The following is a 144179-nucleotide window of genomic DNA, read 5'->3' as shown; positions in this document are numbered from 1 at the left end:
ATTTGTTAAACAGGCACCACGTCTTGCGCAAGTCCTCTGAAATAAATGTGACAACTCATCTGTTTGCTTGACTTTGTTGAATTTAACAGCAAGAGAAGACCAGGGAAGCTTTAAAACAGTTCTATTATGCATAATAGGAAGAAAACATTGTGAATGGAGAACCCAATTTTGTAAGGTACTTAACTTATTTTATAATTGTATAGTGTATTAAAGGTGAAGTGTCATTTTTTTTACATATATAAAAAAATGCACTTTATATGCAGAGGCAACTAAAAGTAATCCATTTGTATTTCTCAGAAAATTTTAAACTGTGGCACTAGCAAAGCATTGCTCTGTTTTGTTTAAGCATCCAGTCCCGACCAGCCCAAGTTAGCAACAATGACTGCACAAAATGGTGTTGAGTTTGGGGCAGGACTATCTGTTTGCCTGACCAATAGAAGATATGGGGAGTGTTTGGGAAATTTATTTGAAAACAGTAATTATTTTCTCAGTGTCCTTTAGGGACAATAGATGCACATAAATTATACACTTCACAAAAATATATAGTACTCATATGCATTGTGAAAAGACAAATGACATTCTGAGATGTTATGTGACAAGTTTTACTCTTGGTCTTGACTCGTTGCATTATATGTATTCATTAATTTCCATTGGTGAGCTGAAGTGTGCAGTTTCTGCGCCGCTAGCATTAGCAAACTGCAACTAGTGTCAAAGTGGTTACACATTTATTGGGAATCAACTTGCTTATGGTTGTCTCTGCATATTAAACTGGGATAGGAAAAGGAATTTTAACATTAAAAAATACAAATCACCTTTAACTATTGCTGATGAACTGAAATCATAGCTTTGTACTTGCTGGCTTGTGTTTGTGTGTACAAAGGTATGTGCCTGATGCTGTTTGGAGGTACACAGGCAAATGTGCAATAGCTAATGTTGCCTGAATCCAGCTGGGTTGGGCAGATCTAATAGACAGACCATAACACTATGACATCATCAAGAGAGGGGGGAGCAGGGCTGAGATAGAAAGAGAGAGAGAATGAAGAAGCGAGGGAGGGATTAAACAAGCCACACTAAGGGACAGAGCAAGCTGTCAGATAACAGAAAGAGAGCGAGGGAGAGAGAGGACGAGTGTATGTGTGCAAGAGGACGCAGGGCAAGACTCACTCCACAGACAGTAGATTCACCTCCCAGTGGATTCTTGTGGATTTCTCCATTGTTTCCACTGCATCTTTCCTTTTCCCCTTTCCCCTTTCCCTAGACATTCCCCCTTCCCCTTCCTCACCCCCACTACTCTCTACTCTGGATTGCTCCTCAGGGCATGCTACTTAAGCCAAAGTATGGCCGCTTCCGGAACGACTCTGTGACCTCCTCTGACGACCTGATGCAGAGCCTAGCCATGAGCGAGAAGGTGGTGGCCACGCCAGTGGCCTCCTCATCCACACCTGGCTTATCGCTGCCGCCCCTGGAGACCGCTTCCCTTCCTCAGCCCTCAGACCAGGTGCTGGCTGACTCGCCCGGGCTGGATGGCGAGCAGGACAACACCACCACCTTCTGCATGCTAATCCCCAAGATGCCCCACTGGAAGTTCTCCAACTCACTGCTAAGCCGAAGCCCCTCCAATAGTAGCTCCAGCTCTGGTTCCAGCAAGGACTCTGGCAGGGTGACTGCATCCGAGAGTACTGTACCCGCTTCTGGGGGTGCAATTGCTGCCAGCGGTCCTGTGGCTAGTCTTGCAGCTGTGTTCAACTCCTGTGACCATGTTTGTGTGGGCCCTTGTTCCCTACAGGCTGTCAGGCGGCAGAGGGCCACCGGGCGATCACCCAGTCCCAGAGAGTCCAGTGCAGGGGCCATCGAGAGGAGTCCAGGGGGCTCTGGGAGCTTCAGGACAGGGATGAACCGGAGGACCAGGGTGGAGGGTATATGGCTGGGAGAAAACTTCACCCAGAAAGGCAGCTTCATCAATAAGCCATCCCAGGGGTGGTTGCACCCAGACAAGAAGATCAGCAGCATGGGTGCTTCCTATATCGTCAGGGTGAGTCCCCCGTTTATCAGCTTGAGATCTAACCATGATTTCCGCTTACATTTGCATCGCAGGTCTCAATACAGCTTCACTGCAGTCTCATTTATAGATAATCTGACAATTTCTAACCTATTTACATTCATTGTATACAGTTCTAAAGAAGCATAGAGGGATTTGATTGTCATGGCATGAATTCTATTGCAAGCTTGTAAACAACAGGAACATGTTGAAACTGGGTTATGCAAAACTGCATATGATACGAGAACAATGAGGCTCTCTTTGCAGCAGCATACTGGTTATGAGTGCTATTGCTCGAGGAGGAAGGAGGAATATATAATTTAATCCAGATATATTGCTTTGTGTGGTACAGTGACTGCTGCGTCAGAGCAAGGGGAGTTATGAGTAAACCAATAGCAGACATAAACAACTAAGCTACAGTATAACTGAAGGAAGGTAGGATGGTAGTTATTGCTTATGATAGGAAATGGAGTGATTGTTTTCCCCCAAATTTTTTATTTGATCTCCAGATGGAAATGGCAAAATTCCAGAAACACCCCCTATGGATCAATACAGCCTTATTCCATTACAAAAACTGAGCGTTTGTAGCAAATTTGCTGCAAATTCACCACTGATAATTGTGGCAAATTGTTGCCAAAGTTTGCCGGAGATTCACCACTAGCGGTAAAGAGCTGCACACTTCTGGCAAACATTTGCAGCAAATCACAAACTCATTTGCATGTGAAAATAATGAGGTACAAACTTGTGGCAAGTTTAGGTTTTTTACAAGGGTTTGCGCGTGTGTGTGTGTGTGTGTGTGTGTGGTTTTCTTTTTTTTCAGGAATAATAATTCAATTTGTTTTTTAGGGCCCTAACCACCATAGACATTGATAGGTATGTTCTAAAGGCAGATTCATATGTACCAAGAGACAACACATTTGAAGTTTTGTTGAGTCCACAATGAATATTTGAACACTTATTCCTAATAAAGGAATTGTTTACAATTGTTTACTTAAGTTATAATTGGTTAAAGTAGACAAATCCTGTTAAATTATCTCATCAAAACAACACATTGACTAACCAAATACATGCTGTTTTCCAAGACCCTATAGCTACTCTTGCAGTTTGTGAAATGCGGTGGACATAAGCCAATTTCTTTGCCCTCTGGGCTGCATCTTGGTTAGTCAAGTGTTACGAACATTGGCAGACTATTTGACATCAATGACAGCGACTCTCTCTCAACCCAGTTTCTCACCCCTCAGCCCATGCACTCTCCTAACTCTACCATCTATTGTGACCACAGCTTTCTCTCTCCATTAGCCTAGACTGGGCCTGTGCACGCTCCTAAATTGCATTACGTAGGGCACCATTCATTCGTTTATTCAATTACGTTTAATCACAGTTATTTGCATCACATGTGTAGCAGAGGAAGTAGACCTGGAAAGGGGGGCCTCTTAGTCAAATAACACCATGGCATGTTGGTATACCACAAATAAAGGGATTTTTAGATTGGGCTTAAAATTTGTTGCATCCTTTGACTACGGTGTTGACGAAAGCTAGCAGCTAGCTACACAAAAGCAAACGTGTTAAAAACTGGTTGCTTCAGAACACAGATTTTATATCGGACATCAAGCGGCCCCCTACACCGTATTCAAATTGATTTTCAAACAAAACATGTACATTTATTTGGTTTATTATTGGTTTCTAAATGTCTGTTTCAGTCATTAATGCTCTTAGCAGCCAATAAAAAAAATTTACTGCACAAAACCACACTAACCCTCATTGCTAGCAAACCTTTATTTAATATGTATATTATATCTTTTACTTATTTGACTTTTTCAGGATGAGGGCATCACATAGCCTGTCCATGTTAGCATCTAGCATCTAACGATCTAATTTGACTAGCTTCTCCCAGATTTTGACTGAGCTTAAAAAGAGTTAAATTGGAGCAGCCTTTGACATCAACAACAAGTGAAATAGTATGACACACTTTTTCTTTTAAAAGTTGATAAGATTTAGTTTTCCATCAAAATGGTTAGTTGCATTTTCTTAAATGATTATGGCATTGTTTTTCCCCTGCTGTCACCATTGCAATCTTTTCAGAACAGAACATTTTTGCTTTTAAATACCGCTTTTCTGTGAGTGAATAGGACTTTTGTGCAAACTGTTACATAAACCCAACACTTATAGCCTAATTTGTTCGAATCCTAGATGACAAGCTCTCTAAGAACAGAAGTCTATTTAAAAGCAGCCCACAAATTACACAGGCTATATCTCCTACTGTTTATAGGAAGGAACATTTTCACTACTCATTTCTTCAAATGCAAACATTTTCTTTCTGAGAAAAAGATGTAGGTGTGATCTTAAAGGGACAGTGTATAATTTCTGCCCCACCAGCATAAATAAATGGAACTGCAAAAATATTGACTTTTCAAACAGGTTTCTTGAACACTGTCCGTCTGCCATTGGTTGGCCAAACAGATAGTCCCGTTCCGAACTCTCGCCATTGGTTTAGCCAAAGTCATGGCAGTTGGTATTCTCAAACAAACGTTTTGATGTTTATATAGCGCTACAGAGGCGAAGTGTTCGGGGAATCAGCCTACAAATAGCTTACTTATAGTTCTCTCCACATATTAAGGTGGGTTAAGAAAGTATTTTAACATTGAATACAATTACACACTTCACCTTTAAGTCTGTTACCCACATATATTGTCAGGAGGATATTCCTCATGGGTTTTAACACAACAGGACAAGCGTTTAAGTTGTACAAACATCATCCATATAATAATATCCATTAGAGGTAGATTGATATATCAGTTTAGCTTATTAATCTGTGCCAATAGTTTAAAAAGAAACCATTGGCATAGATTTTTGCTGATAACAGATTTTTTTCTATTCCTTAGAGCGTCATTATGAAGAATGCAAATTCATCACACTGCATATTGTGTGACAATGAGTTCTTTGAGAAAAAGAGGAAGAGAGAGAGAAATAGAGTAAAATAGAAGGAAGATGTCTCATCACACTAATTGAACACTTTCCACTGTCAATTAATCTTGTTAAGAAGCACGCATGGCCTACTTGGAAAGAAGGCCCTTAGAGTCCTGTGATCTTTGCATATTTAAAGGGAAATTTCACCCAAAATGAAACTTTAAAAGTCATAATTTAGTCACCCTCATGCAATTCCAAACTCATATGGCTAAATATGAGAATTTACTGGCCGCTCTTTTCCAAAAAATGAAAGTGAAAGGTGTTGAGCAAAAAAAAGCACCATAAAAGTTTCACAAAAGTAGTACAGACTTGTGCACTATATTTTTCTGAAGCCGTAAGATAGCTTTGTGTGACGAATAGACTAAAATGTAAGTAATTATTTTATTATTAAATGTGTCCATTACATAAAGCTATCGTATGGCTCCATATTAACTTCTTTTAATGTGATTCTTCGTCATTTTGGAACTTGACAGGCTGAGATTCCATTCAAATTCCTCAGAAACCACTTTATTATGTTTTATTATTTTAGTCCATGTGAAGCCATGGCACAACGTATGGCTTCATATGGACTGCTTTTTTTCAATCTCTTTATTTTGAGTAGGACATAGTATAGTGACATAGTACAATAGATTATATGGACTCCTTTTACCATACTTCCCCATTGTTATTTATTTTATTTATTTGTATTATTTCCACAAAGATATTGTATGGATTCATGGACTACTTTTAAAGGCTTTTTTGTGTGTGTAATATTTGGTGCTAGACAGCCTGAGTTGCCATTTACTTTCATTGTATGGAAAAGTGCAGCCTGTACATTCTATAACATTGCTCCTTTAGTGTTCCACGGAACAATGTATGTCATACAGGTTTGAAACTAAATGTTTTGGGTGAACTATCCCTTTAAGACACTTTGGTTGTTCATTGCACTCATTCCTTGCTGAAAACGTGACAATGCAACACAAGGGACTGATTTGTATTCATACAGAACGTTTTCAAGGTCAGACACAGTGGTTAGGGACGTCCCCAAAAACACTCTTGCATGTTTGTAAAAGAAAAAACACAGAATAATTCAATTACCGGAAAAAGAAAGCCAAGAACTAGTTTTTGATGTGGCCTAAATGCCTAAATGAACAAAAATTACACTTAATTTATTTTATTTTACCTTTACTCAACCAGGCAAATCACCAGCAAAAACTCTGTACACACCCTCACGTCATTCCAAACCTGTTTGACTTTCTTTTTCCCGTGGAACACAAAAAGTAGATGTTGGGCAGAGGTAAGCAGTTTTTTTTTCGCATACAATGAAAGTGAATGGTGACAGGCTGTCCATCCCTTACATTCTGCCTAACATCTCCTTTTGTGTTCCAGCTAACAGCTGTTTTACATATCCTCCATGAGCAGGGCATGAGCAGCACGTTTTCATTTCGACACCCATATTAACAGATTACACTCTTCACATTGCAGGCGTAGCCTGGTTTATAGTCGCCACATCCGCGAAGTTCGTTAGGTTGCGCGCGACAAATATGACTTCATCATGGAGTTGGCAGAAGTGCGCTTTGACTTCGCTAGACTCCAATTCGTGCGGCGGTGTGCATACCGTTTGTTGTAACTGAGGAACACTGCACATGGCGCCACATTAAAAAAATTAACGATGTGTGTGAGGCAATATTGGCTATATTGTTAAACATGTTCAGAGACAATGCAAAGAAGTTGTGTCTGACTGGCAAACAACTACTTCTCACTACTACTTTCTGCCAATTCAGATTATATTTTCGATGGGCTGCCCCCTGTCGTTTCACAGAAAAGCACAATGCGGTGCCAGGCGAAAGTATAAACAAGGCTCGAGTCACAAGGTGAAGCATCCCAGACCTGGGGGCCTGGGTAGCTCAGCGAGTATTGACACTGACTGCCACCCCTGGAGTCGCGAGTTCGAATCCAGGGTGTACTGAGTGTCTCCAGCCAGGTTTCCTAAGCAACCAAATTGGCCCGGTTGCTAGGTAGGAAAGAGTCATATGGGGTAACCTCCTCGTGGTTGCGATTATTGGTTCTCGTTTTCAAATGGGGTGCATGGTAAGTTGTGCATGGATCACAGAGAGTAGCACGAGCCTCCACATGTTGTGAGTCTCCGCGGTGTCACACACCCACAGCACCTTTATTCAGACATATGTCACACTGTGAAACTGAGGGAAGGTGCGGAAGATGCATTACCATCTTGCTATATGTTCCTGTGACACATTAGTGGACACATTAGTGACTAAATACCGAATGGATATTCCCCAGCACCTTCAGCAGAGCACTTTCAGCATGTCCCAGATGGGGCAAATTGCCGTTATACCTCTTACTTAGTCCACCCCCTCCAGCCATGATGCGGTTATTGCCGTCAGTCTCCTCACACTTTGCGGTAATTACCCTCCCCAATACAGCTATTAGTCTGTCCTGTTCATAACCGGCGAGAACAAGAGGTCTCGCTGAGATTATACGTTTCGTGTTTATCTGTAATAACATGCTGTTAGTCTACAAGCACACATATGCAACACTACATGAGCCCTGCTGCCATTATTATGTAGTTGTGCTGTTAAACCACCTTTGTTTGTGTGTGTGTGTGAATGTGAGACAGACAATTGATACTGTTGTCTTGCCTCAAAACATCTGAATTGTGGACTCATTGTTGTGGGTCTTGCCAACAGGAATTAGATACATATGAAGCAATTATGACCTCTGGAAAATTAAAACTAATAAAGCATCACAAAAGTAATTTTCTCTCATTTTATTTATTCTTTTTTTCTTCTTCTTCTTTTTGTTTGTTTTTGCAGTATATGGGTTGCATTGAGGTTCTGAAATCCATGCGATCTTTGGACTTCAGCACTAGAACACAGGTCACAAGGTAAATTTAGCTTTTTGTTTGGATTGCACTGAACTTGTATCAGTTTTAAGACCAATATATATATATATATATATATATATATATATATATATATATATATATATATATATATATATTATTATTATTATTATTATTATTATTATTATTTTTTAAAGTTTTCCTAAGTACATCTACATCAAAGTTTAAACCACAAAAATCTCAACCCTCACCCCCATTTTGTTTTGTATTTTTTGTTTTGTTTCTGTTTTATCTGTTTTGTTTTTGTTCGATTTTATCTGTTTTTGTTTTGTTTTGTTCCATTTTGTTCAGTTTTTGTTTGGCTCTGTTTTGTTTTGCTCTGTTTTTGTTTTGTTTTGTTCCGTTTTTATCTGTTTTTGCTCTGATTTGTTTTGTTTTGCTCTGTATTGATCTGTTTTTGTTTTGTTTTGCTCTGTTTTTATAAGTTTTTGTTATGTTCTGCTTTGTTTTGTATTTGTTTTGCTCTGTTTTTATCAGTTTTTTTGTGTTTTGCTGTTTTTGTTTTGTTTTGCTCTGTTTTTACTTTGTTTTGCACTGTTTTTATCTGTTTTTGTTATGTTCTGCTTTGTTTTGTATTTGTTTTGCTCTGTTTTTATCAGTTTTTTTATGTTTTGCGGTTTTTGTTTTGTTTTGCTCTGTTTTTACTTTGTTTTGCTCTGTTTTTGTTATGTTTTGCTGTTTTTTATTGTTTTGTTTTATTGATTTTGTTTCTGTTTTGAAGTGTTTTGGTTTGTTTTATTTTTGCTCTGGTTTTAATTTATTAATTTTGTGTTTTTCTTTTCTTTGTTTTATTAGTTTTTTATTCTTAATTGATCTGTTAAGTTTTTGTTTGTTTGTTTGTTTATTTTTAGATGAGCTGAAACTTTACATCTTTTAGATTGTGCAATGATCTTTCTGTGTCTTCTCTTTATACATTTTTTGTGTACAGAATTGACAGATGATGAAATCAAAGTTAATTGAGACACTAAGCTAGTGAATTAGTTTATCATTTTTGTGGTTTACTGTAAGTGTGGTTTATTTACTCTGTCTGTACTTATGTATGTATGCATTCATACAATTAGTTTGCATGCAGTACGTCATATGTGTTTATGTATTTCTGTGCAAGCATGTGCATTCTTCCAGGGGAGCAGAAGGGCAGAGCTCCAAAGTCCAGAGAGCAACAAGGGGACTCCCCCTCCCTCCCTTGCTCATCGATCGGAAGTAACCCGAACCACATGGCCCACGATGGCCTAAAGTGCAGATAGAACAATCGAGATGGAGACGGAGTGATATAGCCATGTATTATTAACGACTCCCACTAATGACTCTGGAGGTCTGCTGGGACATAAAGATGATGCAGATTGCATGGGTGGAGTTTGAGTTGTTAATAAGAGAGGCATGGAGAAGAGTGGTTTGTTTTGAGTCGAGATCTGCAGTCTGTTATGACATTACTGAAGAAGTGCAGGCTGGTTATAATGGGAATGCTTGAAACGACTACCCTAGAATCTATTTTTGCAGGAGAAACTGCTTGTAAATCAGCTGATGTGCAGTGCTCCGGGGAAAGAGAGCGTGTGGGTGTGCTTTCTCATCTGTCATTGTCATGTAGTGCGGCCAACAGGCAATTTCTGTAAAGTATGAAGTAAAAGAAATAACAGGCACATTGGTATCTGGCAACAATGTATACTTTCCCAAAACACACTTACACAATCGCAATCATCAAAATCACATTTTGCCCTTTTGTATCATTTATTGGAAAGATTCCCTATAAAGTCCTCTATGGGACAGTTGGCACATTTAAAATATTAATGGGATATTTGATAGCAGACAAGCATTTCGAAGTCAGTCAGTCCTCTGTTGTCCTCATAACTCGTGATGCTCCTCAGCAGAGTTTGCCAAACACTCTACTGTCATTAAAACCATTACTATTGCTCACACTTAAGGCCATACTTTTTCCATTTTCCTTGCTGTTTCCGTGCTGTTCCGTCTTGTGCACATTGAGCACTCAACATTTAAAGTACACTTTTTTGGGCCGCAACTTTTTCATTTATGTTCTAAACCACAAATACACCCCTACACACACCTACATTATTTTATTTTATATTTGTATCTGTTTTTTGTTTTGTTTTTGTTCTGTTTCATCTGTTTTTGTTTGTTTTGTTTTATTAGTTTAGACTTTTTGTTCTGTTTTGATATTTTTAGATCTGTTTTTGTTCTGTTTGATATGTTTTTTTTTCTATAGCCTTTGTTTTGTTTATGTTTTATGTTTTTGTTTTGTTTTTGGTAGTTGACTTTGTTTTGTTTTAGGAGTTGAGTTTTTTTTTTAATGTTCTGTTTTAAATGTATTTCTGTTATTTTATGAGCCCATACAGATGTGTTTGATGCATGCAAACTATACGACTGCTTTGTGAATATCTTTTAGCACAGTCAGTGTATGCACGGCACACAAAGAAGCTAACTGTCTGCGTGTTTAGATAACTAGGCAGCACATTGACAGTCCATACATACTGTGTTGATGACTAAACGTGCACACTGTCCGCGAGACGTAATGGCACATGAAACATTTTTTTTTACTTTGGCTTTTAGGGTTAAGGATGAACAAAACCCTATGTATTAAAATTTTGTACTATGAACATAACTGATAACTTAAATCATGGACCATGTTGAGATGATGCACTATTACTTAAAAGTAATCAGACCTAATAGTTTCACCTGGAGAAATCCCATAGACTAACAATGAAGGAGGGAACACAGCCATATTCTGGAACCAGAATATCATTGAGACTCGGTAGGTGGTCTCTTTTGACTTGATCCATAAACCAAACCCCTAACAACGCACTAGCAACACCTTAGCAACTGCATAGCAATGCCCTGGCAACCATTCAGAACATCTTACACTCATGGTGGATCATTTTACACGGAAAGCACCACTCACATTAATCTAGTTTTTGTTCTCTGAAAGTAGGTCTGACCTGATAATGCAGATATGGGGCATTGATGGTAAATTTAGCTCTGTTCTCATTAGTTGACCTCTAAGCACAGAGCACGGCGTTGGACTTTGTGGTGACATTAAACTGAGATGATGGCTTTGTTGACCTGAATCATTTGATTAAGCACTATTCTAGCATTCAAACGGTTTAGATGAGATGTTTGTCCTGTTTGTGTGAATGTTCAGGCTTAGTCCTGACATATTTTTACACTGTGATCTTGCTTAAACTCATGAAAATATGGTTCATAATGGGTTTTATTGGGTGACTGAAGAGATTTGGTAAAACTATTTTCTCTCTCTCTCTGTGTGTGTGTGTGTGTGTGTGTGTGTGTGTGTGTGTGTGTGTGTGTGTGGCACAGGGAGGCCATCAACAGGCTGTGTGAAGCCGTACCAGGAGGAAAAGTTGCCTGGAAGAGGAAAGTAAGAAAGAAAATCTCCCTGATCATTTTGTGCACAAAATCATTTTCTGGAACTGAAGTGTGTTTTTGAGCATCCCAACCAGCCCAACAACATAAACAGATTATCTGTTTGCTGACCACTGGAAAATGGGAGGAATGTTCACAAAACTTGCTTAAAAACAAATTATTACTTGTTAATTATTACATTATTTTTGACATTAGCGACACAAAAATGCAATTAGCCAATTCAAGATTTATTCTTGCAACACGTTATGCAATTTTCTGTCTCAAGTAAATAAGAATATTTGTATATTTTACTGGAAAACAACAATTTTGTTAGATTTATGCTAAAGCAAGAAAAACAATTTGCCAATTTGCCATTTCTAGGCTGCCAACAAAACCCTCCAGTCCATCATGGGGAAGAGTAACCTGCAATTTGCTGGAATGAGCATCGGCGTCAACATCTCCATTGATGGCTTGAGTTTGCTTGTCCCGACCACACGACAGGTCAGCCCTTCCCGCTACCTCTCTCAGAACGTTGATATCGGCAGCTATATTAAACAAAGCTGACCCTCACCGGAATAATTTACGAATCATCACAACACTACTATTTCGATTTCTTTAGTGTATTGTTTTGTATTTTGTGTATGCAGAACACACAATGCACTTGTCAGTCTGTAGATGATTATATCTCAGTTGTTTTGCCTCCTCCATATTAACTTTTTTGATTTGGAGTGATTCAGACATCACAGCCTCTTTCAATATATCTTTTTCTCTCAGGTGATTGCTCACCACCCCATGCAGTCCATCTCTTTCGCGTCTGGTGGAGATTCGGTAAGGCCTCTAAAATACTTCAGCTTGTTTATTGCCTTTTCTTGCAGCTCTGAAAGCTGCTCTCCATTCTGTTTACAACATGCCAGCCAATCAGCTCTGATGCGTACTCTTAAGTTTCACCCTATGTTTCAGGATACGCCTGATTACGTTGCTTATGTAGCCAAAGACCCTGTCAATCAAAGAGGTACCTTTTTCTATTGCTCACAAAAATTACACAAGAGCCAGATTTCTCACATGTTAATCACTTTGCCCTGGCTCTCATCCTTCTAGCATGCCATATCCTGGAGTGCTCTGATGGTCTTGCCCAAAATGTGATCAGTACCATCGGCCAGGCCTTTGAACTGCAGTTTAAACAGTTCCTACACAGCCCACCCAAAGCCATTCCTACTATGGACAGGTGAGATTGCACTTCGACACAATGATTGGTTATAAAACATTGGAGAAAACAGCAGCAGATAGACATGCAATATCAGCGCATATTTTGTGCATGTTTGCATTTTGGGCCTATGCATCCATCACAACATGGTGGTCGTTTCACCTGCAGTCAATGTAGGGCTTCAGATCTGAGAGAATCATTTTTTTGTTGTTGCTGTTTTTATGGTTGAAACAGGATACACACAGGTTTTATTTCAGATCACATCCTGTTTTGATTCCATCCTGAGACCGTTATTTAAAGCTAAATGTTATTTAAAGCTAATTTATGGAGCTCTCAGTGTCACATGCACAACAGATAATTTATTTTTCATTGTCGCTATACAGTATTCACTACCTATTCACTACTTACCTTTAAAAACCCTTAAAACAAGATACATTTACTTAAGGAGAAAATTTGCATTAGATATTGAGACTTGTTCTCAGAGAAAAAAATTTGATCTTGCAACATTGGAAAATTGTTTCTTCTTATTTTAAGCATAAACCTAAATATAATTTGTTAGATTATATGCCAATAGGGAATAAAGTTACACTTAATTGAAAATATACAGTATTCTCCTAATTTCGTGTGCAATTTTGCATCTAGTTGATTGATAATGTTTTAAAGGGATAATTCACCCAAAAATGAAATTGTCTCATTATTTAATCACCCTCATGCCATCCCAGATGTGTATGACTTTCTTTCTTCTACTGAACACGAATGAAGATTTTTAGTGGAATATTTCAGCTATGTAGGTCCTCACAATGCAAATAAATGGTGACCAGACCATTGAAGGTCCGAAAAGCAGGTAAAGGCAGCATAAAAGTATAAATATAAGGCTCTAGTGGTTTAAGCGATATGTTATGTGTGGGTGAGAAACAGATCTCACCCAAAACAAGTCCTTTATTACTATAAATCTTCGATTTCACTTTCACATTCTTTTTTGTTTTTAGCGATTCACATTCTTTGTGCATATTGCTGCCTACTGGGTAGAGAGGAGAATTTATAGTAAAAAAGGATTTAAATAGGAATTTGTTTCTTACACACACCTATCATATCACTTCTGATGTCATGGATATAACCACTGGAGTCATATGGATTACTTTTATGTTGCTTTTTTATTCTTTTTGGAGCTTTAAAGATTTGATACCCCTTCACTTGCATTGTATGGACCTACAGAGCTGAGATACTTCTCTTAAAAACAGAAGGAAAAAAGTCATACATATCTGGGATGGCATGAGGGTTAGTAAATTATGTGAGAAATTTCATTTTTGGGTGAACTATCCCTTTAAGGATGTTTAGATATTTTAACCAGAAAAGAAGACAAAAAATACAGAATAAGAACATGTTTTGTGTTTATTTAGAGTGCTAAACTCAGTTGTTGTTTATGTCTTGCAAAAATAGCACCAGTAATATCTTTATCTTAAAGTATTGTTTATTTATAATGGTTATGCTAGGAATATACGAACAGAGGAATCAGCGTGGGGTGATGACGAGGAATCGTCAGAGCACAATTACTACAATAGCATCCCAGGCAAGGAGCCGCCAGTGGGGGGAGTGGTGGACTCCAGGCTCAGGCCTCCTGCGGGCCTACTGGGCCACGTCCATACACAACCACAGAACAAATCCGCACAGGTCAATACAACTTATTTTAGATACAGAAATGCTCATATTAGACTTAGATGTTAATGATTCTGGCACATTCTATAATGAGCTTCAATGAGGTATTGTATTCGCAAAGGCCATATACTGTACTATTTGCTAGAAATTGGGAATTCTTCAATAATCAATGCATATTTAACCTTTTAACCTGGCCTGTCAAACCATTTATCATCATGTAATTTTTCTAAGTACCTTTTGTGAGTTTCATATTGAGATTGCCAAATATAAACCCAGTGGCACTTACTGATCAGCCTGCCTGAAGCGAGTAACTCCAGCTCATGGTTTGGACTTGAAAAAACATTCCTAATGTTGCTTTACTAGCCTGATTGATTCAATAAAAACCTTCATTATGTCTATATGCCAGAGTTCATTTAAAGGGATCATGACATGCCTTGTTTTATTATTTAAATACTGTATGTTCCTTAAGGTTCACTTATAATATTAGAAAAGGTTTTTTTTTTTTTTTTTTACAGAAAACAGTCCTATATTTGTAAAACATGATCATTTTCGACCTTCATTCTGACCCTCTGTCTGAAACAATCGATTTTGGTGCTGCTTCTCCTTTAAGACTTTACAGTACGCCCACTGTTATGATTGGCTCTCTGTTCTTGACTGAACGGCTCTCTCACTTACCACTTCACTGCTCACTGCTACTAGGCAGGCTACGGAAGTGATAAGGTAAATTAGGCTCTGATGTGTTGTTGTGGAGGTGGTCAGATGCAAATTTGACATCACAATGTGAAGGAAGTAGAAGAGTGAGTCATTTCAACAAAAAAGTCATTGCTCTTTTTGCAGTGAGGAGGAAGTCTTGATTTTTTTAACTTACAGTATGTTTTTATAGTACAATGACCTCTTATATGCAAAGATTAAAGGAAAATTTGATTCCTCGTGTCCTGACCCCTTTAAACTAATGTGGATAGGAAGTATTATACCATACAGAGAGGCTAGATTTGTTATTTTAAAGTCCAAATGAGCTCTGTTTCACTAACATAACCCCAGGTTGTTACTTATACTCTGTTTTCACACCTACAAACTGATCTCAGATCTGTGCTTATTCTTTTAGATGGGGTCACCGGGCAAAAGAGATACAAGCAGCCTTCCTGCCACCCACTTGTGTTATGAAGTTCACTGGAATACAGAGAACAACAGTAGCTCAAGTGAGACGCCTGCTTACTGTCTAGATGTCCTTTTACTGTAAAGTTTATAAAGGAATGACCAGTGTTGGGGAGTAACATGTAACAGGATTACGTATTTAAAATACAAAATATAAGTAACTGTATTCCACTACAGTTACAATTTAAATATGTTAATTAGAATACAGTTACATTCAAAAAGTATTTTGATTACTGAAGAGATTACTTTGCATTTTATTGTCATTTGTTTCATTTAATATTTAGTCCTTTCAGATGGAAAACATTTATACATATAAATGATGCGATCCAAAGTGCATTTGAACAGTGGTGAAACACTTTCTTATGATGTGTTACATTCATACGAGCAGACAGAGAAGTACATTTGAAGTCAGTTTGGAGCAGAAGAAATAGAAATAAAGCTTGTGTAAATTGTCAGCTATATGCTAAGATAAAATGCTATTTCTAGCCATTTTACATGCACGTTACCAGACACGATCATATTTATCAAGAAAGTTCACATTGGATCATAATTTCTTTTTTTCTAGTAAGACCTTTGATATTAGGGCAAAAATCGCATTCTTGATAATAATTTGTGTATTGCTTTCCTGTAAAAATATCAAAAAATCCTTAAAACAAGATCAATTTGATTGATCTTCTTTTCAAAGCAACACTATATAAGATATTTAGGTTTTTCAGAGAATGTATTTTTAACATGTGTATTTTGTCTTACTGTACTGGCAGAGTATTTATAGTCAAAACAAGTGAAAAAATCTACCAGTGCTGAAGAAGTAATCCAAAGTATTTAGATTACATTACTGACCTTGAGTAATCTAACTGAATAAGTTACAATTTACATTTTACAGCATGTATTCTGTAATATGTAGTGGAATACATTTCAAAAGTAACCCTCCCAACCCTGGGAATGACAACAATGTATTAACTCTGTATGTTACAGTGTAGTCAAATGGTAACATATTTATAAAAATACGTTAATGATTCACTCATTTTATTTAATTAGTCAAAAAATGTATGTTTTGTGCACCATTTTCTGTTGAGGTACTGAGTTGCTATTTGGTAATGTTTCCAAAATAAAATTAAAAAAAATCAAGTGGATAGTAGTTTGGTAGCACTGTTACAAAGTCAATTCACCATACATTTTGCTAATCCTTTTTGATAAAAAGCTATGTCATTTATATTTAATGTGGTCTAATCATTACTGACACTGATTTACAGGACCTGGTAAATTATTGTTTATCATGAACTAAATGTTTGTTTGTTTGTATTGTGTGTGCGTGCCTGGTGCGTGCCTGGTGCGTGCCTGCGTGCGTGTGTTTGTGTGCAAATTGATAGAGGACATTCCTGGTCATCCACCCTGTTGACAGCTATGACTTTAATTATTGTATTATGTAAAGATATTTTCTCCTATATTTGCTCTGATACCTACTTAATATTCAGAGACGTTTTTATTAGTTCTTGCAATTATGTTTGGTGATGCTAGTGCCACAGAAATTACACACTTCACCTTTAAGGAACTTTTATGTGCATTTTCTCCTGACCACTTATCTATAGGTTTGACGTCAGAAGATGGTTACTTGCGAGCAGATGGTCATCCTCCTGGCTGCCGAGATTATGAAGAACACCTGTACGTAAACACTCAGAATCTGGACATGTTAGAGGCCTCTGCATTTGCCCGAGGAGGAAGAAGATCCGAGAGCCCCAAGAAAGATATCTTTGATATGAGTTAGTTTCGCTACATAATCCTGCTATTATTTTATAATTATGAGTGATAATAAATAATGAAAATGCCTTACGCTCTAATGGGTTTTATCCCTGTTGAAAAAAACTTCTTATACCAGCCATTAGATGGTTTGCAGCTATTGGTTGTCTCCTAACATGATCTGACTAGTCTGTTTGCTGGTTTTAAAGGTGTTGTGGGCACTTTTCAGACTAGCTAAATCAAATCTAGACCAACTGAATAACAGCTTGGCCAGGCTAGGAGACCAGCTTAGACCAGTAAACCAGCTTAGGCTAGTCATTATAGAAAATTATTTTTGCATTTCATCTTCTAATCTGACCAATTACAACCACATAGGGCCGTTTGAGGATGCCTTGCGTCTACACGAGGCAAGTGGAGTTTGTGTATTGGAGGACAAGTGGCCGAGCCCCCCAAGGAGGCAAGCCCCTGTGGCTCCCACAGAGGACCAGCTCCGATGCGAGATGTGGTACCACGGCCGCATGAGCCGCAGGGATGCTGAGAATCTACTGGGCCGAGATGGAGATTTCCTGGTGCGGGACAGTGCTACTAACCTGGGTCAGTATGTGCTGACAGGGATGCAGTGTGGACTTCCCAAACATCTGCTGCTGGTGGATCCAGAGGGAGTGGTGAGTGGATCTTTATACTCAAAAAAACACTGTAATCTTTTGGTCCATTTTGATCCGAGTTTGGTTCATTGGTTGTACGAAGGCAGTTTTGAACTCAAAGAAACCACACTTAAGTCCACTTAAAAAAGAGGGAGCAGGACTATGGATTATGTAGACTCATGTATGGTTCACAATTGGTACCCTTGCACAAAATGGCAAATGTGGAAAATTTGCATTAAACAAAACATGTTTTCCACAAATGATTGCCAGAAGTTTTTAGCCCTTCACTGATAGTTGTGAAGAACTTTTTTTATTTTCATGAACTTTGTTTTAAAATTCAATTTCTACTAGGTTCGGACTAAAGACATGCTTTTTGAGAGCATCAGTCACCTGATCAACTACCACCTGACCAACAAGCTGCCAATTGTTGCGGAAGAGAGTGAGTTACACCTCCAACAAGTGGTATGCAGAAAGCATTGACCCCCACTTAAAGCCCATACACACGGTAAGAGTTCTAAAGTGTTCAACCCTTCTAACACAGAACCAGGAAAACCTGCTTTAAAGACCAGCATATGTTTTATTTTGGTTACTGGTCTACTCTCCAGCATTGTATGTTGTTATGCTGGTGTCCCCACTAGGGTTCTGGACTAGCTTAGACTTCCATGGTCAACCAGCTTCATGACAAAGGCCATGTTTGTCTACCAGCCTCGCTAGGTAATACTGGTCCTCCAGCTAGACCAGGGCATCTCAGCCCTGCTCTAGGAGAGCCACTGTCCTGCAGAGTGTACCCTGAAATGCTGGTTCAGGTGTGTTTGATAAGTGTTGGAGCTAATGCTGTGTTCCAGACAACCCGAAACTGGGAAGTCTCCCATCTCCTACTTGAAAATAACCTCTGGACATCTGACTTGTAAAATTGAGGGAGATTTTTTTATTTTTGCTTTTTGTCAAATGTTTTAAAGGCAAGCGCAAGAATTTGTATACCATAACTTTTATGTTTTTCCCATAATTGCCGTAAGAACACAGAATTTTCTAAATTAGTCATGGCAGCATCTTGTGGTGTATTCTTTTGACTGTGCCGTATAATTAACTGGAACACTTTGAGGTCGGAAGTGGGGAACTTCAACTCGGGTATTCCCACCTCCGATTTTGTCTGGAACATGGCATATCAGGAACGTTTCAGTTTTGTTTCCTTATACACCATCTTCTGAGCATCAGGTAATGGAAGGACTTTATGGTTGGAGATCGGCTTGAATATCCTACATCTGACTTTGTATGGAGTGCATCATAAACTTTGAAGGATACTTGCATACCAAGAGCAGAGTTTAGATCCCATGAGCTAGACCAGAACTAACCAGCATTAACCAGCCTAGATCAGCATGATTTAAGGCAGTCTTAACAGCAGGATACAAAAAACAAACAAATAAAAAAATATATATTTGGTGCACACTTTGTAATGTTTAGGGCTTTTGGGTTGGTTAATCAATACAAATATTTTGAAGACCTCATGATCTTGTGTTTTGTTATTTCAGAAAGCAAGGCCGTCCCCTGTGCCACCAATCTAGAAGCTCACACTATTGCCTTAAACACAGATTTGAGCTTCCTCTGGAACTAGAATATTGCTGCTCCTTAGGCACTGACCACAAACTACAGCTTTCAGCATGCCTTGCTCAATTGACATCTTCTTCAAACAACTGAGAAGACTCCCACACCCCAACTGAGAGCTGCACGTTGGGATAAAAAGTACTTCTAAACCTTTCCCTTGTGCAAACCGGACCCTGCTATTCTCAGCAGACTGCTCTTGGATCAAAAATATGAACTTTCGAGACACACATAAACAAATCACCATGTTCCCTTCCGCTCCTCTACATCCGTGTGAACGTTCGTCTTGACTGGGCTGTCGTTTCTAAATGCGATGTATTCAGCAACTGTGGCTGTGATCTTCTTTGATTATGCCTCTTTGGAAATCTGGACATCAGTATTTGTTGTGCTTACAAATGTGGTCATCTGTTTGTTCTCAGGATGCAGTATTTGAAAAGGACATTATAAACTCATGGGCTCCCTTGCTTAAACTCAGTCTAATGCAGTTGTATCGAATTCACATTTCAGAATTTAATTTATAAACTCTCAGGACCAAATGTTGGGTCATGCTCATGTGATGTTACCCCTTTTTTGTAAATATAGTGATTATTGTGATCCAGATATGCATTATGCTTCATAATATAGGAGACATCCAAATATCTGGACATATTCAATATCTCAGTTGTGGTTAATCACATAAACAAATGCCCACAGTATAATTTAAGGTGTAATAAAGCATCAAAGTGAAGTCAGGGAAGATCGATACCTTATTTTTTTATGCTTTTTTTTGCGCAAAGCATTTTGTGTACATGACATATGTTTTTACCATAATTGCCATAAGAACACTCAATTTCTTTAATGAGTCATGGCGCCATCATGTGGTGTGTACTTTTGACCATGCCGTATAAATTGATTGGAACACTACGAATTCATCTGTAACCAGGCACATCAGGAATGTTCAGTTTTGTTTCCTTATATTGTTTCCTTATTCCTTATCAGGTGTAATTACCTGATCTTCCAAGTATCAGGTAATGGAATGTCTTCGTGTTTGGAGATCGGCAATATCAACCTGGAATATCCTACATCCGACTTTGAATGGAACGCAGCATAAACTCTGAAGGATACTTGCCTTCCAAGAGCAGGGTTGAGAACCCATAAGGAACAAATACCCACAGTTTAATTTAAGGTGTACCAGTAATATAGCATCAAAGCTACTAAAAACGAATAGTTCACCCAACAATGGCAAGTTTGACGCATGACTTTCTTCCATAAAACACGGAAAGGTAGCTCTTTTCCATATAAAGAAAGTATACAATGATAATTCTCCTATGGTGGATTGTGCAAGGTTTGATGTCAATTTCCACTTTTCTACTATCAACCAGTGCAAGACAGGGCTATCAACTGGTCAGCCGGGGCCAATAGCCTCAGATCTAATAGCATTCCCACCATTGGGCCAATAGCCCAGCAGCATTTCCCTAAAACCCAATTAGGTATAGCTGCAGGCCGGAGACCTCTAAATGGGGGATCTCCTAAAGAGTGCAGGGTTACTCCAGAAGGGGATTGCGCCAACTCTAAAAGGAGTTAGGGTTAGGGAAAGGGTTAGATTAGGGGCTTTTGCTGGCAGATTGGAGCTCAATCAGAAGTTTACATACACCATAGCCAAAAACATTCAAACTCAGTTTTTCACCATTCCTGACATTTAATCGTAGAAAACATTCCCTGTCTGTTTAGTTAGGTCAGTTAGGATCACTACTTTTTTTTTTAAGAATGTGAAATGTCAGAATAATAGTAGAGAGAATTATTTATTTCAGCTTTTATTACTTTTATCACATTCCCAGTAGGTAAGAAGTTTACATACAGTTTTAGTGTTTATATTTGGTATTTTTACTGTTAGTATTTGGTAGCATTAACTTTAAATTGTTTAACTTAGGTCAAACGTTTTAGGTAGCCATCCACAAGCTTCTCACAATAAGACAGAACTGGTGTAACTGAGTCAGGTTTATAGGCCTCCTTGCTCACACACGTTTTGCCCACAAATTTTCTATTGGATAACAATACCTTGACTTTGTTGTCCTAAAGCCATTTTGCCACAACTTTGGAGGTATGCTTGGGGTCATTGTCCAATTGGAAGACCCATTTGCGACCAAGCTTTAACTTCCTGGCTGATGTCTCGAGATGTTGCTTCAATATATCCACATAATTTTCCTTCCTCATGATGCCATCTATTTTGTGTAGTGCACCAGTCCTTCATGCAGCAACGCACCCCCACTACATGATCCTGCCACCCCCATGCTTCACGGTTGGGATGGTGATCTTCGGCTTGCAAGCCTCTCCCTTTTTCCTGCAAATATAGCAATGGTTATTATGGCAAAACAGTAAAAAAAACAAATCATCAGACCAGAGGAAATTTCTCCAAAAAGTAAGATCTTTGTACCCATGTACACTTGCAAACTGTAGTCTGGCTTTTTATGGTGGTTTTGGAGCAGTGGCTTCTTCCTTGCTGAGCAGCCTTTCAGGTTATGCTGATACAGGACTCGTTTAACTGTGGATATGGATACTTGTCTACCTGTTACCTCCAGCATCTTCGCAAGGTCATTTGCTGTAGTTCTGGGATTAAGTTGCACTTTTTGCACCAAACTATGTTAATCTCTAGGAGACAGAATGCATCTCTTTCCTAAGCGGTATGATTGCTGTGTGGTCCCATGGTGTTTATACTTGCGTACTATTGTTTGTACAGATGAATGTGGTACCTTCAGGCATTTGGAACTTGCTCCCAAGGATGAACCAGACTTGTGGAGGTCCAAAATGTATTTATTTTTTTAAGGTCTTGACTGATTTCTTTTGATTATCCCATGTCAAGCAAAGAGTTTGGAGGTAGGCTTTAAAATACATTCACAGGTACACCTTCAGTTCATTACACCTCCTATCAGAAGCTAATTGTCAAAAGGATTAACATAATTTTCTGACTTCAATACACAGCCTTGGTGCCAATGTTACACACCCTGCCACTTTCACAAGCAAGAGAGAAGCTCAAGTTGAGGTATCAGACTCTGGAGACTAGCTAGCCCTCAAAATTATACCGATTTGTACTGTGCCTGCAATTGTTTTAATTTTTCCCGAACCTGTATCATTGGTGCTGGATAAACAACTTTAGTGACAATACACTTCAATGATCTGACGTTGGACATTTTCATCAGCCGAAATATTAAAAAGTAATGACGATTCTCGATTTGATCTGTTGAGGTAAGCTGGTAGCTAGATTTAAAAAATTGGGAAATGAGTATCTAGATGCTGAAATCTCTGACCTGACTCAATGAAACTCTGCCTTTGACACTGACCGCGCCTCAATACACAGTTACCCTTCTTTGGCTAAAAGTAAATCAGTATGCCGAAGGCCATTGCCCCAAAGGAAGCCCCGGGGAGACACGATTAAGCCCCTGAAGTGCTCAACACATTCTCTAATATATACACATTTTTGGTAACCATGGAATTGGTTCATAGGTGTCACTAATAATTACGTAAATTTCAGTCTATCACAAAAAGCTGTTGAGTGGCTTCAGAAGAATATAGTGCACGAGTTGTATGAAGAGTCGTATGAAGGGAGACAGTCATACTTGTTTGGAATGAGAGTGAGTAAATGACAATTTTTTGATTTTTGATGTATTTCCATTCTTTTACTGTAACAAAAACTAGACGTTAATTGAGTGTGTATAATTGTGCAAGTTGTTTTTTTGTATACCTGTAATTATTTTCTAATGTTCAATGTTCATCTGAATGAAAGCTGCTTCCTGGTCAAATGTATTCATCATACAAGACTAAAACTGCCTCTGTAGATGTCCAAATATTCTGGTTGCCTAAAATGAAGACTTTGGCTCAATACAGTGTTTAAAGAACAAACAAGTTTAAAATCTTTCACACATCTTCCCTATTATCCAGAAGAAGATTCCAGTGCCTTAAAAGTATTTATTTTTTTTTTTTCATTTATTTTTTTAAAAGTGCCTGCAAGGCAGTGCTGTATTCTTAAATCATTAAATTTTTCTTCACCACAATTTTCAGCAATTCATTCGACTTTAATATCTTATACAGACTCCATTCATACTTATTTTTTTTTAATAATTTCAGCATTACCAGTCAATTTCTCCAATGAGTTTTTGCATTATTTTTCAATTCTTGTTCTATGTAAACATAATATGTGACTGTTTTTTAGCATCTCGCACTAGAGTGCCACATTTTTTTTAGACTTTGCAGCCTATTTTTTAAATGCATGCAGTATTGGCATACCGAATTCTTAAGAATTGCATTTTTAAGTATACTAAATTGTGATTGGTCTTCTCTTTCTTGCGTTTATTTAACAATCTTTGCTCTGCAAAACTAGTGTGGTATTTCATGGAGCCTTTATTTCGCAATGGAATATAAAATAATAAAGTATTTTATGACAGTACATCCCACAATTCTAATGTTATTTCTCGCAACTGTGAGATACAATGTCGCAATTGCACAATATAATTTCACAATCGGAAGTAATAAAGTTGCAATTGCCAGTTTATATCATGCAATTGCGATTTTATATCACATAGTTGTGACTTTACAATACGTCTTTCAGTTGAAAGTTAGAAAGTTGCAATTGCGAGAAATAAATAAATAAATAAATATATATATATATATATATATATATATATATATATATATATATATATATATATATATATATATATATATATATATATTCTGATGATGACAATATGCTTTAGGTTTGTTTCTTCGTTGTTTCAGTTGGAACGTTTTTAAATTATTTATAATTGAACCTTATTCAAAGTAGCGCCATCTTTGATTTTTCACCGGAATGACAACAAGGCTGTAAGGGATAGACTTTTCTCCATTTAATGGTTTGTGTTTTTGGATCGTTCCGTTGATTAAACATTGAAAAATATCTATCCAAGAAAATTCAGTGGACCAAAAAACTCCAGACAACATAATTTTGAAACATAGATGTGATCTTGGAGCTTTTTGATAGCTTTATACAGTGCATGTCGTTGAAAAGATGGTAAGTATATCCCTCACAGCCTCTTAATCAAAACCTCTTATGCGCTTCTGTGAATAAGAACTTAGTCATGGATATATTTTAGCATCATTGTATCATGAATGCTGTAGTGTCGATGTCGGAAGAGGATTAGGGCCAAGCAATAATAAAAGTCTTTTTTTTATTATTAAATATCGAGAATAAAGTCGTTGTGTTTCGAGAAAAAAAACTCGTTAAGTTTAATCTCGCATTATAATGACTTTATTCTCGATATTTAATGAGTTTATTCTCAAGATTGTATTTCGACTTTTTTCTCGAAATTTAACGAGTTTAATCTCGCATTATAATGACTTTATTCTCGATATTTAATGAGTTTATTCTCAAGATTGTATTTCGACTTTTTCTCGAAATGTAACGAGTTTAATCTCGCATTATAATGACTTTATTCTCGATATTTAATGAGTTTATTCTCAAGATTGTATTTCGACTTTTTTCTCGAAATTTAACGACTTTAATCTCGCATTATAATGACTTTATTCTCGATATTTAATGAGTTTATTCTCAAGATTGTATTTCGACTTTTTCTCGAAATTTAACGAGTTTAATCTCGCATTATAATGACTTTATTCTCGATATTTAATGAGTTTATTCTCAAGATTGTATTTCGACTTTTTTCTCGAAATTTAACGACTTTAATCTCGCATTATAATGACTTTATTCTCGAGATGGTTTTATTTTTTTATTATTGCTTGGCCCTAATCCTCTTCCGTAGATGTCAACCAGATGTACACTGACAAACTATTTTTTTCTCACTTGCTTGTTGTTATTGATCCAAGCTTTACATCATCATCATCGTTTTAAATCAAAAGTCAAACGACTGTTGATCAGTTCATACCATACCTGTGTTCCTTTTCCATCTGATATCACATCATTCTCAATAAAACTGAACAGAAAGGGAAAAAATAATTAACCCTTGTGCGACCTTCGGGACATTTTTGTGTTTTTCATGTTTGTTTGTTTTTTTAATCATTTTTGCTGTGTTAATGCCAACGGCATACATTTTGCCAAAGGTGTGTATATTTGGGGGAATTTTGTTATATAAGTTCCTATAATACATCTATAACACACTGTCTACACAAAATAGTTACACTCAGGACCTCAGGACAAATCTATATGCCCCCATTGACAATTAAAACTGCAATATTTGACCAGTGTCATTAAAGCATAAAATCATGAATTCTATGATATTATGCTTTCATTCCCATGCCCTGGCTTGAAAATAAAAATATATATATATATATATATATATATATATATATATATATATATATATATATATATATATATATATATATATATATATATATTCCCTTAGCATTTAGTATATGGAAAATAACTAATTTGTTGTGTTTTTTTTTTTCATATAAAAAAACAGTGGCATTATGTAAACAAACTGGCATTTAAAGAGTTAAAATCCTGAAAATGAATTATTTCATTTATTATATATATTATATATTTGGTAGTTATGATCAGGACTGATATTGGTTAAAAAATGAACTCATTGAAACTGGAAAATAATATTAATATATAATATTATGATGGTAGTTTTTTATGCATACATTTTTGTCCTCTAAGAACCTCTGAGTAACTTGTTTCTCATTCATATATAATCATTATTTATAGCCAGAGTGGTGGTTGAAAAGGAAAGTGAAGCATTGAAAGTTTGAGGGTGAGGGTAAAAGACAAAATCTAAAAATTGTAATGAACCATACCTTTAGGAGACATGCTCAGCTGTTTGTGGTGAGAACACATGGTGGAGGAACAGATTGCCAGTGGCACGCTTTTTATAATTTTAACTCCATGGAAATTTTTCATAACGTTCTTTTAACCACAAAGTAACATTTGACATACTGTGAGATGTTAAAGTATCATAACCACAGCGCGTGATGACATTTGATTACAAAAGAAAAGGTTACTCTTCACAGAATGATTGGTGTTCACCATCTAGATCAAACATAAATAATTGCGGATACAGGAAATATATTAATCTCTGTCATTTTCCAAAACTATATCTGCCAGAATGGCAGTTCTCATTCACAGTTTTGTCATTTGATGATAAGATGACATTTCGTCTTCTACGCCCCATCGTGGCTGTGCACAGTGCTGATACTTTTTTAGCTCAGGAGTTCCATTAGTGTGTCACATACTGTATGAAGCAGCTTGAACTCTGTGTATTGCTATTTCACTTAAAGAGGTTTTAAATTCTTGTATTTTATATTTTTATGGATTTTTATCTTTCTGTGTCATACGTAGAATTTGGAGCAGCAGAGCCTGCACTTCTTCATCCATTCGACCCTATTGAGACAAAAATAGTCACACAAACACACATATATAAGCAAATTATATATATAATTTGACTATAATACTTGATAGATGTTTCTGTAGATGTGTAAAATTGTCATGTGAGAGGATTATGAGTCTCACCTGTACAGCAGCTAATAAATGAGAACGATATATAGACACAACAGCTTTATGTTTTCGCTCGCTGTCCTGAGAGATAGAGGAGTAAACTATTTTAGAATGAATGTGTGTTATTCATTTACAGTATATATGTATTTTGTATCAAAAGTGACATTTGTGTGTTTTTTTATCTGTAAATTGTGAGTTTGTAAGCTTGCAATACAAGTTAAGCTCTATCAACAGCACCTGTGGCCTTTGGTGCATTTACATAGACTTTTGGACATTTTTAGGAGACAAATTAAACTAGTGAGTGGGAAAAAAGTTGTACTTCCTAGAAATTCACAGGGCTGAAAGTGTCAGAAATTGAAGAAAACTCCACCCACAGGATTTACGACAGTAAAGCAAAATCCTAAATTCATCCGCCTTGAAAAGTAGTCCCACCGCTTAAGAGGACGATTTAGAGAACCTTACTGCTCAAATGGCATTTTTGTACAAAATAATAATATAAGTGCTTTAACAAAAATAATAGCCTGTATTGAAACTGGAACATTCCTTTAAAAATAATCCAGCAAATGCATTTTTGCAAGAAGATTGAATTATTTCTTCCAACACGTTGTGTTTTAAAGGAAAGTTCACCCAAAAATGAAAATTCTCTCATTTACTCACCCTCATGCCATCCCAAATGTGTATGACTTTATTTCTTCTGCTGAACACAAATTAATATTTTTAGAAGAATATCTCTGCTCTGTAGGTCCATACAATGCAAGTGAATGGTGACCAGAATTTTGAAGACCCAAAAATCACATAAAGGCAGCAGGAAAGTAATCCACATGACTCCAGTGGTTTAATCCATGTCTTCAGAAGCAATATGATAGGTGTGGGTGAGAAACAGATCAATATTTAAGTCCTTTTGTACTATAAATCTCCACTTTCACATTTTTCTTCTTTTGTTTTTACAAGTCAAGGAGGAAAATCGATAGTACAAACGGACTTAAATATTGATCTGTTTCTCAACCACACCTATCATATTGCTTCTGAAGACAGATTTTACCACTGGAGCCATATGGATTATTTATGTTGCCTTTATATAAATAAAATAAATAACCCTGTTGATTTGCATTGTATGGACCTACAGAGCTGAGAAATTCTTGTAAAAAATTTTTTTGGGTGAACTATCCCTTTACTAACAATTACATTAACTGATAAGTGTCAGTTTGTGTCAACATTTGGTCTAATTTTGCAATGGTTGTAGGTTCAAGGATTATGCTCACCTGGAGTTGCTGTGTTAGTGCAGTCACATGGTTCTGCAGTGCCAGCTGTTGTCCAGGTATTCCTGAGGACGGTGTGGATGCGGAACTACTTAGTGAGGGTTTCAAAGCCCCCAGAGCCTCCTTCAGATGAAACACCTCCTTAGACAACTCTGTGATCTGACAGAAAGAAAAAAAGTAGCTCTCTATTACACACGTTAATGACCAAAAATACAAATAATTAAAAATACGCTTGGCTTAAATATCTGAGGCGTCAGTTTCAGTGGTCATCCAGCAAGTTTTCCAATTCAAGTAGAGGTTAGACCCCTCTGAAGTACTGGCCCAGACCTTCTTTCCTCCTCACCTTGTGGTCTTTCTCCTTGACGAGCCCCTGCGAGTGCTGGATGTCCTGGTGCAGCTGTAGGATGTGGGTGGATTCGGCCTGCAGTTCAGCTAGCTGCTTTTTAACTGTCTCCAGCTGAGCTTCAGCCACGTGACGCTCGCTCTTATTAAATAGAGCGTCGCGCTGCACCTGAAATACCTGCGTAAAGAGACACAAAATTATTGTAAGAAATCTAAAGTCTGTTTTTGATTAAGATATATGCAAAGGGCGAAGTGGACACAGTTGTCGTAACATTAACGGAATAGTTTCCACAAAAAAACAAATTTACATCATTTTTTACCCTCATGTTGATGTAAAATCCAGCATGATTTGGAAGACTTGGAATATAGCTCACAAGATATAGCTTGGCTATATTTTTAGTACTTTTTGTTATTTTTGGTGCTTGACAATCTCTAAAATATTATTTATATTTTATATATCAATTGTTTTTCCAAATGGGAAATCCCCAAAGGACATCCCCAAAAACAATTTATGTCAAATTAAGCATATTTCTGGGGACAAATCTGTCCCAACATACACCTAAGTATATACACAGAGATTTTCGGACCTCTGTACAGGTCTTTTCATGCTTGCGTGCTAGATCAGCTAGCTGGGTCATCAGCGTGTTGATCTCAGCTTGTAGAGAGAGTCTCTGGGCCTCGTGGTCTTCTTTGGACACCAGTCCTTGTTCTAAAGCCTTCTGAGATTGCAGCTCTTTCAGCTCTGTCTCTTTCTCGCTCAGAGACTCCTGCGCTGCTGTTGCATTCTGCTGACTTTCCTCTAGCGAACGCTCCAGTTCTGCCTGAAAGGGGGAAGAATGGTGTTCAGAGACATTGGTGTGTTCACTGTTCAGAATAGCATAATAGCATAATATTGTTTGCTGATTTCAGAAAGGCATACTACCCATGCTACTCTTACTACTTCTGCCATGTCTATCTATGGCAGAAATTGTAAGAGTAGTATGGAAGTATCTTTCCGAACTCTGCCATTATCTCAGTATTATATGTTATGAACAATTGATTTCCCCTCAGAAAATCCTGTTCTCTTGGGTAGTTGTTTGTAATGTCTGAACAGAAGTACAAATTTCTGTGGTAGCTAATCACTTAATATATATATTAGCTTTGTAGGATAGTTAAACTTTAGGAAGTGCATGATAGAATGTTAGCAGGCTAATCAGTTAGCATGCTAACTGGAAACATAAAGAGAAACTTACAATTTGACCATTTGTTACCTTAGTTATATCATGTGATATGTACATGAAATATATTACATTTTCACAAGCACATGAAGTATTTGCTGAATATGTTACTTTACAAAAATCGAGAGCTCATGGCAAACTTGCCGCAAATTCACCACAGATAATTTTTACATGCAAATGATCTTTTGAGGCAAACTTGCGGCAAATTGTCCAGTGCTGCCAAAGGTTTGCCGGAGGTTCACCATTACCGGCGAAGGGCAACAAACTTCTGGCAAACATTTGCAGCAATTTAAAAGCTCATTTGCATTTGAAAATAACGAGAGTCAAATTTGCAGCTAGTTTCGTTTTTGTTTTGTAAGGGTTAGCTTTGTAGAATAGTTAAACTGTAGAGAATGCATGATGAAATGTTTTTTTTAACAGCCTATTCGATTAGCATGCTAACTGGAAAAACAAAAAGAAACATTTAATTTTACCATTTGTTACCTTGGTAACATAATGTGATATGTACATGAAATATGTGAAGTATGCACAAACACACAAAGTACTTGTTAGCTCAGTAAAATTATTTCATGAGATATTTCATGAAGTATGTGAAGTACTTTCCTTCCAAAATCATAGTGGGGTGATTCCATGATGCTATTTTAATCCAAAATCAAAAGAAAAAATTAAGAAATTATACTGAATGAAGATGAATGAAGCCTTGTTTTAAGGCAGAGACTATTTACCGTATCATGAGACGGAGCACTTTTTAAAAATGTATTCAACATAATAAAATTAATGGGAGCAATTGGAACGCCCAATATGACGGAAAATCACAGTCAGTTAACTCAAAATCGCACATTAGCAGTCTTAAAAATAGCTTTTTTTCTTCCTTCATCTGAGCTAAAGAAACACAATTTACAGTACTGTTGCTTTCAGATTTTACTGCTGATATGAAAAATGTTATTTGATCATAATCATGACCAATTGTTTTGGAGATTTTAGTCTTTCCCAATTCTAGTAGACAAGAGCTGTACATAGAAAATAGCTGTCCGGGAGCGTTCCAAAGAAGGCCACTGAGTGAACAGACTTGCCTTGAATGGCACTTTGTTTTAGGGCCATTAAGATTTTTTGAATTGTGACATTACTTTCATGAAAGTCACGCACATTTAACTACACAATTCTCATTACCGCAATACGAAAAAAGATAGTCGTAGTAAGAGTTTCATTACAACATAGTAAAAAAAGGATATATTATTTGAATTGTAAAGTATTTATTCATCAGAGTAGTACTCCTGCCTTTTTTTTTATTTTCATTGATTTTCAATTTTACAAATGAATGTACAGTTATGGTAATGAGAATCATCGATAAAAACAAAAGAAACAGTAAACATTCAGACTCATTACACTCCTGAGAACTGGGTGTCCTTATGTGTCCTGAAAATGTCCACATTCAAATAATCTTAATGGTCTTAAATGTAGGCTTCATTTTCTTTATGCAAAACATAATTTCGTATCTTTTTCTGTATTGATTTGGTATTAAACATGACCAGGACATTTTCTTGACAGGTTTCAGGAGAATCACCCAGTGGGATTGCTCTGGATTCGTTCACGAATTGTAACATTTTATTATCTTTCCATTCTTTTACTGGAAAATGATTACTGATATAATGAGATCCATACAAGTTAAACATTTTATATGGGAATGAATCAAGCCTTTTCCAACTTTCCAATGTGTATTCTCACTTTCATTTGTCTCACCTTGACTCTTTCATGCTCATCTTTCCTTATCGAGTCCTTTTGCACCACCTTCAGTTCAGACTCTAGTCTGGCCTGCTCAGTTTGTGCATGTTCTCGCAGGGCCCTCTCATCTTGCAGCTCTTTCTCTGTTTGAGCTAGCTGTTGGGCTACAGCAGAGAGTGCCTCCTGGTGTTTTGACAGTGGTATTGCATCTTTCAACTGTAGTACATCCTGAGCCCGGCTCTCTCGCTCTGTGCACAGGCTGTCAAGAGCTTGTGCTGCCTCTTGCCTCGCCACCTCTAACTCCTCCTTTATTGCAGCCAAAGACCGTCCAACCGGTGACAGGTGGCGAGAGTGATCTGATTAAACAAAAATGTGATGAGTAATTTTGAAAAGCTGGAATAAAGCTGTCAATACATGTGTGTAAATATAGTATACCATTTTGAAGAGACACCAGTACACTCACCGGATGCAGTGGAAACCTCAGAGCTCTCGGACGGATCCTCGTCATCCTCATTATCTTCATCTCCTTCGATGTGGTAGGGGGAGCGTCTCTCTAGCTCCAGCAAGGCCTGGTTGAGTCTCGTGGCCACTTCGGCCCGTTCGCGAGCGAGCTGGTTCAGCTGAAGACCAAGGGTGACCTGGACCTCCTCGAACTGACCTCGAGGGACGCTATCCTTCAACTTCTGCTCAAGTTCCTCCATCCGTGCCCTCAACTCTGTTACAGGCACTCCCTTGCTATCCCCATGCCCGTCACTTTGCTTTGTTCCAGGGCTTCTTCCAACATTTTAACCTGCTTATTAAGGCTCAAAACTGTCTCATTTTTGTCTCCCTTTTGCCCTTTCTCCTTGTCCTGCAGAGTTGCCTCAAGTTCTTCCACCCTCTGCTTCAGCTGTTGGATTGTGTCGTTGTCGCCTACATTAAGCCCCTCCCCTTTTGTCTGTTTGCTGGCTAACTCTGCCTCCAACTCCTGCACCCTCACTCTCAGCTGTTGGGTCTCTGAGTTTGCCCCTTCCTCTGGGACCTCAGAGTCCACGTCAGGCTTTGCTCCTGCGTCCTCCACTGAGAAGACACCAAGTCTCATCTGTTCTCTGAGTTCCTCTAGCTCAGCCTGGGCTTGTAGCAGCTGTTCCTCTAATTCCTTCTGTGTTCGATGGTCCTCAACTGACACCTCATCTGGCTTCTCCTCAGATCTGAGAAGGAAAAACTTGTTTTAATGACACTAAAGGACTCATATGTGCATGAGCGATGGATATTTGTTTATGTTATACAACACCAGGCATCGTGGTGGGGGAAAATAGATAAAAAAAAAAACTAGATTTAAGTTGGGTGGTTGGTGCCGGCTGACCTTTTTAGATGGTCCCTTACATACCCTCACCAGGTGCGGCTGGTCTATATGGGCAGGTGGGGTAGAGCCCTGCCTAAATATTTATCCACTTGAAAACATAGATCCATATTATAAACTATCAATAATGTAATTTGTTTGCCCGTTCAAAATGCTGATATATGTATTTAAAAGCAGGACTAGTATACGTTTTTAAAGTAGCTGAAAGCTACTGCCCAATGTGTGGACTTTTCAGACAGTCCCTTACCCACCAAAGGTAAAATTCATAACAAATATAATTGTTTAATTAGCGATCTTGAACGATTTTCTGTACGTCTTAAGTAGGGGACACATCATTTCATCTTTAAATATGGGACGATCCCACATATTACAGGATGGTGGCAACCCTAATTATGCATCAAAAATATCTGATAAATGTCCAAACATAGTCAACACAAAAACATCTGCTGTGTGTTGTTCTAAAATCCAAATGGGAACATATTGCATCTTCCAAATGGAAATTTGAATGTTGAATCAATAAGCCCATTTACATGCACACCAATACGCGGATAACTCTGATAAATCTGACAAGGCAAGAAATCTGTGTTTACATGACATTTGAATCAATCGCGTTATTCTCTACTTTTGACGTCAAACCACGAATAGGCATGTGCTCAACTCGTGCACATTGGATGAGCCGGTAAGAACACCTGGTAAGGTGTTTACACGGCACGTGAAATTGGCATTATGGGCAAAAATCTACCCCTGTCAACCAGGTTTTTCATAAGCCATTTATGGCCTTTACGCCAATAAAGGAACGCAGTTTATTGCTTTTACATGTCAACAATCTGAATCATATAAAGAAGAAAAACATTTGACAATATACGTATTAGCCTGAACTCTTAAAAGGAAAGTTTAACTACATTACCCATGAAACTCTGCAGTGATTGAGGCCTCAGTAGCAGCATGCGATCTAGAGTATTTCTCTTGCAGTTCTTCTAACTCTCTTCTCAAAGACTCGTATTGAGCTGTTTGTACAAATTCTGGACCCGAACTCTGCATGTCTGTATCGTCCTTCTCGAACATCTCCAGCAACTGTAGACCAAAATACAAGGGGGATTTTTAAATGTAAATTGTTGTAGATTAGTACAGTAAGTCAGCTATTTGCTGTATTACTTCTTTTAAAAAACACTGCATTACCATTCGTTACCTCAGTCATTGTCCTCAATTCTCTCTAGAGTTCTTTGACCTGTTTGTTGAGCTGTGGACTTCAGCAAAATATGACCCAGTTCAACAAACTTGCAGTTAATATGTGGCAAATTTGGCCTGTAAGTGCATTTGCATTAAGGAGAATGCTTTTGCCATTTTAGTGCTCAGCATAGATGCCATTCTATTTTTACAAGGATACAGTATCACACCAATCTGAATAGTGTTATTATAATCTCAGCTGTGTTCTAGCACCATACATAAGGGCTCTGTATCATTAGAAGATGAAATCTCCATTTATAAATAGGAATTGTATGTTATCACAGCTAAATGCAACCGTTCAAAGTGTTACAAATAGTGTGTTGTATTAATGACACCTAAAATGTATTGGCTTAAAGTGAATATGCATGATTTTTTACTTAAGAATATCAGGTTGAACCAGCAACCTGTGAGTGTTTTCACTCATTCAAAATCCTAAAGCAGCTGTGCCTCATTAAGTGGCTCTTCTGTGTGCCCATGTATGTGTGTGTTTGAAGTAAAGAGGCTACACCTGCACTTTAAGAACCAGCTCGGCATTCTGTGCAGTCAGTTCCTCCACTTTCCTGCAGAGTTGTTCCACTGAGGCAGGAATACCCTGAAAGACCGCCCCTTCCCCGTCACCAGACGAATCAACGTTCAGGCCTCGTGACTGCCTAGACAGCAACTTTTCTGCCCCTGATTTTGCATACAAGAAAAAAATCCATCCTTATTTACATTGAAGACCCCATGAGCTCAAAATAACAGTTCTATGGCTTTTAGTCAATGTAAGTTTGCTTTGAAGGCAACTATATGCTAGAGTACTCCTAAACATTAACAAAATTAACTTTCAGAAGATATGTACGCATTTAAAATGTACAGTCTTTCGCTTCCAACAAAACATCCCAAAAATACTGATGACTCATCTTGCACTACACAGAATTTAGATTTCTGTCCAATCAAATGCACTCTCAAATGAGAATGTCCCTCCCCCTAATACAAACTGCAACTGAATAGACCTTATTCACAGCAGCGGCAACTTAGATTTGGGGAATGACAACGAGGCTTTGAGGGATAGATGTACAGTCTCATCAATGGGTTGTACTGAAGTTTGAAGTGTTTTGGGATTGTTCTGCAGACAAAACACTGAAAAAACTTATTTTCAAGAACTTACAGTAGACGAAAAACTCCATACAACATGAGTTGTGGGAAATCAGATGTGATCTAGGAGCTTTTTACAGCTTTATACCATGCGTGCCATTGAACAGATGATGTCTAACTCTCACAGACTCATTGCCATTCCCATTAAAAATCAAAGATGGCACTACCATAAATAAGGTCTATAGCAAGTAGCAAATCATAGTTCATGGCTGTGTAACTACTGTTACCTATTAGCTTATTATCTATTTAAAATAAAAAGGGGACGAGCCATTTGATATGTCTTGGTTTTTTACTCACAGAGTGGTGTAGTTACAGCATCTACCAGCAGGAGCACATTTTTAAAGCTAACAAGGAAAATCCTGATGCCTTTAGCAAAACATGAACAACAAAACTACCAGAGAGTATTTAGAAGAGATGGGCCACTTCTATTCAAATTAATAGTAGAAATTGGAAATCCCAATGGTCAACGGATGTATAAAAGAAGTCCTGCCTTACAGGTAAAAGACCAATCACATTTTAGGCACAGACGTCACCTGTCAACTCAATAACACAAATGTGCATTAGCTATACAAGCTGGGACTGCTGATTTGAAATATGTTCTTTGATCAGAATCTTGATCAACCATTTTGGAGATTTTGGTTTTTCCACATTCAAGTAGACAGAAGCTGCTCTTGTAGCTGCTTGTGTACATAGAAAAATAGATGCCCAGCCTTCCTGAGAGCATTTCAAAGAAGGACGCCTTGTGGACTGACTTTCTAGAAAGACTTTGAAACTGCTTAGTGCACCTTTAAAAGTCTTTTTTGAACACATGTTTTTCACTTATCTCACTGTGGCAGGAAGTGTGCTCAGCTCACCTGGGTAGTCCATTGTGTCATCAGAGTCCTCCAAGTCGTCCGAGTCACAGGTCACACCGCTCACCCGTGCTGCTTTCAGATCCTCCAGCTTAGCCAGGAGTCGGTCACGCTCTGCCTCGGCTTCACTCAATCGCTCTCTCAGAGAGTCCAGCTTGCAAACGAGTTCAAAAAGCCAAAACTAAAAATCACATTTGGCTGAATGCTACAAAATAAATAATCCTAGTAGAATAAACTGTAGTTAGCTAAGTTTATTATTTACAATTTAACTTAAAGGACTGCAGTACCTCCTCCAGGGCAGTGGTGGCACGGTTTTGCTGCTGCTCCAGAATCTTGATTTTCTGCACCAGGTGACCTCTCTCCAACCTGAGCTTATGTACCTCTTCAAACACCTCCTCATCCTCTATCTAACAAACACACATTCATAATACTCAATGTAACTTACTACAAAAAAAATTACAGGGAAAAAAGGTTACGAATGTTAAAAAGGTAAAATTAGCATTTATGTTGCACTGGCACCTAGCGGCGTAGATGCAGCATTGCGCAAAAAAACAAACAAGTTCTCAGTTACTGATGTTAATGTAAAAATGCACTTTTCACAGTCAGCCAAGATTTATTTATTCTGCAAATGTAAAGCACCCTGTTACAAGGTATTATCGAGATAAATGCAAGTAATATTCAGCTGGTCATGGGATCTCAACATGGTGGTGCTCATATGTAGAATTAAGCAGCTTTTTCTTTAAGACTGACATGATGTGGGTGTATATAATTTTAAGCATATTTTTTTCAGTTTAAAAGTTAAGCAGTTAGTAAAATCACTAAGTGGCCCTCCAAATATTGTAATATGAAAGACTCCCATTGGCCTTTCAGGTTCTGTCACTCACATGGTTCTCAGATGGGGCAATCTGGGTCCTGGGGGCAGGAGAGGGTGGGGCTGGGCTATGCGGCTCAGGTAATTGGGTAGGGGTAGGAGGGGGTGGTGTGCTTAATGTGTCTACAGAAGCGGGCATTCCCTACAGAATTCATAAGCATAAGGCAATTACTCTTCTGAAAGCCATGCTTAAACACAGACAATTCAATATGCAATTACCGTATAACAGACAATTCCTGTTACAAAAGCTTTCATTTTAGCAGTGCTTCATGAGATCCATGAATCCCATGTTGTACCTGAGCAGGAGATTTAGGAGGCGGTGGTGCTCTTCTCTTGCGGGGTGTGGTTCCGCTAGCTGAGGCAAGGGGAGGAGTCTGCTGTTGAGGGAGTTTCGGCAGGTTAGTGTTGTGGTTAGAGAGATAAGCAAGCAGCAGTTTTTAGTCAGGATATCTTTGATGCTACTGTCTTTAAAACTACAGATATGGGGGCCTGGGCAGCTCAGCAACTACCACCCCTGGAATAACAAGTTTGAATCCAGGATGAGCTGAGTGACTCCAGCCAGGTCTCCTAAACAACCAAATTGGCATGGTTGCTAGGGAGGGTAGAGTCGCATGGGGTAACCTCCTCGTGGTCAAGATTAAGTGGTTCTCGCTATCAATGGGGTGTGTGGTAAGTTGTGCGTGGATCGTTGAGAGTAGCATGAGCCTCCACATGCTGTAAGTCTCTGCGATGTCATGCACAACGAGCCATGTGATAAGATTTGCGGATTGACTGTCTCAGAAGCTTAGGCACCTGTCCTCCGCCACCTGAATTGAGGTGAGTAACTGTGCCACCACAAGGTTTCATTCACTCAACCAATGGTTTCATTCACAGTACATTTACGCAGTTATAATCGAGCTCCAGCGCTTTTTTGCAAGGTCAAGCTATAGTCTTCATCTCTTTGTCCACATATACATAATACAATGTGTAACTGAATATTTGAAGGAAGGACCTTAGCTTAGAAAGTGTCAAATACACTACGCGTGTCACCTGTGTCTTTCAGAGCATGCATGTAACGCCGAGGCCAGCTGTGGTCTGATTCACATATACATGCTGGACGAAGCTGAGCTACAATCGCATTATCCAGATCTGTAAATCCAACTTCCCAAAAATTGGACTGGTAGAATTTCAGTCGGACTAAAGCGTTTATGACATTTTAAAAAGACAAATTATTGTTTTAATCTGGCTGAAATCAAACTTTTAAAGTGCATTTAAACGTACTGAGTGACACATGAGTGGATGTCAAGATCTTCACGGAAAATTGCATACATTTTGAGTTGTTTCTCACCAAAACATTACGTATACCTATGCAAGACTTGGAATATGAGGTGTGAGCCGCATGGACTACATTTGTGCTACTTTTTTACGATTCGAAGTGAGTCATTATCAACTGCCATTGGGTTGAATAGACAGATCAGGATAGAAATTTAATTAAATGTGTTCCGCATTAGAAAGAAAGTCACATGGTTTGGAACGAGTAAATTATGACAGAATTTTCATTTTTTTCAACTATCTCTTTAAGGATTTTCTGGGGTTTGGTTACTTGTATCTACTGTATATGATAAAGTGTTGATAGAGGTTGTTTTTTTTGTGTTTTTTTTAATGCCATTACTAACAATTACCTCTTCAATCGAACCCTCAGCAGCTGGGAATCCACGGGACAGAAACAAGAAACAGACAGTAATACAGTGACTCAACACACACAAATGAACACACTACAGTTCGAAAGCACTCCACAAGCCAAGTTGAAATACATTACTATATATAAACTTCCCATTCTGACACATGAACACTATTGCAGTAAATAAGGCAACATGAAAGCGGACAGCCAACAGATTTATCACTCTGTTGTGGGCCCGACCACAGGGGTCCTTTATTAACACTGGGACCAGTTTCTAGCACAGTTCAACATATGTTTCCAATCAGTCTGAAGCAGCTTTGTAACTCGAGTTGGCAAACTTTTCTTTGTTTTCATCTGTCAACCCAAAGTAACATCTTTTTAGTCCCACTTCTAAGATTACGAGTGAACCCGAATGGATGTGGGGGCCAAACCTCAGAAGACACCAGATGGTCTCTCTCTCAATGAAATTAAAGGTAAGGGCTGGATGAGGGTGTGTTTGTATGGTTACCTGTGGCCCCGTTTTGCAGAAGCTGGGTTATATTGTGGTTGCCGGCAGCAATGCTGTAGTGGGTGGAGTTGTGTCCCAGGGCGTCGGTTAGATGTGGGTTGGCTCCGCCCTTCAGTAACACTTCTACAGTCTCCATGCTGTCACTTTCACAGGCCAGCATCAGAGCTGATCTACCTCACAACACATAAAAGTACCAGAAAGGACAAATATAGGAAAAAGGCATCTTAAAAATGCACTGATACATATACAAACATTTAGAACCCCATCAATTAAAGGGATAGTCCTCTCAAAAATGACAATTCTGTCATAATTTACTGGTCTTTTCCATGCAATGAAAGTGAACTGTCACGAACCCCGCTCCTCTGCTTCTCCCCGCATCGTCTAGCACACACACGCACACTCCCTCACTCCGCCCCCTCGAGCTTTTCACGCTTTTTGCTCGCTCGAGCCCTCACGCCCACTTTGCTCCTACTCGCTCACATGCTCGTAGGCAATCTCCCTTCCTCGAGTTTCTCACGCGCTTCCAATCCCCAGAACATTATGACCACCTGCACTCGCGTCATCTGCACTCCTGCACATTAGTTTCACCTGCACTCGTCTCATCACCTGTCATGGTTTACACCTGCACTCGCCCCTATATATATCACCACCCTTTCGCTGCAGGGGTGTTGGTTATTGTGTTTAGTTTCCCGTATCTTTGCCCCCCGCTATTCTCGTCTAGTTCTGACCTCCTCTTGTTTACCCCTTAGCTTGCCAGCTCCCCTTGTTCCCCTGTCTTTGATCCCGCTAGTCCCGTCTAGTTCTTCGCCCTAATTGTTAACTGTTTTCCTCGACCTCTCTCTTTGGATTTGCCCCTTGTTTATACTTTGATTCCCCGGCTTTTGACCCTACGCTTCCCTCGACAACTCTTCACTGGATTGGCCCTTTTTGTACTGTTGCACGCTTTGTAATTAATAAAGCTGTTTGTATTCGACATTGTGACTGTCTCTTCTTGTGCGGGTTACATGAATGTGGATGGAAACTGTTAAGCTCCAAAAATAAAAAAATCCCCCATAAAAGTATTATAAAACGATTGTGCATATGACCTGTGTCATTATTCCCTCAAATCTCATTCGCCAATATCCATTCGGGATTAATTCGGGAATCAGACTACACTGTATGTTTCACGATGTAGATTTAAAAGGACCAACTCAAAAGAGTAATTCATTCTGAAATTGGACTACACTAGTCATGCTGTATGTTTCATGCCCTAGATTCAAAAGAACCGCCTCATAAGAGTAATTCGTTCCGGAATCGGACTACACTGGTTGCGCTATATGTATTGCACTGCTGATTTAGTTGCAGTTTTGCAGTGCTGTTAAATCATATCACAGGAAACACTATCAGAGTATTTTATGTTTAAGAACCGTTAACTGAAACAACAGTCATGAACATCGATTAGTTCCAGTATTTTTTTAAAACATGGAAGCGGCTCTCTGTTCCCAACCCCACCAAAACTGTTTGTCAAACAGTTTTGTAACTAAATGAGGGTGAATAAATAAATACAAAAGTTTTGTTTTTGTGTGAACTATCCCTTTAAGAGCATATCTAACCTGCCCTGGTTGTCCTGTATATTAGGATTTGCCCCTCGTTCTAAAAGGAAAGCGCAAAACTCTACTCTGCTCATCTGGGCTCCCAAGATCAATGGAGTTGATCCATCCTAAGAGAAAGCAGGAAGTTAGAACCTTTAGTACTAAACTTGCAACATTGTCTACTCAATATCTGACAAAAGCTTCTTAATACTGCAATGTAAAGCAGATATATAATTTTCAAATGCTAAATCATTAATTAACATTATTAACAAAAATATATTTTTACCACGATAACATGCACTTACTCCATCTTGAGCATCACGGTTGGCCTGAAAGTCCAACAGAGTTTCAGTGCAAGACAAGCAGCCACTTACAGCTGCTCAAAGACAAAGAGAAATACAAATTAATAGTCTATAAAAAAAGAGTCTCCTTTTACTGTATATATACACATATACAGTTCCATATAATATTCATTAGTTAGAATCTGTTGCTAATGGCTTGTGGTACATGTTACCAGCATGGTGCAGAGAAGTCCTTCCTAAGCTGTCTGTGGAATCGATGGGCATCCTCTCCTAAAGAGTGAAGAGTAAAAATGTACTTCAAATAATTAGTCAATTTAATTTATAAAAAAAATAAAATAAAAAAAAAATAAGAGTAACGATAAAATTTGCAGAATAACTGCAAATATTAAAGGAGGAATATAGAGGTATATAGAGAATGACTGCATATATACTGTAAACATGGCACACATACTGTATTAAACACTCTTAAATAGTCTTCTGTTATAAACCACTAACTTTATGCCTTTAAATATGTCCTAAACACTTGGAAGTACTTGGAGACTTTATGATTGAGATAAATGAATGTTACCTGAAGAAGTCTCTTTAGGCATTCTGAGTGTCCATTCTTGGCAGCCAGATGGAGAGCATTAAACCCTAAAGAGAGTTATGAATGGGCCATCAATCATTTCGCATGTGAGAAAAATTGTAGATTATAACCTTCGGCATAGGTTTATAGGATTTCTGTGTAGTTTAGAAACTGCAGTAAGTAAACTATTGATTGACATTTACCTGTGCCATCTGTTACATTGATGTCCACCCCATGGGAGAGAATGACCTCGAGACAGTCCAACCGACCTCGAGATGCACAAAGATGAAACCTGTACATGTAATGGTACATGATAAATATTTTACTTTACGGAAAATGTTTTGATAAGAAAAAAGTTGTTTGGAACAACAAGAGGGTGAATAAATTATGACAGAATTGTCATTTTTTGGGGGTGAACTTTCCCTTTAACAAAATGTACAGTAACTCACGCTGATTTTCCCTCTGCATCCAGTTTGGATGGACAAAGACCTTTCTTCAGCAGCAGTGTTGATACTTTTTCCAGATCATTCTGTTCCACCGCCTGCAGCAGTCTGTCATCTGTCTTACTCCAGTCATGACTCTGAAAATACACAGAAACACACAAATCAGCTTATAGCGTCTCCCCACATTATAAAAGTTGATTCTATCCACAATTTGCTTAAGAAATCAGGTCAAGAGAACTACACGATGAACAATGAAATTCAAACCAAATTTTTTTGGTTAAAACTGCAAAAAATAAAAATAAATACAAAATCTGGTTTTACGATAAAAATATCTAAACATCTAAAAAAGCATGGAAGCCAGATTCCGCCTTCCGAAATAAAAAGGTAATTCAGACTTTTTATTTCACAATTGTGACTTTATTTGTCGTAACAGCAACTTTAATTCGCGCAATTACAACTTTAATTCTCGCATTTACGACTTTATCACTCGCATTTACAACTTGGTTTCTCCTAATTACCAATTTATTACTTAAAATTACAACTTTATTTCTCGCAACTACAACTTTATTTTTCACAATTACCAATTGTCAGGTTCTCTCTCTCGAGGGGATGCTATTTATGCCGCTCTCCTCATGCTACTGCAATTAGACACAGGTGTTAGACATAATTTAGCTCAGGTGTAAGCGCCCTTACCGCTTTTCTCTCCCGGACGGGTGCTTGACCACGCCCCCGCTGCCACACCAATTTATTACTTAAAATTACAAATTTATCACTCACAATTGCAACTTTATTTCTTGCAATTACAACTTTATCTCTCGCAATTGCAACTTTATCACTCGCAATTGCAACTTTATCACTCGCAACTGCAACTTTATTTCTTGCAATTATAACTTTATCACTCGCAATTGCAACTTTATCACTCGCAATTGCAACTTTATTTCTTGCAATTACAACTTTATCACTCGCAATTGCAACTTTATCACTCGCAATTGCAACTATATTTCTCGCAATTGCAACTTTATCACTCGCAATTGCAACTTTATTTCTTGCAATTACAACTTTATCACTCGCAATTACAACTTTATCACTCGCAATTGCAACTATATTTCTCGCAATTGCAACTTTATCACTCGCAATTGCAACTTTATCACTCGCAATTGCAACTATATTTCTCGCAATTGCAACTTTATCACTCGCAATTGCAACTTTATGTCTTGCAATTACAACTTTATCACTCGCAATTGCAACTATATTTCTCGCAATTGCAACTTTATCACTTGCAATTGCAACTATATTTCTCGCAATTGCAACTTTATCACTCGCAATTACAACTTTATCACTCGCAATTGCAACTATATTTCTCGCAATTGCAACTTTATCACTCGCAAATGCAACTTTATTTCTTGCAATTACAACTTTATCACTCGCAATTACAACTTTATCACTAATAATTGCAACTATATTTCTCACAATTGCAACTTTATCACTCACAATTGCAACTTTATCACTCGCAATTGCAACTTTATCACTCGCAATTGCAACTTTATCACTCACAATTGCAACTTTATCACTCGCAATTGCAACTATATTTCTCGCAATTGCAACTATATTTCTTGCAATTGCAACTTTACCACTCGCAATTGCAACTTTATTTCTTGCAAATTCAACTTTATCACTCGCAATTGCAACTTTATTTCTTGCAATTACAACTTTATCACTCGCAATTGCAACTATATTAATTGCAACTTTATCTCTCACAATTACAACTTTATCTCTCGCAATTACAACTTTATTACTCACAATTGCAACTTTATCTCTCGCAATTACAACTTTATTAGTCACAATTGCAACTTTATCTCTCGCAATTACAACTTTATTACTCACAATTGCAACTTTATCTCTCGCAATTACAACTTTATTACTCACAATTGCAACTTTATCTCTCGCAATTACAACTTTATTACTCACAATTGCAACTTTATCTCTCGCAATTACAACTTTATTACTCACAATTACAACTTTATCTCTCACAATTACAACTTTATTACTCACAATTGCAACTTTATCACTCGCAATTACAACTTTATCACTCACAATTACAACTTTATCACTCGCAATTCCGACTTTATCTCTCGCAATTACAGCTTTATCACTCGCAATTGCAACTTTATCACATGCAATTGCAACTTTATCTCTCGCAATTACAACTTTATCACTCGCAATTGCAACTTTATCACACGCAATTCCGACTTTATCTCTCGCAATTACAAATTTATGTCTCGCAATTGCAACTTTATCTCTCGCAATTGCAACTTTATCACATGCAATTGCAACTTTATCACATGCAATTACAACTTTATCACTCGCAATTGCAACTTTATCACTCACAATTACAACTTTATCTCTCGCAATTACAACTTTATTACTCACAACTGCAACTTTATCACTCGCAATTACAACTGTATCACTCACAATTACGACTTTATCACTCGCAATTGCAACTTTATCACTCGCAATTCCGACTTTATCTCTCGCAATTACAGCTTTATCACTCGCAATTGCAACTTTATCACATGCAATTGCAACTTTATCTCTCACAATTACAACTTTATCTCTCGCAATTACAACTTTATTACTCACAATTGCAACTTTATCTCTCGCAATTACAACTTTATTAGTCTCAATTGCAACTTTATCTATCGCAATTACAACTTTATTACTCACAATTGCAACTTTATCTCTCGCAATTACAACTTTATTACTCACAATTGCAACTTTATCTCTCGCAATTACAACTTTATTACTCACAATTGCAACTTTATCTCTCGCAATTACAACTTTATTACTCACAATTGCAACTTTATCTCTCGCAATTACAACTTTATTACTCACAATTACAACTTTATCTCTCGCAATTACAACTTTATTACTCACAATTGCAACTTTATCACTCGAAATTACAACTTTATCACTCACAATTACAACTTTATCACTCGCAATTCTGACTTTATCTCTCGCAATTACAGCTTTATCACTCGCAATTGCAACTTTATCACATGCAATTGCAACTTTATCTCTCGCAATTACAACTTTATCACTCGCAATTGCAACTTTATCACACGCAATTCCGACTTTATCTCTCGCAATTACAAATTTATGTCTCGCAATTGCAACTTTATCTCTCGCAATTGCAACTTTATCACATGCAATTGCAACTTTATCACATGCAATTACAACTTTATCACTCGCAATTGCAACTTTATCACTCACAATTACAACTTTATCTCTCGCAATTACAACTTTATTACTCACAATTGCAACTTTATCACTCGCAATTACAACTATATCACTCACAATTACAACTTTATCACTCGCAATTGCAACTTTATCACTCGCAATTCCGACTTTATCTCTCGCAATTACAGCTTTATCACTCACAATTGCAACTTTATCACATGCAATTGCAACTTCATCTCTCACAATTACAACTTTATCTCTCGCAATTACAACTTTATTACTCACAATTGCAACTTTATCTCTCGCAATTACAACTTTATTAGTCACAATTGCAACTTTATCTCTCGCAATTACAACTTTATTACTCACAATTGCAACTTTATCTCTCGCAATTACAACTTTATTACTCACAATTGCAACTTTATCTCTCGCAATTACAACTTTATTACTCACAATTGCAACTTTATCTCTCGCAATTACAACTTTATTACTCACAATTGCAACTTTATCTCTCGCAATTACAACTTTATTACTCACAATTACAACTTTATCTCTCGCAATTACAACTTTATCACTCACAATTACAACCTTATCTCTCACAATTACAACTTTATCACTCACAATTGCAACTTTATCACTCGCAATTACAACTTTATCACTCTCAATTACAACTTTATCACTCGCAATTGCAACTTTATCACTCGCAATTCCGACTTTATCTCTCGCAATTACAGCTTTATCACTCGCAATTGCAACTTTATCACTCGCAATTCCGACTTTATCTCTCGCAATTACAACTTTATCACTCGCAATTGCAACTTTATCTCTCGCAATTACAACTTTATCACTCGCAATTGCAACTTTATCACACGCAATTCCGACTTTATCTCTCACAATTACAACTTTATCACTCGCAATTGCAACTTTATCACATGCAATTGCAACTTTATCTCTCGCAATTACAACTTTATCACTCGCAATTACAAATTTATGTCTCGCAATTACAACGTTATCTCTCGCAATTGCAACTTTATCACATGCAATTGCAACTTTATCACATGCAATTACAACTTTATCACTCGCAATTGCAACTTTATCACTCGCAATTGCAACTTTATCACATGCAATTGCAACTTTATCACTCGCAATTACAAATTTATCACTCGCAATTACAACTTTATCACTCGCAATTACAACTTTATCACATGCAATTCCGACTTTTTCTCTCGCAATTACAAATTTATCTCTCGCAATTACAACTTTATCACATGCAATTACAACTTTATCACTCGCAATTACAACTTTATCTCTCGCAATTACAACTTTATCACTCGCAATTACAGCTTTATCACTCGCAATTACAACTTTATCACTCGCAATTGCAACTTTATCACACGCAATTCCGACTTTATCTCTTGCAATTACAACTTTATCACTCGCAATTACAACTTAATCACTCGCAATTGCAACTTTATCACTCACAATTACAACTTTATCACTCGCAATTACAACTTTATCACCGGCAATTACAACTTTATCACTCGCAATTACAACTTTATCACTCGCAATTGCAACTTTATCACACGCAATTCCGACTTTATCTCTTGCAATTACAACTTTATCACTCGCAATTACAACTTAATCACTCGCAATTGCAACTTTATCACTCACAATTACAACTTTATCACTCGCAATTACAACTTTATCACTCGCAATTACAACTTTATCACTCGCAATTACAACTTTATCACCGGCAATTACAACTTTATCACCGGCAATTTTTAATTTATTGCTCGGAATTACAAATTTTACTTTGTCATAATTACAACTTAATCACTCGCAATTACAACTTTATCACTCGTAATAAAGTGGTGGCGGTGGCGTAGTGGGCTTAAGCGCATAACAATTAATCAGAAGGTCGCTGGTTCGATCCCCACGGCCACCACCATTGTGTCCTTGAGCAAGTCACTTAACACCAGGTTGCTCTGGGGGGATTGTCCCTGTAATAAGTGCACTGTGAGTCGCTTTGTATAAAAGCGTCTGCCAAATGCATAAATGTAAATGTAATTACAACTTTATCACTCGCAATTACAACTTCATCACTCGCAATTGCAACTTTATTTCTCGCAATTACAACTTTATTTCTCGTAGTTGCGACTTTAATTTTTGCAGTTGCAGCTATATCTCAGAACTGCAAATTTATAGCTCACAATTGCAACTTTATATCTTGCAATTTGCAACTTTATTGCTCGGAATTACAACATTATGTCTCTCGATTGCAACTTTATTTCACGTAATTACAACTTTATTTCTCAAAATTACGTCTTTATACCTCGTAATTGCACATTTAAATGTTGCAACTTTGTTTCTCACAATTGCAACTTTATAACTCACAATTGCAAATATTATTTTTCAAAATGATGACTTCAAAACTTGCAATTGCAACTTTATACCTCAGAATTGCACATTTAATTGTTACAGTTGCAACTTTATTTCTCACAATTGCGACTTTATATCTTAGAACTGCAAATTTATATCTCCCAATTGCAACTTTATTTCACACATTTACAACTTTATAACTTGCTTTAAAACTTTATATCTCTCGATTGCATCTTCATTTTTGCAATTGCATCTTTTATCTAGGAATTGCGGAATTAAATCTTACAATTGCAACCTTACATTTCACAATTCTGACTGTATATCTCAGAATTTCTTTCTCACAATTGCAACTTTATATATTGCATTTGCAACTTTATTTCTTGCAATTTTGCACTATATATCTCGGAATTGGGAGTTTTATATTTGATAACTGTGACTATTTCTCTTGAGATATAAACTTGCAATTACAAGAAATAAAGACACAATTTTGAGATATGAAGTCAGAATTACCTTTTTTATTTTTATCCTCTGGCGGGATCAAGGCAACATATACTGGAATACAATACAAAATACTGATTAAATAATGATTTTTTTGCTGTTTGTATCCCACCTAAGGTGGGGCTGTACGTACCGTAATAGTGCCGTAACAAATGCAGAAGTGTTTCATTGGACTCAAAATTGCATAAGGATCCATAGAGATCAGATAAATACTAAACCTCTGCTACCTTCCGCCACCCATCCACATAACCAAGTCAAAAATGACATTAAACTGTCAAAATAGACAAACAAATAATATACTGTACTTCCACTAAATATTTTTACACAGAAGTTCTACTCCTCTACCAAAGCTACAGTATCACACAAGAGCTATCGTAAATCAAGGTTATGACTTAACACTCTGCCTGTAACATTAAGACTGGACACTGTTCATTTTCTGAAAGCCAAAATGGCAATAAATTCAGATAAGACATATGTACATCACTGTGATTATAAATCCGAATGCCGAAATCCTGTAAAAGCAGCTTTTTCTTGCAACTCTTGCTATTCGGTCCTGCTTTGCTGTCTGCAGAGATATACAACACTGCAGTCACTGCCTAGCACACACACACACACACACACACACACAATCCTCCCTATACCGGCGTCCTGCTTTTTTACACTCCATTCCAGTTATGTCTTACTTATCCCAGATTTAATTCAATTTATTTTACTGTTCTCTCTGTTTCCTGTATCATGACTCGGCAAGTCAGTCTCTGGACCCAAAGCTACTGAATTAGCATCAAAGGGGGTGAATGCACAGTCATCATTCAGACTAAATGGAAGTATCACAATAACACAGCTTGCAATCTAGTTGTCTAATACACACTAGTGTATCACTTTCATGCTAACTCAATATATTTGAAAGACTTTAATAATCTTGGAAAACTTGCCACATTTCTATGTATTCAGGCTTTGGACTCTTTGTGTAATCCCAGACTGACTCAATGGTGTTGAGATTCGGGATGTGTTGGGGCCATACCATATGTTACAAGACTACTTTTTCTACTTCTGTTATTTTGTATTTGCAAAAGGAATATTTGGAAATCTAGAATTGATGTTTCCAATAAACACACTAAAGCAGAAGATGTAAAATAACCATCGTAAGACAAATGTTTTTGTGAAACATCTAGACTTTTGCACATTAATGCAGCTAAAGATTGATCTAACATAATCTCATAGATCCATTATTGATTGTATGACCCCCACCAGTAACAGACACAGTATCATTGTGGACATTTGACCCAGACATAAGGCTTGAATGAAAGATGGTATGAAAACAGAGAAAAAATCAGCTAACATTCTCTCCCCTACAGTGGGTCATTTATCTCATCCTCCCAACATAACCTTAAATCTGATACACAACTAGAGGTCGAACAATAGAGGATTATGCTGATAACCAGTGTTGGGTGTAATCCAATTACAAAGTAATTAGTTACTGTAATCTCAATTTCAATTTCATTTAAATTAGTCATCAGATTACAGTTACTGACTTTCAATTAATTCAATTACTCTTAAGTACATTACACCATTATGCTTATTTATAATATGTTATTTATGTAGAATACATTCATTATGGCCCCGTAACAAATCATTCTGAAGGAGAAATTGGAGGTACTGAGTGTATAACTTGTGTGTAACAATGAAAGACTAAGAAATATAGACATTATTTTGAATTTGTTGCACGGAAAAGTGTTTAAGAAAGTAACTTAAAAGTAAAGTAATTAGTAATGTGATTACTTTTTCAATTAAGCAATTAGGGAAGTAATTTGATAAAAATTTTAGATAAATAATTAGTCATTTGTAGTGGATTGCTATTTTAAGTAACTTACTCAAACTGCCAATAACTTAAGGTGCGTACACACTGCCAGCGACTTTATCGCTGCAGGTCGCCAGTGGCTGGCGGTGAAGTCGCTAGTGGGTGTTCCCACTACTGGTTGCCTAGTAACGTTTATAAATGACATTCACGGATGCCATTCCATTGCTGTTGACAGCGAATCTCTTTTCTTGCCACTTAAAACAAACATTTTGGAGGGAAAAGACTAAATATAAATGGAATCAGTGCATAAAATGCTTTATATCAAAGATGAATGAGAAACAAGGCGTGCTGTTTGCCATAGCGGCTGTTTATCTGCGGCGAAAATGCAAATGCCGGTCTGTCTGGGTCCATAAAATCCCAGCGATCTCAGATACACCTTTCCATGCAGAATTTTTCTTAAAAATGTCCTTGTACGTGGGAAGAGACATATCATAGAGCACTGGAAAATTGCTAACAGCAAGAATTAGCCTTTCATCCATCTTTCCGTTACTGCAGGAGCTGAGAGAGAGAGAAGGATCACGTGAGCTCTAGCGTCGTCTCTCCTATTGGCTGTCGCTTCCGTTAGTCGCTCCAAAGTTGAACTTTTCTCAACTTTGTCGCGTCGCTGGACACGCCCACATCTAGCGCCAACGGTCGCGACAGCTCGTGTAGCCGGAAGTCGCTGTGCTCGCATTGAAAATGAATGGTATTGAGTCGCTGTCGCGCGCGATGTCGCTGGCAGTGTGTACGCACCTTTAGGTGGTGGAAAAGACAGATATCCGATTAATTGGCTGATAGTTTTTTTAAATGTATTTACAGAATGAAGAAAAAATGTCTTAGTATTTCCTTATTATGAAGGGCACAGACATTGAGGCTACAAGAGTCCAAAATGAGTAAAGTCCCAAAAGCAGTTTACCGTGCAAACAAAATCTAAAAAATAACCGGAAAAAGAGTTTGTGCATAATGTTACACTAAAGGAAAAGTCAGAATGTGACAATAAGATGTATATTTAAATTTAACTACATTTGTTCAAGCACCATGTATATCATATTTCTAATTAAAAGTTATTAAATTTACTAAAAGGTTTCAATTAAATTTACCTACCCACTTTAATTAATGTCATAAAGTTACGTAGATTTTACTTAGTTTTATTAAGATTAAATTAGAAAACTGTGTGCAAATTTTTTTTACAAATTAAGTAAATCTTACTAGTAATTTTTTTTACATAAACAAGTCTATATACAAGACATAATTACACTGTGAAAAACACTGAGAGAACATAATGGTTCTGATTCATCAAACATACTGAAGTTAGAAGACATTTAACACTCAGTGAGTGATTTATTTTTTACCTGTCTTCTTAAACTTTGCCTTTAATGCTTTCATCTTCTCCTAAAGCATGTGCATTAACTGAAATTAATGAAAACAAAAATATGCCAATGTGCCTGTAAGAGAAATCCCATTTTAAAATTGAAACTGATGACATTTAATCAATGACCATTTTCTTTGCTCGCCGTTTTGCGGTCCATTCTGCATAACGCGGCGGATTATTTTTGCTTATCTCGGCCCATTCGGCACGTTTCGCGTCCGACCCACCGGTTATGCCGCTGGCAAGTCCGCCCCCGATCGGCCTCAAAGTGAGTCGGCCCACCGGGAAAATGCCCGGTATGCCAGATTGCCAGTCCAGCCCTGGCCTGTCCGAAAATGACGTAATTTGCGGAATACACATGCCAGTTGGCCTTCCACTGGATTTGGCTGACTAGGAACAAAATCTGACCAATCAGATGCGAGGAGCGGGCAACAGTGTGTTTGATTGGCAGGTCCGAGCACCGACCGTATGTTTCCCACACTTCACTGAGACGCTCTTATTTCTATGTATTATATTTTAAAATATATTATTATTAAAGCACACATTTTGACACAAGTCATAAGTTTTAAAAACCCACTGACCAATGTTGGAAGGCGGGATATCATTTTCCTTTCCCTGCATTGCGTTACATCCACTGGACATTCTGACATATGAGATAGTTTTGAATGGTTTAACTGACCGTTTTGTATGTTTTATTTCACAGTTTACTCTTACATTGTCGATTCTAACATTTTAGTTTTTTTAATTACGCATATTTGATTGTGCGTTTTGTGGTAATACATCTGGCTCACCGCATGGTGGCGACAGACACCGAGCACATGTTCAAAGTGACTTCATATCTGGTTTTACAGCTCGAAAACAATGTCAGTACTAAGCACATATTGAATATTTACGAGCAATCGTTAGACCAGTATCATGCTTACATTTCTTAAGAACTATAAGACATTATTTTAAGTTCCTGTGATTTACAGTCATGAGCAACCTCTCACAGAATCATACAAATGTGACTAGGCTTCATCAGAAGCACAAACAAAAAGAAAAAAAGAAGCTTCATTAGCATGTCAGTAAAGTGTTTACATTGTAAAAGCATTTCTAAACATTTTAAAAGCATTTTCTGATTTCAAGTATTCCTGTACAAGTATATGCAAACATATCAATACAGTTTGGGAGCATGAACTGGCATACCTGAGGACAACATTTTTTCACATCTAACACAATTTCAACAAAGCACATATGATATTTAAACCACAAATTAACCATTTTCCTTCTTTCACCTTTTAGCAAAGACCAATTTCCATCACTGTTCTTGCTTCTCCTGGTCTTTTCTTTGTCCCAGGAGGCCCTTCCTCTCTCTAACATGTCCCTGTTTGATAGGGGCAATTTAGAAAAGTGAGGGGAAATGTGTGTTGAAGCTGGCTGGCTGACTAGGGGTGGTGAATGGCTGCTATGACCTCATCCCTCCATCCCCGTGGAGAGAAAAGTGTTAGACCATGGCGTAAAAACAGTGTCTGTCTGTTTATCTCTCTATCTATCTATCTATCTATCTATCTATCTATCTATCTATCTATCTATCTATCTATCTATCTATCTATCTATCTATCTATCTATCTATCTATCCATCCATCCATCCATCCATCCATCCATCCATCCATCCATCCATCCATTATCCTTCAATTTACACATTGTTGTAAGATAATATGGAAATATGGAAATATGACTTCTTTATGTGATTATTCCATTAATGCAAACAAATGATTGACCAGTTTGCTCCGATCCTTAAATCTGATTGGACGAGCTACACTATTTGTATAACTCCGCCTCTCCATGTTCATTGCTTTCCAAACAGTGCAGGGGATTTTGATTCATTGTATATTTTAATTTCATTTATTAATTTTGATTAATTTGTGGAGATTGCATTTTTCCTCCAGTAGGTGGCGACAAATTAGAATCTTTTATGTTCTGACTGAGGCTACATCCACATTAATGCGGATGCATTTGAAAATGGAGTTTTCATTTAAAAAAGCTTTCCATCAACACTGCCATTTTCAAGCATTTTTCAAAAGTTCCTGTCCCACACTGAAACGTATAAAAACTCTTAAATCCCCTTAATGCACAAGTGAAAAATCCGTTCCAAGTACGGTCTGAAATGCAATTGTCCTCGTGTTCCATAGCTGGACAGCAATTCTTCCCTTAAACATCCTGTCGCCTTTGAAGAAATGCAATGTGAAGGCTTTACAAATTAACATTTATCTTTAATAACACTATCAGAGTGAATAGCAGGCACAACAATGCAACTACTCATGGGCTGCCATCTTTTTTTCTCCCCAATTTGGAATGCCCAATTCCCAATGCACTCTAAGTCCTCTTGGTGGTGTAGTGATTCACCTCAATCTGGGTGGTGTAGGATGAATCTCAGTTGCCTCCCTGTTGGAGATCATCAATCCATGCATCTTATCACAGCGCTTGTTGAGCGCGTTACCGCAGAGACGTATCGCATGTGAAGGCTTCAAGCTATTCTCCGAGGCATCCATGCACAACTCACCAAGCACCCCACCAAGAGCGAGAACCACATTATAGAGTCCATGAGGAGGTTACCCCAATGTGACTAAACCCACCCTAGCAACCGGCCTATTGGTTGCTTAGGAAGCCTGACTGGAGTCACTCAGCATGCTCTGGATTTGAACTTGCGACTCACATGGTCCGCCATCTTAATTGTTTTGGGTTGAATGGATCACATGACTGCGTCAAATGACAAAAAATACTAATCGTTTTCAGATATCGCTGCCTCCACTGTCCACACTACAACACGAGGAAGACATTTTCAAATGTATTCACTTGAGAGATTGTTTTCGAAAAGGTCAGTTTTCACGTTCAAAAAATCGATCTCAGTGTGGAGGCCAAAACTGGGAGAAAAATATGCATTTTCAAACGAAAACGAATTAGTGTGGACAAGTCATTCGATTATTGACAACTGATTAGTTAAAAACAGTAGTTTAGCACTGAAACAACGGAAGTGAATGAGAATGATTGCTAAAAAACACCAAACGAAATGGCAAAAGTTCAAAAACAGAGAGTAGTGCAGAGAGCGACGTGTGCTTCTTTTGAGACTTTTTTTCGCTGGAGGAGAATAAATGCACGAACTAACTGGACAATTTTTTTGTTTTTGTCTGAACTTAGGTTATTTTATATTGTTTACTTGTTTGTTAAACTGTTGTACAAAAGTAATACCACACTGGTAATCACGCTAATGTTCACAGGCTAATATACGAGCTTGCTTGTGGTCCTGTGATTGTTGCTAAATTGACTTCTTATCAAAATATTTGTTTGTTGAAGCACTAGCCTGCTATACATAGTTGATGCTAATATGTATTTAATTATTTTATATATGCTGGTCAATCTTAAAATACACCAGCAAAACGATTAATCTACAAGACACCTATGCGCTATGAAGATTTTCGTAGTTTTATGCCATAGCTTCGAACTAATAACCGTCGGCTAAAAGGAAAATACAACACCTCTGTGAGGACCTCCCCTTTAAACGCTCCAGCTCTCTTTTGCCTGTCGACACTCTCACTTACAATCGGATGCGTTCAGACGATCTTTACTGTTCTTCTCATATTGTCATATATTCTCCAGGATATCGGACATTCTTTGTCAGTTTATTTGGCGCGTCTTTTTATTTTCTTGACACATTGTAACATTCGCACCGCGGGACACGCGACTGGAGTTCCATTAGAATTTCATCTGAAATCACAAATGTGAGTAACATCAACTTGATCTTCTCAAAGCTATTTCATTTTCAGATAGCAACTCATTATGACCTGAAACGAAAGTGTCAGATGTTTATAGAAGAAGCACGTCTATTCTCGTTTAGAAGTTCTCGACTGGGATCTCACAGAGTCGTTTAATTAAAAATGTAATTATTCGAATTTTACTGGCAATGTTGATTTGAAGGAGTTTATGTGAAATAATTTCATCTGATGGTAGAACTGAAACGGTCTAATAATAATGTGTCCCGCTGGTGCAGCTGCGCATCTGAAGCACGTGTGAACCACTAGTTTGTTTGCTTTTGTTCTTAAGCAGCTTGTTGCAGGCATCAGTTCAGCAGCTTTATTTTCCATCTGCAAGAGTAGAAAGCCAATTAACCTCATACGGTATGTGGTTAATCTTTAAAACACCTCATACTGATCATAGGACTAAATATGTACATTGAAAAACCAGTACTTTTTAGACTTAAGAATGTGGATGTAAGCAGTTGCATTTGTTTTCTTTTTCTATTTGCATGTGGATCAGTGACGTTATGCTCACCTTTTTGTCTGGATGTATTTGAAATGCAATTTAAAGTAAAAAAAAAAAAAGACTCAAGTGGCCCTCTTATATGATATATATAAAGAGGACCCCTTTAGACTCTCATGACTGCCTATATAGTTTTAAAAGTATCAAACATTTTGGATTTTTTTTTTTATGTAAAACACTTTTTCTTCCCTGTTTTTACATTAAAGGATAGTTCATCCAAAAATTTAAATTCTTTCATCATGTACTCCCCTTCAGGCCATCCCAGATGTGTATGACTTTCTTTCTTCTGCTGAACACCAATGAAGATTTTTAGAAGAATATTTCAGCTCTTTAGGTCCATACAATTCAAGTGAATGGTGGGCAGAACTTTGAAGGTTAAAAAAAAAGCATATAAAGGCAGCTTAAAATTAATACATTAGACTTGTTTTTGGCAATTTGCATTCTTCATGCATATAGCCACAAACAGCGCAGGGAGAATTTATAGTAAAAAAGGATGTACACATTGATCTGTTTGAATGTATATGAATGTGGTCCTGTACTCAATGTGCAAGGAAAGTATTTTAATACCATTTACTTGATGTTTAGACCATTTGACCATTTTTAAGTCATTAAATCCATTTGTATTATTTTTTGTTGTTGTAGAAAATGCTATAAAAATGTATGAAACTAATATGGACACAAATAAATATTGGTAAATAATTTATTTACTATTTTACTATATATATATATATATATATATATATATACACACACACACACACAACATATGTTTTAAACTAAATTTTTAAAAGATTTCTCGTTTGTCTCACCTCAGAAAACCTAATTTGTCTATCACCCAAATCCTTACTTAAGTACAAAAATTTTATTTCAGATTGCCAACTGTTGGAGAGGGTGTTGGAAATGAAAAAAGTCTCCTGGTCAGTTACAGCCATGAACCACCTGTAATTCCAGGTCACTATTCCCAGGGATCGACCTTGGGTGAGCAATTGAGACATGAATTCAACAAATCCTCAGACTGGCAAAAGGCTCGTCTGTTCATTTTAAATTAATATATTCATTATCTGGTCTCATCCGTAATCTAGTTTCTTGACTGTAGGTTGATATTGGACATAAGGAGGGCCGAGTACTTGTCCTTGATACAAGAACTGGTGGACATTCACGAACAGATTAAAATGGCAAAGTGGTTAAAAGACTATTTAAGTTTCGGGAGCAAACGGGTGCCCCCACAACCGCCGAAACCAGATTACACTGAGAGTGAGATACTAAAGGCATATCGAGCACAGAAAAATCTGGATTTTGAAGATCCTTATGAAGATTTTGGCAACAGGATTAAAAATGACATTGGCTTGACTGAAGCACATCATATGGGCTTTGGCTCTCCTTTGAAATCCTCCAGTCTGGATATCAAGGTGGTTTCACCAAAGCATCGCCTCATTAAGGTGGACTCGCAAGACCTGGGACGGAGTAAGATTCTCTTGAGCTCTGTGTCGTTAGAGGAACCAACGGATCCGGTGAGTTTGTAAATCTAAGACCTTAAGAGTGTTATAGAACTGCAGTTATAGAGATAGACTATTATAGAAGATAAAGTTTGTAATTTTTTCAGTGTTAAAATACTTTCATTGATAACTATAAGTAAGCTGTTTTAGGTTGATTTCCCTGATAAGTGTAAACAGTGGTGCTATCAGGTTCCCCCCCCCCAACCAATAGTAGTGTTCGTGAAAACAGTTTAAAAACAATAGTTATTTTTGCAATTCTGTTTGGTGATGCTATTGGTGCAAAAATTGTAAATAGTATTAAATAACTTGTGTTTCAGAAAAAATTGGCTAGTTAGTTTGCAAATTTCTTCTCCACCCAGCAAAAATAATTCCATTTGTTTTTAAATCTGTTCCTGCACTGCTGAACGAATCTTTCTTGTTCGCTTCCATTGCTTTGGTGGTAATCACCAGTGGAGTCAATGATTGAATAATTTACTCAGAACTTAAATGTTAATTTGTCTCCACCTATTGGAGTAAATATGCAATGCCAGAAATGGTCACTGAATGATAAACAATGAATTAAACGACCACTATTTGGAAAGTCACGAGCATGGAGAAGTCATAGTGCTGTTGGAACACCACTTGTCCAATCAGATTCAAGGACCAGAACTAACCATTGTATAATAAATGGCTAAATATTGACATTATATCGACTATAGCCCACGCAGCTCTAGATATACTACGAGATATCTGCATTGGCTAGATTTCTGCATCAGCTATTGAAAACCCCATTGGTCAACCTCAAATATATGCCAAATATACACCATTTACTGCGTTTAAAAGTGTTTGGTAGTAAAAAAACGGTAATACCCCAAACCATCAAGTCATGCAATATATTAAACTAACTGTCAAAAAGTGACATTAACCCAGCGTTATATTTCGACTCCCAGAGCTCCAAAGGTGTCAAACCCCCTTGATCCAGCACAAATAAAGCTCCTGAATAATACATAGCATTTAGTTAGGCTTGTGGGAAGGGGGTGGCCCCATGGAGAATACTCACAAGAGCCTGAAAGGTTCTTTCCTGTGATCAGACACCAAGTACAGACCCTATACTGGCAGCCAGTGGAGGTATCCAAACACACACATGGGCACAGACAGACAACAGCCTGTGGATGCTTCAGTGGAGACTTACTGCTTGTAATCAGTGCCAGTGATGGGTGTGCTGATTGGTTTGGCTTGCAGGAAGAGCCACTGCTGTCGCCCTATGCAGTGCCATGTATTTAAATCACAATTTAAGTGCAAGACTCTAAGTGCTTTGTCTTAAATGCAGCTTGTGAGCACTGGTACGCATCATTCCCTGTTAACCTTCATTAATTTCCACTGTAATCCTAATTAAGTTTTTATTGTGTTCCTAATGAACATTTAAAATGTACTGTCATCCTATTCCTGTTAAAGATCATCCAGACAATGGCCGATTTGCACAGTGTCTTGTAGGAAATTGGGAGATTATTGCATGGTGTACTCTACTGGCCTCGCCACAAACAAATATTTATTTTATGTTTAGTAACATATTTAAAATTCATCAGAAATATTAATATGTTTTTCTTGACAAACAATAACTTAATGACTTAATTTGTTAGGTTTTTATTTGCAAAAAGAACTGCAAAAATTATTTTTACTCAATATATGTGTTCAATTAATATTTATGCTCATTAGACTATCATCTTATAACTATAATGCAACACCATGAAATCTATTATTCATTTACACTTTTGTTGGAAATCAATGACATACTGCGCAAAACATTGCTTTGTTTGATTCCATTTATTTGACACTTCCAAGTGTTACACTATTACAAGTCATTCTCAGAATTTATGTTAGCCAGCTAGATAAGTTTACCTTTGTTACAAATTTACATCAGCAGATTTAAAAGCAAAATGTTTATGTTTTCCAGGCATTAAAACATATCTAAATGATCTACGAATGTAGATGTAGTGAGACAACTTTTTTCCAATAGAGCAGGTAACGGTTCCATCAACTGGCCCGAAACTCTCATCTTTGTTGATGAGCCCTTTGTGTTTTTATGGAGAGCTGGATGAAGGTTGCTGTCCAGAGCCTTTGGCTAAAGCCCTTATTTGAGAAACCATATGGCTGCCTTTGTAGTTGTGCCATTTGACTGTGGGGTTCCTCCTGTGCCTGGATTGAGAGACAAACGCACCACCTAACATACTCATCAACACCTCCCTACAGCCGCCTCCTGCTTCACAGTAGAAGACAGGCTTTTTTTATGCCTGTCTCATGCTGTATGGCGTAGTTGCTGAATGTACCCATTTTTAAAGGATGTTATGTTTGAGGTGATGCTCTTAAATGGGACTTTTTCTTGCTCTTTTGAAAATACAGTATTATCACATGGCTTGTTGAGTGCATTACCACGGAGACATAGCGTATGTGGAGGCTTCACGCATCCACGCACAACTCGCCACATGCCCCACTGAGAGCGAACCACATTATAGCGACCACAAAGAGGTTACACCAATGTGACTACCCACCCTAGCAACCGGGCCAATTTGGTTGCTTAGGAGACCTGGCTAGAGTCACTCAGCAAGCCAGGTCTCCTAAGTAACCAAATTGGCCCGGTTGCGAGGGAGGGTAGAGTCACATTGGGTAACCACCTCGTGGTCACTATTATGTGGTTCGTTGTCAGTGGGGTACGTGGTAAGTTGAATGTGGATGCCATGGTGGATGGCGTGAAGCCTCCACACGCGCTATGTCTCTGTGGCAATGCACTCCACAAGTCACGTGATAAGATGGTCTAAGACGCAGAGGCAGCTGGTATTTATCTTCCACCACCCGGATTGAGGCGAGTCACTATGCGACCATGAGGACGTAAAAAGTGCATTTGGAATTGGGCATTCCAAATTGGGTGAAAAAGGGGAAAAAAAAATCAAATAAAATAACCCACCACCACACATACATATCCTCTGGTAATGACTGTATTATAATTCAGGAACCAAATGATTTTCATGACATTTGGAATTTTTTTTTTTCCGGTGATACAGAGAGAAAACAGGAATAAAATACTTGTCTCTTGTACTTTCATTAAGCGCCGCAGCAACCCTTCAGTGTGAGACAAGAAGAGTAGACCGATTTCCAACCAAATGACTCTTTTTGAGCTGGTTCGTTCGAATATACAGTGCAAGACATAACACACGATTCCCAAAGAAAGTATTCTTTTGAGCCAATTCTTTTTAGTGAATTGACAACTACAGCACTACCAGTGTTGTCCAGTTCCTAAATGAATGACTCCATATCAAAGAATCAGTTGGAGCTGACTGAATTAACTCACTCCAAATAAACCCTGAGTTACTAACTGATTGTTCAACAACATGTATTTTAAAATACAAATGTAGTTTTTTTGTAATAAGGAAATAATCTGAAAAATAATTCAATATGGACTATCTGGCAATTAAGTATTTCATAAATAATAAAACAATACAGTTCTTTAAAAAATAAGTTTCATTTGAAACATTCTTACAGTATTGTGTATTTGTCCCTCATACCTGTAAAATCCACTTGTGAAATGCAATAAAAAAAAAAAAGAATAAAATACATTTGTCTGGCAAGAAATCTGAATGGATAGTAATTGTTTCATCTACCTTGTCTGGTGGGCTAAAAGGTTAATTTTGGACCCTGTTCTGGCGTGAAACCGCCCAAGTTGTCACGTGAAACAAGGCGTAAACGGCGCAGGTTGTGGTGCGAAACGGCGCAGGTTTTTGTGTTGGGTCAGCCAATCATGACGTGTAATTTACACGTCTAAAAATATTTTAGATTAACATGGAAGACATTGGTTAGGAAACTCTTTAGGCTACAAAATGGACATGAAAAACAAATCCATCTATTTCTGTGCAAGAAACCTTCACTATCACAACAAGAAATAACGTGATCCCTTTAAAATGGCAATCGTGTGACAGAAGATGTAATTATTTCCCTTCATAAATCTGATCCTTCAGCAAACTGAGATAATCTCCAATTGAATTATTTTTTTATTTCTTCTCCTGGATGAGGAGCAGTGTCACATGACTTTGCTGTTGGTTTCAGGTGATCCCCTCAGCTCCTGTCATGGGCGATGCAGACTACTCTGACCCCTTTGATGCTCGTTCTGAAACTGTCCAGGGGGCGATTACTCCTGAGTACAATGGATACATGGAGCCCTATGAGGCCCAAAAAGTGATCACAGGTCAGTTGAATATTCTCTCTCTCTCTCTCTCTCTCTCTCTCTCTCTCTCTTTCTTTCTTTCTTTCTTTCTTTCTTATATATATATATATTAATTAGTGAGGGGAAAAAAGTATTTGATCCCCTGCTGATTTTGTTTATTTGAACAGTGAGAGACAGAATAACAACAAAAAAATCCAGAAAAACACATGTTATAAATTGAATTGCATTTTAATGAGGGAAATATGTATTCGACCCCCTGTCAATCAGAGATTTCTGGCTCCCAGGTGTCTTTTATACAGGTAACGAGCTGAGATTAGGAGCACACTCTTAAAGGGAGTGCTTCTAATCTCAGTTTGTTACCTGTATAACAGACACCTGTTCACAGAAGCAATCAATCAATCAGATTCCAAACTCTCCACCATGGCCAAGACCAAAGAGCTGTCCAAGGATGTCAGGGACAAGATTGTAGATCTACACAAGGCTGGAATGGGCTACAAGACCATCACCAAGCAGCTTGGTGAGAAGGTGACAACAGTTGGTGCGATTATTCGCAAATGGAAGAAACACAAAAGAACTGTCAATCTCCCTCAGTCCATGCTCCATGCAAGATCTCACCACATGGAGTTGCAATGTTCATGAGAACGGTGAGGAATCAGCTCAGAACTACATGGGAGGATCTTGTCAATGATCTCAAGGCAGCTGGGACCATAGTCACCAAGCAAACAATTGGTAACAAACTATGCCGTGAAGGACTGAAATCCTGCAGCGCCTGCAAAGTCTCCCTGCTCAAGAAAGCACATGTCCAGGCCCGTCTGAAGTTTGCCAATGAACATCTGAATGATTCAGAGAACTGGGTGAAAGTGTTGTGGTCAGATTAGACCAAAATTGAGCTCTCTGGCATCAACTCAACTCGCCGTGTTTGGAAGAGGAGGAATGCTGCCTATGACCCCAAGAACACCATCCCCACCGTCAGGGGACAGGACAACTTCACCGCATCAAAGGGACGATGAACAGGGCCTTGTACCGTCATATCTTGGGTGAGAAACTTCTTCCCTCAGCCAGGGCATTGAAAGTGGGTCGTGGATGTGTATTCCAGCATGACACTGACCCAAAACACATGGCCAAGGCAACAAAGGAGTGGCTCAAGAAGAAGCACATTAAGGTCCTGGAGTGGCCTAGCCAGTCTCCAGACCTTAATCCCATAGAAAATATGTGGAGGGAGCTGAAGGTTCGAGTTGCCAAACGTCAGCCTCGAAACCTTAATGACTTGGAGAAGATCTGCAAAGAGGTGTGGGACAAAATCCCTCCTGAGATGTGTACAAACCTAGTGGCCAACTACAAGAAACATCTGACCTCTGTGATTTGCCAACAAGGATTTTGCCACCAAGTACTAAGTCATGTTTTGCAGAGGGGTCAAATACTTATTTCCCTCATTAAAATGAAATTCAATTTATAAAATTTTTGACATGTTTTTCTGGATTTTTTTTTGTTGTTATTCTGTCTCTCACTGTTCAAATGAACCTACCATTAAAATGATATACTGATCATTTGTTTGACAGTGGGCAAACGTACAATATCAGCAGAGGATTGAATACTTTTTTCCCTCACTTTATATGTGTTTCTGTGTATGTGTATATATATTAGTGATGTCAGTCAATGACATTTTCTTTTATAGATATTAATCGCATAATTATTTTTTGTTAATTGCATATGATCGCAGATTTTGAAAGTGCTGAAATGTAAAAAAATTAAGTCTGAAATTGACATACACTTAGGTTGAAGTAATTAAAACAAATGTAACCACTCCACAGATTTAATATTAGCAAACAATTGTTTACAGACCAATTGTTTAACATTTAATTGACTATAACACAATTCCAGTGGGTCAGAAGTTTACATACACTAAGTTAACTGTGCCCTTAAGCAGCTTGGAAAATTCCAGAAAACGATGTCAAGCCTTTAGGCAATTCGCTTCTGATAGTATGTGTACTGAATTGGAGGTGTACTTGTGGATGTATTTTAAGGCCTACCTTCAAACTCAATGCCTCTTTACTTGACATCATGGGAAAATCAAAAATAATCAGCCAAGACCTCAGAAAAAAAACTGTGGACCTCCACAAGTCTGTTTCATCCTTAGGAGCAATTATCAAATGCCTGAAGGTACCACGTTCATCTGTACAAACAATAGTACGCAAGTATAAACAACATGGGACCACACAGCCATCATACCGCTAAGGAAGGAGATCCTTTCTGTGTCTTCGAGATGAATGTAGTTTGGTGTGAAAACTGCAAGTCAATCCCAGAATAACAGCAAAGGACCTTGTGAAGATGTAGGAAAAAGGTAAAGTATCTATATCCACAGTAAAACGAGTCCTTTATCAACATAACCTGACAGGCTGTTCAGCAAGGAAGAAGCCAATGCTGTAAAACCACCATAAAAAGCCAGACTACAGTTTGCAAGTGCACATGGGGACAGAGATCTTACTTTTTGGAAGAATGTCCTCTGGTCTGATGAAACAAAAATTTAACTTATGTGGATATATTGAAGCAACATCTCAAGAAATCAGCCGGGAAGTTAAAGCTTGGTCGCAAATTGGTCTTCCAAATGGACAATGACCCCAAACATACCTCCAAAGTTGTGGCCAAATGGCTTAACCCTCTGGGGTCGACGGACGCGCCGGCGCATCCTGCTGGATATTTTCGTCATTACAGCAGAAACAACTTAAAATACTCCATCATTTTTGGGTATACAGATAAGTGTAAGACATCATTAGAGACTTTAAAGGGTCTACTTTTATTTTAAAAGTGTACTTTGTACTTTGTACATTCACAATAACGACAAAATCTTGTGCTTTTGTAAAATAAAGAAAATAAAAAGGGTGAGGTTTCAGCAGTCTCACGAGCATATTTCAGAAACATGTCACAAAAATGAACTGAAACTCCGCAAATACTTATCACACAAACATGAAACGTATAGTAAGGAAGAGATAACATTTTCCTCAGAAGAAGAGCGGGACTCCGATGAACATTTGTATTTTGAAGAGAGACTTGGTCCAGCCGAGGATACAATTTCAGACGAGTAAGTCATTGAGTTTTCATTAGTTGACATGCTATTTTATATAAACATGTACATATTTTACTAGTGGGACTGTTTCCAGAATTGCCAGCCAGGATTCAGAGTATTGACATTTGAAATATGACTCCTAAGCAAGTTTAGTTACATTTAAATGCTGTTTCTGCTAAATTGTATTTAAATTGTATACTGTATGATATAAATATGATATGTAATATGATATTAAATTATATGAATGTTTAGATTATATTTTAAATTGCATTTATGCTGCCTCATTATCATCAACAAAGCTTGTGCATGCAAATATGTGTTCAGGCTAAATTAGTAAAATGTACTTTAAATATGCCCATATTAGAAAATCAGCATATTATAATGATTTCTGAAGGATCATGTGACACTGAAGACTGCAGTAATGATGCTGAAAAATCAGCTTTGATCACAAATTGCTTTTTACAATATATTTAAATAGAAAACTGTTCTCTTAAATTGTAAAAGGAGTTCAGAATATCAATGTTGTTCTCTTACGAGAGGTTCTCTGGTATTGCATAAGCTAGCTTACGCTACGGAAAGATTCATCTTCTGCGATATTGAAGCCAAAAAAATTATCCTTAATTTTGTATCATTGTCAACGCAGTGCAGCAACTGCAGACCTTGAGCGGGCTAGCTAGCGAGCTCATTGGTTGCTCTGCGGCAACTGCTGCAGCCTATAGACAAACTTGGGCGAACTCGCGTCCAATGAGAGACGTCCGCGCGCTTACTGCATCAAAGCCTGCCAAAATGGGCGTGGCTAGAGTGCATATAAGCGTAGTTCGTAGGCTGGAACCCTGATTTTCATCTCTTCAGCGAAGCTCTTCGCATCTCTCGAGACCCGCACCACCGTCCCCACCTCCATCAGCGGACACTGATCCCGGAAGTGGCCCGGGTCTCCGCACCTCCAACAGGCCGGCCCAGGCGTTGCGGCCGCACTTGTGCTGGCGGGCGCCCCCACCTGAGGAGGAGAGCGGCTGAAAGACGGGGAATGGGAGGGCGCATTCTCCCACGGCCGGGGAGCAGGTCTCTGGAACCCTCCACGCCTGCGCGGGGCAGTAACGGGCCCTGGGGAGAGAACAGAAGGAAAAAACACAGGGGAGGGGGCGAGGGCCTGGGCAGATACAAGGGAAGGGGAGAGAGAGAGAGACGAAGAAGAGGGCTCGTCCGCCCTCGGGATCGCCGCCAAGTGGTCCTCCGCCAACCGAACAGCTTCCTCCAGCGACGCCGGGCGATGGCACTGGACCCACCCCGCCGTCTTCCGAGGCAGCCGTTGAATGAACTGTTCCAGTACCACCTGGTCGATTACTCCCTCGACGTCGCGGTCCCCCGCGAGCAGCCACCTCCGACAGGCGTCTCGGAGCCGTTGAGCGAACGCGAAGGGGCGATCGGACGTTCCTAGCTTCATGCCCCGGAAGAGCTGCTGTACGGGCGACGCCCCCGCGGGGTCCTTGACGTCATCCGCGAAGCGTTGGAGGAGGGACCTTCTAATAGTAAAAATGAAATTCAGTTCGTTCTCGATCTTAGAGCAAAACTCCACACACTGGGGCGATTAACACAGGAGAATTTGCTCCAAGCTCAAGAACGCCAACGCCGGCTGTATGACAGGGGTGCTCGGCTACGGGAATTTGCACCGGGAGATAAGGTACTCGTATTACTCCCAACATCGAGCTCTAAATTACTCGCCAAGTGGCAAGGACCCTTTGAGGTCACACGACGAAGTTGGGGATCTCGATTATGAAGTTAAGCGTACCGATAGAGGGGCGACATCAAATTTATCACCTCAACCTCCTGAAATTATGGAGGGAGGAGGCAGCCTCTGTGACGTTGGCCACTGTAGTTCCGGAGAGAGCGGAGCTCGGGCCGGAGGTAAACAAAAACTACAATCTTAACACTCCGGTTACTTGTGGAGACCAACTCTCACCGCGGCAACTCACAGAGGTTTCTGAATTACAAAAGGAATTTGCGGATGTGTTTTCCCCTCTACCGGGCCGTACAAACATCATACAGCACCACATCGAGACCGAGCCGGGCGCTGTGGTGCGTTGCCGCCCCTATCGCTTACCCGAACATAAAAAGAAAATAGTACGGGAAGAATTAGATGCGATGCTCGATATGGGCGTAATAGAGGAATCCCACAGTGATTGGTCCAGCCCGGTTGTTCTTGTTCCCAAGAGTGATGGGTCTGTTCGATTCTGTGTGGATTACAGGAAAGTCAACGCGGTGTCTAAATTTGACGCATACCCAATGCCCCGTGTTGATGAACTGCTCGATCGGTTAGGTACTGCTCGATTTTATTCGACCTTGGATTTAACAAAGGGTTATTGGCAGATCCCCTTGACACCAATGTCCCGTGAGAAAACAGCCTTCACTACGCCGTTTGGGTTACACCAATTTGTGACGCTTCCTTTCGGTTTGTTTGGGGCACCAGCCACGTTTCAGCGACTCCTGGATCGGATCCTCAGACCGCACACCGCGTACGCCGCTGCCTATTTAGATGATATTATCATTTATAGCAATGATTGGCAGCGGCACATGCAACATCTGAGGGCCGTCCTGAGATCGCTGCGGCGGGCGGGCTCACGGCAAACCCTAAGAAGTCGCTGATTGGCGTGTGGAGGTACGGTATCTGGGGTTCCACTTGGGTCATGGCCAGGTGCGCCCCCAAATTGATAAGACCGCAGCGATTGCGACTTGCCCTAGACCTAAGACCAAAAAGGGGGTGAGGCAGTTTCTGGGGCTGGCTGGCTATTATAGAAGGTTTGTGCCTAATTATTCGGACGTCACCAGCCCGCTGACTGACCTCACTAAAAAAGGGGGCTCCAGATCCGGTCCAGTGGTCGGAGCAGTGCCAACAGGTGTTTATGCAGGTTAAAGCCGCACTTTGTGGGGGGCCGCTTCCTCATGCGCCTGACTTCTCTCTCCCCTTTTATTACAGACGGACGCTTCAGACAGAGGGCTGGGGGCCGTACTCTCGCAGGTGGTGGAGGGAGAGGAGCGCCCGGTGCTGTACATTAGCCGTAAGCTCTCCTTAAGGGAGACTAAGTACAGCACCATGGAGAAGGAGTGTTTGGCCATCAAGTGGGCGGTCCTCACCCTCCGTTACTACCTGCTGGGGCGGGCCTTCACCCTCTGTTCGGATCACGCCCCACTGCAGTGGCTCCATCGCATGAAGGATACTAACGCCCGGATCACCCGTTGGTATCTAGCTCTCCAGCCCTTTAAATTCAAGGTGGTCCACAGACCGGGGGTGCAGATGGCTGTCGCCGACTTCCTCTCCAGAAATGGGGGGGGGGGGTGGTAGGCAGGCCGGATGACGCCCCGGCCTGAGTCGGGCGGTGGGGGTATGTGGCAGCGGGGGCGTGGTCAAGCGCCCGTCCGGGAGAGAAAAGCGGTAAGGGCGCTTACACCTGAGCTAAATTATGTCTAAACACCTGTCTCTAATTTCAGTGAGTACGAGGAGAGCGGCATAAAAAGGCAGCGAGAGGGCCCCAGAGGAGAGAGATGACATGCGAACCCAGTGTTTGGCATTGTGTTGTATTGTGTTTGTAAAATAAGATTGTACGGAACAAAAAGGGAATTAAAACCTTACCTTGTGGTGAAGACCTGTTTCCTGTCCTCCTTCCTTGGGAAGTGTTACACAAACCTTCTGTGCAAAAGGGCCATAGAGAAAGTGCCGCCTTCGCTGAGCGAGTCGGGGTTTTACAGCCATTATTTTCTTGTTCCCAAGAAAGACGGCGGCCTCAGACCAATATTAGATCTCAGGGGTTTGAACAAGGTGCTTGCAAAAAGACCGTTCAAAATGCTTACAATCAGGAAACTCCTCGCGCATACGCGCCAGGGGGACTGGTTTATCTCTCTCGATCTGAAAGATGCCTACTTTCAGATTCAGATAAATCCCCGTCACAGGCCATTCTTGAGATTCGCCTCGACGGCCAGGTTTATCAATACACCGTCCTTCCGTTCGGCCTGTCTTTAGCACCCGTACTTTCATGAAGTGCATGGATGCGGCGCTCGCACCCCTGCAGAGTCAGGGCTTGCGAATTCTGAACTATTTGGACGACTGGCTGATTATGGCACAGTCACATACGGAGCTTCTGTCTCACAGAACAGTTCTCCTCAGCCATCTGAACAGTTTGGGTCTTGCAGTCAATTGGACCAAGAGCTCACTACAGCCCAGTCAGGCAATTTCCTTCCTTGGAATAGAACTAGACTCCATGGCAATGACGGCTCGCTTATCTACACAGCGCGCGCGCGGTGTTCAGCGACTAGCCGCGTGCTTTCAGATGAACAGCCTCACGCCTCTGAAGAAATTTCAGAGAGTGCTAGGTTACATGGCCTCAGCCACAGCAGTACTTCAGCTGGGTTTACTGCGCCCGCTTCAGCATTGGCTAAACACCTGCGCGTCTCGCCGGGCTTGGGCCACAGGCCGCCAGCCGATCAAGGTGACTCAGACCTGTATTTCAGCTCTGCAGCCCTGGACAGTGGCCGAATGGTATCAGCGGGGAGTGACGATGGGAGCTGTATCTCGCCGAAAAGTCATCTCGACAGACGCGTCCAACACGGGTTGGGGCGCGGTCTGCGAGGGCTCTCCGGTTTTTGGCCTATGGTAAATTCAGGAAAAGCTTCTTTCACATAAATTGTCTGGAAATGATAGCGGTCGAGTACGCGCTTGTGCGCTTTCTCACGGTCATTCAGGGTCACCACGTCCTGGTCCGTTCGGACAACAGATCTGTGGTATCCTACCTAAACCGTCAGGGCGGTGTCAGATCCAGGAACCTCTTCCATCTGACGAAACGCATACTGAGTTGGTCCCAGTGCCACCTGCGCTCGCTGAGGGCGACGCACGTGCCAGGCCACCTGAACGACGGCCCAGACAGACTGTCCAGAGACAATATTCCTCCAGGGGAATGGTCCCTGCACGCTCAAACAGTCCAGAAGTTATGGCACATATTCGGCAGAGCAGAGATAGACCTCTTGCGTCAGAAGAGAACTCTCACTGCCCAATATTTTTCTCAAAAAGCGAGGACGCGCTGGCCCAGGACTGGCCCAACCGCCCGCTTTACGCCTTCCCTCCCGTCTCGCTATTGCCACAGGTAATGCAGAGGATCAGGAAGCAGCGTCACTCGGTGCTCCTCATAGCCCGCGTTGGGAGAATCAGACATGGTTCCCGGAGCTTACGCAGCTGTCACTGACAGCGCCGTGGCCCATCCCAGTGAGAGCAGATCTCCTCTCTCAAGCTCGCGGCACGATCTGGCATCCCCACCCAGAGCGCTGGGCGCTGCACGCGTGGGTGATCAACGACTACCCGTCGCTCTGCCAGAAGGGGTAATAAACACCATCATACACGCTAGAGCCCCTTCCACGAGAAGACTCTATGCGTCAAAATGGTCTGTGTTTTCAAAATAGTGCACCGACAGAGACCTGGACCCACGGACATATGGGGTGTAGTCGCTGCTTGTGTTTTTACAAAAGCTGCTGGATAAGGGCAGATCCCCATCCACGCTCAAAGTGTATGTGGCGGCCATCGCGGCGTTCGCCGAACCCCTGCACGGCCAGTCACTGGGAAAAAACGAGCTGGTCATCCGCTTCCTCAAGGGAGCTAGAAGGATGAACCCCCCGCGTCCCCCATCGGTTCCTATCTGGGATCTTTCTATAGTTCTCAAAACTATGAAAGCCCTTCCATTCGAACCGCTTCAATCCGTGGATTTGAAATACCTTTCACTCAAAACCGTTTTTCTGACTGCCCTGTCATCAGTCAAACGTGTGGGAGACCTTCACGCGCTGTCTGTCAGCGCTGCGTGTCTTGAGTTTGGACCAAGTGATTCCAAGTTCATTTTAAAGCCTAGACACGGCTATGTTCCCAAGGTGATCGGTACTCCTTTCAGAGCACAGTTCATTTCCCTATCGGCGCTGCCAGCATCCGATAGCGAACGCGACGCCAATCTCCTTTGCCCAGTCAGAGCACTGAGATTGTATACTGCACGCTCCGCCTCTTTCAGATGCTCTGAGCAGCTGCCCGTTGGGCATTAGGGCTGCCATGCCCATTGGGCATTAGGGCTCACTCCACTAGAGGCATGGCCTCATCGTGGGCATGGTCCAGCGGGATTTCCATTCACGACATATGTGTGGCAGCGGGCTGGGCTTCCCCCCCCACCTTTGTGAGATTTTACAATCTGGAAGTGCCCGCCCTGCAGGCAAAACTACTAGCGGTTTAATACGCTACAGCTCCCCTGGTGAGCTGCACTGATGGGACTCATTCCACACAGACCGGCACCGCCGCTCTGTCGTTCCCTTCCCACTATGTGCTTATGTATTACACACACACTGGCCCGCACTCTTGCCGGCCAAATATTATTTCCCCACTCACAAGGGCTCCCCCGGGTCCCCCTACCCCCGGGGCTCATGCAGTGGATGCTTGGCGCGCACGGCGTTGACAATGGATTCCCGTAGCGTAAGCTAGCTTACGCAATACGAGAGAACCTCTCGTAAGAGAACGAATCGGTTACCTAACGTAACCTTGGTTCTCTCTAGATGATGGAACGAGTATTGCGTAGCCGGCCGTGCTTCGCGCCACGGCGACTTTCGCTTCATTCAATGAAAACCAGGGTTCCAGCCTCACGAACTAAGCTTATATGCACTCTAGCCACGCCCATTTTGGCGGGCTTTGATGCAGTAAGCGCGCGGACGCCTCTCATTGGACGCGAGTTCGTCCAAGTTCGTCTATAGGCTGCAGCAGTTGCCGCAGAGCAACCAATGAGCTCGCTAGCTAGCCCGCTCAAGGTCTGCAGTTGCTGCACTGCGTTGACAAATGATACAAAATTAAGGATAATTTTTTGGCTTCAATATCTCAGAAAAGATGAATCTTTCCGTAGCATAAGCTAGCTTACGCAATACTCGTTCCCTCATCTAGAGAGAACTGAGGTTACGTTAGGTAACCGATTCGTTTCTGTGTTTTGGATCAAATAAATCCAGTCTTGGTGAGCAGAAGAGACTTCTTTTAACGGTAGTGTAGGTCTAAAATTAAATAAAGTCTCTATGTAAAGAAAATATATAGTCAGATTACTTCTTTTAACTTAAAACTTAATTTGGATCATCAAGTCACCTCACATTGATTCTCTATCCCTCATTGATAGGCCCAGGGGAGGGTCTTTGTCTCTCATGTGTGAATTACAATACATATTCATGATCATTCATGCCTCCTCGCATATTACCTTTCAACACTAAAATTGTCTTACAAATGTTAAATTACTATATTGTTTTGAATGATTGAGTGATCAGGATGGTTTTCACATCATTTTGTAGCAAAAATTCTAGGCTACAAGATCCAGTTCTCAAAAGTCTTGAGGACAAATGTTTAGTATCTATTATATGACCTTATTTCAGTGACTTAAAATTTTAGTTTTTTCAAAAACATGCATAAACGTTATTTTCTAAAAAATACAAACCTGTACATACATGTTGCTCACATATTATTGTAGCCCAGTTTGTGCTGTTTACAGTGTAATCAGACTTCAGCCATTAATATGTTTTTAAGCAATGGAAAAAAGCACAAATGTCAAGGCATGTCAACTTTTCCAGGGCCCAAAATACCCTCAGACCACAGAGGGTTAAGGACAACAAAGTCAAGGTGGCCATCACAAAGCCCTGACCTCAGTCCAATTTTGTGGGCAGAACTGAATAAGCGTGTGCGAGCAAGGAGGCCTAAAAACCTAACTCCGTTACATCAGTTCTGTTTGGAGGAATGGGCCAAAATTCCAGCAACTAAATGTGATCAGCTCGTGGAAGGCTACCCAAAACGTAAGAACCAAGTTAAACTATTTAAAGGCAATGCTGCCAAATATTAACAAAGTGTATGTCAATTTCTGACCCACTGTGAATGTGATGAAAGATATAAAAGCTGAAATAAATCATTCTCTACTATTATTCTGACATTTCACATTCTTAAAATAAAGTAGTGACCCTAACTGACCTAAGACAGGGAATTGTTTCTACAATTAAATATCAGGAATTGTGAAAATTATTTTAAAATATTTTTGGCTAAGGTGTATGTAAACTTCTGACTTCAACAGTAGGTTGCATGTTCATTGCAATAGGCATTAAGTATCTTAAACTCCCATCCTCCACAAAATATATCTGCCAGTAGACTGACTATGTTACAATTTTATCACAAGTCACATCTGGGGTTGTTTTGTACATCAAATAGCATAAAGAGGTCCTCCATAAATTTATCACTGAAGCATCGTTGAGTGTGTGTGTGTGTGTGCAGAGATTCTTCTATTTATTGAGATAACAGCCTCCGTTAATCTATCATAGGAGAGAGCAAAACAGTCTCTGCGTCAGTGTAATGAGTCTGGGTGGACACATTACAAAGGATGCACCCTTCCCAACGGTAAATGCATTAATCGCAATAAAGAAAAAATTATGTGTTAAACTTTTCAAATTAATCGCATGCATTAATTCTGACAGATATATATACTCTGTAGCGTATATATTTGTGTCCCGATCCTGTTCCCCCTTTTTCTCCCCATCAGTTCTAGCCATCTCTCTACTCTTCTATTCTTGTCTCTACAGTAAAAGGTGGCATAAAGTCATCCTGCTTGTCCAAGAATCATATTCATTGGAAAATAGAGCATTTTTTGATTTCTTCATCATCAGGCTTTGCCTGAACCTTTCTAGTTCACTCCTGAAGTTCAACTTGGATTTTGTATGATCTACATTTGCTCTATGGACACTTTTAGGCTCATTTAGTGATCTGCTTATTTCTATTGGTTCATATTCTCATGCCCCAGGGGAGTCTGGTTTGCCATTTAAGTCAGACACTCCGTGGTTTCAGAGTGTGACTCACTGCCGATTCTCTCTTGGAGACTTGCAGATTATAGTGCTGTTGTTATGAAATTGTCTTTTCAATTTTTTTAGTCTTTCCAAGTTGACCATTTTTCCCCACTTGTTGATTTGCAAAAAATACAATAATATAGACCTATATATAAAAAAAAAAATGACCTTGGTCAGTGATTTAGATTGGTCTTTTTTTCTTGGACATATAAGTTCCAAAAGCTAGTGAGCTATGTAGAGCATTTCAAATAAGTCACTTATTAGTACTGCTCGTCTGATATGGGATTTTATTATGCCGATATAAAGTATATATAGTATAATTGAATGACAGCAAATGAGATGGTTATTTCATCGAATATTTACTCTGAATTCACTTCAATGGAAAACTTACAGTACATTTACTATTCATTGACAAGGCTGTCGACAGATTTTGGACTGATCAATATCACCCTTTTTTTTTTTTTAGGTTCCATTTAGGTAAGGATGCTGCCTTGTGTTTTTACGCATGCACTGTTTTGAAATGTTTTTCTATGTAAACATGCACAAAATATTTTTTTTCTCCAGCATATTGCAAAGGAGCGTACATTTTTAAAACCGCTTTCAAGTTAAAATGAACTTCAACTTTTAAAAACACGTCTTGAGAAACCTGCATTCTGCTCAATTCATTACGCTGCATCTAGCATTTTTTGGCGCAAGTACACGTTCGGTCTGAACAGCACCTTAGAAGGTTGCTGTCTATTGGCACTTTTCCACTGCAGGTTACAGTTTGACTTGACTCTGCTCCCATTACATTTCTGAGATTGCATTCTCTCTGCAGTTTAGTGCCGCCTCAACGTGGGTGGGATTATAGGCTGATTGTCATAGTTGAGCCGCCTCTACTGCCATGACGTTATCTTAAAGCGACACAAATATTACTTACCATAAACAATAACACGACCGCTAGCAGTTAGCTACTAGCTCATTGTGCTGCATAAAGCAGTTGTTGCTGGTGATTTTACACAAGTGTAACGGTTAAATTGGCCTGGTTTTAGAAGCAAGCAGTAGCTGGTCAACTAAATAAAGTGAAGCTTTCAAGCAGAATATAGAGTTAACGTAACAAAACGTAAATCCTCCATCGTAGACTCCATTAACGCCATGGCCGAGTCCAGGGCACTCTCCCTCCCATTGCCATAGATAGCATCCATTTGGTCAAACCACTTCCACTTTTCTGTTTGAACCACTCCGGCTGTTGCAGTCCTTGATGGTTCTGTAGTCACTTTTTACGTTTTTTTTTTTTTTTTTACTTTTCCCTACACTGTTGGTAGGTCCGGTGGTAGCCGTGTGCGGTCAAAAGCTGAGACACTTCCTGAAAGACTTTTTCGTTTCGCGTTATTTCGTTCGCCACTATCGAGAGGAACGTCTGCACCTCATTTGGCCTGGTTTTGTGCACAGCCATTTCTTTTTACAATTTGAAAGTCATGTAAACAAATGATACTGATATCGATGTACATAACTTTAAAAATAGCGGGTTAATGTCCTGTATCGCAAATCCAGTGACACCAGTAGTGGCGATTCTCTCTGACAGTCGGTGATCTGCAGGGTTTTGACATCACATTTAGTTAATACATGCTCGGCTCACTTGGAACCTCGACTGAGGTGGTACTAAAAAAAGTACCAGGTACTATCCACAGTGGAAAACCCCCAAAAAGCGAGCAGAGTCGAATCCAGTTGTATCGTGCAGTGGAAAAGCCCCATATGTTGTCAGTATACAGCAAGGTTGCTCACTAGGTTTTTCCAGGTTTTTTCATTAATATTTAAAAGGGATTCTAATTCTGTTTATTAATTTTATGCACCCAGAATCCACCTTAATTTCTCCTCAGATCTGCCTTGCCTTCAAGGCAGCCTCATTTGATTTTCAATCCATCTCTACAGGTTAATCTTCTCTCATTCTCCATCAGTTCTCAGGTACAGCGGAATCTCGCAGCCCTGCTCTCGCATGTCAAAACCAATCAACATCAACACACACACATGTTTTCCCATAGCTCTCTCTCCACCTCAGGGTCTGTCCCCAGGTACACCTTTCTGTCGCTATGGAGATGGCTAAGGCACCCAGTAGTAGCAAGATGCGTAATAGGTTATCTTTCTCCTTTTATTGTATGCCCTGCGGTTTCCGTCTTTGGGTCTCGCCAAACTCAAATTTTGCTCTCCAGGCAATCCGTCCCACGTCTGTCTGTTTGGCTTCATGCTTGTCATCAATTCTGATGTTCAAGCCATTCGGTGAATGTTTTTGGATGGAACTGGAACAACTGTGTTTATGTAAATTAGCATTTAGGTACAGAAAGATCAACTTTATCTGAAATAGGAGCACTATTATTATATCATTTGAGGTCTAATAACATTAAAAGAATAGTTAATCCAAAAATAAAATCTGTAAAACAAGAAAGTAGGAATTTTCAAATAATTGTTACACAGCTCTTGCCATACAACGAGAGTTCATTGTGACCATGTCTAGCTCCAAAAACACACTATAAAGGTAGTACATACAACACATATTCCAAGTGATAGTTTTATGTAAGGAACAGTAAAAAAAAAAAAAAAACATTATTTAAGAATAAAATGTAAGTTATGTTGTTAGAATTTTATTTTTGGGTGAACTATCCCATTAAAAGCGTTCTATATTGGCATAATGTTTTAGTAGTCGCAGGTCATTTCATTGTAGGCTTTTAACAGAATGTTATTTGTGCTTAAAAGCACTTGAAGGTCATTCAAACATCCTGTTGTTTGGTGCTTGCCGTTTGAGAGGGATGATAATGGAAATGAAAAGGACCATCAGGAGAGACAAGAGACCCCAGTCCTCGAGATTGGACTAGATATACACACACACCTCCCTTTTCATCTCCGCCTTTATTCATCCATCTCTATCTCTTTGTTAAGCCCACCCATATGAAGCCTTCCGCCAAGCTGTGCAAACGCAATTTGTTTCTCCTTCAAATTCATACCCCGCCACTCGTCGCCAGGCATTTTCATAATTAATGTGGTCCAGGCGAGGGAGCCCAGCTGTGGAAACCAAGGAACATATCGATTTAATGTTGCGTCTTGATTTAACAGCACAGCCTGTCTTGCACTGTTTTAATGAGCACATGCCACAGCCTGAAATAAAGCTAGAAGTTGTCCAGATCAGCTTTCCAAAACCTAACCACTATGAGAGTAGTCTCGCCAGACTGTTGGCATAAAGTCTTGCCCACTTTGCAGCTTATTCTGGCCAAGAACTGTATACTTGGACAGGAAGAGGCCATATCACCAACATATTAAGCGATTAACTACAGTTTGTGCTTAAAGGAATGTTCTGGGTTTAATAGTCAAGTTCAATCAAAAGAATTCCTGGCATAATGTACATCACAATGTTGGACACCGTGTCAGTGGAAAAGGAAAGGAACTGGTCTCTGATCTGGAAATGGGTGGCTAATAAAGGTTGTTTGTGAATGTTACTGGTTTGTTTGGCACTGCAGAGCTACAGAGAAGAGCTGGTGGAGGTGTCTGGGTCAGAGGTGAGGTGCAGCTCTACGACACACCATATGAGGAGCGGGTCCCGGGGCAGCCAGATCTGCCGGAGGAGGGTAGGGAGAGCAGTCTGCCGCAAGATGACGAGAGGCCAGCCGATGAATACGACCAGCCCTGGGAGTGGAAGAAGGAACATATCTCTAAGGCATTTGCAGGTAAGCAGATCCTCTGGAAAAAAAATTGAATCGTCTGCCAGCCAAAACTTGCTCCGCCTCTGAAACAGCTTAACATTTCTGATGACATCACCGAGCACTCTTATTTTTTTAACCTCTTCTGACTTCTAATGTCAAAATATGGAATTAAACTGGGTTGTTACTGCCATTTTATATTGACTTTTAACTATAGATTGTGATGTGTATTGGGTTTATCTTTGTTTTACTTTTAGAGATGTTTGTTTTTCATTGGTATAGGTCATTAACGTCTTGGGTTTTTGGGGATGGAGGTGGAATACTCCATACTGATCTTAATGCATCTGTTAAAGCTGTGCGCTTGTGTTTGTGAACTTGCAGACAGTAGATGAGAGCACTGCCACAAGGCCAATCCTGTTTAATTGAGCTGTATCTCTGAGTTAGGGGTCAAGGTGACACTGAAATTAATCACCCCTCTCCCGTGCCCACCAGCACACACTCCCTCCAACACAAACATACACACACTTTTCCATTAATTAAGGCTTCTCTCAGCATGTTTGATCTTTGTTCCAGCAGAGTTAACAGTCAGCAGCATTGCAGTACCATGCAATGCACAGCACTAAACACCATCGAAATTGCATTCGTTTTAGCCATACACATTTTTAACTGAGAGAGAGAAGGCAAGTTAACAGGGTCAGTGCAGCAGACACCACCTTTTGTAGGGCTCTCAACAAACATGCCCATCTGGTATTAAGATGTGTTTTTGATGACAAGTGAAAAGCATTGCCATTTCTATCTGGTCGTAATATGCGTCTATTTTGACCATTTTTTTCTCACATTTCATGACGACATACATCAGTCTCTTTGGTAGTGTATTACTGCATGATAGTAAAGCACAAGTTTTCATTTGTAAAAGAACAAAAAGCAAGCGCGACACATGGCGCACTTTCTCCAAGTCATACTTGAATTTATCTAAGCGCAAACATGACGTTTAGAGCAGAATTCTCAGTTATTTTCCCTTGTCCGCCCGTAATCATCTGAACAAGCGGCTGCAGGAGGCCGGGGAGCCACCTGCGGATACAAATAGTCCAGGCTACGCTAAAATATGTTCAGAAACTTATGTTAACTTTTAGCTACATTACAGCTTGACTTGTGCCTTCCTGTTATTGTACATTTCTAATAAAAATGTGCTTACGACTCGAGGAGATAACATAGTAGTTGATGATTATTCCATCCGATCGGTTTACTTACAAAACAACACTCAGACCGTCACTCATAATTATCCCTTCAGGTGTCAAACTACTATGTGCATTACCATGGCAACCTATAGGACCCCAGGGACAGCCTAGCTGGCTACGTAATGCCAGATGACATGCAGCTACGTTGCTGTTTTTAAATATACATGTACTGTAACTAGCTGAAACCCATTACATTGTATCGAATGTAGATCTATCTAATGAATACTGTAAAATCCAATGGGTAGGAGAGTGGAAATTCTGTCCCACCCATGGGGGTGTTATGTAATTACGTCACAACAACTAATGGGCTCGACTTGTTGACTATTAAAAGACAGTAGTCCTGCAACCTCTAGCATTTACATTATGAGCCCAATGTGGTCATGTGCATTTTTCAACTACATTAAACCACCTCCAAATGTGATTGAAATGGACAAATCTTAAAATATTTTGGATCCTGTTTACAGATGTCTTTAGTTTCCACCTGGTTTATATTGTGTGATGGTAGAAATTGGTGCAAGTGTCAGTACCATTGTCAACTGGTAGAAATGTAGCTGTGCCATTTGTAACACACTTTACATTATTTACACATGAGTGTAATGAAAAAACATTAAGTAATGTAAAAAAACCCAGTGCAGGACATGACCCAAACAAAACAAGAAAACACGAAGCTGAGTTAAAGGTTTAGTTCACCCCATAATTTACCCTCATCCATCCTAGGTATATATGACTTTCTTCTTTCAGCCAAACACAATCGGAGTTATATAAAAAAATATCCTGGCTCTTCCAAGCTTTATAATGGGAGTATATGCTACCTTAGATTTTGAAACCCAAAAAAGCGCTTCCATCCATCAAAAAAGTGATCCATACAGCTCCAGGGGATTAATAAAGGCCTTCTGAAGTGAAGCGATGCATTTTTGGAAGTTCGTCACTTCTCACTAGAGCTTATGTTACGCCTACGTCATACAACGGAACTCAACTCTCTCGTGAATGTGCGGACGGCCGTACCGGAAGCCAGTGATTATAGATTATAAAGTTATAAATATCGATATTTTTCATACAAAAACACATCGCTTCACTTCAGAAGGCCTTTTTTAACCCCCTGGAGCCGTATGGATTACTTTTTTGATGGATGGAAGCGCTTTTTTGGCTTCAAAATCTAAGGTACCATATACTCCCATTATAAAGCTTGGAAGAGCCAGGATATTTTTTTATATAACTGTGATTGTGTTTGGCTGTAAGAAGAAAGTAATATACACCTAGGATGGCTTGAGGGTGAGTAAATTATGGGATAATTTTCATTTTTGGGTGAACTAACCCTTTAAGACATTTATGGTTGCCAAGCAACATCGCAACTTGCATCATTAAAATAGTTCCCACAAAAATTCTCAATATTTACTCACCATTATGCTGTCTCAAACTCAAATACCTTTGTCTTCTGTGGCAGGATGTTTAAAAAAAAAAAACTCTTTTACTGTAATTTGGTCATACCCCTGAATGATATGACTGTTGGAGGAATTTGTTAATGACCAATCACCAACAAGCTAGACTGTGATGTGTGTGGGTGTATACGCATTGAGTGTGTGTGTGTTTTTCCCTCATGCGACTGAAGAGATTTGTGTGCAGTGCTTGTGAATCGTGAGAAGGGGGGTTAGCCTTGCGAGTGGAGGGCCGCAATCAGTCACACGCTGACACCTTTGCTCTCCTTCTAGCTCCCTCTCTCTGTCACTCTCTCTCTCTCTCTCTCTCTCTCTCTCTCTCTCTCGCACTTTTAGCTCTGACAGGTTTGTCCTCCTGCAGTGCTGACACACTCAGGCTGATAAACCATGGTGGGGGTTTAGGGGCATCTCGATCTGCCATCCCCCTCCTCTTCCACACCTCCATCCCTCACCTTCGTCTCCCCCTCTGCCCCTCCAGCAGTGGTGATTACCAAACTCAGGACAAAAAAGAGTGAAAGAGGCAACTTGGCTTAAGGGGATAGAGACCGAAGGACACATTAAAGCATCGTTAGCACGTATATAACTCATTCCACATTTTGGAAATTTGTGGGCTGTTATTGGGCAGTTTCAAATACCTTGGCCTATTAAGTGTTTTTTAAAGGGATAGTTCCCCCAAAAATGAAAATTCTCTCATCATTTACTCACCCTCATTCCATCCCATGTATATGAATTTCTTTCTTCTGCAGAGCACAAACAAAGATTTTTGTAGCTCTGTAGGTCCATACCATAACAAAAAGTAATCCAAAAGAATCCAGTGGCTTAATCAATGTCTTCTGAAGCGATCCTGTTGGTTTTGGGTCAGAACATACCAAAATATTATTTATTTTTCACTGTACATCTTACCTTTGCAGTCTTTAGGCACGATCATGATTTCAAGCTTGATTACACTTCCTAGTGTTTGACACTAGTGTTTTGTGTTCAGCAGAATGAAGTCATATATATCTTAGATGACATGAGGGTGAGTAGATGAAAATTTTCATTTGAGTGAACTATCCCTTTAAGGACATAATGATGATATTGTCATTGGTCTTTTGAAATAATAGCTTAGTTTACTATGTAGACGTAACTAACATTGTAGAATAACTATCAGTACATTTACATTAGCAGTTATAATTGAGCAACAGCAAGTTTTTGTGTAGTCAAGCTACAAATTTCATCTGCTTGTCCGAGTATACATGACACAATGTGTAATCGAATATTTGAAGGAAGGACATCAGCTGAGCAAGTGTCGTTTTATAAGTCAGGCATCACCTCTGTCTTTCAGTGCAGACACAAAACGGCAAGTCCAATTGCTGTCCGATTAATGTGTATACATGCTGGATGAATCAGAGCTATGAGTACATCTAGGTATGTTTGTCTGACTTTGTAAAAATCAGACTGGTAAGATTTCAGTGGGACTAACACCTTTACATGACAATTTAAAAATCAAAATTATTGTTTTAGTCTGACTTAAATCAAACTTTAAAGTGCATGTAAACATACCAAATGCGTAATCAAATATTCAATGAAAGGACGTTATTGAATGCGTAATCAAACATTTGAAATCGATTTATTAACTTAAAATTTCAAAACAATTGGACGGATATGATTTCTGTTGGTCTAAAAAATATAAGAGTTATTGTTATAGTTTGACTGAATTCAAACTTTTAAAGTGCATGTAAACATACCGAATGCATAATAGAATATTTGAAATCGATTTTTGAACTGAAACTTTTGAATTATATTTCAGCTTACATTACAACCGACTTTGCAAAAATCAAACTGGTATGATTTCATTAGACTAGCACATTTACATTATATTGAAAAATTATTGTGATAACATGACTAAATTTTAACTTTTAAAGTGCGTCTAAACCTACTGATTGTGTCCTATCTAAACATGAAGTGACAACATTACAACGAGTAATTTGTCTGTCCAAAAAAATTGAAAATACTGTTCACCACCACAGTCACTGCCAGTTCTCTGTATTCAAAAACGTAGGCGTTGCGACTTATTTCACTCATGTTAGCCAATCATAACAGAGGTCATTCACATAAGTCTTTAAGGTACAGTAGGAACCTGATTATTTTTCAGGTCTGAGTGGGAGGGTGCTTTTGGTGCAAGAAACCTTGAAGAACATTTAAAAGTGGACTTCAGGGGAAAAATGCTACAAAAGTGTGAAATATGGCCCTTTAAAATGACTCCCTTTGTAAAACAAGCTGCATGTGAATGGAGAAGTCTATTACCGTGAGCGCTCCGTGTAATGCCATTTAAAAAATGTCCTGAAGTCCTTTGCTTGTGTTGACATGCCTTCACAACAGATGGTTTCATTTTATTTGCATCTCAGCTCGGTTTTCTATTCTCGGTCCAGTTGTTAAAAGTGTGTGATGGGAGCTGTAAAATCTCCCAAGTCCACGAGTCTTAATTAGGCCATTGCAAAGCTGTCACTATCTACTCAATTATGGCAATCACTTTAGCCACACGGCCGCACGGCACATCCCTCAAGCGCCTCTGCACTCATTACCACGCTAATCAACCACAGAGATGCATTCAACAGCACGCCACAGACTGTAGATCAAAGAGTCACAACGGTAGAAAATGTGTACTGGTGTGGCTGTACTTATATGGGTAGGTATTTGTCATTTTGTCTATTAAAGTTGCAATATGTAACAATTTTCATGTAATATTCACCTTTTATTTCCCAATGTGTGAATGGCTTGTATTGCAACTTAAAAAAAAAAAATGAGCCCTTCCCGGATGTCCTAGGTTGCCTTTTAAAGCTTGTAGACTGATTTTCATGCAAAGGGAGCGGGTCGCTTTTGCTGGGAAAATCCAAAAGATGTGACGTTTATGCACGCTCCCGAGAGCCTTGCCTCAGTGCTTCCACTATTCAACAGCGACAACAAACTGCAACACTATGTTATGTTAGCTTAGAGATGCAATCCAGCAAATGTCCGGCTCCCAACACAACACCGACTCCTACACAAACTCTGAGTAAGCCAAAAAAAATAAAATAAACATTGATCTACTGAATCCAGTCTGGCTAAGCGGGAACGTGATCGTGGTCGAGCGAAAACTAGAGTAAACATCGGCAGGGCATTTGATTCCTGGAGGGACCATCATTTGGTTTTGATTCAGAAAATATATACATTTATTATTATAAAACAATATATCAAAATGACAGTTGTAATGAATCACATCAATACTGAATTGTGTCAAAATATTTATAATGTATAGTCTATTTTATAAACCGCTATTGTCATCATCCACCAAATTTAGCTAACGCCGACATAGGCTATCGTATAAATGCAGTCAATGTATCATGCAAAGAAAAGTGATTACTTCAAACTACAGTCTCGCATAGTCAGACCTATATCCACACTTTGTTTCAGCCCTGTTCCACCACTGGAGAGTCAAATATAATATACAGTCTCAAAGTTTCTAGTAAAATAATCATAACTGTAATTTTAATTATGCCACCTTATCTGTCAGCATGATGTTGGTGAATCACGTTCAGTCTTTTGTACGTTACGTCATTGTTTTGGTCGATGCGGCCACAGGTGTCATTATTAACAAGGGTGTCTGAATCTTACATACTGCACCTTTAAGGAGCTTGATTATTCTGTATGTGTTAAGTTAGTGTTTGACTTTTTAAAATGGCATATTATGGAATCCTCGACTAACATTATAAGTAGCGGTCGACCAATTATGGGTTTTTCAATGGCCGATACCGATATCTAGAGAGCAGGCTGGCCGATTGCTGATATAAATGCTGATATACATAATACAACTTAACAACACCAAATAAGATGTACACAAAATTTCTAAAATGAAATAAACACTTATTTTATACAATATTTAGTCAAATTTGCAAAAACTTGAAGAGAACAAACCTTGAAAACAGGTTTTGTTGACCATTTATTGATGCATCTATTGATAGATTTTGGAACTGACACAAGGGAAAGTTAACACTTTCGGGAAAAAAATTGAATTTTTTCGGAAAAACTAACATTGTTATAGGCCAATGCCAATAATGGCCAAATACTGGCCAATATATCGGTCTATCACTATAAGTAAACATATGGGAATTTTTTTTAATGAAAAGTCTATAATTTGTCAATTTTAAAGACCCATATTTTGGAGGGCATTGGCCCAAACTGAAGTGCTGTTGAGTCAATTTTCCCCCCTTGTGGGAAGAATTTGGTCTGACTAGAAGGCCTGCTAAGGGAACATGGTGTGTCTGTGTGTGTGTTTGTGTGTGTACTTCTCATGTCCTGGTCTGTTAAGTCACTGTAAGCAAGCCCAAGGGAAGCTAGAATGGCTCCTATATCAATTTATTTTCCTCTTTTTCTCTCTGTGACAGTAATGAAAGACATGTCCTGAGTAATTCTGTCTCTCACAAATACACTGAGGCACAAGAGAGCGAAAGAGATGGGGGTGGTGGTGGGAATATCATCTCACTTAGGAGGAGAAATGAAAGCGAGAGAGGGTGGTAAGTGGTTTACAGAAGATAAAAAGCTTAGACAGTGGAGCGGAAAAGGATGAATGCAATGAGTGAAGAGAAATGGTATTTGCTTGGTATTGTTTTTCAGTAATTTATGTGAGCAATATGTGAAAGGAAAATGGCACATTAGCTTAATTTGCTGTTGTGACTAGTGCTGGGAGATACAGCCAAATAAATATCTGTATTATTCAGCTTTTTGAGAATATTACATATTCTATATATTATTCTGATATGACTTAAAGGAATAGTCAGGGTTTAATACAAGTTAAGCTCAATCAACAGCATATAACTGATAAAAGTTGATTGAGTGTATTATTATTTTATAATAAGTGTATTATTGTGCTGTTTGTTTACATTTTAGTATGGAATCAATACAAATTGTTAATGACAAAAAATGCATATATATACAATTTGGGCTGAAAAGTCTGAATCGCCATTTTTGCAGCAGATAACTGTTTTAGGCGGATAAACTTTTAGGGTGTGTCTCAATCAGCTCCCTTTGTTGTGAATCAGTATATGGTGAACATTAATTCGGGCACTAGCAAGGGTGTTCATCCACTAAGCATTGGATCACTTATGGCTCAATTACCTTTGACATGATAACGAGCTTGCGCATTAAAGCACAGCTGATATTAATCAACAACATCACTGTATAAATGAAGTATAAGTATTATTATTAAAGATAAATTACATTAAAGCAGTGTTTTTTTACTTTTCTCAATCAAATCTAAAAACTAAAATGTATTTTTCATGGTCATTATGGATAAAATACATTACAAACAACATCCCTTTTAAAGAGAAAATAAGGCTTTGACTTCAATAGTTTTACTCCTGTGCTCGTCTTCTAACAAATGTTTAGGGAGTGATTGTTCATTCAGTGTACTGGAACGATTTTGCAATTGAGGCAGCCCTAGAAATGGCTTACCCCCCTTATCAGTACTCTAACTATTGAACTAGGGAGCTGATTGAGACGCACCACTAGTTTTTTGTCACCGTTAAGACGCCATGGCAACAAAGTTGTAAAATTGGATATAACTTTACACAGACGAGGTTAGCAAGCAATTTTATCACACTAAAATCATGAATATTGTTGACATTGTTTGTCTTGTGGCTTTACTTTTGAAACATTGTGTATTTTAACGTTTATAGATTGGCCTCATTCACTTTCATTTTAAGTGCCTCACTAGCCAGATTAGAAGAGTTGAAATTATTCTTTGTGGTAATCAACATTATTCCATAGATGTGGTTGATTTGAGCTTTACTTGAATTGAACCCCAAATATTTATTTGTTATTGTATTTTTTTAAATCGAAGGAACCATCATTTCAACCAAACAGTAATTGTAGCCAGTCAGATTCAAAAGGTTTATAGCAAGAAGTAAAATGCAGTAAAAATCTAGTTTAAAATAATCTAAATATTTTTCACGAAATAAACGCAAGGAAGAATATTTAAGTATTATGATCTATTGGACCAGTTTAACAATACATAGTTATAAAGAGCTAGTATTTATACTGGCATACTTTTTACATTTTAGCATATGAAAAATGTCACGCAGAGTCTTAAATCAAAATTCAAGTGATGACTCAAACAGTGTTGGGGAAGCTGCTTTGAAACAGTTGCTTTCCTAACTACAAGCTACTGCTAACTAAAAGTAGTTAAACTACACTGAAGTTACTCTTCTAAATCATAAAAATGTAGTTAGCTACACTACAGGCTTCTTACATAAAGTAGGTAACTACATTGTAGCTATTTAAAGATGAAAATATTTTGGGATATATAACATTTGGAAGATATTATTTAATTCTGCAATCAGAAGTTCTGTATGGTTCTATAAGGATACTAAACCATGGTTAATTTAATCAAAGCCATGATTTCTGCCAAAAATTTATTTTTCATTTAACTGAATCGAAATATAGTGAAAAAACAGCAGCAATAAACAAAAAAATTTGAAGGCAAGTCCATTTAAGGCTCCACAGGGCTCAAGTGAATCATTGTATAATTTATGTGAGCTAATTTGTTTGCATGAGTGTCTGAAATAACCGATTCGCTAAAAGCTAAATTTAAGGGAATAGTTTATTTTATCTGGCTCATTTATGTGAACTGTCCAAAAGAACTGATTCACTAAAATGATTCGGTTTATCCAATGCTAAATGAGAGCGTTTGTGATGCTTTATGGCTACTCATTGGAAAATATAGCTTGTTACTGGAAAAGATACACTATTGTCAAAATAGCTGAACTACTGTTATGCTAATTAAATATGTAGCTACTAAGTTAGTAGTTTTACTACATTTGGTAGTCATTAAAACTACTCCCCAATGCTGGAAGCAAATGAATCACTGAATCAGAGTTTTTGGTTTATTGAAATGGAAAATTTGAACTGCTTCACAGAATTGAGTCAAAGCGTAAGGCCGTTTTTGGTACTGAAGTTAATATATCTGTCTTAACACTTTTATACTTGCAAGTTTCGTTACAAGGAAGGGTCATGAAACTACTGTAGTTTAATGATACTTTTTCTTTTTCTTTTTTTAAAACAAGGCCATATATACAATGCATTATAATCATTACGATATTTACTGTATTTCTTTGATATATTTGTGATGTTTTGCTGGCAATATAAAAAATTATTTGATATATCAACCAGCACTATTTGTGACCAAAATAATGGTCTTTTGTGTGGCCTCTCTCAAGACGGCTCCATACAGTAATTTTCACAAATCTTCAAGATTAGCAATTAAATCTAAAAAATTTGTTATTTGAGTCCTGATACCAAGAGCAATTTACTCTAGATGAGATTTTACACTGCACATAAATTAAGAGCATTAAAAGTTTGGTCGCACCCTCTATAATAACATCTATCGTTTAAATCGAGACTTAATCACAGTCTTCCAGAGATGTAATATGGTTTCTCTTTTTATTAGATACTCAAATGAGACTTTGATTATTCCAGATGGGTGTTTGCACTTAGAGTAATCTGCCGTCTCGGCACATTTCTGGCAAGAGCCACATTTCTCTTTATCTATGTGCTTTTGTGGTAATGATATATGAATGGTGTGGCCATCTGTCCCAGCGTGATGTATTGTAGCCTAGCGATGACCTTTGTGTTGAGTAGCTCCCTCTCTTCAGTGTGGGTTTTGTGCAGGACTGCGGCTAACAGGCACTGATGCGCTGCCCTTTGTCAGCCCTACGGGCTTTGACAGGCATGCTGGGACCACAGGAATGATGGGATGGTTAATGCATAGTATTAGAGTCATTCAGTGATGGGCTGAGGAGGTCGTGGCCTAGAGTAGATGGTTGTGCACCTGTGGGTCTACAGATTGATTAATAGAGGTTGACGATATTGGAAGGTGGTGGAATATGCTGATGACAGATTAATCGGCCAATAGTTTTTAATGTTTTCTTCCTAAGAATTGTTTTTTTGTCTTTCCTTACTGTGATGGGCACAGTAAGGCTTCAAGACTCCAAATTTATTGAAATCTCAGATGATCTGCATTGTGCAACCCCAAATCCCATTAATAACCTGAAAAAAATCTGATTTGGTACATAGGACTTATAACCAAAAATAATACCAAAATACAACAGGGACTCTTATTTTGAAATGTCTGGTTTCTGCTGTTGTAGCCCATGATCCGCCTCAAGGTTTGACGTGTTGTGGATTCTGAGATGCTATTCTGCTCACTACAATTGTATAGAGTGGTTATCTGAGTTACCGCAGACTCCGTTTGAACCAGTCTGGCCATTCTCCGCTGACATTTTTCCATCAAGGCTTTTTTTTGTTCACAGAATACTGCTCACTGGATGTTTTGTTTGTTTTTGGGACCATTCTAAGGAAACTCCTAGAGATGGTTGTGCATGAAAATCCCAGGAAATCAGCATGTTATATATCATATATTATTATTAGTGTAGGAAATAATGTTATTTAATTGCATTATTAGTTTTTCTTTTCTTTTTGGCAAAACACTTATTAAATTGAGTTGGTTTATTGAGAATTACACTGGATTATTTGTGAAATCATAAAAATTATTGGGAGAATTAGCTGGATTATTTACAGGGTTATTCGGGTTTGAAGGAGGATTAGCAGGGCCATGCTATGATCCGATCCAGGCCGTTCTTGCTCTCCAGTTAGGACCATTGTACCGTGCCAGGCATCAATAATGCACAGGAAGTGGGGTGAAAGAGTCTGCGACATTCTGTCTTCAATAATTCACCAGTCAGTGGGGAGACGTATGGACCCGCCTGTTTCTTTTTCTAAACATCACCCTGTGGTGTTCCTTTGGAGAGGGGGCGATGAAGGGGGTGGAGGTGTCGGGTGGTGGTCTGTTGATAAAGATGTCACACAGCTCCCCCTTGGCCTATTTTTCACCTTGTAATCCTGTTTGAGTGTGCAACAGTGATTGTATGCGTTAAAAAGGGCCCCTCGTAACTGTGAATGTGTATCTGTGTTGGAAATTAGAGTTATGGGATTGTGATAGGGATCAATTAGTATGGATTTTCCGGCGATAGCAATAATCCCTATATTATTTGACCAGTAATTTAGCATTTTAACGCTTTCAAAGTATGGAGCAGCTAGCTAATTAATAATTGCCAAAAGATGACTTTTTAAAAGCGTAGAATCTGAACATTGCAATATATACAGTATGCAATCTGACCAACTATTAATGACTACTTTATAATTCGCTGACAAATTAAGTGTTCAGTTCGCGATAAGATGCACGGATTGACTGTCTCAGATACGGAGGCAACTGAGATTCGTCCTACGCCACCACGAGGACCTAGAGCACATTGGGAACAGTGCGTACCAAATTGGGGATAAAACGGGAGAAAAAAAGAATGTTAAATGTCAGAATAATAGTTGAGAGAATTTTTTTCATCACATTCCCAGTGGGTCAGAAGTTTACATACACTTTGTTAGTATTTGGCAGAATTGCCTTTAAATTGTTTAACTTTGGTCAAACGTTTTGGGTAGCCTTCCACAAGCTTCTGACAAAAAGTTGCTGGAATTTTGTCCCATTCCTCCAGACAGAACTGGTGTAACGGAGTCAGGTTTGTAGGCCTCCTTGTTCCCACATGCTTTTTCAGTTCTCAAACAAATGCTTAAGGACAACATAGTCAAGGTATTGGAGTGTCCATCACAAAGCCTTACTTGACTTCATGGGGAAATCAAAAGAAATCAGCCAAGACCTCAGAGACAAATTGTGGACCACCTCAAATCTGGTTTATCCTTGGGAGCAATTTCCAAATGCCTGAAGGTGCCATGTTCATCTGTACAAACATTAGTTAGCAAGTATAAACACCATGGGACCACGCAGTCATCATACCACTCAGGAAAGAGATGCATTCTGTCTCCTAGACATTAACGTAGTTTGGTGCGAAAAGTGCAAATCAATACCAGAACAACAAAAAAGGACCTTGTGAAGATGCTGGAGGTAACGGGTAGACAAGTATCTATATCCTCAGTAAAACTAGTCCTATATCGACATACCCTAAAAGGCTGCTCAGCACGGAAGAAGCCACTTTGCAAGTTTGCAAGTGCACATGGGGACAAAGATCTTGAAATGTCCTCTGGTCTAATGAAACGAAAACTATTGGCCATAATGACCAATGATCCAAAACATTTGTTAAGTTTTGAGGAAAAAGGGTGAGGCTTGCGAGCCGAAGAACACCATCCCAACCGTGAAGCATGGGGTGGCAGGATCATGTTGTGGGGGTGCTTTGCTGCAAGAGGAACTGGTGCACTTCACAAAATAGATTGCATCATGAGGAAGGAAAATTATGTGGATATATTGAAGCAACATCTCAAGACATCAGCCGGAAGTTAAAGCTTGGTTGCAATTGGGTCTTCCAAATGGACAATGATCCCAAGCATACCTCCAAAGTTGTGGCAAATTGGTTTAAGGACAACAAAGTCAAGGTATTGGAGTTGCCTTCACAAAGCCCTGACCTCAATCCAATACAAAATTTGTGGGCAGATCTAGCGTGTGCAATCAAGGAGGCCTACAAATCCTGACTCAGTTACACCAGTTCTTTCTGGAGGAATGGGACAAAATTCCGAGAAGCTTGTGAAAGGCTACCCAAAACATTTGACCCAAGTTAAACAATTTAAAGGCAATGCTGCCAAATACTAACAAAGTGTATGTAAACTTCTGACCCACTGGGAATGTGATGAAAGAAAGAAAAGCTGAAATAAATCATTGTATCTACTTACTATTATTCTGACATTTCACATTCTTAAAATAAAGTAGTGATCCTAACTGACCTAAGACAGGGAATGTTTTCTATGATTAAATGTCAGGAATTGTGGAAAAATTTAGTTTAAATGTATTTGGCTATGTGTATGTAAACTTCTGACATCATATAGTTTGAGAGCAAAACAAATGTAGTTGGAGTATATGTATGTGAAATCCTCAGACGCACATGTAAGGGGCATTTGCACCGGTCGAATTGTTGCATTCAAAAACAGCGAGAAGGAGTGCCTCTGAATGGAATAGAGCATTGGAGTCTCTAGATTCATTTTTAACTTAATCTTTTAACGATAACCTTTAGTTTGACTTTTTGCGATTTAAGCCTTTTAGCTGGAGCCACTAGCTAATTAGTTATTTAATAAAAAATTACTAAATAGATGTAATTTTAAAAAGCTTAAAATCTGAACATTAAAATGCATATATGCAATCTGACCAACTAGTAACTTTTTATATTTTCTCTAGAGTTTACTCAGAATAGTGCCAAAAACAAAACTCATCAAGTGAGCTGCAGTTCTGCAGACAAAAATGCCTTGTTGATGAGAGAGGTCAACGGAGAATAGCCAGACGAGTTCGAACTGACAAAGTCTATAACTCGGATAACCGCTGTGTACAAGCAGGGTTGGGAGGGTTATTTTTTAAATGTATTCCACTACAGATTACAGAATACATGCTGTATAAATGTGATTTGTAACGTATTCTGTTAGATTACTCGAGGTCAGTAATGTATTCTAAATACTTTGAATTACTCGTTCAGCACTGGTAGATTTTTTTTCACTTGTTTTGACTATAAAAACTCTGTCAGTACAGTAAGAAACATGTTAAAAATACATTCTCTGAAAAACCTAAATATCTTATATAGTGTTGTTTCTAAAACAAGATCAATCAAAATTATCTTGTTTTAAGGATTTTTAGATATTTTTACATGAAAATATTAGGATTTTTGCCCTAATATCAAAGGTCTTACTAGAAAAAAAGCATCAGAATAGCATCTCAGAATGCACAACATGTCGAACCTTGAGACAAATGGGCTACAACAGTAGAAAAGCATGTCGGATTCCACTTCTGTCTGCCACGAACAGAAAGCTGCGGGTGCAGTGGGCACAGGCTCACCAAACCTGTACAGTTAAAGACTGGAAAAACTACCACTTTTATCTTGCTGATGCAACATAATGGCCAAAGAAGATGTTTTGTAATTGTTGGTTACAAAACCAACCCCCTGTCCTCAGAAACTTGGATGATTTATCTGCATTCCAGAAAACAACATGCCCATCCCTAGCTTGTTTGCCTTACAAAAGTCCTTGTGTATGTGTGCGAGTGTTGGTAATGATAATTATGGGATTGAGATGGTAATTATATGTTGATTCAGCTCTCGCATTGCATTGTCTCTGGCCACTCTTTGTTGTATTTCCTGCGTGATAAGCAATGCATTGCTACTGACACCTGTGCAATGTCTTCAGGGATGGCCACTTCCCCTCTCTCTCTCATTCAGTGGCGTCACTAGGATGCCTGGGGTAAGCAGTATTTTGGAATGGGAAACTATTGTCAATATGATTAACAATAAAAATGAAAGTACAATTTGGCCGGGATATACGGGAAGCATGTTTGTTATTTGTTACATTAAATGGTTAGCATATTATCATGAACCAAGATTAATAAATGCTGTTTGTGATACCTAATGCATTAACTGATGTTTACAAATATAAGCTTATTGTAAAGTGTTACCAAAAAAGTGATTGGGAGTTGATTACAAAATAATGTTTTGGTTGTAATGAGGTAAGGTTTTTGCTTTGAGTGCGAGGTGTCCCGGGTTTCTATTTTATTTATTTTTTTTAAACAAAATTGCAGCTGTATATCAGTGGATGTAAATCAAGAGTGGTGTTGCATATGTATCCATTTTATTTTGTGACATCACTGTAATTGAGAGTGAACTGCGGATGGAAGCTCTACTAGAGAAAACATTGCAACTCTATAACAAATCCCACCACTGACAACTGCAGTGAACGCACAGCTCTCACTTGTCATCACCATCTATTTCTGACCTTCTTGGTTACCTCTCTTTCTTTTTCTCATTTCCTGCCTAGTTCTCACCATTCTCTCTTTCTGTCCGTCCTTTTTTCCACCCCCTCGCTCTCTGTGTGTTGTCACCTGTGTGTACAGATATGAAAGATCTGGCCGAGCTGCCGTGGCCTCCTCCGGTGGGACAGCTGGAGGAGGAGCCCATCTTTTGCGAGCAAGGTGAACTTTAACCTCTTGTCCACACTGCTGCCCTTTCTGTGTCTTGAGTCGATCCTCTTGTACAGCTTGCTGAGTCAGTGTATCCTAGAAGCACTTCCACATTTCCTAGAATCCTCCTGTTTGCTTCCCATTTGTACCCTGATTTAGATCACTCCTGATCACAGTAGCATGTCTATTAGACTTCCTCAAATTATGTTTCTACTCTTGGTTTGACTTCTTGTTCCAAACTCCTCCCCTTTTGGGGCTCCAGACTGGCGTACATTTACATCATCAACTTTCATTTCCAGGAACCCTCCTCCTTTGTTACCCTCTGTCCTGGCATGTGATGACTTCATAATGACAGTTGCAGTACCCTGTGTCCAAATATGCATTTCCCCCTACTATATATTGTGGTAGTGTAATGGGAGCCAGCTGGTATGTAATAGCAGTGCAGTATGTGTAAACCTCACTACCCTGGCCTCAAAAGGCGCACTAGCGACTGACACTAGATGCCGTAGCCTTTAGACTCCATGTTAGTGCGCCCGTCTCCCATACCAGTTTGAATCCCGCCCGGAGCAGGTCAAGCAGGACCAGTTACAATGTTGCCATGAACCAGATGGGAGTGAGGTTTAGGGGGTTGAATGTAACCGGAGCCAGCTGGTATGTAATACCTGTGCAGTATTTGTAAACCTCACTCCCCTGGCCTCAAGATGCACAGTAGCGACTGATGCCAAAGGCTGTTGCATTTAGACTCCTTGTTAGTGCGCCTGCCTCCCGTGCCGGTTCGAATCCCGCTCGGAGCGGGTCGAGCAGGACCGGTACTCTAAAACACTTATATCATAATGCCACGGGAGCAGTGGAGACATCAGATTTTAAACTCTGAATTTAAAAAAAAATGGCAGAGAACCATAAGCCTCATGGCTCTCTTCAACTGTAAATGCTACACATATCAAGAAAGTAAATATTTTGCTTTAAAGTTATTGTTCACAATTGAAGTATGTACAGGAATGTATTCATTCTACACACCTGCATACTTACTGTAAAGAACATACTTTTTTAACAGCCGAGAAGCACAAGTACATACTTTGACATTATGCAAATTTGGAGGCAGCTTTTGTCTTAACCGGGCATATCTGAAAGTGAAAATGTAACCAAAAATTGACCGTAACAGCCAATCAGAACTTAATTGATGTTTAATAAACAACTATGTGGAGTTGGATTTTAGAACATCGAGATTCCGAGATTGCCATGGCTACCCTAATCGACTGATAACATTTCTGGTCTCCCATCTTGTTACTCTTGTGGCTGATTAGGACAGCCATGAACATGACAAGTGATGGGCAACATTTTATTGGTTAAAATGTTATGAACATGGAAGAGATGAAATTTATCATAGTTTTATAATGTCGGTTTTTTGAAACCGCTATTTTCAAAACAGTCTGCTTCCGGAAGTAAAAATCGCATACATTTTTTCCATAGGGGAATTGATTTTAAACAATAACTCAAAAACCTTTAAAGGCAGACCTACCGTGAGCTCTGGGGATGTTAATCAATGGTAAATGCTCCTGTTGAAGCCATCAGTCTGCGTTATTTCAACGTAAAAAAACAAATACGTGTAATAGCTGCATTTGTGTTGAACAAAGTGTGCCAACACTGCTCTACAGTGGCCACCCACTCGCATAACGCACTGTAAATAATGCAATTGATTTGGTCTCCCTACATTTGTATATATCTAAATATTTTGCCAAAAATGTTATACTTCAAGTTCCTGTATCAATAATTTTAAATCAGTAGTTTTGTCTTTAATTATGTCTTTCCCAGTGCTTCATGCAATTGTAGTTCATTCCCTCATGAAAGACGTTTAGTCTTGTAACTTTGTATTTGTCTGATTTGTAAATACTTTTTTTGCTTCAGAGTTTTGATTCACCTTGGAGCTGGATAGTTTGTTCACGGCTTTATGAAGGATTTTATGAAACCCCCTATGGAAAATATAAATGGGAATAAGTGCTCTTTTGTTTGAAGTCAAATGTTACGCCACAGAGTCTTTATCTCACTCGTACAGTCTCTCTCACTCTCATCCATACAGTACAGTTTGAAGGTGCTGAGTGGGACCGTTCCTCTTCACCCAAAGAGCTATTGAGATCATGCAGGCCTCCACCAACCACAGGCAACATGAAGCTCCGCAAGCCCAGCGACCCTCATTCCATGATGGGGGAGAGAGTGGACCCTACCCAGCCCCTGGAGAAACAAGTGTACGCCCAACACGTCACCACAAACCATTAGAGATTGAAAGAAATCATCCATCCTTTCAAATGCGGCCTAAATGTTCCGTTTGAAAAGATGCTATTCCAGGATCCACATTTTTCCAACCACATACAAATTAAGATATTTATTCAAATCAGTCAAAGTGTAAAGGAATGTTCTGTAATGTACTGTAAGTGCATTACTGTAAACACATTTTAGGCTTGTTTTTACAAACTGAGGAACGAGTCTAAATTATTTTCAGTGGTAATCAACACTATGCCACAAAAGATTTAATTATAGCTTAACTTATACTGAACCCAGAACATTCTTAGAACAACCCATATTCAAAATTAAATAATTAAGATTTTTTCAAGATACCAATATAATATTTTCATAATATTGGAATATCATTGAAACTCGCCCTACTATGGTTTATGAAGTTGATAAAGGGCGGCTGTGTGCGTGGTTAGGCCATTAGATAGAGCACTGAAGTGTGTCCAAAAACTGCCGCAAATTAGTCAGCTGTTCAGGATCCATAATTCCCCGGATACATAACCCACAGTCAGACAGCTGCTGTGGTCTCATAGGGGATGTGCAACAAAGCAGATAAAAATGGTGACGTACACGCACTCACTCTAAAAAGTTTAGTTTTATGAGTAGTTGTTTAGTGGTGCCATATTGTACACATTTTTTGTATTTTTTTAAGTTATTTTTCTGAGACCATTATCCAGAATTAAACTGTTTTTGCTACTGTACATTTAAGACTTCTGTTTGTAAATGATCAATGTTATGTTTGGCTAATCTCTTCAAATGTAGAATGATTAACAACACCCCACCAAGTTGATAAATATTGAACAGGCGATTATATGACACAGTGGGTCGTCATATGTTAATGTGCTCATGGTTTTGACATTGCAACAATGTGGATTTCTGATGAGCCTGTTTTTGTAGCTTAGTTTCAATCAGTGTTCGGTAAATTACTTTACTTTCAGGAAAAGTAATCCACTACAAATTACTAATTACTTATCAAACTGTAATTAGATTACTGATTGCTTCATAAAAAGTAATCATGTTACTAATTCTAAATTACTTTCTTAAATACTTTTTGCAGAAATGTTGTAATCGTTCATTGTCGCAGGCAAGTCATACACCTGTTTCTCCCTTACAGTGATTATTAGGGGGTGCTTACCTTTCAACTGTCACAGAAACTCAAAAAGACATGCATATTTGTTTAAAATGTTAAAAAATGTATTACATTTTTTTTGTTTCTTTGTATTCAGATTACACCCAACACTGGTTTCAATAAATTGTATTTGTTTTGGTATGTTCTCTCTTAGGTGGTATCACGGCACTCTGTCCCGTTTGGAGGCTGAGACACTGCTGACCCTGTGTAAGGAGTGTAGCTATCTGGTGCGAAACAGCGAGACCAGTCGCTCGGACTACTCTCTCTCTCTAAGGTGCAGATGTGCAAAACTACATATTTTCAAATATAATTGATTTTAAATGCTTAAAAGAAGTTGCATCTCCAAATTCATCCCTTTAAAGCACTGCTGCATGAAAGCACTGAGGATAAATTCACTAATCAACCTTCACAATCGATAGGACTGGGTAAATATACTGATTTTGTGATTATTCGTGATCCTGCCATTGATTCTTGAAACCCAAGACCAATCTTTTACTTTAAAGTTTACTTCAGTTTAATATCTGTTAAATAGCAATTGACCTGCATTCTTTGGGCCCTGTTAATTTTTCAAATTAATGCTGAAATACGTAACTTTTTTTTTAGTGTTAAAATACTTTCTTCTTTCGCATCTTAATATGCAGTGTCAACTATAAGTAAGCCATTCATAGGTTAATTTTCAGGAAAACTGTAAACACTGTATTTGTGGTGCTATAAAAATTCCTGTTTTTGTTTTGAGTGACCCGCCACACATCGTTACTCAACCAATGGCATAAATTGGGTGCGGGACTTTCTGACTCTTTGGAAAAACTGCAGACAAGGGGCGTATTCGAAAGCTGTTTTGTGAACATTCGATTATTTTTGCCCTTTTGTTCAGTGGCGCTAGTGTCACAGAAATGGCATGCTTCAGCTTAAATATATTAGTAATGTACCAAGAAGGTTCCCTATATAATTTACAGCATTAGCTGAGAGACAATTTAATTTATATGTAAACAAAATGGACATTAAAACTAAAATATACAGAAATGAATCAGAATCAAATTGCCTCAATCTAATCAAATCTGGCAATCCGTATCTATACCCAGCCCTAATCAACCATTTTGTTGTTGGATGTCTAGCCAACCATCCTAACCTGTCCCTACTCTGAGGTAGAGCATCTTATTTATTTTCCTTTCCCTCCATTACCAGTAAATGATGTGAGCGAATCTCATCCCCATTACCCCATTTGAACTAATTGCCTCATGTTTTGCTTCATTTGTGTCTAGTTCTCTCCGTCTTTATTTTTGTTCTTCCCACCTGGTTTTTTTTCCTTTTTGTCTTTTTTTTCCTACCCAATGTCTCACACCCTTAATTTGCACACTGATGTGCTTTTCAATATTCTATCAGCTAGAGCGATTGTGCTTATCTGGTCAAATCTCCCTTCACTAATTACAGTCTTGATCCAGATCTCATCCTGCTTCACTCAATTCCTCTCTCTTTCTCCTTCTCTTTTATTCTCCCTGAGCAGTAATATGGCTGGTGAACGGCTCTTCAGTTCACAAAGCTCCTCCTTAATGAATATGAATGACCTGCAGCAGTCCACACACACACTCGCTCACAAAAACGGGAGCACTTACACACCTGAACACACTCCGTAATCACACAAACCTTGTATTGCAAGTGCACACTTTTTTTTTTTGTGAACACAAATACACTGCAAAAAAGACATTCAACTACACCCTAAGGCTTTCTTCAAACAGGCAGTAAAAATCCAAAGTTTGCAGCACATTTGTATGTTTAAAATACTAAAGATCCCAAAGATCATATACGAAAAACAATTCAGATTTGTGTGCCATATGTATAAGGCTGACATTATATGTTGTACACCTTCACATATTCGACAGTACACAAATGCTGATAGATCCTATTTTATTACATGCTATGACAGAGCTTCACAAGTGTGGGAATGACTGAACGGCGCTGTCTGATGTCATAATGGACTTTGAAGTCTGATCGAAATCAAAGTGACAGCGGCTTAATATTGAGAGCTTTGAATGAGCTGGCATGGAGACTCACTGGCTTTATTTCAAGCCCTAAGATATTTCTAATGGTGACACTGTTCGTCACAAACCAGGTATATAATACCTTGTTGGAGAGGACACTCACTCTTTAATCCATGTTAAGCCATGAATTTCAGTGTGCTGCTTATAGTGCAAAGTTCTGTCATTATTTACTCTCCCTCATATTGTTTGAAACCCGTATAACTTTCTTAATTCTGTGGAACACAATAGGATATTGATCCCTTTAAATGTGCAGCGCTATTGTGCCTGATTTAGAAAATTGACATTGTCATGAAAGAATGATGGTCAGTCTCCTGTTTTCATTCACATTTACCGTTTTGATTTTTGTACTACTCTGTAGTGACAACTTCAAACTAGACAATTACAGAACACATTATTTCCTGTTTCTATACTTAGAAATCCAGCTGTTAGGACTGGGCTATCTTAAAGGGGAGGACTGGGATAATGTTCACACTAGAACATGGTGAAACTACTGTATGATATTCTTTTACACATTACTTGGATTGCCCTATTTATTGTGAATCATCTTTTGTTCAACAGTGACCCAGATACGAAATTGACAACCCCACCTCGGGATCGTGTTATATTAAAGGAATAGTTCACCCAAAAACGAAAATACAGTCATAATTTACTGACTCATGTTGTTCTTAACTGCTAAATGGAGTTTATTTTTATTTATTTATTTCACTCTGCAGATTTTCCATACAAAGAAAATACATTGTGACCAGGGGTGGTCAAGCTCCAAAAAAGTGGCACCAAAGTATTGTAAAAGTAATCCATGATATGTATTCAACAGATGCACTATATTCCAAGTCTTCTGTATTTATACAAAAACTAAGTACCAGACTAATCCCATTCACACCTCCACATATTCAAAGTTGGCATGTTGCAATTGGTTAAAAGACACCAGAGAACTAATGGCATTTGGACGTTTGGTGTCGTTAGATATGTTTCCATCCAAGTTACAAATTAAATTGTATAGGGAAAATCAAAATTTGCAAATAAAGCAGCGTTTCCATCCCACGTGGATCAAAATTGCACTTCTGGGGAAATTTGTAATTTTTGAAATGTAATAAATTCCTGCTTGCATATTATGTGTGGCTGAATATTAATGCCTGTTTTGCATCTTTCTTTTTTTTTTTTCAGAAGCTGCCAGGGTTTCATGCACATGAAGTTCAGCCAGTACAAAGATGGTCGCTACATTCTCGGCCAGAACAGCCCGCCGTTCGAAACCATCCCAGAAGTGATCCACTATTACACCACACACAAACTCCCAATCAAAGGAGCCGAACACTTGTCCCTGCTCTTCCCTGTTCTGGTTCAGACTCTCTGATTGGTTGAAGCACTGCAGGTCTCAACAACTTTGATTATGGAATATGTCACTGGGGATGTAGGGTTTCTTGAATGAACAATCTAAGGAACAAATGTTCATCCATTCAGTGGTCCAACATTACACTTTATAGAACAAAAGATACTCCATTGGGCATAAAGAGTTTCTTGGATGAACAATCATCCAATTTGGCAAAACATTTACTCACTTGTTGGTTGGTCATGTCCTCTGATAAAAAGAGCATGTGGTTTCAAGACGTCAAACTCTACAATTGAACTTCTTACATGTCTGATTAAATTATAGCTAGATCTGTTCACATGTCACTTCAGATTCTTGTTAATAACACTATACAATCTCACTTGAATGACCCTTCGGAGAACTATATAGGACTGCCAGTGACTAGACCTGTTGCACGGCCTTTGTTATTCTCCGATGGGATTGTGGACTTGCCGCTACGAATGTTTATTGATCAATTAGCAGACTCTTAGGTCAAGCATACAGGACTCTGCTCTTTAAAGCTGCTGTAAGTATCCGTTTCAAACTCTCTTTAAACTTTGTGAAGCCTTTTGGTTCTTATAAGACCCTTGGGACAAATGCTGTCTGGTCCACTCAAGATAGTCAATAGGAATCCATTTTGTTTGTGTCATTTTTAGATTTCAACTTCGTCAATGTGGTTGGTCTTCGATCGGTGCATGTTGGTAATGTTAGCCTGCAGAGTCTTTAACAGTAATGGATACCAACCATGATCCATGTTAGAAATTTTCCTGTTATTGATATTTTAGCACATCGAAATGTCGAAAATGTGTTTTTTAGCTGCTGTATTTTAAACTGATTTACATGTGTTATGTAATAAAATTTCTAAGGAGTGAATCAGACTTTGCCTTCAACGCTTTCATTGGTAACCCCCTGGATATCAAAAGCTTGGATGTCAATTGCTGACAGTTAGCATTATAACTACTGTAGATCTTTAAATTGTCTTGGAAAAATTTGTGGGTCCATTCAAAGGTAATGTAAACTTTCAGATTGTCGGCTGGGTGACACAAAAGTTCTTGAGCGGGGTGGGGGTTCGCTGTCCTTTTCTGCATATCGTGGCGCCGTTTTGTGGTCCATTCTGCATAATGCAGCGGCTCATTTTAGCTTATCGCGGACCATTCAGCATGTTTCTCGGCTGGCCCGCTCTGTTCTAACGATGGTGCATCCCACCAGGAAAATGCCTGGTATGACAGATTATTAGTGGTGGTGGTGTAGTGGTCTAAAGCACATAACTGGTAATATGGTAATCAGAAGGTCACTGGTTCGATCCCCACAGCCACCACCATTGTGTCCTTGAGTAAGGCACTTAACTCCAGGTTGCTCTGGGGGGGATTGTCCCTGTAATAAGGGCTCTGTAAGTTGGTTTGGATAAAAGCGTCTGCCAAATGCATAAATGTAAATGTACCAGTCCAGCCCTGTTTATATCCGTAGAACACATGGTGTAGGGCGAATTGTGCTTCAGGCCAAAGTGTACTTTGGTTTTCAGCATGCCAGTACGTCTCACATCTCATTTTGTCATCAGCAAAGTACTCGCAGTCTGTCCACGTGCAGCCTAGTTTTTATAGACGCACAGTTCACGCCTTTGGTCTTCATCAGCGCATGTGCCTGCTGTTGACTGTGCTAAAAAAGTATCACAAAGCAGTCGTAGTTTACATGCATCAAATGCATCCGTATGGGCTTGCAGTCAAAAAAGTATACTTTTTCAGAGCCAGAAAATATGGAAAAACAAAATATATCCTAGCTCACATCCCTAACCCTGTGTAGGAGCAATAGTGATGCTTGCTTTAGCAAGCACGACTAATCTATTTTAATTGCTTTATCTTGACATGCATATTACTCTAAAGCTTCACTATGTCTATTATCAAGAGACTGAGGAGATGTGTTAGAGATTGAAAGACATGTTATTGGTTGCGATTCACTGTTCGCCCCAGGAGCACATGCCACGCAAGAGAAGTTCACAAAGATTGAACGTTGAACATGCATGTAAACACTCATGCTTTTCACATTGAGGCCCACGTTAGACTGTTATCTTAAATTATTCAGCAGAGTTTGTGTTCATGTGTGTGCTACCTCATTATCTTGATTCTGCCGAAGCGAAGCATTCTGGGATTGCTTTCATTACACTGCCAAATGAAACGGCAGAGAATCATTACTGGTGTGACTGGAAGAGGAGAAGGTACAGATCAGTCCTCATCCCTCTGACTTCTGTTAGGAAGTTGGCGAGATAAAATGGGTAAGATTGAGGGTTGTTTGCAAGGACGTGATATTGGACTTGATTTAGAAGTTGTTTTTCTATGGAATAACATTTCGTTGCGCTGTGAGTTCAGATGTCTGTCACAATTTGGGATACTGCAGCTCGTGTGTGTGTGTGTTTGGCAGCAGATGATATTCTATCAGAGCGCTCACAGAAAAAGGCACCTGTGATCACAGTATAGCCAGGAATAATTTCACACTCAAACTACACCAACATCAACTGAGCCCCCCCAAAATTGTACAGTACATGCACACACACCCATGTTAAAACCAGAGGCAATTTTCGGATTTCTTGGATTTTGAAGGGAGGGCGCATACCCCTATCTGAGCCTCAATGCAACATTCTGGGTAGATTTGTTTATGGTTATAAACATAAACCCTGGAAATGACCATTAGAAAAATTCTGTATAGGTTCTTATTGAGTTGTCAGAAAAAACTCCCTGCAACATTCTGTGAACATTAGGAATTGGTTCGTGGAAAGGGCATTTTCGATCAATTTTGTAGTCGTGTACTCTAACCCACTAAAAACTCATAAATAAAAAAATTACGTTAAAAAATGCCATGTATGAACGGTTTTGAAATAAACATTGTTTATACAAAATTATTTTTAGAAACAATTGTAAAGGGATTAATGGAAAGGAGGAGAGAACCGGCTTGACGATATCAATAATAGTTTTAATATAAAACTGAATCAAAAGGCACAAACACCCACATATGACGGACAGCTGCCCGTAAACGCACTCTCTCTGTCGCATTCCTCCCTTGTTCTCTCAGGCCGGGGAGCACCCAGCATGAAGTACACCCCCACCTTTCCCTGGGGATGGCGTGCCCCGTCTGCCAGCAGGTCATTCCCGCATTCCTGAATCTGGAAGGGGACCGGGGGAGGGAAACAATAATGATTAAAAGAGGGGGTACTTCCTGTAACAGTGTAGTACCCCCCAACAAAATGAAACACTGTCAAATTTAAAAGAGAGGTAAAAGGCTAATGCGGCAGTGGGAGAGAGAGGAAAAAAAAAACTTGCCGGTTCTCCGATACGCTCAGTCTAACGGATGACAGACGTGCATCCCTGGGCAGATCAGAGGCAGTCCTCCGGGCCCTGGCAGACGGAACGCCTTGCCGCGTTCTCGGGGAACAGAACGGGTCTCCCCCTCCCCTGGCAGCGGTTCTCCCACACCAGGCGATCGGCCAGGAGCAACTCCCTGCCTGCAGTCGGTGGTCCTCTCTTGACCCCGCCGCATTTAGTGGCTGGTAGGGGTCTCCCCCTGCCACTGGCAGCGGCTCTGACCACTCCAAGCGGTCGTCTAGGAGCCTCTTCTCCCCTCGTGGTCGGCGGCCATTCCTCCGCATCCAGGCGGCCTGGCTTCTCCGTCCCCCAACAGACAGCCACGGCTGCTCCGTTGGGGTGAGCAGCGAGAACTTCACTATGGCTTATCCCTCCTCCTTCCCAGGTTTCGGCACCAGTGTAAAGAGATTAATGGAAAGGAGGAGGCGAGAACCGGCTTGACGATATAAATAATTGTTTTAATATAAAACTGAACCAAAAGACACAAACACACACATATGACGGACAGCTGCCCATAAACGCTGTCTCTCTGTCACACCACCGTCCACAGTCCGCCTTTATCCCTCTGGGAGGCTTGATTAGCCTGATAAGGGACCGGGTGTGTAGAATCACGACCCAGCCCCACCCTCCGCCTTGTCACAACAATGTATAATGTATTTATAAAAAATAAAACAAACAAAGCTTTTGCACTCACCCGGAGCTTATATAGAAACCAATACTGACAGCATTTGGGTAATGAACATTTCTAAACTCTGAGTCTACATAAAAGCTATCACATTTTTACAATTTCAGATGTTATACATTTTTAGGGATGTTTTGCCTTGCCTGTGTGAGGTCTCAAGTTTAAATATTACTTGAATTAAAATAGCATCTGTTTGTCAATAGATGTAAATAAGCAACAGTGATGTATGTGGTATTTTATATGGTATTGCATTTTATTTTGTGATTTTGAGCCACTGACTAGAAGAAAAAATAATCATCTAATATTTAATGCCAGTGGATTCTATGTGGGCTACATGTACTGAATGTTCCGAGTTGCTCTGACACAAATACACACGCAGGCATGTCCACATGTGCACCACAAGTGACTCTTATCACATTGTCCGAGACAGACGCATTAATCTCTCCCAGACGTGGCACAGACATGCACACACTCAGTGTTGGAGCGAAAGCCATTTCGACAGGTGTGTCTACTAGACTGTAACCAGAGATCGCTCAAACTTTAAACAGCTGAAGGGTGTGAGTGAGGGAGGGGGCTCATTCAACATCAGTCATCTACCATGTCAATAGCTTCGAAGCCCTATGACGTCTTCCGCTCACAATGAACATTGCACTAACTCTCTGGTAATTAGGCTCTTACTAGTCATGTAATAATTAGGTCTTACAAAGAGAGGCATTTCTCAGCCACAGCCTCAGACAACAGCTGAGTGGTAAAAAGAGGCCCAAAAAATTAAGAGTGTTTTGTGTGTGAGGGGGCCTGGGTAACCTCCACGTGGTCTCTATAATGTGTGGTTCTCGCTCTCCGTGGGGTGTATGGTGAGTTGCACGTGGATGCCGTGGAGAGTGATAAGATGCGCGGATTGATGTCTCAGCATCGCACGCGGAGGCAACCGAGATTTGTCCTCTGCCACCCGGATTGAGGCTAGTCACTATGCCACCAATAGGACTTGGGACTTGGAAATTGGGCATTCCAAATTGGAGAGAAAAGGGGAGAGAGAAAAAAAAAAACACTGTGTTTGCGTGCCCTCGCTTTCCTGTGCATATATGCCGTTTCCTGTGCATATATGCCGTCATCATGGAGAGGACTGGCAACTTTTACCGTATATTACTTTACTGACATCTGACCTTTGAACCATCCTCCCTCCCTTTTGGGCAGCTGGCCCAGATAAAGACCTCATCCAGATGAGCTTATCTCTAAAGCCTGGTCAGATGCTGTTCTCAATGGCTGCAGCTGAAGGCTATTGTAATGGACTGAAAAGACACCGGGATCTGGGGGAGGACTCAATGTTTCATCCGCTTTAGTTTAGAGCCAAGGAGGATGAGAACAGAAGACTGATCTACAGAATTCTAGGTCTCAGGCTAGTAATCTAGGTCTCCACAAAATGTGAATTAGCCAAATAGAATATGTCTTCGATTCAACATCCTTTGCTGGTTCTTGATCAATGTCCTTAACTAAACATAACAGGGCAAAACCCACACCTATCCTTTACCTACACCATTAAACCGTTAAGTGATTGATAAACTCATAACCCCAGTCAAAAGTCTAACCTTATCCCTAAATTCTGTGTTGTTAAAAGGAATGGTGTTCCAGCACCAACAATAATATTGATATAGAAACTTCTACTTGGATAAGACATGGTCAAGTAGATGCCAACTTTAATTTAATGTAAATGAACATGAGGGTGTTAGGGATAGATGTACAGTCTGTTAAATGGGCTGTACTGTGTGATTAAAATTAGCCTTTCCAGAGAATCTTGACCAGAATACATGAATATGATTCTTTTGTCTCTAGATCTTAAATCACCACACATTCCCCAAGCAACATGTGTACACACCAACATCTTATACCTCAATCAACCCCTGAAAGCTTGTTAAATGTGACCCTTAGTCACAGAATGCAAGAAAATCAATTGAGTGCTCTTGCATTGGCACATCCTGAGTTGCCTGTCCAGATGGAGGCATTGTTCACAGTGAGTGCCAGGCCAAGCAAGGTGCCAGTCTGATGTATTCAGCCATGGGGACTCCCGTCAGCTCTGACAAGCTCACAGACAAATTAATATCCTCAATAGTGGCCAGGCACAATAGCTCAGTGGTCTGTGCTTTGATCCATTGTAGCAAAGGGCCATTCATTACATGAGGCGCAGAGGAATATTGTATGTGGCAAGTGTGTAATGCCTTAGTTTAAAGGATTAATGTCCTACGCCATGGATTTCAAAGACTTTGAATAAGGTTCATTATTGCAAGTAGTTCATTGTGGTGTCCTTTTGTAACCGTTCAAGGTTACACATCGCACTCATTGATCATGTTTACATTTTTCACAGATTATGCATATTCCAGTTTTCCTGACCAAACACTGGGTGGCACCACGATGATTCTGAAAGCCCCTGGACTATTTTCTGGTTTCAGTCTCCATAACAAGCAATGTAAAACAAGCCACAACAACCAATCAAAATGTCAGTTGGAGTAAAAAATGTGTTCAGCTTGAACTTCAGTTTGTAGTTGTTGGCTGTCATAAAAACTCATAGTTACTGATACCAACGTAACTAGCCTTCGGACATCATTTCATGTGATCTACCCACTCCTTAAACTTTGACTGGTGTGGCAGTGTCAGAAGTGGGTCATTGCGACTTCCGTTATGAATTGTGGAACACTTCTGTGTTCAGGAAAATGGTGGATAAGCCGACAACGTGTGTGGTCATGTAAACCGTTGTAAATGTAAAGGTCATAAAAGGTTTAAGCAAAAACCAATAGGCACACATAGACTTTTGGCCATTACCCAGATTTTGCATTGATTTTGAACACCTTTACCATCATTACTACCGGCTTATCCAATATGTGCAAGTGTTGTGTGCATGACTGTTTATATTTTGATGTTTAAAGCAGAGAATGATCCGATGATTTCAAGTATTCATGTAAATGCTTGCAATTTATTGTGCCATTTTTGAAATGTTTTAAATGATTACAATTTAGGTAGTTCAGTCATGATGACAACAGATTTAGCATGTGAATGTGGGTATGACAAATTGATAGGATATTGGTCTGCTAACGCTGCTGCGGCAGAGCAAGTACAGAAACTTGCTACTGCTATATAATAAACATACATAATAATTTAACTTGTGGACATGCTGCTGCGCAATTAGACAAAACACAAGACATGCTGCAACTGGCATGTATTACATGCTGCTGCACAAGTAGACATAACAAACAATCCCTATGTAGCAGATCTAGACAGGTGGAAGCTGGGGTGGACGTTGGTTTTAGAGAAAAAAATAGCTTGTCTGCAAAGCTGAGCCATCTAAATGTTAGACAAAGAGCAAGTTGATTGGCTACCCAATAACAAGTCAGAGGACCAATCAGCTTACACCATGCTAGCTGATTAGCTTAACATGTCACATGTGAGTGATTAACAGATAACAAGTCAAAGAACCTATCAGCTTGCGCCACATAGAGTTGCATGGGTGAACTTTAGTCATTTATCTGAGTATTGCTGTGCATGTACATGCACTCGTCCAATCTGATATATGGCCATATATGAACATGTATATGAAATGATAGTTTATGTACATATTCACATTCCACTAGTTTTTGGGAATATATATATATATATATATATATATATATATTGCATAAAAGAAAAAAATATATATTTTAAAATATATGTTGCATATACTGTATGTACATAAATGTGCCCCTTTTTAACTGAAAACCATACATGACTATATATTTCATACAGTGAGGAAAATAAGTATTTGAACACCCTGCTATTTTGCAAGTTCTCCCACTTGGAAATCATGGAGGGGTCTGAAATTGCCATCGTAGGTGCATGTCCACTGTGAGAGACATAATCTAAAAAAAAAAATCCAGAAATCACAATGTATGATTTTTTAACTATTTATTTGTATGATACAGCTGCAAATAAGTATTTGAACACCTGTCTATCAGCTAGAATTCTGACCCTCAAAGACCTGTTAGTCTGCCTTTAAAATGTCCACCTCCACTCCATTTATTATCCTAAATTAGATGCACCTGTTTGAGGTCGTTAGCTGCATAAAGACACCTGTCCACCCCATACAATCAGTAAGAATCCAACTACTAACATGGCCAAGACCAAAGAGCTGTCCAAAGACACTAGAGACAAAATTGTACACCTCCACGAGGCTGGAAAGTGCTATGGGGAAATTGCCAAGCAGCTTGGTGAAAAAAGGTCCACTGTTGGAGTAATCATTAGAAAATGGAAGAAGCTAAACATGACTGTCAATCTCCCTCGGACTGGGGCTCCATGCAAGATCTCACCTCGTGGGGTCTCAATGATCCTAAGAAAGGTGAGAAATCAGCCCAGAACTACACGGGAGGAGCTGGTCAATGACCTGAAAAGAACTGGGACCACCGTTTCCAAGGTTACTGTTGGTAATACACTAAGACGTCATGGTTTGAAATCATGCATGGCACGGAAGGTTCCTCTGCTTAAACCAGCACATGTCAAGGCCCGTCTTAAGTTTGCTAATGACCATTTGGATGATCCAGAGGAGTCATGGGAGAAAGTCATGTGGTCAGATGAGACCAAAATAGAACTTTTTGGTCATAATTCCACTAACCGTGTTTGGAGGAAGAAGAATGATGAGTACCATCCCAAGAACACCATCCCTACTGTGAAGCATGGGGGTGGTAGCATCATGCTTTGGGGGTGTTTTTCTGCACATGGGACAGGGCTGACTGCATTGTATTAAGGAGAGGATGACTGGGGCCATGTATTGCGAGATTTTGGGGAACAACCTCCTTCCCTCAGTTAGAGCATTGAAGATGGGTCGAGGCTGGGTCTTCCAACATGACAATGACCCGAAGCACACAGCCAGGATAACCAAGGAGTGGCTCTGTAAGAAGCATATCAAGGTTCTGGCGTGGCCTAGCCAGTCTCCAGACCTAAACCCAATAGAGAATCTTTGGAGGGAGCTCAAACTCCGTGTTTCTCAGCGACAGCCCAGAAACCTGACTGATCTATAGAAGATCTGTGTGGAGGAGTGGGCCAAAATCCCTCCTGCAGTGTGTGCAAACCTGGTGAAAAACTACAGGACTACGTCTGTAACTACTCTGTAATTGCAAACAAAGGCTACTGTACCAAATATTAACATTGATTTTCTCAGGCGTTCAAATACTTATTTGCAGCTGTATCATACAAATAAATAGTTAAAAAATCATACATTGTGATTTCTGGATTTTTTTTTTTTAGATTATGTCTCTCACAGTGGACATGCACCTACGATGACAGTTTCAGACCCCTCCATGATTTCTAAGTGGGAGAACTTGCAAAATAGCAGGGTGTTCAAATACTTATTTTCCTCACTGTATATGTGTTTTGTATATTGCCAAATATCAGATTTCTGTATCGGTTTGAGTATTGATGTTGATTCTTTATGGCACTTGAATCATATGGTGTGAAATCTCTAATTCACGTTGACAAACAGATTAATTAGTTATGAATGTCTATGGTTTTGCCTAGGAAACAGCTTTGTCCCTTGTAAAAGAGTTTGATTTATTTAATGGTCATGTTCTATTTTTTTCCCTCTACTTGACGGCAAAGATCGCTGTGGGAGAGAGACACAGTTTTGGATGGAGAATACTTGAAATGTCACACCTGTCAAATGGCATAAAAACCATGTTCTCACAATGATCTCGACGTGTAATAAAACTTGTTAAACCTCTTTTTTTTCCCCCCCCCAAACAGCAAGATGCAATAGGACTACTCAAGTCCTGCCTCTGTCTAATTTCATCAAGTAGAATAACTGGTAACTATTTCCTATTGAGTTTTTCAGAATCATCTAAACTGACACGTTTATGCACAGCTGTAGTTAATGTTTACTCTTGTGGCATTTATCATAATTTTTCCACATGCAAAGCCATTCATTATGTGTTACCTTGATAAATATTCCATGAGACAGTCAAAAATAGTGCTCACAATTGTGTAAAATTGGGGCAAGATTTGAGCTGTGCTTTGGTATCTTTCAATGTGACGATACAGCGACCTCTAGTGGTTAAATGAAAAAAAGCAGCGCAGTTCAATGCAATACGAACCATGATCAACCATAAAACAAACTTTTGTTTAAACGCTCCTTTTTTTCTTTACCATACTGTAATCAAACTAGCATATAATCACGTGCTTTAAATTCAGACAATTTTATTTCAATTATCAATAAGTACTATTGGTCATCTCAAAACAATCAAAAGTTCAAACACATTCACAATGGAACTATCTCATCTTACATAGTTTCTGTCAGATAGCTCCCTAAAATAAAGTTTACTCAAAAATGAAACATTTCCAAACCCATATGACTTCCTGTCAGAATTATTGAGTAATGTTGACGCTGCTCTTTTCTATACAATTAAACTGAATGGTGATTGATGTCAGTTCAAAACATGATGGTGAGTAAATAATATACAGTTAGTGTAATTATTGGGTAAGCTATTCCTTTAACATCTGCCATGTAAACCCATCCACAGAATATTAACCGTAAACATCCACATTCTAATCAGTTTGTCACTCTTTAAAACATTCAATTTGTTGTTTATAAAGCTAACTTGTGTAATAGCAAAAATAGCAAACTATTCAAAATGTTCTTGTCCGTTAGGGTAATGAACTGTGAAGAAATACGTTAAAGGTAAGTCATACAGAGTTTCATAATGCATATAATACTGTTAAGGCATTTTCATTCATAAAAACGAATATACTGCTTTGCAAATATGATTACTTAGATAAAAGATTGCACGCCTTAGCATTTTGAGTGATTATATTCTGTAGTGGCTCTATTTTATGTGCTCACAGCACATGGTCAGTTTCATAAATATTAATACACGTAGAAGTAAATTCAGTTTTTATATCCTTTGGTCAGCATTTGTTTAATCACACTTTGATTGGGTCTGTTGTCCATTTGATATCGAAGTGTAGAGTGATGGCCAAACATATTGTTCAGGATCCATCACCAAACATCTTAGGAAATCCTGACATGAAATCCAGCACTGTAGTGTGCACTTCTGTAGTATCTTTACCAAAATGTTTCAGAACTTTCCCAATGATGGAAGAGCCGCTGCTTTAACCAGCACAGCAGACAGCAGGTCACCTGGCCCTGATTGGTGTGTCACAGCAGGTGGCAATGTGTCACTGTGCTGGTGGTGTGAGTTTGCTGGAGTGGGCACTTTACTTAGCATCAGGTTAGACTTGCCTGCCACACAAGCTATCCCGGCCATACTTGACTTGCTGTTCTCCGCAGTGGCGATGACCATTCCAGGGAGCGCTGTTCCTGCTGTTGTGGGCATGGAGTCTAGTGGCGTGTTACAGCAGCAGCAGCACAGTACACGGAAGAATGCGGTTCGCATCTCACGGCTAGACAGCGTGTAGATGAGGGGGTTGAGGGCGGAGTTGAGTACCGCCAAGGCGATGAACCAGTCCACCTGGTACAGCACTGGGCACTGCCCTGGACTGCATCCCACATCCAGGAGTAGTAGTAGAAATAGAGGAGACCAACAGGCAACAAACACCCCTAGCACTATCACTACCGTGCGTAGGAGTGCGAGTGAGCGCTCCGATGGTCTGGAACTCACTCTTCGGCCACTGGATGTTACCAGCTTGTAGATTCGCACGTAGAGTACCACAATGGCCGCTAGTAGGGCCGTGAAGACACTGATGCAGAAGGCTATGTAGCTTTTGTCGTAGAGTGGTAGTACAGTGGAGCAAGTGTGCATTCGGTCCAAACAGTTCCAGCCGAGGCTGGGCAAAGCGCTGAGCAGTACCGAAACAGCCCAGCAGGCCCCAAGCAGGGCTAGTAACCTCCCCCTTCCCGCAACCTCGCATGGACGTAAACGAACCATGGTCATGTGGCGCTCAATTCCAATGGCTAGCAAACTGAAGGTAGAGGCGCTTAAGGCTACAAACATGCTTCCTTCTCGCAACAGCCATTGGCCAGGACTGAGGAAATAAGTATTTCTGCCAGAGGTGAAAATGTTTACCACGTACGCCACTCCAGCTAGCAAGTCTGATAGAGCCAGGTTGCCAATGAGAAAATACATGCGGCTGTGGAAACGCTTGTTGCGCCATAGGGCAAGTAAAACAGTTACGTTCTCCAAAACTATAAGGATGCAGATAAAAAGCAGGAAGGCTGTCTTGCAAGTACCAGCACTTTTTGGTCTCCCCCACTTTCCGGAGTGGTTGTAGTGGCTTACTATAATATCGTTCATTCCCGGCTCCCAGTAGCTATCCATTTTCCACGCACTACCGCTTCTGAACAGCAGGTGGCGTCTATGAGCCGCGTCTATTGAAAAAGTTAAAAGAACATCCTGCCACTTGAAGCATTATGGTTTTCTTTCCACCTAAAGACAAAAAGAAACAAAAGCAGAGGAAAGAAAATGTCAGACGCCATGGTAAGAAATTCGTTAAGCAGACATATTGTTTTAATGTATGGTGGATTGTATGTTTATCATGTAGAAAGTTGCGACGGTGAAACACATTAAGTGGTTTTAAACCGCTCTAGGTATGCTAATAGTGTAGCCTACTACAATATCAAAGCGATATCAAAGCCATAATTTTAAAGCGTGCACGAGGAAATGTTTTTATATTGTGGAAGCACTACAAAATTATTTAAATGAGCGATTAATAATTATCTAATCGATATAAATCATCAGTTGTCGTTTTACAATGTTTACAATGTGTTTCCAAAGATTATTCTTTAATGTGAACCCTTTTTATACTCTTGTCACTACGACATTTACCTCAAGTCAGACACAATAAAAAGTTAATTTACCACCGAAACGACATAACATCGTAAAATGTAATGAGTTAACAATAATTATGACACCTATGATGCTATATTTGTATAACATTATGTGTGGTCATTTGTTAAAGCACATTAAATTAACAAATATATTAAATTTAAAGCCATGTATATCAAATAGAATTGCCACTCTAAAGACTTTGCTTCTTTGCCTGGCTATATCTTTTTGGGAAATTATTATTATTAAACTCACTTACCGGTTATTTATTCCCGAGAGATGCACCTACATCTTGGTTCATTGGTTAGCCTAATATTTTGCCAACAAAAAGGAGCTGAATTTCTAAAACTTCCAGCATATGTGACGCGTAGATTTTCAATGTGTGAATTTATTTTCCACCACCTTTCCCGCCTTGAAACTCGTTACATCCAGCTTCTTTTTTTCTTCTTCTTTTTTTGAGACCGCAATATTATTCAGACTTTTTAATGAGTGAAAAATAATTCACCTGCGAGTCCCAGTTCGAATCCTAAACTCTCAAAGAGCTTTGCCTCAACATCACACTACTGGGCGGAAACTGGATAACACTTCTATTTTTTCCACGAAACGAAAGTCTGTGATGGAACGAACGACGTTCCACCGTCTGGACAGTTTGAATTTAAATAGCTGAATTTCAGTTTGATGGGAGGGCGCGCGCACTAATATTTCATACAGTGATGATGAAAAAGGACACGTGCGAGGGCATCCTTTGATGTTTGCGTTTTGATGGGTGTGATTACACTGGCATCCCACGTACTATGGGAAATTACTGGGTTAGTCTAAGTCACGCAATATGACATAACCCCATATAAGTCATGATGATAATGATGACTTCTGGCATCTGACTTGGTATTTAACATGACATGTAAGCATGTGAGTGCAAATGTTATGATCTAACCTGTTAAACGGTATAAAATCTGGACATGAATTGAGATAAGGTTGCATACATGCAGGGAATGCATATCTAATTGATTTAGCCAATGAAACACAATTGAGAGAGGATGTTAAATTAACAAACAAAAACCCCAAAATCTGTTAGTATCCTTTAATTATAGAATAGTGTTTTGCTTGTGTTTTAAAAACATCTGCTCGAATTTAGTAAGAATAAGGTTCTATAAGTTCTCACACTTGGGAAAAAAATTTAAAAAAGCCAATTAAGGTATACCATGTATTTGTACATGTATCATGGTATTCTTTATACCTTGGAGTATAATGTAAATACCATCGTATATGAAACATTCAACACCATAAATATAGTAATATTTCAGTACAAAAAAGTACCATGGTATTACCATCTAATATGGTAACCATTCAGTACCACAGTATTACCATCTGATATCATCAATGTAACATGGTACCGTACATGTTTGTAAAGGCTGTGAACAAAACTCTCAACAGGTCATCTAAAATAATTAAAACTATTTGACAGACTTTATTTTTTGATTACACACTGGTCTGACCTGTCTCATTTGATATTTTCCCTGATATCAAGCCAAGGCCCACAACATTTCCAGTTACAGAATTTCACATCCATTCTTTGATCAAACATTGTTTTTCATGGTAAAATGGGAAATAAAATGTTTTTTCCCTCCCTTTGGGGCAACAGGTCATCACTCTCCCAGAGCCTCGGACCATTCAAGACACATGGATTTACACACATGAAAACAAAAATGTTCTGCCTGGTTTCATTGGTTGCCTAAAATTAGTCCACAGATCTAAAATAACCATTCACTCTACACGATGATTAATAAATATAAAACTTCAAAAGCATCTTGTGAAACCTCTGCATAACCTCTCTCTCATACACCCCCTTTCCAGTGCTGTTCTCCCATGCTGTGCACAAACCAGACTTGAAATTCTCAAAGTATTCCCATAGGACAGTGTCCGATCTAGCACTCAAGCCTGGGGATGGTGCATTGGCAATGGAATGTTTGGGGGGGAGGTTGTATGGACCATATCACACTCCATTATGACCAAGTTCTCTTGGTTCTAATCAAATGGACGATCTCGAACGGGGTGAAGGGAATACAATGGCAACATGAAGATGTAGGTACTTTCCAGGAATAGGGTACAATATAGGCCCTGAAAAAACTAAACTTGATTTTTTTTCTACAAATTTTTTGTAACAAATTGTCAATGACAAGAAGTGCTTAACCTTCAGAATATCATCAACCTATAGTCAATCATATGAGCTGTTTTGTTACTATTGTTTTTATATGAGGATGTAAGGTTTGCACTTTTTGTAACCCTGTTACCAGAATGTAGGACATTTTGGGCCCCTGAATTGTGTGATGTAATTTTCTAGCAATGAACTGCACCAGAATGGGTAACATGGTTGCAAATTCAACCGAAATTAAGCTGAAATTAGGCCTGTAGCTACAAGCCAAATGTTTGTTACCAAATATTGGTTTGTAGTTATTGATTTGATTTTGTAGTATATGTGGTTTATTTAATGTAAAAAAAAATTTTTTTTAAATGCATTTCAGAAACTACCTGGCTGAAATGTTTTTTACTTTTTCTGAAGACAGAAACATAAATTATAATGAAAAAAGCAATGGATCAATATTTATGGAGTAATCCATTATTTTGTAGAACAGATCAAAATGACCATGTATGTGTAAAAATGTATTTCACCTTTTGATTTGGAGCAAAAATATACTTGTTAAAAAAAGTTTCTTAGAAAGGTGGCAGTGTTATTTTATTTTTACACAGCAAAAGGTAGGTATATAAAATCAGTTACTTTAGCACCCCTTGTTGCATTAAATGCCAATTATTTAGTGTTGGGTAGTCCAAAAATAAATGTAAAAAAAAAAAAAAGTGTGAATTTTCTTTCCAAAGTTGTCGTGGCTATATAAATTTAGCATTAAATATATCATAATATCCTTTTAGATTGTGGTTTTGAACAAACTGGTTTTGGTATCTTCATATTTAAGGCCCTACATGGTAAAATCCCATGGATATGGGGCTCTCAGTTTGGCTCCATGCATAATTGTCACATTTTAAACAGTTTCAATGATTGAAAACCAAATGTAAGTCATGGTAAAAAGCCAGTTTTTCTTGCCTAAAAAGGTCTGAAGTACTAATTCTGTTCAAACTAGAAATTTACCTTTATTTATTAACATAAAACAATTATGTCAAAATCTACATTTTCGAAATAGTCCAAAATGTACTATTATTAGGAATAAACAACATATGTGGTCCTTCATTGCAATACCTATATTGAGTTCACTGTAATGCATCATTAAGGCTCAAACACCACAAGAGATGAAATTCTGCTGTATTTATAAGCATACAGTACTTACATACATTCAGATATTTTTATGCTAGGTTAATTTACATTACATCTTATCTCGCAACAAAAAAATATGGAATTTGTGCAAGTGTACCCCATTCACGGAAAGTGCCTGTTGGTTGAAGTAGTTTTGAATGGGAAATACCGTGGCACCAAGTTCCCTTGTACACTGGGCAAAGATTCTGATTAATGAATCCACTCAGCTATGACATGCTGTTATTGGCTGAGGTTATTAATAACAGCAAAAACACCCAGAAGACGTTGTTATGGTAATTGTGCTTATATCTTCTACATTTTGTTTAACTTGGAGCTTGTAAAGGAGATGGTGTAGACGCAGATCCGAATGGGTCATGCAATTTCTCTTCCATGTAATCAACCAGTGATTTTAAAGGTATGTTTTAATAGCAACATGTGCTAGATTTATTGTGCTGGTATTTGGTATGCTTATGGGCACTGCAGTGAGTCAAAGCTTCCTGACATGGAGTTAGTGGTGAGTTGGATGGTTTGGAATGTGAAGTTTAGTGGGAACTGAAGGGGTTTGTTTTTATGAGTTTCGGAAAAAGGAAAGTCTCCTGAGCCTTCACCTTTTTGCCCTGGCCCATGCCTCCATCCTAACTGCCCGAAGCCCATACCCGCCTCCCACCCTTCTTGCTCAGACACCAAACATCTGGCATTTGTTTATACAGTAACTTGCCACATTTTAGTAGTTCCCATCAATAACAGCTTCCTTTTCCATCAGTGGCAGATCTACACCACATCAGAACATTTAAGGATCCAAGCAAAAGATCACTAGCAGAACAACATCTCCAAAGCTAGTGTATGTGTGCCAATCAGATTCTTCTCAGATGGATGTCTTCTGTTACCAGGTTTTGTGATGGTAATTTGCATGTCTGTTGTGTATGATATCTTATCTTGGCGTTTCCGATTGTCTGTTATTCATTGGAGTTTGGGGCATTTACAACCTACTTTCAAAGAATCGCAGCAAACACTCCAGTCATCTAGCCAACCGAATCTATTTTAGCCATCTAAACTGTTTATCATTCTGCATTTTAAAAATCATTATAACTATTTGGTTAGAGGAACATAGAGTAGTTCCACATTGCATGCATATGATCTGAATAATCTGATTAAGTAGAGTTGGTTCTAAGAAACCAAAGGACCAAAAACGAAGTTTATGAAGTTTATGGCCTATATGTGTCCTTTTATATGAGACATCGTTTATTCACTATGTAGATGTCCTATATCACATCAGTCTCCAATAATTAGACAGAAACATTTGTCATTACTGGCATTCTGGAAAGATACATTTTGGCTGCATTCTGTATGTCCAAACAAAAGTTAACCTACAAATAGCAACAGTGTGAGACAAGGTCAAAAATGAGAAACATTCAAGAGTGTCAGAGAAGGCAGGAATGATTCTGTGTGTCTTATCTTACATGTCTACCCAGCTCATTTTGTTTTTCTAGTCTGACCCTTTGCAATTCTTTTTCAAATATCTGGACCATTATGTCTTCAAATACTTCCAGTTTGTCTTCAGGCTGACCTCCCAATGAAACCTCAGGCAGGGCCTGTGAACATATTTGTGAAGCAGGACTGGCCATCGTCTAATCCTCACTTTTCTTAACACATCCCCATATCCTCTTCTAACACTGTTTTGAGTCAAGGGGACATTCTGAAAGAAGTTTTTATTCCACTCCCTCTTTCATTTGCTGAGGTGCGTAGGCTGGAAATCAGAGAGCTACAGTTTGTTGCTTGAATTGTACCTTGCTAACATTTAAATGCAAAGGAAATCTGAAAGAAGTCAGGGTGCAAAAATATATTACAACCCCAACCTTTTTTGGTACCAAAAAGTTATGAAAGTATGAAAAATGCTAATAATGGACAGTATGAAAAATGCTAATAAAAACTAATTGGAATGATTTTTAAATTATATTCACCCTTTTCTATATTGAAAGCATTACATATAAACATTAAATGATGTTTCACCTTGTGAATTACATTGTTTTTTGTTTTGTTTTTTGTTTTTAAATGTACAGTAATTTTAAATCAGATGATTGCAACACACCCTAAATAAGTTGGTACAGTCGAGTGTTCATCTCTGTGAAACATTACTATTTCTTCTAATAACACTTATTAAGCATTTAGGCTCTGATGGCACAAGTTTAAGTTTAAAAAGTGGAATTTTTTTCATCTATTATGCAGGTCTGCAGCTGTAAAATTGTACAGGGTCTTCGTTGCCATATTGTTCACTTCATAATGCATCACACATTCTCTACTGGAGTTGGAAGTTGTGGAATTCTGGGATGTCCCTGGAAAAGATGGTGCTGGATGGCAGTATGCTGACACACCCCTGGCCCCAGAGGCAGACTGGGACGAGAAATCGGCCTGGGATTAACTGAGATACATAGAAACTGGGGGGGGGAGTCGCATTCCTTTTCTGCATATCCCTGCCCCCTTCGGCATATTGCAGCGCCATTTTGTTGCCCATTCTGCATAACTTGGCAGCCCATTGCAGCTTATTGTGGGAAATGTCCCGGTTCTCCCGATGGCCAGTCCACCCCTGACTGGCCCATACAGACACCTAGCTTTCTGGCTTTCCTCTTTGGCCCGGAAAACACAATGGCTGTGTTTTTCAAAAACATTTTGTAATGTGGACTCTTCGGACAAAAAAACACAGTTCCACTGTTCTACTTTCCATCTAAGATGAGACCGAGCCCAGAGAAGTCGGCAGCACCTCTTCACAGTGTTGATGTTCTACTTTGCATAGTAAAGTCTTAACTTGCATCTGTGGATGCAGCAGCGAGTGGTGTTGACTAATAAAGGTTTACTAAAGTAATCCCAAGCCCATGTTCATGATATCCATTACAGATGAATGACATTTTTTAAGACAGTGATGTCTGAGGGATCAGAGATCACGTGCATTCAGAAGTGGTTTTCATCTTGCCTTATACGCACCGAGATTTGACCAGATTCCTTGAATCTTTTAACTATATTGTGCACTGTAGAGGTTGAAATGTCCCAAATCCTTCAAATTTGTCTTTGGGGAACATTGTTCTCAGAGTGCTGGATTATTTGCTAAAGCAACTGTTGGCAAATTGACAAGTCTCGAATGATCCTTGCTCTTGAAAGTCTTGGCTGTTTTTGGTGGCTCTTTATATACTATGACACAATTGCCTCTTCACATCGCCTTGTGATTTCAACTCTTTAAATTGTTATTAGTCTTAAATTGCCCCTGTCTCAACTGTTTTCAAACGTGTTGCAATTATCTGATTTTAAATTACTGTATATTAAAAAAAAAACAAAGCAATTCACAAAAAACATATAATGTGTAGTTGTAGCGTTTTCAATTTAGCAAAGGGTGAATATAATTTACAAATCAGTTCTTTCTTTGTTTTATTAGCATTTTTCATACTGTTACTTTTTTGGAATTGGGGTTGTGCAAAAAAAAATATATATATTTTTAACTTAAGGTGCTAGGAGCCCTAAAAGACAACTTGGGTTTCCTAAGACAAACCTTAATAAATTGAGCCCCAAAAATGTCTTTATAAAGGTTGATCCATCCTAAAGTCATTGTGTAATTCACTCACTCAAGTAGCCAATCATTGGAGGTCCTAATTGTCTTCTAATTATCTATCTCTCCACCAGATATATTCAGAGTAAGTTACTGTGTTGCAAACCCACAAAAGAGAGCGAGTGAATGTTTGCTGATGGTCTTCTACCAGTCAGGACCCACATAAAGAGAAGAGATAAAGATCTGCAGAGGTAGCACGTGCCCTGTTGACCTTCTCACCGCTACTGAACCAAACTTCCCATAGCTCAATGGCTACATGACTGTGCCTCACCAACTAAAGTGCTAAAAACAACATTTCACGCTGTATTACCCTCAATTACTCTAAAAGCATTAGAGAGGATGGCCAAAAAGTAAATCCTTCTACCCAAATAAGGGCTCTTTTTCACCTTTTGTTACTGCAGTTCAGTGCTCTTTAGCTTCCTAAATAGAAAGGAAATAGGACAATGAGCTTTCTGAAGTACTAATACAATACAGTTTCTGTTTTTATTTTTCTCGCAAATTAGTGTCTCTTTATTCATCAAATAGATATGTCAAAAAATGTATACTTGCAGAATTAGTCTTTGCATAATATGTCAAGCATCAATGTGTCTCAGTCTTTGGGTTAGGGATTTGAATAAACCCCTTAACCCTGAGGTTTATACTTCACCACGTAACCTGTCCTGCAATTTGTCGTGCTGCGGACATGAATGGCGCCTCGCTCGTTCAACTAGGAAACCACCTAGCAACCACATAGCATCCCACCATGGCACCAGTAACTGAAAACTTTTGCTTTGTGTGATGTTGCATCCAAGCCAATAGGTGTCAGTATAAAATCCAACACCAATGTTGTTTAGGCAATTGAAACATAAATGTAAAATTACTCCAATGAATTGCACCTTTAACTTAGACAGTAATAATTAGTCTTAAAATGTGCACAGTCCCATCTCCATTTGTGTGTGGTCAACTTATTCCTCTTCATAATTCCAGAGGAGGATGTCTTTCATCCCCAATATAAACAATTCCATTTTACTAAGCACTAAATTCCTCCCAGCTTGTGATCTGTAACATGTTAAATCTTCATTATAACATCCCTTCATCCTGCATTCATTCTGTGCTCAACTGTAACATTTCAAGCTGCATTGAGCATCTGTCATGGTGCCTTTCCCCACTGGTCTAAAATCAGCCTACACGTCCCTTAACCACAACAGATTTAGAAAAACTTACCTTGGATGAGCTCTTAACCCTCTAAAGGGCATCTGTCTGGCACATTTTCACCCGACAACTCCTGTGTCAGCACCTTCACTGCCTATGTTTAAACACTTCTGTGTCAAACACATTGAGACAGGGTACGTTGTATAAAACATGTGGGGACAGACAGGACCACCTTTTGTCTTATGTGAGTGAGCAAGAGATGGACAAAGAACATATCTAATGGTACAACATGATTTAATTGGTGAGTAAAACTAGGGATGTACATATTTTCAAAACTGATTACCAGAACTAGTCGACTAGTCAGTTTTAAGGAATCCCTGTATAATTATCCTGGTTTACTCATAACAAATGTTTTATGTTTTTTATGGGCCATTTACATACAACATGATCATATGAATTTAGACATGTTGTGACTGAATGTTCCAGTACCCAGAAATCAACCCCACACTGCAGTGTAACTGAGTACCTTTACATGGGCAGTTAAAATTGAGCTACAGCAGGTTTTTGCACAGTCGAGCTACAGTATTCATCTGTCTGTCCAAGTGTTATATCCAGTCGTGTCTGAAACTAATGTCTGATTATTTGCTCAGCTGTGTCGGACTGTCTATTTTGTCTGTGCCTTCAGTTTAGCACTCCCGCTGCTCCTTTTTAAAAAAAATATTTTCTTTTAGAGAAAATCTCTGTACACTTTTTAAATAAAAAACAAAATCACAATTTACTTCATGGTGCTGTGGCATCACCTAAATAGATTGAAAAGTTACTGGTTAAAAGCCTACTAGTTGATTTGGCAGCCATTAGTACCATTACTCATTTTAGGTGAGCATACACAAAATCCTTAGAAAGATAGGTGGGCATATGTCGTTTCACTAGCAGCTTTAGAGATATGGGTTCTGGTCCCATGGGAACCAGGAAGTAATCGATTTCACCTAACTAATGATGAGTGCAATTTGGAAGTTGCATTTCCACCTGGTATTAAGATGCATTTCGGGTGATCCGATCACATGTTGTCAGACTTAATTACAGGCCTAAACAGGGTCTAAGCCATTTTGATCACAAAAACCACATATGAATGTGGTCAAAGACATATAAGACCAGATCGCTTTTGTGGTGTAAACGCTGATCCGTCCTGTATACATATCGGCAGCAGTGAAGCACCACCCCTCACCGGTCAATCAACCACAGCGGTAAAACAACTTAAACTTTGCCATTTACGAGCGGCTTTAAAAGGAAATAACAGTCTGGTACGAAATGTAAAAAAGAAAATACATAAACAATCACGAGAGCTTGATGTACAGTATATTACATCATTTACAACTAAAAACAACTCACTTCACAACTTTTGGTGCTCACGGTGCCTCACATCACCTCTATAGAAGTCACGCGTCAAAAGCCTACCCATTCTAAAGGGAATTAATGTAAAAATGTAATTTTACCAAGAGGGTTTTATCATGCAAAATGTCTAACAACTAAAGCACAGCATACTGTGCTCACATTAAATCAAAATACCACTGCAAAAAAATTTATTAAACAATCTAGATAAACTAGCCAAACTTACCAGTCAAATAGCCGGAAGACTAGTTTGCCATGATGACCTGTCCCTAATTTGAATGTCCTGAGGTGTGGAAAAGGTGTGTAGGTTTGTTGGTGAAGATACTGGAACATCATGTGGTGTTGGGAGGGTTCTTTACGAGAATGTAGTGTTAAAATAAACTTGGCCTGTAGCTGGGCGTGAGGAGGACAGAAACAGAGAAAGAAATGTGGAATTCCAACTTATGTGGAATTATCTCTCTAATGAATTCATCCTTTCCTCCCAAATGAATGACTGGAAGAAAAGAAAAAGTATATTTTAAGTGAGGAAAGAGTTTGGATAAGTCTGCTAAATATCAGATTTGGGGTACTTATATATTAAAGTGAAGCTGTTTTTGAAGTTTGGCACTCATTAAATGTCTTTTTGTTATCTGATTAGTATCATAATTTAATTTAACGTTTTCACAATTTGAACTTTAGCCCCATTTGGACACTTGTATGAATTTTGCATTATATAATATTATCTTATATCAAATTATGCTAATCCTTTTTCAGAAATTACTATCTTTTCTGAGCCATTTTTGCAATTAATTTTGCAATAAATTTTTAGCATGATCTGAGCTAGAGAAGCACACATTTTTAGAATATCGTCAGATTTAAATGCTTAGTTGAAATATGTTCTTTGATTGTAATTTTTACCAACCGTTTTGGAGATTTTGGACTTTCCGCATTCAAGTAGACTGGAGCTATAGTTTTACGCCACTTGTATCCTTGGAAAATAGCTGCCCAGGAGCATTCCAAAGATGGCCACCGAGTGCACTGACTTTCTTTGAAAGGGACTATGGTTCCCTTTTGTCTTAATTTTGAACAGTACATCCATTGTTTGTAATTTAAAACCTAACAAACTTTGTTTTATGACATGTTTGCTTGAAAAGGGCACTTAAATACCACTTGGTTTGATAGTTTATCTAATGCAATAACATTAAAACATTTCTAAGTTATGGAACACTTAAAAGGTTAGCTCTCCCAAAAATGAAAATTAAATCATTGTTTACTCACGCCTGTGTTGTTATAAACCTATATGACTTTTTTAAAATCTTTTTTCTCCCCAATTTGGAATTCCCAATGCGCTCGAAGTCCTCGTGGTGGCGTAGTGACCCGCCTCAATACGGGTGGCAGAGGACAAATCTCAGTTGCCTCCGCGTATGAAACCATCAATCCACGCATCTTATCATATGCTTGTTGAGCATGCTACCGCAGAGACATGGCGCATGTGGAGGCTTCACGCTATTCTCTGCGGCATCCACACACAACTCACCAGGTGCCCTACCGAGCGCGAGAACCACATTATAGCAACCACGAGGAGGTTACACCTTGTGACACTACCCTCCCTAGCAACCGGGACAATTTGGTTGCTTAGGAGACCTGGCTGGATTCACTCAGCACACCCTGGATTCAAACTCACAACTCCAGGGGTGGTAGTTAGCGTCTTTACTTGCTGAGCTACCCAGGCCCCCCACTTTCTCTTTTTCTTAACACAAAGGGAGAAATTGTGAAAACATTTTGTGCTCAGTGATGTCATACAATGGCAATTTATGGTGACTACCTCTTCAAACTTCAAAAGAACTCAAAAAGTAAATTTTCCATGAGACTCATGATTGTTCTGAAAACATAAGGTAAGGTTTGAAAACCAATTAAGGTAAGAAACCAATATCAAATGTATTATTTGTAAAAATGACCGTTGATCTCCTGTGCGCATTCATGATAGGGCATGAGAGCAACAGTTCATGCAGCCCCCCCTCAACATTGGGGCATTCTAAAAACAGGTCTGCCACAGTGATAGTGACAAAAGAATACAACACAGCTACACACAAAACAGAGAACAGAAATTACTAAACATGTCTGAAGAGTTTGTAGCCGAAGAATTTATACATTTCTATGCCCAGTCTTTTTTTTTTTTTTTTTGGACTGGTGCCAGTTACCTGCACGATGCTGAAAATAGGAAACAAGCAATTGATAGAATGTGCTGTCGCTCGTCACTGCTGATTGAGATTAACATAGAAAATATACCTTTTATCTCATGTTGTTTGCCATCAGGTTAGGGCACGATGTGACTGTGGCTACCTGTATCCTCCTCTGTGTTTCAGTTTGCGTCAATTGTTCGATTACAAACTCTTCAGACATGTTTAATACATTTTGTGTGCAGCTGTGTTGTGTTCTGTTGTAGCTATCGCTGTGGCGGACCATTTTTTTTAGATAAAACAAGTTTTCGCTTAAATATCCGAATGATGCAAAGGGGCTACGCGAACTGTTGCTCTCCTGCCCTATCATGAATGCGCACAGGAGATCAACGGTCAGTAAACATTTTCACTAAATAATACATTTAATATTGGTTTGTTTCTCACCAAACCTTATCATATGCTTCCATAACAATCATGAGACTCTTGAAATACTTTATTAGACATCTGAATTATGCTTTTGTTTTCTTTCAAAGCTTGAAGAGGTGGTCACCATAAACTGCCATTGTATGACATCACTGAGCACAAAGTTGTCACAATTACTCCCTTTGTGTTAAGAAAAAGAAAGTAAGATATATAGGGTTATAACAACACGGGTGGGTAACCAATGACTGATTTTTCATTTTTAGGTGAACTAATCCTATAATATTATACATCAGAAATATGTGTAAAATGATGTGATTGATTAAACTATGTTGAAATGTTTACATAACTTAGGTTGGTAGTTTTGCTATAAAACCAAACTACAACATTTTCATGATTTAACGTTTGACTTTTCGTTCATTTTATGTAAATCCACTTCAGTCTCTGTTAAATTCTAGGAAGGGTCTGTGGTGTTCAACATCGTATTGCCTAAATATTTTTAGCTGTGGGTCAGCACACCCATAAATGGTTCATGGTTGAGATGCCTCCTGGGAATGAGTTTGATCAATATTAAAGTGCCTCATATCAAATCATGGCCTCACAAAGGGTTGTTGATTCTCACGGCATCCAGTTCACATCAGCTCAGAAGAATTGTTTTTTATGGACTGGAACCAAAAGATTAAGAACAGAACCCTCAAAGGAGGCTGACTTGGAAGGCGATGTCTTTCTTTCTTCATTTGAAAGTGTGACATGTTGTCCTAGGTTGACTTTCAATGCACATTTTTCGTACAAGCCAAGGATTTTGATATCTTATGTATTCACCTTTTTTAATTATTAAAGTTGTAATGATACTTATGTTGGTAGTGCCTAAACATTTTAACAAATCAAAAGGTTTTTAAGATCATGAGACACATAAGAGTCAAGAGTGTCTAAAGTTTTGACTGGTATTGGGCATGGAAAAAACCTTCAAATGCAGGTTTACACTGTAAAACACTATTTAGGCACAAAATAAAAGAGTGCTTGACACTCAATGTCTTTCAACAATTGCTTTTTAAGATGTTGCTTTTTGCTCAGACCTCCATATAAGACCTTTTCAACTTTGAAAATGACATGGAATGATTCCACAACACTTCAAATAAATCAACAATGTTGAATAGTGAGCAAGCTCTAACCAATTGAACTTAGATGGTACACAAGAGAGGAATTGTGCTGGACATCTATGGCACTTGTGTGCACAGAAGTCCTGCAGGAGAGTGTGAATGCCCTGTGTGTCTGGACGATTTAATGACATTACTCACTGCCCAAATTACTCTCAACGTGCTGTGTACGTTTGGAAAAATAACACTTAAATTCCTGCAACACTGCTTCTCTTGTGTTGCCTCACGAGGTCTGCACTGCATATTGCTAATCCTATCTACATTTGTGGTTATGTTGACCCTCTTTAGCTCCTACATTCTCACTTTCAGAATGAACAGTTTTATAAGCTGAAAAGCTTGAATAATATTTGAATACTGGGTTTTGATTTGGTCAGAGGAACTTAAAATCTCATCAGAACTTGAAGGTTAAATGCATGATGATAGAAAATAAGAGTGAAAAAGACCAGAAATTGAGGAGAGAGAAGGTTATTTGCAAAAAGAGAGGGGCTGGTAAACAGAGACTGCAGTTGGTAAAGTTGTCAAGTTTAATTGCCGCTTAGAGGAAACACTCCTCCATATTACCACCTCTGGCTTTACTAAAACTGCCTCCAGTCTCAACTAGTCTATGTACAAGGTACAAAAAAAAAGGCTATTCAAAAACTGCAAAAATGCTGATGCCATGCTGATTTACAACTTAGGAGGCTTTTTATTATTATTATTATTATTATTACTGTCATATTTAGGATTGAAATGGCATAAGAGGAGATAAAGCATTGTGTTGTACATTTTAGAGATTTTGGTTTGATGATAGTAGGTCAAAATTTTCTCAGCTGAATTCAGTCTGTGCCTACCAAAATTCGAATCACTGCCCCCATTGGCTGAAACTGTAAGTGTTGTTGAACCCATATGTTCGTGTGAGCTCCAGATTTCACAGAGTGGCGCCAAAAGCAGAAATGCATATTTTTATTAATCTAACGTCTGACCAAAACCTACCCATCAGTGGACTATTAATGTAATGTTTGAGCGAACATGCAACCTTTGAATCATTCTCACCGTTGTTTATATGAACGTGATTACTTCCTGTTCCTATGGCACAAGAACCCATGTCTCTAAGGTGCTCTAAGGTGCTTGCACTATACACTATCATTAATATTAGAGGGAAATCTGTTAATGCTTGACATTTATGTAAAAATGTCTGATAGGGGATGACGTTTCTGTAATTCGGCTGTATAGGGTTGATTTTAGGGTACAAGAAATTTCAGAAGCAATATTTTCCAATGAGACCATGTTGGCATACTGACCAAAGTCAAAAGTCCACCCCTGAGCTTTTAGGATATTATGGCTTGGGTCACACTTTCAATCTTAAAAAATCTGAAGCCCGATCACTTATAAAAGCACATAACTATTTATCAGAAGGTCATTGTTTCGATCCCCATGGCCACCACAATTGTGTCCTTGAGCAAGGCACTTAACTCCAGGTTGCAATAAGGGAACTGTAAGTCGCTTTGGATAAAAGTGTCTGCCAAATGCATAAATGTAAAAGTAAAAGCACACCTCTCCTCAACAAGCTGCACAATTTGAGATATCATACATGTCTATAGTACAAGGTGTACGTGGGATGTGTTATATGCTAACGTGCCTTAAAAACTCCAATACACTAACAGCAAAGTCCTTCTTTGTTCATTGCTCAGAACTAGATAGAAGGAAATAACAGCTGAGAAATGGTATACTGTTTGCAAACATTCAGACACCGCCCTTACTGCTGAGACCGATGTTTCGAATAGCATTTAAATAGACTTACATTGTCCGACATACTACATGTAAACATTAACTAATGTGACATTAAAATGTGTTATCAGTGACTACATGCCTCGTTCTATGTTTAGAATAAAGAAGAGATCAGTAAAAGAAGCTGTTTTAATCATTTAATGACGATTTAAAGAAATACATGTGCGGAGGGCCTGGGTAGCTCAGCAAGTAAAGACGCTGACTACCACAACTGGAGTCGCGAGTTCAAATCCAGAGCATGCTGAGTTACTCCAGCCAGGTCTCCTAAGCAAACAAATTGGCCCGGTTGCTTGGGAGGGTAGAGTCACATGGGGTAACCTCCTCGTGGTCGCTATAATGTGGTTCTCGGTCTCAGTGGGGTGCGTGGTGAGTTGTGCATGGATGCTACGGAGAAGCCTCCACGTGATAAGATGCACGGAAAGGAATCCATGTAAGATCATGAAACCAGAAAAATATGTTTTTTTTCAGAGTAGGTGGAGCATCGGGTCACACCCACCAAGGTGTTGGTAAATAAAGAATTGTGTCTAATGTTATGCACATTCTCTGAAAACCTCTTTCCTAGTACCCATTTACAATACATGTGAACTTTGTTGATTGTAACAGCCATTGCCTGATCTAATTTTAGTGCTAGATTTCTAAACATAACTTCACACATGCTGTCGCTGATAATCCTGTTTTTGTAAGTTTTTGTTATGGTTGTTGTCCTGAAAAGAAACCCATGCTCAGTGAAATATTAGCACAGGAATCTGGTATCTGATTCTGAAACACGTCTACCGCTACAGGAAGAGCTTGAGCCCAGCTGAGCCTTTCGGCAGTCTAAACTTGGACAGAATAGAGGTTTAAATCCCAGTTAATCTAGATTGAAGGATGACGTTTACTCTGGGAACTCACTGAGTGCTATCTGACCATCAGTGCTGGGCTTGTCTGCGGCCTTCGCGCTGGCATAAACATCCTGTTTATACTGAGAAAAAGAGAAAAAGCAAATGCTACATGTTAGAAACAGAATTTTTTTTGTTTGCATGTATTCTCAGTGGAAACCACTAATAAGATTGCATTAAACTTGGCTACAAAAAAATCTATTGAATGTTTCCACTTTCATTACGTAAAAAATATTCTGTTTCAGTTTATTGAACACACGTTGACCTTATGGGGGCATGTTGTCACAAAATGTACCAGTGTGTACAAAACCTTTGCTAAAGAAAACAAGCATGTGTATATTTGAACTGCTGACTCAAAACCTTGTAGTCAGTGAGAAATAGCCCTTTGACAACTAGCCTCATTTTCCCCATTATATGTGAACATATATATCCTATATATTTGTTTATATAACAAAGTAGAATACATTAGAATGCAAAGAGAATATCAGAAGAAGAGAAAAAAATGCTAAATGAATATAAGTCAATGTAAAAATTCCTCTGGCTTAATCACATGAGAAATCTGTAATAATCAGGCACAACTCAAGGATAGGATCAGATGCTGCAGGTTTGAACTTGTGACATCCACAAATTGGACCACAAATGTTGTGCAGTTATGGCATATCTGTTCCTTATTTTGTCTGCTGTCATGAAATGGTTTAACAATGACTAAACAATTAACACAGCTGACCTGACCACTAACATTATCCTTGTGTCTAAATCTGTGAGTGATTTACAACCTTCTGCATGTTGAGTAAGGATCTTAACTTAGTTCCCAAATACTTACAGGTGTAATTTATAACCGTATTGTGTGACAAATAAACTGAACAGACTTTAAAGGAGCCTTCTTAGGTGAGAGAGACAGAAATGCAGAAATTCCCATTATTATATTGTGAATACAACCATGCTTTCCAATTGGTAGTAGTTGTCTACACATCTGTGCTTTGCATTTTTTAACACATTAAGAGGAAGTAGGCCAATGATGACAACTTATTTGTTAATTGTTTTATATACAATTATGACACAAAAGTAAATTCAAAAGTACAATGAATTTAAGCACCACTTTAAAGGAATATTTTGGGTTATGTACAAGTTAAGCTCAATCAACAACATTTGTGGCATAATGTTGATTACCGCAAGTTACAGTAAGGCACTTAAAGTAATTGTGGATAGTCATTAAACATTAAAATACACTGTTTAAAAAGTACAGTACAGTATATATGTAATATGTGATTTTAGAGGGATAAAATTAGGGATTTTGCAGCATTACACTGTTTAACAGATTTCAAGGTTTACCAGCATTACGTTGTCATGACAAAGAAGGAATATTGGAAAATATTTACACAGCTAATTATACTCCTGGTTATACTTTTGAAACATTGTGTATAGTAATGTTTATCAACGGGCAGCATTCAATTATGTAAGTGTATTACTACCGCAATGTATGCCTTTTTTTCGTTCGATTGAGCATAAACGTCATTGACTCCAGAACATTCCTTTAAAGTGGATATAATAATCACACCTTAAAGAAATGAAAGACAATCTCTAGACAAAAATAAAATGTAGTAATAACTACTAGATTCACAAAGTTTTTCGAGGTAAAGTTTTTTGTAAAGTTTAACATTAACTAAAGTCTACTTAATTTTATGACATAAAATTTATTAAAGTCAGTGAGCTAAATTTATACTTTACTTATAAATCTGATGTACATGCTACTTAAACTTAAATTAACATTTTATATGAACATTTAGAAGTTTGCTTATTACACTCACTGATCACTTTATTAGGAACGTCTGTACACCTACTGATCCATGTGATAATCTAATCAGCCAATCATGTGGCAGCTGTGTGATGCATTGATACAGGTCAGGAGCTTCAGTTAATGTTCACATCAACCATCAGAATGGGGAAAAATGTGATCTCAGATAAAGTGCTCAGTGAGTGTATGTTTAATCATGTATCACATGACATGACTATTAGACAACATCATTTTGCATTACTGGCAATAGAAATAAGATGCAGTGCATGCAGACCTCAACACTTTGTCCACAAAACACAATAGTAACAATCAACAGATAATATTTTTTGAGTATAAAATTAATTTCAGAATTTACAAAACAAGAAGTTACCAAACACAACCAAATCAACAATAAAAATGGTGTAAATAAACTTGAAAACAGTGAAACCACGCAAGCTCATTAATTAATAATTCACGTTGCATGCTGGGAACACCAGGTTCGAAAAGTTAAGTAAAATTTATTTATTTTATTTACCACTGAAATTTACTCAAATTTGCAACTAAATATGATAAGGTTTTTTACTTTAGGATTGATACATGACACACTGTTAAGATAAACTATCATAAATAGCTAATATTTACTTTTAAGCTAAAGCATAAATTTTTACATGCTTGAATTGAATACACATGTAGATTTTACTCAATATTTTCAAGTTCACACAATCTTTTTCATTTAGAAAGTACTTAATTTTTTATGCTATATTTACCTTACCACAAAATCATTGTTCATGTAGTTTTTGGTTGATATTGCCCTCTTCTGGTGAACCCTTGACAAGGAAATATTGTAGACCCCTGTCATGTAGGCTTTATAAACAAACACTGATGTTAAACTGATAAAGGTAAAACATTTTGAATATTGCACACAGAGAAAATATATGATTTCACTGTTTGTGATAAAGTTGATCATATGTAAACATTCTGTAATAAAGTTTATTTAGCTTATCTGTAATTTAATGTCTGTCTGAAAGATGCTTTCAGTGTGACATGAAAAGCATCTGATAGAGGACAAGAAATAGTATTTATGTTTTTAAAGTCGTGAGTCATTCGCTTAAATTTCAGCACTTCTTTTTAAATGTTCCAACTGAAATTAAATCATTTGTTATTATACACAGTTCACAAAAAGTGCATACATTCCAACATCCTGTATCCTTTCATAAAATGTTTGATCCAAATACTTTACATTTTGTGGGAATACATTATTTGCTCAGTTAATGCATAAAACCTATGAACATGTTTCATATTCTTCATGTCATACCGTTTTCAAGAAATGCACTTCTCTTTACAAACTTAAACCTTTATGGTTAGTTTTTTAAAACTTGACGGCTGTGGTCACAACACACACTCACTTGGATTGTACATTACGTAACAGCATTATAAGATATTTGTGCTAAATCATACAGGTTTAGAATGACATGAGGGTGACATCATGTTTCTTGTTTTGTGAACGTTTTTGTTAATGTGAAAGTAGCTGCTTTGCAAAAAATCACGTGTGATGTTTTCAACCACTGAGTTCAGTTTTTCTCTGTATACTGTGTGTGAGGTATTCTTGAAACATTTAGGCACTTAAGCCATGATATTGATGGAAAGGAGCATATTAAGCATGTAGATTACACTGACTTTGGCAAATGTTGATATTACAAGCAAGTAATTGATACAAACATAAGTAATGGTAAATACTATAAATGCTTTGATAAATCACAATAGATTCAGATGCTATCAAATTCAGCCCAGACAGTCATTGAACATGAGTAAATCTGTAAATCTCAGTGTCCAGAACACATGAGATTTAATGAATGGGGATTATCACCTAATGAATGACTGCCTGCTTTAAAAAGAGAAAGAGATATACAGATATTGAGAAGTAATGACTGTGATCTAATGTGAAGGACACATTGTGAAAGTCTTGCGTGGTTATGAATAATTTAGAATATACATGTATTAGTATGTGTATATGGTTATACTAGTGCCATACATCGCAATGAAGTTTCAATAGCAGCTCAACGTAAAGACTGGACAGGGGGCCCCCTGGTGGCTGTTACAACTCAGCTCAAAATTTAAGTCCTTTTTTTATACTATCAATCTCCACTTTCACTTTCACATTCTTCTTCCTTTATTTTTTTAATCTGTGTGCATATCGCCACCTACTGGGAAGGGACTTTCACATATTTTACACATTTTTGGGGGAACTATCCCTTTAAGAAGATATTAAGATATGTAGCACATTTTAGCTAGAAGATAAAAAATAAAAAAAATAAAAAAATAAAAAATAGTTCAGCATTAAAGCATCTACCATGCATTCTACTTTTTTATTTATGTAAATAAAAAGGAATACATTACAAGCCATTGTAAATTAGATTGTGAAAATGTATCGGTGACTCATTCAGTGTGACAACAGCACATTCTGTAGATACACATGAGGGAATCTTATTATATCCTGCTACTTTTACAGAGATTGTGATTTGAAAGAAGTTCAATGGTCATACAAGTACGGAGGATGAAGGAAAGATAAGTGAAAGAAATTGAATTGAAAGAGAAAAGGAAAGTCAAATTTGTTTAAGAAAGGTAAACATACAATAGATTGAAAAGAACAGACTCTGTGCTGAGATATTTGAAAGGGGATTTTAGATATTCCCTTATATCCACTGAGAGGTTTCAACAGAACCAGATATTCCGTCGCAGCACAAGAGCAATGACTTCATGAATTTCTTTACAGATAAAATTGAAATAATCAGAAATAAAATTGGAATTATGCAATCATCTGTCATAGCACCTCAGAAAACAATGTCTAATAATTTTCCTCACGTCCAGCTTCAATCCTTCTCTGTCATAGGTCATGAAGAGCTAACAAAACTTTGCAAAACATCAAAAGCCACAACATGTATGTTAGATCCTATACCAACTAAGCTCTTAAAAGAGGTATCCCTGTAATCTCAGAACCTCTTCTTAATATTATTAACTCCTCGCTATTCTTAGGACATGTCCCAAGAAACTTTAAAATGGCAGTTATCAAACCGCTTATTAAGAAGCCACAACTTGATCCTGGAGAATTGGCTAATTATAGACCGATTTCAAATCTCCCGTTTATGTCAACAATACTAGAAAAAGCAGTATCCTCCCAAATATGTTCATTTCTACAGAGAAATAGTATATATAAAGAATTTCAGTCCTCATCACATGAGGATTTAGGCCACATCACAGTACAGAGACTGCATTTTTGACTGCTCTTATCAACTGATCATGGCTGCATTTCTCTTCTAGTGCTTTTAGATCTTAGTTCTGCATTCGACACGATAGATCACGACATTCTCTTGAATAGGCTAGAGAATTATGTTGGCATTTGTGGAGTTGCATTAGCATGGTTTAGGTCATATTTAGCAGACTGCTACCACTTTATCTATGTAAATTATGAATTGTCAAACCAAACAAAAGTAAAATATGGAGTGCCACAGGGATCAGTTTTAGGGCCTTTTCTCCATGTATATGCTTCCCCTGGGAGATAATATCAGGAATCGTGGAATAAGTTTCCACTGCTATGCCAACGATACACAACTTTATATTTCTTCAAAACCTGATGAGATTTCACAATTCTCGAAATTAGCAGCGTGTATCAATGAAATAAAAGATTGGATGGCCAGAAATGTCCTTCCTCTCAATTCAGACAAAACAGAGGTACTAATTATTGGACCAAAAAACTCAAAAAATAAGCCACTACAATATAATTTGTATCTCGATGGATGTACTGCAGTGGGGATTTCTTTAAGACTGCAAGGGAAGCTCAGCTTCCCCTATAATGTCAAAAAAATAATGGTCAAATATGTACTATTGTGTAAACAATTTATTGACTAAAAATGCGTTAGAACACGTTCATCTCGAAGACGAGTTCGTTCAGAATCAGCTACATTACATATAGCAGGTCGGCTGACTCAATTTACTTCTCATACATTCCCGTAGCGTCAGTGCATTTCCCTGTTGAAGCCGAGCGTCCATTGACTTCAATGGGGCTGCTCTGAACAGTTTTTTTCAGTGCTCGAAAATAGACGGTCATTGGATAAATGCTGCGATTATGTCCCGCCCACGGACGCTCAGCGTCTCTGGGGGTGAATGAGGAGTGGGCTGGCCCGGACTCCGGGCTTCCGCGTGATGATTGGAGGATCTGTCGAAAGACTGCATCTCCTTTTGATTGACAGCGAATCTGTACTATAAGAAGTCACTGAAGCTATTTCAGGCTCAGTCGCATCGTGATTTCTCAAGTGTAGTCGAAAGACAAACTGCTGCAACCTATTTATTTATATTTGTTTGGCGAAATTGCTAGTCAATTTGCATAATACATTTCACACAATTATACATCACATTCCTTGTTTCAGTTTTACCAAGTTTAATATATTTTGTTTTAGAGCGTTCGTTCGTTCGTTCGTTCGTTCATTCATTCATACAGTAGGCTAGGCTAGCGTCGTACGGGTGAAACTGCGCACGATGGCAGACAGTGCTAATATTGTCGACCTGATTTTGGCGAAGCCATTTGAAAGTCTTCCTTACGAGGAAAAAATTAGCATTAAACAGCAGGGCAGATGAACACCTAAGATTGATTTAGTGCAAAAAATAGGGTAAATAAGTTTATAATGTAGGCCGAAAATGAGCTTCCCCTCTTTGAAAGACCAGCAGCCGCCACTGATGTACTGTTACATCATCTTCAACAGCAAAGAACTTAGGTGTTATATTTGAAACCAATCTGTCCTTTGAAAATCTAATTACCAATGTTTGTAGAACAGCATTCTTCCACCTAAAAAATATTGCTAAATTAAGGCATATGCTCTCTGTTGCTGATGCCTAAAAACTAATTAATGCGTTCATGACCTCAAGACTAGATTATTGTAATGCATTACTGGGAGGATGTCCAGCAAAATCAATAAATAAACTTCAATTGGTTCAAAATTCAGCAGCCAGAGTGCTAACAAGAACCAAGAAATATGATCATATTAGCCCCATTTTATCATTGTTACATTGGCTACCTGTTAAATTCCGTATTAATTTAAAAATTCTGTTAACTACATACAAAGCTTTGAATGGTCAAGCTCCGCAGTACTTAAGTGACCTTCTACCACGCTATATTCCATCACGTTCATTACGATCACAAAATTCTGGCCTGTTAATAGTTCCTAGCAGGGCCGGCCCAAGCCTTTATGGGGCCCTAAGCAGAATTTGATTTGGGGGCCCCTCGGTGCCGCCAATATGATTGAATATTGTCAATGCTTGATTATTCGCACACTATAAATCTAAAACACCCCTTATCAATTTTATTAGTTGTAGCTGGGTTGCTTACAACATACCAATGTCTGCCTGGCATGATTTTACCCTTCTACGGTTTTAACTGTAACAGTAGCACACCTATATTTACCCAATCCTGTTGATCCTCTGTTACCAGTTTTGTGTACTTCCTAGAGAAAAATTTGCAGCAGAAGCTGTAGACAGTATCATTTCTTTTTAAATAAGTGAGCAGCTCCACTTAAATTTTTTCCCCATTAATTAACTTTCTGTTGGTGTAGTGGAAGCTTCGGCCATCAGGTTTTTCAGGGAATGTGAAGTTTTCCTTTATAGGCAGTGGCCCTCTGCTTACCAGATCAGTCCTTTCTGAGTCAGACAGGATAGATGACTACATCAGTGGATGCACGTGCTGGGAAGTGCTCCTCGCATGCAGAGGATGGACCTGATGAAAGATGAAAATAATAATAAAAGCTAGCCATGTTAGATGTCATATTAGAAGGTAATGCAACTGTCTGTCAAAAACAAAGGCATGGTTTATCCATATAAATATAATGATCTGGGATTGTTGGAAAATCATCATCAGCTGTAGCACAGGAACTTGGGGCAGGTGGCGTTGGTTGTGCCCCACGTCCAAAATATTTCAACAGTGCTCCTAGGGAAGTTTCATAAAAGTACATATTTGACCTAATATTTGACAAAATATGTTATTTTCTCATTACAAATTATTATACACAGCAGCAAGTCATCTGTACACCTAAACAACAACTCTTAATCTATAACTAGCTAACTGAGGCATAATGATATTGGAATATAATAGCAAAGACCCCAAAATGGTAGACTAATGTAAATAATGTTAAGTTGTTATCAGTACAAAGTTTATGGAACAGAAGCTTATTTTTATTACAAAAATATATACCCAGGAAAGTTATTTTTACGCAGAAGACAAAAACTTTAATCTAAAACTTGCTAAGTAATATGTTGTACTAATAATATAAGATGTCAAGGCTATTTACGGATGATTAATCAAACTTTCCTAAAAAAGAAGATATGCTACATAGGCTATGTTAACTAACTAGCCAGCTAATGTTAGCTCGTAACTTAGCCTAGCTACTTAACATACCTTTATCGTGCTGTTTTTTCTCTTCCTCAGTTTTCTTCTTTTTCCTTTTCTTTGCACCAGAGGATATGTCCTTTTTTGTGACATTGCTGTTTTGCTGTCTGTATGTGCTTGCATCCTGCAGCCCGTTAACATAATATTGCATTTAATATTGCATTTTTGTATAATTACCATTGTCCATTGACAGTATAATAAAAAAATAAAAAAATTAAAAAATAAGTCATGTGCTCTTGGGGGCCCCCTGGTGGCCACCGGGGCCCTAAGCAGCTGCTTAGTTCGCTTATGCCTTGGGCCGGCTCTGGTTCCTAGAATATCAAAATCCACAAAATAAGGAAGATCCTTTTCATATTTGGCTCCTAAACTATGGAATAGTCTCCCTAACACTGTTCGAGATGCAGACACACTCTCTCAGTTTAAGTCTAGACTAAAGATTCATCTATTTATGAATCTTTAGTAATCATTATCCTCCAACCCACAATTAGGCTGCTTTAGTTTAGGCTGCCGGAACCAGAAACCAGAAACATTGATCATGATTTATAACTCTGCAATAAATTGAATGGCATCTATGCTTATATTATTTAATTTGTTTCCCTGTCTCAACCTCGGGACTCCTATCCTGAGGTCACCAGAACCGGCTGGATCCAGCACCATTCATGCTTCATGTTGGACTCCACTGCTACGTGTCGCTGAATGATGATGACTAAATGCAGCTGGTGTCAGCCAAACATAACTTCAGTCTATTATGATGGGCTTCAGAGGATTAACTGATGGCATCTCCAACCATAAGACAAGGGATAATTGTCTGAACCTTGGATTTAGGATGGACCACACCGAACCTCACCGACATTACCGGCCAGGTTGAACTGCGTTTCACATCCCTGATCTCTGCCTGCATCACCTCGGTCTATTGATGGACTACGATCTTGAAATGGAATACATAGACTAATAATTGCCAACAAAAGCCTTCATCAGCCAATTAACAAGGACAATTGCACCTATATGAACTTCTGCATTTAATCCAGGATGGACTTCAAAGACATTGGTCATTAATCTTACAGTAAAAAAAAAATCGATGTTTAAACACTGACCCTTAACACTTACTTAGTTTAATAATTTTAAACCATGACTTTAACTACACATAAGTAATATTTACATTATATTCATGATGTTAGCCAGAGGGGAATTGACCCCCACAGTGAGTCTGGTTTCTCCCAAGATAATTTTTCCATTAATCAACATCTTCTGGAGTTTTATGTTCTTTGCCACAGTCGCTTTCAGCTTGCTCACTGGGGTTATTAATACAATTATTATTTAATTACTTATTTTTAAACACGATAAACAATCGTATTTTATCTAATTACACAATGAAGATTCATCGACATTATAAACATTAGTTTTATCGTCTGTTAATGCTGATCTTCTGTAAAGCTGCTTTGAAACGATGTGTGTTGTGAAAGGCACTATACAAATAAAATTGACTTGACTTGACTGCAGAAGGAATAATAACATGTTAAAAAGGTTTATTTATAAGTTCTTTTTTTGTGTGTGTGTTTTTGGTGTTTATCTCAAAATGATCTGTATAAAATGGGTTTTGCACTTGGACTGTTGACTTCACATATAAATGCAAATATGTTTGAAATCAGTATTCTTCTGAGCATCAAAGAACAGGCAATTAAACAGGCTCTATTATGTCCAATAAAAGCTCCCTGAATCAGATGACATGGACGAGTCAACAGAACTGCTTTTTTTTTTTTTTTTTTTTTTTCCACTCATGGAAGACATCTTTTGAATTGTTCCACTGCAAGTATAACTTGTCAGCTCTTTAGTCTGACCACATCCTCTGAAATACTAACACAGAGGTGTCTGCTCTGCATACATTATCATTATTGCTGTTCTGAAACAGTGCTGTGGTTTTTTAAGTCACTATAGGATTAAGCGCTGGGCTAGGATACCATCTAGTGTATATCATCAGGGCAAAAGGACAACCTATACTGATACACATGCTGCCACACATAATGGGTTTATCTGTGAGCCACTCCCCCAACATCCTCGATGTGTGATTAGTAGAACAGATCACACAGAGCCTTCACGCTGTCCCATGTTAAAACAACAGTGTCTGTGAGCATTCAAGTCCCTGTTTCGGTGTAATTCAGGCTTTTTATATACAAATCAAGATCTATAACTATAAACTGTATATAATAAGTTTCTCCTGTGGATATCTGGGGCTTATGTTTTGGTTTACCAAGTCATAGAATAACATAAATAGTTGCATGTGTTATAAATGTATGTAAATAGAATCTGTAGTGCATATGATTTGTAATAAGTTTTATTTGTAAAGTTACTTAAGCAGCATTTGGACCCTTTTCCATCCATTTCATTACCAAAGTTGTAACCACCATAGACATTCACTCAAAACATAAGTGCACAGAACTCTAGATTAAAGGGATAGTTCACCCAAAAATGAAAATGCTCTCATCATTTTCTCACTCCCTTGCCATCCAAGATGTATATGACTTTCTTTCTGCTGCTGAACACAAACTAAAAATTTTAGAAGAATATTTCAGGTCTGTAGTTACTCACAATGCAAGTGAATGCACTGTAAAATTAATTAGTTTGCCTTAAAAAAATCGAAGTAAATGTACTTATTTGGCAATAGTCCAAGTTACTTGAGCCAAATAAGTACATTTACTTGATTTTATTTCAAGGCAATTGATTTCCTCACATTTTGTTAGGTCAACTTATTAAATTTTACAGTGTGTAGATATAGGGAATAGAGTTATGAAAGACAATGAGATTAGAACATTTTAAAAGGGGCTCGTGATTCTACACACCCTGTCCCATATCAGGCTAATCAAGCCTCCGAGAGGGATAAAGGCCGACTGCGGAGGATGGTGCGGGAGAGAGAGGTCGTTTACGGACATGTCCGTCATGTGAGTGAGTGTAAAGCGGTTCAATGGAAAGGAGGAGGTGAGAACCGGCTTGACGACATAAATAATATTTTAATGATAAACTTAAACAAAAGACAAAAACACACAGGCACTCCTGTGGTTTAATCCATGTATTTTGAAGTGATGTGATAGATGTGGCTGAGAAACAGATCAATATTTATGTCTTTTTTTTCTTTTTCTATGTGATTAACATTTTCTATTGATTCAACTATTAAACATCCATCCATCCATCCATCCATCCATCCATCCATCCATCTTCAACCGCTTATCCGAAGTCGGGTCACGAGGCAGCTACTCCAGCAGGGGGCCCCAAACTTCCCTATCCCGAGCCACATTAACCAGCTCTGACTGGGGGACCCCGAGGCGTTCCCAGGCCAGTGTGGAGATGTAATCTCTCCACCTAAGCCTGGGTCTTCCCCGAGGCCTCCTCCCAGCTGGACGTGCCTGAAACACCTCCCTAGGGAGTCGGCCAGGGGGCATCCTTACCAGATGCCCAAACCACGTCAACTGACTTCTTTCGATGCAAAGGAGCAGTGGCTCTACTCCGAGCTCCTCACGGATGACTGAGCTCCTCACCCTATCTCTAAGGGAGAAGCCCGCCACCCTTCTGAGGAAGCCCATTTTGGCCGCTTGTACTCGTGACCCAGTTCTTTCGGTCATGACCCAGCCTTCATGACCATAGGTGAGGGTAGGAACAAAAATTGACCGGTAGATCGAGAGCTTTGCCTTTCGGCTCAGCTCTCTTTTCGTGACAACGGTGCGAAAGAGCGAGTGCAATACCGCCCCCGCTGCCCCGATTCTCCGGCCAACCTCCTGCTCCATTGTCCCCTCACTCGTGAACAAGACCCTGAGGTACTTGAACTCCTTCACTTGGGGCAATACCTCCTTCCCTACCTGGAGTACGCACTCCATCGGTTTCCTGCTGAGAACCATGGCCTCAGATCTAGAGGTACTAATCCTCATCCCAGCTGCTTCACACTCAACTGCCAAGCGATCCAGTGAGAGCTGAAGGTCAGGGACCGATGATGACATGAAGACAACATCATCTTCTAAAAGCAGCGATGAGATCCCCAGCCCACCGAACCGCACACCTTCCCCACCCCGACTACGCCTCGATATCCTATCCATGAATATCACAAACAGGATTGGTGACAAAGCGCAGCCTTGGCGGAGACCAACCCCCACATGGAATGAACTCGACTTTGTGCAGAGGACCCGGACACAGCTCTCGCTTTGGACGTACAGGGATTGGATCACCCTAAGAAGGGACCCCCCCACCCCGTACTCCCACAGCACCTCCCACAGTCTCTCCCGGGGGACCCGGTCATACGCCTTCTCCAGATCCACAAAACACATGTAGACCGGATGGGCATAATCCCAGGCCCCCTCCAGGATCCTTGCGAGAGTAAAGATCTGGTCTGTCGTTCCACAGCCAGGACGAAAACCGCATTGTTCCTCTTCAATCCGAGGTTCAACAATTGCCCGAACCCTCCTCTCCAGCACCTTGGAGTAAACTTTACCAGGTAGGCTGAGAAGTGTGATACCCCTGTAGTTGGCACACACTCTCTGATCCCCCTTTTTGAAGAGGGGAACCACCACCCCGTTCTGCCACTCCTGCACTTTCCCAGATTTCCACGCAATGTTGAAGAGGCGTGTCATGGTCGGATCTCATCAATTCCCGGGCTTTGCCACTGCGGAGTTGTTTGACTACCTTAGTGACCTCCCCCAGGGAAATAAATTCTTATCCCCCATCAGCCTCCGGCTCTGCCTCTAGCATAGAGGGCATGTTGGGATTTAGGAGTTCTTCAACTATTAAACAATGAAAAACAAAACACAAACAGAATCAACATTTAACCCTCACAATTGCCCCAGTGGTCACACAACCATAGACACACCAACAAAAAAACTAAAACAAACACACACACACATATATATATATATACATATATTTATATATGTGTGTGTGTGTTTATACATATATATATGGATGGAACGCTCCGCCAGGGGCTGGAGGACTGCCTCTGATCCACCCGGAGAGGCTGTCATCCGTTAGAGGGTGGAGAAGTGGCCGAGGAACAAGCTACGGCGTATCAGAGAACTGGTGAGTAAGTTTTTCTCTCTCCTCTCTCTCTCTCACTGCCTTTCCGCATTGGCCGTTTCCCTCTCCTTTAAATTTTACACAAATTTGTAAAATTTTGGGGGGTACTACACCGTAACAGCAAATACCCCCCCATTTTAATTATTTCTGTTTCCCTCCACTTGTCCCCTCCCTCGTCCAGGTAGACGGGGATGACCTGCCGACAGACCGGACTTAAAGCACGCCCTCCCCCAGGGAAAGAGGGGGGGGGATGTACATCAGGCCGGGGGCTCCCCAGCCTGAGAGAACGAGGGAGGAATGTGGCAGGGCGGAGGGCGGGTTCCGGGTTGTGATTATACACACCTGGTCCTATATCAGGCTAATTAAGCCTCCGAGAGGGATAAAGGCCGATGGCAGATGGTGGTGCGACGAGAGAGAGATAGTTTACAGACATGTCCGTCATGTGTGTGTTTGTCTTTTGCTTCAGTTTTATATTAAACTATTATTTATATTTTCAAGCCGGTTCTCACCTCCTCCTTCCCATTGAACTGTCTTACAGACAGATACTTGTCCCATTTCTCCACAAATAGGTCTAAACTCCCCAGTCTTCTGGATGCCCCCACCTCAAAATCTGCCACCCTGGCTATCTCTGAACACCACTCCTGAAATGGGGGTGCTCCAGCTGACTTCCATCCCCTTAAAATGATCTGTCTGGCAATCATAATACTAGTTAGGACCCAGTTTTTTACATGCTTGATCTCCATATTAATGACCATCCCTTCTCTTAAAATACAGAGTTTTTGGCAAAATAAAATTTGAGAGCCCAATACCTCAAACATAAAACTCCTCAACCCAAATTCTTGGATCATAACACATCCCCAAAGACATGGTTTGTGTCCCTGTCTTCTGATTGACATTGCCAGCAGGTGCGTGTGTCTTTAAGAGCAAGCCTATACAATATAGAGGGGGTCCAATAGACTCTAGACTCAATATAGTTAAAGCTCTGTCCCCCAGACTCTGAATTAACAGGGAGTAATACATTGATGCCTCATGACCTTTTCCAAAATCAGTAATCACCACTCCCAGAGTATCTGCCACTTTAGCTGAATGTAACATTAGTGTAACATTAGTGTTATTCCACAGTGACGAGGAGGAGGGCATGGTCGGGCATGCGTTGCCCAATCTGGCTAATCAGTCGAGGAGAGGGATAAATGCAGCGTGACACAGCAGTTCGGGAGTGAGAGAGCCACACTCAGCTGCAGTATGTGTTTGTGTTTATGTTATGTCTTTATGTTTTAATTTCTCATTAAATATTATTTTGATGGTTCGTCCGGTTCCCACCTCCTCCTTTCCATTTTACACTTTGTTACATCCACAAAACCAACTCCAGCCGCTAGGCGGAACCAGCATAAAAAGAAACAAAGAAGGCGCCCAGTTTCCTCAGACGGTCAGGTGTATGCACCCAGTTTCCTCATATGGTCAGGTGTATGTTCAGTGAGACAAGCTCACTTAGAGGCCATAAGAAAAACACCATGACTTCCTCAGTCCATCAATTTTATGAAAAACATTGCTTGTTGTGGTCATGTAAATATTTTGCAGTCATCCTTAATATCTATTCTCAATTTAGCCAGAAACATAAGTGCAAAAGTGATCCTCCGTCGATGCAAGAGTTTCTTAAAGGAGTGTTACTACACAAAACAAACTCCAGCCACTAGGCAGAACCATCAGAAAAAGAAAAAACATGGCACCAAGCTTCCTCAGATAGTAAAGTGTATGTACAGCAAGACTCTGGGGCTCGTAAGAAACACCAAATGGCATACTCTCCCCATTGTCTCTATGAAAGCCAATGCTTGCTGTGGGCATGTAAATATGTTATGGTCATCCTTAGTATCTATTCTCAGTTTGGCTGGAAACATAAGTGTAAAAGCGACCTTCCATTGATGTAAGTGTTTCTTGTTTAGTCACTCTTGCATTCCTTGAATCGATCATATTTCTTTCTTGTTTAATTCGCAAAGTCTGGGAAAATGAAAATGCTGTGGTATTCCAATAAAGCCTTCCTTTCCTCCTCACTTCGCACTACACAAGAAAACTTTATCGGATGATCTAAAAAATTTGACCAGGATTGATAGGGGCCTGTCTCCCTCAGCGGATCTCTGAGTCGGGACCCTGTGAGCTCGCTCGATTTCCAGCTTATGGCCTGTTATGTCAAGCAGACTCGGAAAGAGCTGTCTAGGAACTTCACCATATCTCGACCTTCCTAATGCACAGGAATTCCAACAATTCTGACATTTTTTTGCTGATTACGATTCTCCAAATCCTCCAGTTTTTCCCAAATGGGTTCCAAGTCTATCCTGGTCGCTAGCGGATTAGCAGGTAATTACCTCTCCGATGACTCCAGATAATCGATCTGTCTCTCGACATCCCCGATTCTTGTAACCAGCTCAGAGAATTTCACATAATCAATCGACGTATTAAAGCCAGATCTTCCAGGTCCGCCACGACTTTCGTCAGCATCACAGACATGCTCGCCAAAACCGCTGGATTTCTCCAGCCACACCGTCCAAAGTGAGTCACTGATCTTCAGCCCTGTCTGGGGTATCAGCTTGAGCATGTAAGTGTATTTTAATATCTCCAGAGCCTGAGAAGTCAGCATGTTCTTTGACATGCTGACTTCTTAGAACAGTTATGTAGCAGGGTGTATCGAATCACACCAGTTTACGAAACAAAAAGAATTAAAAACTAGCAAAATGCGCAGAGCTCGTTGTTCACACGTCCAACCCCCGCATAGCACCACGCGACTCTCCTAGAAAAGGTATTAATAATTCTGTGGAAGCAAGCCATAGATCTAGTGGGGTCAGAGACAAATAATAAAATACCATCAGTGTAAAGCAAAAGCTTATGCGCCACACCTCCCGTCATCACCCCTGGAAAATCATCTTTCCTTATTATTTAAATCCTTTTTTACTATAAATTGCCACTTCTTTTGTTTTTGACCATTTGCATTGTTATTGCATATTGGCATTAAGGAATATTCACTATAAACTGAAAAATGTAAGAACATTTTCAAGTACAAGCTCAACTTGGTGGCTTTAAATAGAATTAAATAGAACCCTTTGTTTTGTACATTTTACTCAAGCAATGTAGAAATGAATTAAGCCACACTTTT

General features: G+C 39.0%; 4 protein-coding genes across 8 annotated transcripts in view; 2 read left to right on the top strand and 2 right to left on the bottom strand.

Moving 5' to 3' along the window:
- Nucleotides 1-23656, top strand: part of LOC127641355 (SHC-transforming protein 2-like) — a 25941-nt gene extending 2285 nt beyond the window's left edge. Inside the window, exons 1-14 of one of the 3 annotated variants that reach the window (XM_052124319.1) lie at nt 1-175; nt 1787-2032; nt 7819-7889; nt 11232-11292; nt 11658-11777; nt 12051-12104; nt 12237-12288; nt 12375-12501; nt 13974-14151; nt 15242-15335; nt 16881-17051; nt 17404-17693; nt 18024-18177; nt 19202-23656. The exon at nt 1-175 is cut by the window's left edge and continues 120 nt beyond it. In XM_052124319.1, the coding sequence (XP_051980279.1) occupies nt 1892-2032; nt 7819-7889; nt 11232-11292; nt 11658-11777; nt 12051-12104; nt 12237-12288; nt 12375-12501; nt 13974-14151; nt 15242-15335; nt 16881-17051; nt 17404-17693; nt 18024-18152 (1488 nt within the window). In that variant the 5' untranslated portion in view covers nt 1-175; nt 1787-1891 and the 3' untranslated portion in view covers nt 18153-18177; nt 19202-23656. Of the gene's footprint in view, nt 176-222; nt 2033-7818; nt 7890-11231; nt 11293-11657; nt 11778-12050; nt 12105-12236; nt 12289-12374; nt 12502-13973; nt 14152-15241; nt 15336-16880; nt 17052-17403; nt 17694-18023; nt 18178-19201 lie in introns of those variants that run through there. The other 2 variants (XM_052124318.1, XM_052124317.1) reach the window with 2 other exon arrangements.
- A 2136-nt stretch (nt 23657-25792) lies between these two features.
- On the bottom strand, nt 25793-48063 carry LOC127641385 (ankyrin repeat domain-containing protein 24-like). Its single transcript, XM_052124368.1, is given in 23 exon segments — nt 25793-26625; nt 26755-26820; nt 28002-28157; nt 28342-28518; nt 28928-29161; nt 31298-31635; nt 31743-32021; nt 32024-32469; nt 33529-33695; nt 34357-34520; nt 35837-35987; nt 36121-36240; nt 36718-36846; nt 37001-37078; nt 38360-38388; nt 38873-39042; nt 40465-40571; nt 40749-40819; nt 40958-41015; nt 41314-41378; nt 41514-41602; nt 41760-41890; nt 48001-48063. Coding segments are annotated over 23 exon segments (3363 nt in total). The 3' UTR covers nt 25793-26550.
- Nucleotides 48064-54647: 6584 nt separating this feature from the next.
- On the top strand, nt 54648-100012 carry LOC127641300 (SH2 domain-containing adapter protein F-like). 2 transcript variants are annotated; one of them, XM_052124210.1, is made up of 8 exons: nt 54648-54831; nt 56241-56347; nt 56466-56880; nt 60943-61081; nt 76484-76690; nt 94421-94586; nt 95916-96035; nt 98965-100012. In XM_052124210.1, the coding sequence occupies exons 3-8, from the start codon at nt 56542-56544 to the stop codon at nt 99149-99151; spliced, it is 1158 nt and encodes a 385-aa protein (XP_051980170.1). In that variant the 5' UTR covers nt 54648-54831; nt 56241-56347; nt 56466-56541; the 3' UTR covers nt 99152-100012. The 2 variants fall into 2 exon arrangements, with proteins under 2 accessions (XP_051980170.1, XP_051980169.1); XM_052124209.1 differs by having other exon boundaries at nt 56241-56880.
- A 9411-nt stretch (nt 100013-109423) lies between these two features.
- LOC127641289 (sphingosine 1-phosphate receptor 3-like) lies at nt 109424-112778 on the bottom strand. 2 transcript variants are annotated; one of them, XM_052124191.1, is made up of 2 exons: nt 112235-112778; nt 109424-111576 (listed from the first exon to the last, which is right to left on the bottom strand). In XM_052124191.1, exon 2 carries the CDS (start codon nt 111466-111468, stop codon nt 110269-110271), a length of 1200 nt encoding a protein of 399 aa, XP_051980151.1. In that variant the 5' UTR covers nt 111469-111576; nt 112235-112778; the 3' UTR covers nt 109424-110268. The 2 variants fall into 2 exon arrangements, with proteins under 2 accessions (XP_051980151.1, XP_051980152.1); XM_052124192.1 differs by having other exon boundaries at nt 112481-112778.
- Nucleotides 112779-144179: the final 31401 nt, after the last annotated feature.

This window comes from Xyrauchen texanus, chromosome 50 (genome assembly GCF_025860055.1).
Source record: "Xyrauchen texanus isolate HMW12.3.18 chromosome 50, RBS_HiC_50CHRs, whole genome shotgun sequence".
NCBI lineage: Eukaryota > Metazoa > Chordata > Actinopteri > Cypriniformes > Catostomidae > Xyrauchen > Xyrauchen texanus.
The sequence above is the reverse complement of the archived record's forward strand: the minus strand, read 5'-3'. Positions and strand labels throughout refer to the sequence as shown.

What these genes read in the sequence shown, in the direction of transcription:
- LOC127641300 (XM_052124210.1), top strand. Translation starts at nt 56,542, where the DNA reads ATGGCAAAGTGGTTAAAAGACTATTTAAGTTTCGGGAGCAAACGGGTG. An exon ending in TATCTCTAAGGCATTTGCAG is followed by an intron (nt 76,691 to 94,420) that starts GTAAGCAGATCC and finishes TCATCCATACAG; the next exon opens with TACAGTTTGAAGGTGCTGAG. An exon ending in GACTACTCTCTCTCTCTAAG is followed by an intron (nt 96,036 to 98,964) that starts GTGCAGATGTGC and finishes TTTTTTTTTCAG; the next exon opens with AAGCTGCCAGGGTTTCATGC.
- LOC127641289 (XM_052124191.1), bottom strand. Translation starts at nt 111,468, where the DNA reads ATGGATAGCTACTGGGAGCCGGGAATGAACGATATTATAGTAAGCCAC.